The following is a 144,179-nucleotide window of genomic DNA, read 5'->3' as shown; positions in this document are numbered from 1 at the left end:
GTACAATGAACAAGGAGTGTAGATACAAGGAGGTGCACCTAATGAAGTGACTGGTCAGTATAAAGTGCTATAATGCTATAAACAGAGCAAGCAGTAATGAGCGCATATGAACGTAGTAAACCTGACAGGCAAAGTCAAACATGTAAGGTTGGAAACAAATGTTCATTAATTTATCACATTAAAGTGGGTGATTTTGTTTGTGCGTGTTTTTTTTTAATGGCGTAACTGTGTGAGTGTGACTTTGGATTGAGTCACTGACTTGAGTCCCTGTCTAGGCACTCATCTAAAGTCTTGAACACTCACTAATTAAAAAAACTTGACAGCCTATTCTGGATGCCACAGGGCAGCAATGTAATTCTTTAAAGGGCCCATATTCTTTATTAATCATGACCATTTTTCAGCCTCTCTTTATCCCTAAGAATTAAACAGGCTGTTCATGTGCCTTTAAGATTGAAACATGTAAATGAATCTTTAGAGAAATTTTACTAATTTTAACTTTTATCAATTTTGTTAACTCCGGTTTTTCTTTATTTCTTTCATTTTACTTTCTTCGTCCATATGCAAGAGAAATATCTTATGAAACAAAAACTTTTACTTTTACAGCTGTTATTCTTTACTCTTTCTATGCAAACTTGTACATATACAGCATTTTGGAATGAAAAACAATTGTTCTTTGTTATGATACATTAGTGGTATTTTGGGATATAGATCATCTATAGATAGATAGATAGATAGATAGAAAATCATTGTGTACACATCATGACCCCTGGTTCCTATCACCCCACTGTAAAGAAATCTGAGTATGTAGGTTTATTCAGTTTATCTGAATCATTGCACAACTTAATTGTGCGACTTTGAAAATGGTCCCCTTTAAGGTATCCTATAGTATTTGACACTTACAAATGTATCAAATTTCTGTCCCAATAAAGAATTGTTTGTACTTTCATCCTGTACTACAGCACACGGCATTGTATGAAAATATTCCACTTTCTCTGTATCCTAAACTTTAAGGCATGTTTATCAAGTCAATTGCACAAAATAGCTATAATATAGTTCTTGTGATAGTAATTAAGACTGCAAGCCAAGCATTCTTAACCTTTTTTGAACTGCGGACTGCTTTCATACTGAGATCTCTGGAGACACACCTGTTTTCCTTCAGGGAGCTGTAATGGGAACCCGACATTCAAAGTGTTTCAGTAGTTCACATTGAAAAATGGACTCTTAATCAGCATGTGCATGTACCGTGGCGGTGCTGGTCATGTTCTACCTGACTGTCGGGCCGGTCCACACAGACCTCAGGCGCCGACCCCTGGAAAGCTCGTTGAGGAACCTGACATTGCAGGCCTAATTCCTGGAGTCAGGGGCGTACTAACTCTCCCTGAGGCACCTGGAGCTTCTACCAGCGAGTCTGAGCCCTGCTGACTAGCCCTGCTCTTTTCTAACTTCCGGATGCACCTCTAACTGTATAATCTTCTCCGTCAAACACGAAACTAACTTACACTTCTCACAAACAAAGCTAGTAACACTGCTGTCACTAGTGATGGAGAGAGAAGCATAACTAAACATGCTGCACTCAGAGCAAAGCAACAGCTTGCAGTCTGCCACACTGATACTCATGTTGTTTCGTTGGCTGAATTGAGTCCTTTCCAGGGGTCTCGCGAATCCGATGAGAGAAGAAGTGACTTTCAAAGGTGGGTGGTGGTAATTAATTGCGAGTAATATGCAACAGCGAATTGAAAATGTAAAAAGCCACAAAAGACTAGCAAAATAGCGGAGAGAACAGCAAACTGGAAAGTCATTTGTCACTTTAGTTTCTAAGTTCTATCTCTACTTCTGAGAAAGACAGTTTACCCCAGGCGTCCCTTGTTCTCTCGTCCTGCCTGAACCAAAGCAGGTGGGTTTAGAATTTGCATATTTTTCCGCCTTCATCTTCAGTACTGTAGTGGTAAAAGAAGGTTTCTGTGGTCTTTCTTGACTAACTCAGGATATTATGCCTTGATTTTTATTTAGAAGACCTGCTGAGATTAACCAGATAGAGAAAGTTTGTGAACGAACATTAAACTGGCACGACAAAGCTGTTACTATGAAATCCCAGGTTGTTGCTAAAGTGTTGCTAGGCCTTGCCATAGTGTCCCAGGTGGTTGCTAAAGTGTTGCTATGGCACTACTATGGTATTCCAGGTGGGTGCTAAGGTGTTGCTAGGCGACTGCTGTGGTATCCTTGTGTTTGCTAATATATGTGTATAAGTGTGTGCTAGTATGTATGTGAGCTAGTATGTAAGGTCAATTGGTCTAAGTAATGGTAGTCAGGGGGGGTCCCCATGTTGGGCGGCTATTCCAGCGTTGGCCAGCTGCTAACTCACTTGCCGTAGCGGTACTGATGTTAGCTTGGATGCTTCAACAGCACCCAAATATTTAGTTTAACAATTCTTCTTTTGGAAATTGAGATCTTACACATCTCCATTTTTGTCTTTAGTTTAAGGAAATGAGTAACAATTTATGGAGTTAATAAAGTTTCAAATAAATTAATAAAATCCAAGAGCAAAATATTACATATCAAAATGTCCAAAAAAATATTGCAAATACAAATAATACTGTCCATCAACAGCACTCAGTATGATGTGTTCCGCCATGCTGGTGCGGTTCATGCTGAGTGGCTATGTGTTTAGAAGACCTTTTACGCCAAATCGTTTGACCAATAGAACATTCAGGTGAATTCCTTCTTCTATGACCTGCCCCCAGTTAAACAGTGCCAGAAGTCAAAAGCAAAACGGCGATTCCAGAAGTAAAAAATATATTAGCAAAATCAGCAAATAGAAAAAAATTAAGCACAATCTGGCAAAATGAGTAAGACATTTATATCAGAATGAGTGAAAATGAGTAGTAAACTTTTTGAAAAGTTAAGTTTAATTTAATTCTCATTTGTATATGCAACATATTGTGAAGATTTTGATGTTTAATATTTTGCTTGTGAATTTAATTTTTTTGGCACAAAATTAACTCCATAATTTCACTCTTTCTGCCATACTTCCACCATGTTTTCAGATTTACAAATACGCTACAGCATATTGTATGTGATGTTCAGATGATGTTCATTTGTACCCATTTGGGAAATAATTCGATACTGCAGAATGTCTGAAAGCCTTAATCGAGTAGGGGGATGCTGGGTTTGTGAGGGCCCAAACTGGGGCTGAGCCACCTGCTAAGCCACCTCCAGCCACCAGTGGGAAGCACAGAGCCACTCTGCCATGATATGGGGCAATCGGCGGCACCTGTTCCTCCTCTCCTTAAGGGAAGCCAACCCTCACCCTTGTGCTCAGTCTTGGGTTCTCTTTTTTGAGTGCTATACAAGTCTAAGCTGGTAATTTGGTAAAGCCCCTCAAGTTTTCTCCTGGGTTTCCCTTACCCTCTCTTGACTGCGCCAGTCCTAACCCCTCAACTATCCCTCTCAGGGTTTCTCTGGCTCTTCCTCCTGGGCTTGTTTTGAGTTTCAGAAAAAAATGTAGATTTCTCCTGAGAGAAAGTGCTGAGATCTTTCTCCTGCTCAGTCACTTTCTGCCCATCACACCAAGGACTGTCCTGGCAAATTTCATTTCTTTGTCTTCTTTCTTCCTGTTTCTTTTCCTTTGGGAACTCATTCTTTGCATGTGTTTCCATGTGCTCTGAGATCTCGAGTCTGTCAGCCCTGATAACCTTTGTTTTTTCTCTTGCCTACTTTGTTCATTTGCCACGTCAGGTGGTGCGATACGTTTATGCCAGAGTTCCACTGATTACTCAAGAGCATGTAAATGCGTTGATCGGATTACTGACAAAATCTGATTTTGTGCAGTTATCGGATTATTAAGTGCGTGTAAACGCACTCAGTCAGGGTTCATTTACGACACTGCATTACTTTCTTACATTGCCAAAGAGAAATGGTATGAGCAACAAAGATTAAATACTGTGGAAAAATAAATAATAATAAATAAATAGTAAAATTACTGAAAATGGTGTGCTCGGGTCTCAGATATTAGCCCATCATAAATTCCTTACTCACAATCTAAACAACTCATTAGTCTCCATGATTTATTTTAGCTTGCCAAAGTGGACTTATTCATGTCAAATTAGCTTTACTGATAGTAATTCCGTTCTTTTCTGCCAGAAAAAAGAGCTAAAGCAGGACAAAGTAGCTAATATGGCAAGCTGGCAAACACCCAAACTGTGCTAGTTCTCCTGCTAGTTTAATTTTATTTCACAGTGTTTAAGTGATAAAAGGTCTGTTCACATTACACACATGCACATAGATTGCTTTTATGTGTTAGTCTGGCAAAATGCTCACTATGTTTGTCTTGATTTTCATTGCCTGTCAAAGTAAAACGTTTCTCTTTTCATTGTACCATGCAATGCAAGGCGAGTTTATGTAAAACCTTATGGGCTGTGGAAGCTTTTGGGGTCAGCTTTTTGGGCCTCAAGTTAGAAAAGGTTTGAATCCAGCCAGTTGCTCGACTTGCCCTTTGGTTCCCAGCCAGGAAAACCCTTTCATGCTTGCTGCACGTGGAACCCAAACATTATTGTGTTTTCATATGTCCTCTACCCCATCTGAGACATCTCACACATATGGAGGGTGGTTGCATGGAACGTTTAGAATAAAATACAGAGACACTAAACTGTGAAGTCTTTGCTCACAACTTTATCTGACCCAGCCAATCCCAAAAAACTGCACACATATTTAATCACCCCTCATGGACAAATCCAACATTTAAAATAATCAAACCCAGAGCTACATAAATATACTATAACGATGTTCTCCACAGCTGCCAGAGAAAGTAGCCATGCTCATTTACACTCAGCCTCAGAGACAGTAAAACAGCTGCACTGACACTGAAAACTTGTGTAGATTCCACACTGAAAAAATTTATCAGGATTCAATAAGAGAATCAATAAAGAACTGGAACAATAAATATCGATCCATAAAATCTTATTAGTTCCCATCCCTAGTTACACAACAGCTTGTAGCAGACAGCAAATGACCTCTAACAGCAGCTCTAAATGCTATTAAGCTACAGCAGCAGCACAAACACTCCTTTGCACTGCAGGTATATGCAGACCTAACGGCTGTAGTTTGTACCCATCAATATTCAGAGGTGGAAGTAATGAATTAGACTTATTCTCGTTACTGTACTTCCCTGTAATGATACTCTTTGGAGTAAAACTAAGTCATAGTACTTTTACTTGTTAATAAATTATGAAATGCTTCTTCACTGCTTTCATTTTTAATAACATTTATAGAGTAAAAATAAATTAGAGCTTCTCAGCTTATACACCAGTTAGAATAAAGTACAGTTTAAGACTCAGTTCTTATAGCCAATTAAAAAACAGAGCAGCTCCCAGCTGCAAAAACACTGCGGAGAGACACAGAGTCCCTTCACCACTCAACTTTGACCTGAGGGAGTAACATTAGCTGCCTAGCTAATCCTAGCTAAACAGGTACCAGCCTGTGCCGCAGCAGAGGGTGACGGCAGTGAAGTGCCATAACTTCAGGGAACTCCAATTTCCAGAAGCCCGTGGGCTGATTAGTCCAAACCTGACACACCTGTGGACTCCTATACTTAAGGCTGTGGCAAACAGCCCTTTGTCACACCTTTGTAGAGGGGTGACTGGTATGGTATGCAGCTCAGGTGGGTATTTAAACAAAAAGGAAAAGAGGGCTGGATGAAACAGAAGAGAGTAATTGCCCCAAAATTACTTAGAAAGAAGGCTTGAGCTACAAACGGCTCCAAGCCATACAAAAGGTGTTTGCTCCACTAAAAGCAAACAAGTGAAACATAAAGTCTGCCTTCCCCTCATAATTACATTGGAAAAGTCTTTTGTTTTTCTCATTATCTTTTGTTTCACATTTCTAGTTCAGCCTTTGTTTGAGCTGCTTTCAGTGTTTCCTTTTTTGCTGTTTTTTCCCGCCTTTTTTATTTCCCGTTCCTTGAGGTGTTTTACCCATTGTCGCCTGTGCTTCCCAGTGGTGCAGTGGTAACTCCACAGGTTCAAGCCTGGCTCTGGGGCACCTCAATCCCAACCTGCACAATCATCCAATTCACATCCCATTATCTCAATAAACTTATTCAACACCCTTTCTCACGGGTTTTCATCTTTGCACTTGAGTCCGCCTCCCTGCCGTCCTGTAAGAGTACTGTGTTTACTACTTACTTTGCTGTTTTAGAATATTTATCAAACTTAAAATATAATATTATATTATATCAAAAACAGGACCGCCAAACAGCAGAGGGCACCCGTGAGCGAGTTCTCAACGAATGGGAGTAAATGGAGTAAAATATTTTCCTTTTTTCTACAGTAAACAGGTTTGGGCAGCAGAACGCTGGCATTACTGCTAGTGAGTGCTGATTGGCTGGCGAGCGGAGCAGCTCATTGGCTGTCTGCGTTCACAAAGGTCATGAACGTACATAAGGCATCATTTTAATCCCCTATACCTCAAGTTTAAAAGCTCTTAAAAATATAACAGCAGTGTTAAAATGTTTTATGCTATTCAGTGTTCAGGAAATAATTGCATTCTTTTACATTCAAAATGTTTAAGCATTTATAAACTATGATTTTGCTCAAATGCTCCATCTTAACCCATTCATTTTGGACTCGCTCGGGAGCGCCCTCTAGCGTTTGAGAAACCCTGAAGACATTACAGAGTGGTAATTCTCCTCTCTATAAGTTCCCTGACTGTACATTTGCACAGTAGGACAAAGCATCACATTTGACAGCAGTCTTTGTGCTTCTTCCATCAGGTGCTCAGTCTCGATAATGTTAAAGTGAATCTGGTACATGTACATTTCAGTACAATTCAACATTGTCAGCACATTATCATGTTACAAGGAAGTTAAATGCTGTTATATTTTGAGGCTTACCTTTTCAGTCTCCCCACCCGTAAATGGCTCAATATCCAGCTTTATGTATCATAATTTTAATATATATTATAATTATATAATTACTTAGCAGAATTTTCAAGGAGAGTGTTACCCTGTAATGTTACATTAATCTGCAGTATAGCTTATGTTAGCATGTGATGCTGGTTATGGAGGCAGCACCACAAAGCAAAAACATTTCAACACCAAGGTATGTAGCAGTGTATAGCCCCAATCCACTGAATGCAAGGCATGTACATCCTCAGTTATATATGCCTTACCCAGAATCAGGGCAATACAGTAAAACACTTTTTGGAATAGAAATGACAGCAGAATGCTGTTTTGTACGAGTGCAACTTTAGTTGCATTTTTAGGAGAAAAATGTTCATTAAGTAAAGATGTATCTAAATAAACAAACTAACAATTCACTGACTAGTTTGGTATATTAAGCACAGTTTTGACAAATATAGGCTTTACTTTGAACTGTAATCAGGAGAGAGACGTGTTAGATGGAGTTTAAGATTCACATCCGTTTTCAACGTCATCCCACAAGAACTAAAGAGGAAAACCGCCCATCCAGAAAATGGAATCTGAAAGCCCAAGATGACAGAATAATCAGTTTATCAGGCTGAAGTGTAACACTTTCACTTTATTTCTCCAAAAAGGGAGCTTATTAGTACTTCCACAACTTGTGTAACTCACTGAACAGGAATGAACTGAAAGGACACACAACCCCCGGTTCTCAAAAAGGCTGTTTGTAGTCACATATTTAAAGTTTCTAATGTTAAAATGCAGCACACCCTGTATAACTATGCAAATACAAGTTATTTGTTTGACCACAGACGGGAAAAAAGTTGTCAATTAAACAGCTGTAGTACACATAATACACGATTGTTCTGTGAGAAGATGGTATTAGTATTACTTGTTTGATAATGTTACACTTAATAAAAAATACATTTGCCCATATAAATAGAGACTTGGTTTCACTCTGGATTCTTCTGTATCTTTGCTGGAGTGCTGTTTGGGTCTGGGGAACAGCTGAATGGCTTAGGGCGTAGGTCCTCAGTCACCCAAGGTCTGAAACAAATGAATAGGGACAAAAACTAAATATCATGGTTATGTGAAGATTCAGTTTAATTTGAATCATTTTCACCCAATGTGGACAACTCCAGGCTCCAGAATGCCAGAGAGTCTGCATTTCTTACATTCATTCGTTTACATCTTGAAAAAGGAGAATGATGAGATTAGTTGAATTAGTAGTCTAATGCATGGATGGAACAACTACACAGAATGCGTTCAATAAGAGAATCAATAAATCAATCAATTTTTTCTGCTGCTAGCTTAAGATGACCGCTTTTGAAATAACAAGCAGATCAAATTCCTGTTTGTTACTTGGTGCCTAGGGTGGGGTACACTGGTAGTATGAAGCCAAATTCACTTCCACCCCAGCCTTTCTGCAGGACTAAAGCAATTCAGATATTTCACTGTAGTGTAGTTTTTTTAGCTGGAGTAAAAACCTGCTTGTGCAAAAGCAAACTGGGAAATGTTTATTGTCAAGATAATGTGAAAATATTTGGCAACTATATTTCTGCAGCATCCTTGCAGCAATTATCTGCATCTTAGATTTTTTTAAATGTTCAATCCTATTTCTAATTTAATAGAAGTGTGAAGATAATATGGCTCTTATGTCTAGTATCAATGATGACTGATTTACAAATGAGAAATATAATCTGAAAGCTGTGCAGTAAGTGTTTGTAATTATTAAACAGTATAAAACACACACCCTATCCATTTTAGGTCCTCCGTTCATATATCTGTAACTGTGCACCAGACTGATGACCACTGATGAAGGGAGTGCACAACTCCGGGCCTGGAGGGCTGGTGTCCAGCACAGTTTGGAGGTTTCCTTACTCAAACACACCCACGTTACCTGGCAATTAACAGATAAGTGTAATCAGGTGAGTTGGAGCAAGTAAATCATCAAACTGTGCTGGACATTGGCCCTCTAGGACTGGAGTTCTGCACCCCTTGGGCTAGAGGATGGCTAACACAAACTGTGCTGACTGTACACCAGCAAAGTGGAGCTACAAGGTAAGGGTTTGTTAAATTTCATGGGCAGCACAACTGATTTAATTTAATAAAGAATTTATTAGATAAATTATGTATTGGAGGGTAACTGAAAATACTGAAATTCCTCAAAGAGAGCTTTGGTGATGATTAAGCTAACACTCACATAAAAAGTACTGCACACTAGGGTTACTAGCCATAGCCACGGCAAACAGAAGAACTGGTACTAAAACTACGCTTGGACTGAACTGAACACTGCCTGACTGTGCTTGGCTTGCACAACATGACCATGGAAAAACATGAAGCAGAAAGCTAGCTAGATAAGGTGCTATAGCATGGTTGGCCACTATGATAAAATAAGTCAGATATTGAGCAGAGCTTTTCTCTTGCACATACTGCTAGCTAAACAAAACCATCATGTTATTTAGTTTATTTATCAGAAAGAAAAACAAGCCACTTACAGCTGTGAAAGCCCCACAGTGTTTCTCCGCCACGAGCGTCTCTGCTTCATCAGCGATGCCACCAAGCCCCACTCACTGACCAGTGAGCTGCCTTGTGATTTGGCTAGGAACGAGTTCGATTTAGATCCAGGCTCCTTTGCTCTTTCTGAGTATGTTATTTTTTGCAACCTGAATTTCTCAATCTGGTTTTTCATTACCACACCAATATGAAGTGCCACACTTTGTGCTGTTAGAATTTTTTGAACCTGAATTTCTTACCTGATTTGAACTTTTTCTGACCTGAATTTTTCAAGACTTTAATTTTAAAGAGGTAATTTCAGACTCAGTATATTCAAATATCTATAATTCACTGTGAACATTTTCAAGAACATAAAATTATGTATTTTTTAAGCATCATGAATTCAGGTTTAGGTTCTAGTGACACTGATTTAACTCATAGGTGTCAGAACAAAATATGGCATAGTCGTAGATTTTTACATAAACTGCTCCTTCAGGCTGTGACATAGGAAATCTAGTCAGATTCAATAATGTTCAGATCATTATGTAGAAAACAACTGTGACATTTCTGCATCTTACTCAAAATACTTTACTTACTTAAAAATGCATCTACAAATATACATCTGCTTCTTGATCTCCCCTTACAGATAAAACTACAGCATCAGAGACTTTGGGTTTGGCTCTGCTCTCTCTCTCTCTCTCTCTCTCTTAATTGTCAAAGTAAAAATGCATTTCTGATTGTGTATGAAGTAATTTATATGATTACTAGTGGAATCTATCACAGTAAGGAAAATCAAAACTGAACAAACAGCTGTTGTTGCTCCAGTTTTTACTGGTAGAAATTTACTATACAGGTAAGAGTGAATTCTTCATGCAAGTTGAAGGCAGTGAATTTCATGTTTTCTGACTGTGGAGATTCACAGCTATGAGTTCATGTAATGCTGAAGGAACTAGTGGGTAGTAGGACTGTTACTAAGGCCCAATCCCATTTCACCCCTTGCCCCTACCACTTAGCCCTTAGCCCTCTGTTTTGCACGTTCACATCTAGGGGTAGAGTGTCCTGATTCTTGTTGAGATAGAGGGGTAGGGCGAAGTGTTAGGGCTGCATGGTTCTCCAAACGGAGGTTTTTCAGAGGCACACTCCAAACGGAGTGTTATGAGGAAAAAAAAAAAGAAAAACCGGCAAGATGGCTGCGCGAGCGACCACAGAAACCCACATGAGTATTTGTATTATCTTAGTTTAATGTCGTTTCAACGTATTATGCTCGTTTTCTTCATAACAAGCATAAAAATGGCTAAATGTATGCTAATGTCTCGGTAGCTAGCTAGCTAACTTTCCCGTTCCACCTTAAACAGTCCAGCAGTGTTGACACCTGAAGCGGCAGAATGTAACTGCACCATTTAAGGTGGAACGGGAAAATTCAAACAAGAAGCTGGTGAATAGCTGACTTCAGCTTCGTATCACCAAAGAATTAGTGGTGGGTGATAATAAATAATCATTGTATCCCCCCTCTTTGAAAGCATATGATGCCCTAAATGTAACTAAAGCCCAGCAGCAAGGTTGCTGAACTTTTCCCTTCTCTGCTATCACTTTTTTTTATTTGAGGGTTGTCCCATTTTGTAGGGCAAGATTTCAACCACTATCCTTTAACTCAGTTCCAAGGGGTTAGGGTGACACTCGAAAACAAGGGGTAGGGGTAAAAAGAAGAAATGTGATTGTGCCTAAAAGTGACATTGTTAATTGAGTAGTCTACATGTTATTTTTACTTTTAATCAAGTTGTCTGACTTTATTAAGCAGTAACAAATTCTGCTTTTCAGAGATTATAAGCTACTTTATTGGATTATTGGAAACAGATCAAATATGAAGCCTTATAGAATCATATATCCATGAAATGCATGTGGATTAATGTAAACCGTGTTCCTTACACAGTACCCAGACAGATGTGTAAATGTGCTTAGTGGAGTACACTGTGATCAATCACAGGACTTTAAACTTTTTCCTCATACAATCACATTTTACTTCAGTCTGTTACAGATTACTTCCACAGATGTAACCGAGTCAACTCAGAAAAATTTTCAGAGTGACTGTGGTTATACAAAAAAGTTACTCGATTACTTACATAGTTTCCCCGTAAACTACTTGTTTACTCTTACTGGAGTAATTTACCTGTACTTAAATGAACTGTCCCTAAAGTAACCTTAACTTATGTGGGGATTTTCAGAACTTTTGTAAAGTACCAAGGTTAATGACTCATGACCTGTTTTGCTGTTGCTGAAGAGAAGTGTCGTAACACTAGGATAAGCTTCACTTACGTCTAGGTCAGATATTATTGGCTTAACTTGTGAGGTCTATGTTTGATTGGCCAAGCCAGGTGTTATGTTTTTCCCCAATGCTAATCAGCAAAGGATTGCACTCTCCACTTATGTTAGACACAAGTGAACAAAGCGCTAACAGTCAGTAACTGCATCATGACCAGAGTGTAGCTCAGTTACATCTTACCCAGTGGTCAGTGCTGAGCTGTCCACCCATTGCCAGACCCCCTCTGAGTCATTGTCTGTCAGACCAATCCAAGGTGTTAAAATTGTGCCTTGCATTTCCATGATGCAACACAAGCACTTGTTTCTGTCTGGGTCTGTCTTTGTTTATCTTCCCCCGTGTGTCTTGCCATGTGTTGTTGTTGTTGTGTTGTTGTTGTTGTTGTTGTTGTTGTTGTTGTTGTCTGTGTCTCTCTGGTCCTACCTCCTTATCATTAGTCTCACCTGTGTGTTGTCTGTAGCCCTCGACCTCTCATTAGTCCCAGATGTGTCTGGTTTGTTTGTTTATTTATTTACGTTTATTTATACCCCTGGTTTTGTGCTTTGTGTTTGCCAGTTTTTTTGGTTAGTCAGGGTCTATTTTATTATCTCCTGTGTGTTTTTCAGTTTACTTCATGTCATCTTTGTTTTTTGGTTTTTTTTCTTTGTCTATTTTGTCATTAGTGTTCCTTATTTGTTTAATCACTTTTGTAGATTCATTTCCTTCAGCATTTTCAATAAATCAAAGGACTTACACATGCATCCTGCCTCAACACATACACTGAATAAAATACTCATAAAGCAATACTCTAATATTTACAAACAGCTTATGCTAGTAATCACTTATGATGATTTGGTCACCATTTTTATTGGTCCGTTCATGATGAAGTGATCACACAATGGGCAGCTGGCATTTTCATATTCTGTTATAACATGAAAACAACAAGGTTTCATCCCAAAGATTCATGAAGTAAGTGACTTATGAAAGAGCCTTTAAACTAAAGTGATGGACATCAGTTCTATGGAACATTTTCATTCCCTCTAAATAAAGTGATTATTTTTCATCTCAAAAAGGAGAAACAGTCTTCCCAAAGTATTACTTGAGTAAAAACAGAATTCCTCAGACCATGTTTCTACTTGAATATTGTTCCAGGCGCCTGAGCCCTTGCTGCTAAAAAGAGCCACAAGAAGCAGTGAGAGGCCAGTGCCCCGAAGCCAGTACCCAGAGAGCCACCAAGAGCTGTGAAAAACAGTGTGAAGCGCGGAGAGTGACGAGAGAGGGAGAGAGACGTTCAGCAGAGCAGCAGCAGACAGACTGAGAGGACTAGAAAAGCTTGTGCTGGAAGAAGGACTGAAAAGTCACCGTAAAGTGTAAAAGGGCCTCTGAAAAGTAGCAGATTTTTGGTTTATCTGTGTTTAGTTTGGGGAAAAAGTAAAGTCTGGCGTACCACGTGGCGTGCTCTAAATGTCAAAGGTAAAAGTCCTCAGTTATTAAACTTTAAATAACTTGTATAGAAGAATTTCTATTGTTGAAGACATGTGGCTGAAATATTTAGCTGTTCAGGTTTAGCTGTTTATTAGCTGAGCAGCCACACACATCTCCTTAAACAACGTTGTACTTTTGTTCTGTAACTCCAGTAGAAATACACAGAACTGATGTACGGAGTTCTTAACTAAGACTGATAAGCCTGAAATTACTGATAACCAAGTTTACTTAGAGGTGCATATACAGCCAATTCCTATGTTGCAGGAGACTTCTTTGAAAACTGTAAGCAAGTCTCCTGAAAAGAGTAGCACTATAATAAAGGTAAACAACAGACACACTATGTACTGAAAATGTTAACATTACATTTAGTTATTGAAGCTTCTGTAGAGTTTTCTGTTTTATGTGTTTTCTGCTTTTCTTCTTTGCTGCTGACAAATGAACGTGTACTCTATGACTGGACGCTACATTAATAAAGGGTTTCTGACTGTAGGCAGCCTTCAAATAAAGTGTTACCAAAAAATATTTACTTACCGATTTGATCAAAGCTCCTCTGGAACCCATCTCTCTCTTTCTTAAACTGGTTTCTCTCTGCAGTGAGCCTGACCCCCAGCGCTGTGATGGCAGTCAGCAGGAGAACACACAGCAGCCCCAGACACACTGCAGTCAGTCTGTAGAATCTGCTCCCTGCAGTGTTATTCTCTATGGGGAAAGCACACAGAAATGCACGTGTTTCACCCATTGCCAATATTCACAGTTTATAAAGGAATTACATCAATTTTTCAAAATTCCTGCATAATTAGTCAACATTTGCATAAAGTCATTTGAATTGAGTCACTGAGTTGTCCTGATCATCATTCGACGTTCATAATCTTATCCATTAACTCGACAAGAAAACAGTATTACAGAAACATCCTAACTAGACTAAATTTCCTAAAGTCTGTTGTAACTTTAAGATAAACCCCAGAGCTTCTTAACTTCTGTTTTAACTGTCCGTTTCTATCAGTTTATGCAGTGACAAGCAGCTTTAAATAACATAATTACATTATATCATTACAAAGATATATTTATCTACATTTTCCTAACAGTGTTTTAAAAAACCCCAGACGCTGCAACACGATATCCACCGTCCCCTCTTATTACTTTCGTGTGTTAATGTTGATAAACTCATCAGATATCATTTTACAGTGATGGTGGTGAATAATGAGGAGACTTGAGAGTTGAGAGTTGAACATGTGTCTGTTTATTAGGGAGAATAACATTAGCGTGCTTGGCTAAAGCATTTGGGAAACTGAAACTGCGGAGCGGTGATGCTCTGATAAACAGTATGAAGCGCTGATACTATATTCTAACTATCATGCTTTAGTTTTGTTTGACCTTTTTTACATCAGTAATGGTAGCTAACATTAGCTGTCTGGCTAACTAACTTGATTATTTTGATTACGTGTTCATGTTTTCACTGTGGTGTATGGTTGGTTGCTAGGTAACAGACATGCCAGTCGATTGTGGACTTCGACTGAGCAGGTTAAGGTCTCATAACTTGAAATAAGATAAGATGCTGTAAGATAAGATGAGATTCTTAAATTAAGATAAGATTTGCTTTTGTAATACAAATTTGTGAAAAATTTTGACCTGTCAGATCGTAACTTAAGACAAAAAGATACAAAGTTTCTGTATTACGGCCCCAGACGGCTAAAGAAACAGCTCCCTTACAAAAAGCTAATACATGAAACAATTGTGAATATGCTTCCTGAAGTCTGAGACATGGTTTTTCAACAGTTTTGAAAAGGATTTTGCCTAAAATATATTCTTTTAATCAATTAATAAAGGAGAGGTGCCAGTTTGCTACAGCGCCACCCTGAGCAGACCAGCGCATCACTAGTTAGGTAAGAACACCAAAGACAGAAGCTCGCCAATTGTGGGTGAAACACTGACCTTTCCCTGAATTTGTATTTTAATGGACAGTATAAGTTTATTTTCAGGGACCTCCAAGAGTTTTGGTTTTGAGACAGGGGGTCCAAGAGTTTAACTGGGGTGTCCGAGACCCCCAAGAACCCATGTATTTAGGACCTTGGTTACACGACTCATAGTAGCATGTGACCATGAGACCATGCAAACATTGGCATGGTGTGTTTTACATGTTTTGCAGTAGTTGAACAACAGCAAACCTGATATTCTATTGTTTTCAATGAAGCCTCGACAGAAAATAGTTCCACAGACCACAGCTGTAAGTGGAATATTCTGTCAAGAATCCAATTTTCTCAACTTTTGCTGTTGACCCCAGCAGTAAGTAAAGTGGATAATAATTCTTTGGAGGGAAATGGACGGTAAACGCCTTGTTGTTGAATTCCAGATGAAAACACTTTTATACAACAACAGTAAAAGAGCTCAGGGCATGTTCCTGCCTTTTTGTACCTAAAATAAACAGTCTACACTGCTAAAGCTCTCCTCTGATAATCTGATAATGCAGGAGTATGCTCGGTACACTTTTATTTTTTAATATATAATACTGGTTTCGCCAGGATTTCATGTATTTATTTCGAATTTATTGTAGTCATTTCATATAATACTCTCTTTATTTCCCTATTTCTTTAACTTTTATTTAACAAATGTTTCTTTTTCATTTTTTTATTTGTTGTTTATTGTTTTATGTACGCTGCTGTATTATTTTATTTAATTATACTGTGAAGCACTTTGACCTGCATTTTCATATATGAAAGGTACTATATAGATATAAAATTATAATCATTATTATTGTCTTTCACACCAAATTTCACGATATAAAAGTGTGACATTATTCACCCTCTGGTCCATTAGTGCAAACCTTTGCAGGCGACAACCTCGCTTGACCAATAATGTTGCCTCTGACATTGAAATGGCGACAGCCAAGACGTGATTTATATCCCAGCAGGTATAACTTTTTTTCAAACATGTTAGTTTGTCTTCTTTTTCGTCATGTTTGTTAATAGCACCTCCAAAAGCATCTGTCTATCTGTCTGTTGTATTTGTAGGCTCCTTTTGGTGTGGGTGTCCTCCATCTCTGTGTTACGGCCTTTAACAGCGTCTGCACTCCCTTAGATATCTGCCACAATCCCCACTTTACTTCCTCTGTTCAGCTCCTCAAAGCAGATCACATCATCATAAACACTCAGAGACGTCTGTTCCTTACAGGTGCATTCAGACTTGACAGGTTTGCTTTGATTAAAAAGAACCCTGGTGCAGTTTGCTTGAAGTCTGAATGTAGTACAGACAAAAAAAAACACCTGAACAGACCAAAGACAGAATGAACTGTCATCTTCTCTCTGCAGAACTTCTTCGGTACGCGGAAAATACAAGTTTCTGAAGCTGTTTTGACACATGCATGTGTTGTATCATCTCTTTTTAAGCTCTGAATCGGTAATTATGGAACTAAAATGCAATGATGTATCATTTTCTGCTTCGTTCCAGACCAAGAGAGCCAAAATACAAGTATAAACACTCTCAAAAAAGGGTCTCCCAACCTTTAACAGCCCTGACAAATTCTGAGACCATTCTGGTTTTCACTGAATGAAAGGAGAGTGTGGAGTGTGGAGTGATGATGCATTGACACATATAATTAGCCCATGCAGGCCCTCCAACCAGCCATCATGCCCCACTAAACTCCCTATTTTATGCATACTTCTGTTGTGGCAAGAGGCAAAAAAAACAAAGTGAAACTAAACTTTAGCCCAGTCCCATTTCACCCCTGGCCCCTACCACTTAACCCTTACCCCTCAGTTTTGCATGTTCATGTCTAGGCTTAGGGTGTCCTTATTTTTGTTGTTTGTTAGGGCTACATGGCCCTCTGAACGGAGTGTTATGAGAAAAAAAGAAAAGCTGGCAAGATGGCTGCATAAGTGACCAAAGAAACCCACATATTTGAGTATTTTCTCCATTTAAAAAATTACGATAAACATTGTATTATCCTAGTTTAATGTCGTTCCAATGTATTTTGGTCCTTTTCTTCCTAACAAGCATAAAAAATCACCAGTAATATGCTGATGTCTCGGTAGCTAGCTAGCTAAATTTCTAGCTAAAAAGCTAGCTGAATTTTCCCGTTCCACCTTAAATGCTGCATCATTTCTGGATATTCAAATATTCGTTCATTGGGTAGGTAACTTAACGTTATTTGGTTTTTAATTTTGGCATATGGAATTGTTTTTTTGTTTTTGTTTTGTTTTTTTTGGCTATATGTAGGTAGGGCTGAGCAATAAAACGATAAAATTGTGATATAACTTTCCTCGATATAACAATAAGAAATGTTCGATATAATACACCATTCTCACAGTTCCAGCGACAGCCGTGGCGCTTTTTTTACTGTATGGAAAGCGACACTACTCTGCTTTCACCATGAGAGGGCGCACTTCTGAGTTTTTCAACATGATTAGAGAGGGAGGGGTCGACGAGTAAAATAAGTCACCAAATATACTTTAGCAACGTCTGACACATGGAGTTATATATTCCCTGTTTGAGTGGAGCGATCGGCGATCTGTTCTCCTGTGACCGAGTGTGACGAGATGAGCGGAGTAACTGTACTGTCCTACAGTGAACTCACTTCTTTCTGTACATCCTAACAAGCTTTAGCAGCGTTAAATCACATCTGCTCCTCTCAACTCCAGCACTGTGTTACAGCGCCAAACAGTCATATTTTAGTATTAGTGCATTCCCAAGCAACGAAAGTGAAAGAAAGAAGTGGGTTCATGTAAATTACAGCCCTGATTTAAACGAAAGTAAACTGAGGAAGCTGTGAGGCATTGGAGAGCGGGAGAGCGCTATCTTTCCAGGCTAGCTGTTTTTAGCAGCTGGCTAACTTGAAGCAGCGCTCCGTCACTCGCACAACACGGCAAATTGATGTTACTGTAGATCAAAAAGAAAAAAGTGCTAATTTCAGTTAAACGTACCTAAAAGGACGACTCTGTCTGGTGCGCTGCAGTTAATACTTTTACACAGTTAATACTTTTACACAGTGAGCGTCAGATATATTGTGGTTCACCCCACAAACTACTGCAATAGAATAGAAAAACCCCGTCGTCTGCTAGCTGGTGTCTGAATACTGTGATATACTCTGACATGGATGTGGTAGGAGTGATGGCAGCAGGGCGGGTGATCCATCATTGACCTATCGAGCCAGCTAATGTTTGCTGTTCATACTAAGTTGACGTTGTTAAGAAACTAAAGAGTTTAGCCCTTGTAACCAGACAGCCGAGCACTCGTCAAATAATAAAGTAATCTGTTTTTTTTCTTAAATTATGACGATTACAAAAATTGCGTTTGTGCTTTTCCAGCTGGTAAAAACAGCCAACCAGAAACTTTCTCCCACTGTACCATGACAGATCTGTGAAATGTTCCACTGTTTGATGAGTTTGTCATGTTCTGACCATAAAGGATAATTTAAAACAGCAACTGACCACTCAGCAAAAATCAGCCTTTAAACCTGAAAGAAATAATAATTTGACATTTATCGCGATATGTATCAATAACGAACGATATAAATTTTTTTATCGTGATACGATTTTTGGCCATATCGCCCAGCTCTAAATGTAGGCTATCAATAAAGGCAAACTGCAAAATACGTTTGGGGTTCTCAGGGGGAACTTGGACGACTCGGTTACGGTCCATTCCGCAGCTTTATTTTTAATTTGCGGCAAAACATGCAGAGAAGAAATACATTATAATTATTAATAGGTTTGTCTGCCTTTTCTCAAAAGGAGCTTGAGGCATCAGATCACAATGATTTCTGAGCAAGTTCTGCTGTTGAAGTCAACACTGATGTTAACTTGACCCCATACCCCATCAGGGGCTCATCTCATAAACATCACTTGAGATAATACTTTAATGGAACACACCTTAAGAGGGTCAGGTTGAGGCCTAGTGAAGGAGGGTGTGTAAAAAAAACAGTACTGAAACTCTGATTCTAGTGGGAATCTACAAACTGAAGGCTGAAGTGAGTCCCTGAGTCACTGAGTTGTCCTGATCATCAAATAGCAAATCCATCCCCGGCAAGGCTGAGCTGCTATTCAGTACAGGTCCTCACCATGATCTTGCAGTCTCATTTAAGAACTCCATGGTCTTTTTGTCTGAAGATGCAAGAAGGCTTGGTGTGATTCTGGTTGACCAGTTTTCATTCTCAGCTCATACTGTGAACCTGACTTAGTCATATAGGTCTCCTGCATAACATCCAGAGAATTTGACCCTTTCTCACTCTTGAGGCCACCCAGGTGCTTCTTCTGTATCTTGTTCTCTCAAGGCTTGCCTACTGCAACTCGCTTCTACTGGCTGTCCGAACAGAGGACTCTCTTGCAGTCTTCAAATGCAAACTGAAGACCCATCTCTCTGTGAAGCACTTAATCGAGCACTAATCTAAGTACTTACTGAAATGCATTGTATTGCACTTATGCTATGTTTAACTGTGTATCTTTCTTTCTAGGTAATAACACTGTTTTTTGTGTCTGGCAGTGTCTGAGCTCAAGGGTAGTTTATACTCTTATCTATTTATACCACTGTTATAAGTCACTCTTGATAAGAGTGTCTGCTAAATGCTGTAAATATAGCCATTTTATTTACTATCCAAAAAGACTAGCGAATCGATGTATGTTCTGAGATTTTAAATGTAAAGTTACAAATCTGAAGAATTAGGTTTTCATCTGGGACTATTTTGCCTTACAATGACCTGCATGTACCCTTTTTACCAAGAAACAGTGAGTGCGTTTACATGCACTTAATAATCCAATAACTGCAGAAAATCAGATTTTGTCAGTAATCCAGTCAAGACGTTTACATGCATTTGAGTAATCAGATAATGGGAAAACTCTTGGTCTACATGAGTCAGGCATTAATTAGATATCTGCTTTGCAGCCGGCCAATAAACTCACAGAAGACGAGACGTAAACAGAAAGTAAAACTCAAACTTTACTAAAAAACCCTGGCTTTTTTTTTAAACATCGTCACTTTATCTGAAAATATGAACGAACAACATCTAGAAGATGAGAAACATTTAAATCCTTCACTTTGTCAAGCAGGTAGTTGGTTTTGGCGTCGCTCCAAAACTGTTTTGCTGCCATCTCGCGGCAAAGCTGGGAAACCCGAAATAAATCAGAGTAAGAGTTTACATGCACTAAAAAATCTCATTACTGAGCTAAAATCCAGCTCTCTTTATCAGATTTCTTAATCAGATTTCTGCGATCTAATAAAATTAGAGTATGCTGTTTACATGGCCATTTGAATAATCAGATAATCAGATTTCTGCAGTCATGATTTTTTTAAAACTGTGATAAAACAATGTCTCAAATCAGACATGGTACTTATAACCATTTCATGTAGCAGCTTTCCGCGAGAGCGCTTTTAGAGGTACTAAACCCTTCAGATGTCTGGTTCCTACCACAGCTGTTCACAATTCTGACTGGGCAAGTATTTCTGGAAGGGTGCATTTCATATTAATCCACTTTGAATGACTGTGTTTACATCTTTCCAACTTAATCATGGATGCATTTTAAAAATGTTAGTGGAATTCCTTTTTAAGATCCATGAGGTGCCTCAATAAAAACAACAAGCCATCAAATTATGAACATAAACACATATAAAGTGCATCCAGACTTCGCATTCAACATGAGAGTGGGCCTGTGCTGTGACACTAAAATAACATTTTGTAAAAAGAATCAAATTTACAAATTAGAAAAATAAACCAACACTGCTAAGAATGGTGGGAAGACTCTTCAGCCTGTAGGGCTGATTTTAGCTAGATTTAACTAAGGCATTATACAAGAAACAGCATATGCTACTAGGTTTGTATTATTCATCTTAAAAGGTTAGCAAAGTAAGCCAAAAAAAAAAATACGTTAGAGCGATTATGTTTTACAGTAGCTGCTCAGCGATTCATAAACTGTCAGCATTTAGTGAGACTGTAAGGAAACTTCAAGTGGCATAAGAAACAGATTCCACTCAGGTGCTACTCCACAGTGGTCCACACGATGGCGCCAAAGACCAGCTTACTCACATTCATAGTTCATCTTTCTGAAAGTTCAGCAGCCTCAAATCACAATTTCAGGTTTTTTTTAGACACAAGACCATTTAAACTAATAGAACTAATTTAAGGACAACATGTATTGTACTGGGGCTGCACCACAGGTCTTTTATGGTGTTCAGTATGAAATCTCCACTGAGTTTCTCTGACAGTGGACAAGATTGTAGTGCTGACAGTACAGCTCCACTAACTTCACCTGAACTGAGGTGATCCAACTCCTCTTTAACGGATCATCATTAAGCCACTTATTCACAGTGAACACAACAGTGCAGTTATATTTCAGTCCTGCTGTCTTTATATCGGTCATTATTCCAACAAAGCCTTTGTTATATTGACGACTTGCCGTCATCACGGAAAAAAGAAAGAAGCAAAATTCATGGACTGCTAACAAACTGACTGATAACTGGCTAAAGCAAACCATGGGTCAGAAACTGCTCTGTGATAAAATATTAGTATCTCAGTTTCCTTTTAAAAACGCTGATATTTACCTCAAAACAAACACGACCCAGATGAACTCCATCAGTCCAGCTTATACAGGCTGTAAAGGCTAACTGGCGGTCAGGCCGCTGTGGTAGGACTGCAAGCATCGCTCTCAAAGCCCGCCGCTCTCTGGCGCATGCGCAGAAGTGAAACCACGGAGACTGAAACTGGGAGATGGATGGATGGATGGAACTTTATTGAACCCGTAGGGATATTGTAGTGTTTCAGTAGCAACACATATAATTTCACATACTTACATATGCTATGCAGAAAATAAACAATAGAAATAAAAACAAACATAACTATAAGAGTAGAAATAAAGTATTTACATTACTGAGAAATGGACACTAATACGGATTACTATTTGCTATGCTATAGGTAGAGACTAATATTTGTGGTTTTGCTAGTACAAAACACAATATCATTAAAATAAAGGCACATAAACACAAATATAATAAAGTAGTTGGGATTTCTTTTTCTTTTCTTTTTTTCTTCAAAACGTAGTTGTGAGCTAGTTTGAAGAGGTTTGGTTCCTGATTTCTCCTCGACGCCCTCAGCCATCACATAGATTTATTACATCCCATCACCAGCACACTGGATTTAAAATAATGAAGTACTGAGTAGCCAAAGTAGGTACTGTTTTCTTTGGGGACTATTTCACCTAACATCACCCCCTGCATGTACCTCTCCACCATGAATGGATAAAAAAATACATTTTAGACCAAAACTTTATCACAAAACACCTCTCAGATATAAGGCAGCATATTAATAGCTATTTCATACAACAGCTTTCTCTGATATAGGTATTAAACTCTTCAGACGTTTGGTTCCTATCCTGGTTTAACCATTTGATTATGAAAGAAAAAGAAAAATTGGTAGAATTTCCTCCTAATAGCACTGGGCCATTTAACTTTGAAATGTCCTACCATAGCACATATTTATTTGTAGCTCCCTGCATAAAACTACACACACACATCATCTGAACCGCTTATCTTTCTGGGTCGCGGTGAGGTGCTGACACTGGGCGGAAGGCAGGATACACCCTGGACAGGTCGCCAGTCTATCACAGGGCAGATAGACAGACATACGCATTAAATTGCCTTGGGGCAATTTAGCATGTCCAATCGACCTGACTGCATGTCCTTAGACTGTGGGAGGAAACCGGAGTACCTGGAGGAAACCCACGCAGACACAGGGAGAACATAAAACTAGAGGTAGGATACATTGATAGCCTACATCACTTCATCAAAGGGTACATTACGCTATGATAAATCCAGGTATAGATACTCAGACTGTGATTAATCTGGACTTTGATACTAACATCGTGATTAATCCAGGTTTAGATACTCAGACTTTCGCATCTCTCTTTAAAACAATATGGTAATATATTTACTCAGTGTTTTAATACTCTGTTATTTCATATTAGTGGGCTACTGACCCTGTGCCAACCAACCCTATTCTCCCTTCATGGGGGTCACCAGTAGTTGGTCAGCATTTTATAAAACTGTCAGCATATGATGATACTGTAAGGAACCTTCAAGCAGCATTTGAAACATTCATTTTGGTGCTACTCCAGTGATCCACACGAGGGCGCCAATGACCAGCTTACTCACATTCATCAGTTTATTATATAAATCTGCACTCCATCTTTGAAAGCTCAGCAGCCTTAAAGCACAATTTCTCAGCTCAACATTCACGCTCATTGTTTTTACACATACAATAAACTACTTAGACAATAGTGATGTCTATAAGAGAGCATATATTTTAACAGAACTCCACACTTCTTTAACAGAACATTATCGAACCACTACAGCAAATGCGACGATACACTTTTAAAACCTCCTATAAGGACTTGCCATCTGTTATATAACTCTATAGCAGATAGTATGTCAGTCATTCTTTCAACAAAACAACGTTTGTTGCAATCATTAGAACCAAAATTCACAGACTCCCAATGAACTGACTTGCTGAAACAAACCTTGTTTTAGTTTTGAAATATTAATATCTTGGTTTCCTTTTAGAAATGATCTAATTTACCTTAAAACACAATCCTTAACAGATCAGATTAGAGTGGGTGTAATTCCAAACTGGTGCCCAGCACACTGTGATCAGCCTGCAAGCATCCAAACCCCGCCAGAGACCCTCACCACTCTCACACCCACCCTGGCACACTGGCACATCCACAGAAGAGAAACCCTGGAGAATCTGTGGTGAATGGTTACTGTATTCTCATACATATTTGTGAGTCTGGACTGAGCCTTTGATTTGTGGTAGTAGTGAAGGAAGTCTGATTGACGGACCGGAGAGAACTCATGAACACAGAACTTGGGCTGGAGTTCTGGGTGGCTTCTCTGATCTGAGACGCAGCCGAGTGGAGAAATTTGAGATTCAGTCTAGATATTGGATGGTAACGGTAAATACTGGGCCTCCTTGAGGAGAGACTCGGAAATGGATGACACACTGACACATGAAATCACAATGAATTGTTTATTTGTCTGTTTGTGTTAATTATATCGAGTGTTATTTCTGCACAGTACTGTATATACGCAATCTACAGCCTATTTCTTCTGCAGTTGAATACTTAAAAATTTGGGCTAGTTTTAGCTTCTGGTGGGTGGGTTTTAAGCCCATTTTGGGCTGGAGATTTTTGCTGCGCCTGGCAACACCTGGCATTAGAACATTTTTCTAACTTTCAGCACTGTAGATCACTTTACATAGAGACTTATGACAGTGCAAGAACACTATTTTAGCCGATTTTTTGATCCTCTTGACTCAGTAAAGCAGATTCTTACAATTTTAACAGATAAATCTTACATAGTGCTGCTCTAACTGCATTGACTATACATTGCATTTCTCTACACTGTTAGAAATAAAGGTTCTGTGCAGGTACATTTTTTGTTTATCAAGGTACAAACAAATACTGGTTTTTGGCCTTGTCCCTTACATACAGAGATTTCCCCAGATTCTCTGAATCTTTTACTGTTATTATGTACTGTAGATGATGAAAGAAAAAGTTCTTTGCTATTTTATGTTGAGAAATGTTATTCTTGAACTGTTGCACTATTTGATCGTGCAGTCTTTCACAGAGTGAACTCCTCCCCATCTTTACTTCTGAAAGACTCAGCCTCTCTGGGATGCCTTTTTATACCCAATCATGTTACTGACCTGTTGCCAATCAACCACCAGGTGTTGTTTTTTTAAGCATTACACAACTTTACCAACCTTTTGTTGCCCCCATCCCAACTTTTTTGTAACATGTTTCTGGCATCAAAGAAAAATGGACTATTTTTCAAAAAAAAACAATAAAATTTCTCAGTTTCAACATTTGATTTGTTGTCTTTGAAGCATTTTCAGTGAAATATAGGGCTTAAATGATTTTGCGCACCATTGCATTTTGTTTTTATTTACATTTTGCACAGCATCCCAACTTTTTTGGAAATGTAAACAAAGTACCTTTTCATAACCCAATGTTTTAAAACAGAACAATAAAATAAAAAGACTGAAGATGAGACGGGGTGTGTGGAGTCAAAACAACTTAGAAAAAATAATATAAATGGATTATGGTACAGTAATGTTCCCTGACTAAAGGTACTGAGATGTACCCTTGAGGGTCCCACCCAAGTGACAGTTTCGTACCTTTATTTCTGAGAGTGTACTGAATAGACATATCTACAAAAAAGCTTTTCATCTTTAGTCTTAAATACAATGAATTAGCTGACAATGTCTGATTACCAACACCAAACAAAATGAAAAAAAAAAGTTTTATTTTTATTTGTTTTATTTGGAGCTAACGTTAGCTACTAGCTACGGGTGCTACCTACTATTAGTTCACCTCTTTACAGTTTGGCAGGTTTGTTACCAACATTTAGCGGCTAAGAGCTAGACAACATTTCATACATTTATATAGACAACCTTAAATACAACGGTATTAGACATTAAACCAGCCTCATCTTTAAAGGCCCTGTGTGGCTGTAGGTATGTTTTTCATTCCAAGCTGTAGCGTATCTAATTCAACTGGTTTAAAGATTTCACTCAAACAATCTTCTTTGTTGATAAGATTGGACACCCCTGCATTAAACCTTGTTTTGTTTCCTCCACAGTTTTCATGTCAGATGAACTTTGACCTATTAAATCTGGGCTGAGCAATGAAATTTTAGGGGTGCCTTGGATCTGCCCCTGACTTTCTTGTTTTCAAAAAAGGAGTTATCTTGTGAGCTGGTGACAAGACTGCAGGGGCGGTTCCTGACTTCTCCTTACCCATATGGAAAAACATACATGAACATATTTGAAATACATTGCAAATTTTTTGAGATGCTAAACATCTGTAAATCGTTCTTTGAACATTAGATTAAAAGGTTTTCTTTAAACAATATTAGAACTTGTAGGTAACATTAGCCAATGTTATGGGAACGTTCCCTGCTAGCTGAGAAGGAGATATTTGGAAATGTGCAAGCTAATACATGACCACACTTAACATCGCTACGTATTATATTGAGGTCTGGGCTCTGGGGCGGCCAGTCCATTGGCCTAAGAACACCAGCTGCTTCTTTGTTTGATCTGCAAATGTTCTTCTCTTTGCCTGCTTCTTGACAGCTACACATCCTTTCAGACTCAGTGTTGTTGTCTTCTCACAGTGGAAAGATGGATAGAAACACCTGTGAATGTTTTCAGATCAGTTTTGATGCTCTTACATAGTTGTTAGGAGTCCCATTTTCTCTGTATCTTTCAATCATTTTTGAATGTTGTTCCTCTTTTTTGAACTTTGGAGCTTTGACAACTCCATATTTTCCTTTGACTTTCTCTTTCTTTATGCAAGTGAAATATCTTAAATCTAATCTCTTTAGAAATATCTCCTGAAAAATGAACAACTTGTATTTAATGGCCATTTTGACTGGAAATTAAATTAATCCATGAGATGCATCTAAAAAAACCTGTTCCAGTCCAATCATACACTAAAATTTAGCTAAATATTCTCTTCTCACAGATCCAAACAAACTGGTCATTACATGCATAATCAGACCAGTTGTTCGCAGGATCAGACCAATGTCCAATCATGACACACTCTCCATAACCGGTGGGTTCTCCATGTCCCCAAAACCTGAAGGAAAGAATCAGAATATCAACTGTGTTTATCAGAACAGTGAGGAGTGAGAGTCAGCAACTGTATGAGTTCAGCTCAGTGATCTCTTACCTAGTGGTCAGTCCTTTACCGTCCACCCATTTCCAGACGCCCTTGGTCTCTTGTTCTTTTAGTCCAATCCAAGCTTTCTGACCTCTTCTCAACTTTTCAATAAAGTCCTGTTGAAGTGGGACGACTGCTTACACATAACCAGGTACTCACAACACATGACAGCTTGGCTTACAATCTGCTATCACACTGTAAAAGGTATAACAGGGCAGAAGTTGATTTAAAAGGTTTTTGGGGTTTAACTTTATGTAATTTTTTTTTTTTTAAATTGACAAACCATTTTTACAGTGTAACTCACAGCCTATCACAGCCAATAACTGAATTGACTAATTAACCAGTGGCAAAGTTTTACCGCACTAGATGTACTGATACTCAGTAAGACTTACAATATTTAGTTTGTTTACTTGTCAACTAACATACCACCCAGTTAGCTCAGCTATGTTTCCATAATCAGGAGACAGTCAAGCAGCTCTGCTAGGTGGGTGTCACAGTCTCCCTATTGTTCGTCTGAGTATGCCTGTTTCTTCCCTTGTGTTGTAACCATGTGCTTTTTGCCATGTGCTTTTGTTTTTATTTTGGTTTCTGTGCTCCGCCCATTTCACCACCTTCCCTATTAGGATTCCCACCTGTTTGTAGTCCCTGTCTCCTCCCTCTCCCAGGTGTTTCCCAGTGTTTCTAGCCTATATTAAGCCCTAAGTTTCAGCTCATGGTTGTCTAGTCTACACATTACTTTGTTGTGTGTAGTGGTTATGGGCCTGCCCTGTGGTTTGTTTTCTCAATGTGTTTCTTTGTTAAAAACCTTGTAGTTTGTTATTTTGTACAAGTTTTATTATTATTATACAGACATCTGGGGGACCATGTTTCCTGGGCCTCCTCAGTCCCCTGCTGTAGCTACACCTCATCATGGGTTTTTAATAATTTTCTTGCAGCACCACTCTTAAAGCCCCATTGGGACCCCCAGGTTAAGAATTGCTGCTCTAAACGTTCAGTCAGGTCTTCAAATATTTGTAGGTTTGCAAAGTCATTGTTATCTTAGCTGTCTACCACAGCATATTGGAGTTGAACTTGAATAAAGAATATGAACTCAAAATGCAATTCAAAAAATTTCAAAATGACATTTTTCAAAACAAAATAAAATTTCTCAGTTTTAACATTTGATATTTTGTCTTTGGAAATGGGCTTGTAAAGGAATTGTAATTTCTGATCATAAATTTGTTCAATTACCTTAAAGCCCATTAAAAATGGGTAGCTATGTATGAAAATGGCTGTAATTTCTACACAATTCACATCATTTGGATGTAATTACCCTCAAGTTAAAGCTGAAAGTCTGCCCTTTGAGTTCATATTTATTGTTTAATTTCAGCACCAATATACTGTGGTAGACAGCTAAAATAACAATAACTTGTCCATGTCCAAATATTTATAGACCTAAATGTACACACAAAATTTAACTCTTCGGTCTTCAATAAAAACCAACATTACTTCATCTGCGGCTAACCTGTTCCTCTTTGCTGTGTATGGTCACCAGGTCTGCTCCTCTCCTTCTGCAGTCCTGCCTGCTTCCATACCAGCTCTTCTTCTCAGTAGAGATGTAGTAAACACTGGAGCTGAAGTAGATCCATCCTGGTTTGTTAATGTCCCTTTCTGTTCAGCCAGAATGACATGGGTTGTACCCATTAAAAATCAGCACATCCATAACAGTAATGAATTATGAGTGAATTCACTATGAATGAATCAAGTCAGAAGTAAAAAAAACTAATACTGTACCCAGTTCAGAAAGCCTGCTCTGCAGTCTGCCTCTCTCTGCTTGGAATTGGTCTCTTTCTACAGTCAGGATGGTGTAAATGTTCTGTAGCTGGTCTCTCTCTATAGTCAGGTTGGTGTACCAGGTACGTAACTGGTCTCTCTCTATAGTCAGGTTGGTGTAACTGGTCTGTAACTGGTCTCTCTCTATAGTCAGGATGGTGCAATTGGTCTCTAACTGGTCTCTCTCTGTAGTCAGGTAGTTGAACTTGATCCACAGCACTGTGATGGCTGTCAGCAGGAGAACACACAGCAGCCCCAGACACACTGCAGCCAGTCTGCTGCATCTACTCCCTGCAGTGTTAGTCTCTATGGGGAAAGCACATAAGCTTTAGTCAGGAGATGAAAAAAGCCCTCTATTTTCCTCCCTTATGTCCCCAGTATGACTGCATGTTTGTTTACTGTTAAAATTAGGTATGCATGTGAAAAAAAACAAAAACATTTACACCTTTTAGCATTGGATGTGAAAACAGAGGCTAGAAAAATATACTGGAGTTGCTCACACTAAATACTTCCCAATCCCATTCAAGACTACTGCAGCACAATACTAACCTGAGTATATGTCATAAGTATAATCCTGAGATGTATTATCAGCTGTACTGTAATAATGTTGTTTATTACTATAAGTATCATTTATAAGAGAAGCATGTAGAAGAGATGATTGTTAACATTTTACTTAAACTCTGCTACATCATGTTGACAGATTTGAGCCATCATGACAGATTTTGTTCAGCAATATAACACTGTCAGGTTACTATTTGCGGTACTGCCATAATTTTTGTTGTCATAACAGCTTATGTCACATGCTCTAGTGCACTGTAGTTAGCTGACAGCAAACAGCAAACATTATATGCTATGACAATTACTGATAATAGTAACCTGACACTGTTATAGTACTGAGGAAAATATATCTGCAATGACATGCTTATGACATGGTTATATCAATGTTATATAGGAGGGTTCAAGTAAAGTGTTACCTGATTTTGCTACCTGAATGTTGTGTTTGTAGGATCCTCTTGGTGCTGGTGTCCTCTGGTGTCTCTGTGTCAGGCTCATGGTCTCTAACCGCATCTAAACTCTCATATATCGCCACCACCATCTCCACTTTATCCCCTCTTTGCAGCTCCTCAGTGCAAATCACATCATAAACATTCTGAGACATCTCTAATCTATTAAAAGATCCGATAGAGGGAACTCTATTGCACAGCTACCCTTCTGTGTTTATATCGTTTGTTATAATTACTCTGCTTGCTCAAGTCAAGGAAGTGACCAAGCGTCTTAAACTGCCTTCCTGTGTGTGGTGAAGGTGAGAATACAGCACAGCTCCTGCTCTCACTGTCTTGCAGTTGTTCTTAACCTCTTACAACATTATATGTAGAGTACTGTAAAAAACATCTGAACAATTCTGTTTTTTTTTTGTTTTTTTTTGATTGTTTTTGTCTGTGTCCATGCCCAAAACCTAGCTGAATTATCTCAAATGAGTAAATAGTGTTGTGTAATTCTGTGTGTGGAGGTCACATGGTTTGTTTTATGTATGTTTAGATAATTTACTCAAAAGCAAAGGGAATTAATCAGATTGTCTTACTTTCTGTTAGTAATGCTTATCATCAGTCATTTTTTGAAGTAACCCTGAGCATGAAAAAGCACCGTAGGAAGCATCTCTGAGGCACTGTGGCTAACCAGACTAACCACGAGTCGCTCTAAAATGAAACTTTATTTCCTCTGACAGACGGGGGAACTGAGCAGACTATGTGACCGTTGAGATTCACACAGGTGCAAGGGAGGCATATAAAACAGTCCAAAACCAGTGAAAAAGGGCAGGCAAAAAGAGTGAAAAACAAAAGCAGTTCAATGTCAGGGAAAGTTTGGAAAGTACCAAAAGGCCACAAAGAGCAAGAGCCAAAAATCAAATCCAGGCAAAAGACAGAACTACACGGGACGACCAAAGCATGTAGTCAAGGCTCTGCACACAGCAGGGTTGAACCAGCAAGACTTCACAAATTGGAGCCGATATTTACAGGGAAACTGAGGAAGGCGAAAAGAACTGCAGGTACGTTAGGTGGGGCCATGACAGCTGGTTAGAATTAATTTGTTCAGACTTCAGACCATGCCTTCAACATGGTGGTAGTATGAAGGAAGACTGACTGAGGAAGGGGAGAGGACTCTGAGAACTCTGAAGGCTGGAGTTCTGGGCAGCTTCTGCCTGGAGCTAGAAGGCCAGACACCCCCCTCCCCCTTTCAACATGACTACATTGAAAAGAGGACCTCTGGTGTACAGAGAAGGGAATGGCAAGAGCAGAACCAGCAGAATCCCCTTCTCTTTGAATGCCCTGCCCTGGGGACTTGGGGCCAGGTGGTCGGGGGGGTGAAGTGGAAGGTGCTAATGACAGAGGGGTCCAGAATGTCCTCTGCAGGAATCCAAGTTCGTTGGGTCCATAGCCGTCCCTATCCTCTTAATACGGCATCTTGCAGCCCCAATGCAAAGAGTCAGGAAGCTCTTTAACAAAATATGCTGGATATGTTCAACTTCCAAAACACAGCCATTGACTTGGGTTGCAGACCTGCAGAGGATACAGACTTCAACAGAGAAACAACGAAAGTGGTTGAGATTCTTTACTGGGGATCAAATAGTGCCTATGGTGTCCTGGAGGGGACTGCTTGAAGGCGTTAAAGGGACGAATGAAGCTTTTTTTGAGGTTAACCATAGGCACGTGTCACATGGGGAAAGCCATACAATCTGCCCAGGATGCAGTGCAAGGGCTTTACAGCAATGTTTGTAAGCCTGCAGTTGTTGCTGCCTTTTGGCCCATTGGATATACACATTTGCCAGTTCCTAGGTTTGCACACTGTGTTATTACTGCCATTTGAATTCATTCCTTACTGTCAATTATCTATACTGTTGAGTGCCACTTCTTTATTTATTGCTACTTGTTTTCTGGTGTACCTGTCTGGTACGTGCAATATCCTACCTCCCTCCCTATTGCCCCCTATGTAATATTGTTACTATGCCACTAGCCTTGAGCTAACATGTAAGACACAAGCTAATGCATTAAATTACACTTACAAGGAGTATGCCCTTCCTCTTAATTTTTTTTATTCCACCTCATGCAATATATGCAGGATTAAATTAGAACATTTGTGCTCAAGTGAGGGCTGTATATTCGATCAATGTAAATTCTATTTCAAGAAGAGATTGATTATATAATGGCATTCCCCAATTATTTCAATACAACAGTGATAAAGTAGCCACCACTTTACTTTGAGGGCCACAAACATCATAAACACATGAAGGAGTAAAGCTTTAGTAATGCTAAATTACTAATTACTATTACTCAACTCTTCTGTTCTATGAGGTGTGGCTCACCATTCAGCTTTTCCACAGTTTAGGTACTGAATATCATGAAGCCCTGTATGAACATCACAAATAACTGCTTATAACTGACGATACTGGTACCTTAATTACTACATGAATTAATATACACATCAGGCATAACATTATGACCACCTTTAAAAACCCCACCAGCACCGCTGTGTCTGATCCACTCAGACCAGCGCAACACACAACAACACACCAGTGTTACTGCAGTGCTGAGAATGATCCACCACCCAAACAACACCTGCTCTGTGAGGGTCCATGGGGGTCCTGACCACTGAAGAACAGGGTAAAAGGGGACTAATAAAGTATGCAGAGAAACAGATGGACTACAGTCTGTAACTGTAGAACTACACAGTGCACCTATATAGTAAGTGGAGCTGCTAAAATGGACAATGAGTGTACAAACAAGGAGGTGGTCATAATGTTATGTCTGAACTGTGTATTTCCCCTGCATTAAAGCATGCATGAAATATGGTTACTTTAAATTCATGATGCCTATTTTGTGTGCGCTTGTGAAGTGCTATCAAAATGAATTTTTTGGAAGGGTTACATGGGTTTAGTGTATTAGAATGTATGTTATGTGTGACACTTTACAAAATACAATATTTACAAAATATAGACAAGTTAGTCAGTGAAAACATTAAAAGTCTTTTCTTTGTACTTTTGTCATTTAAATAAAGCTTCAAAAGAATGAACTAAGATTCTTGTTTGTATTCTATTTTGAAAGACTTGTATGACTGAAATCTCACAGTTTTGTTGGGATCAGCATACATGCAGAAACTAGGTAAGCAAAAAGTGGTGTTAGGAGTCCTGCCAAAGGACTCTTATTGGTATAGCATATGGTGCTTCCCCAGGCAGTGGAATCAAACCCCAGTCTGCAACATGGAGGGCAGAGGTGTTACACAAAATACACAAACATGCAGCCCCAGAGGCTTAAAAACAAGCTGCAACTAGCTGAATCTGTGACAGGGGCCAGGACTGTAGAGGGGCCTGGTACCAGGGCCAGGATGGGGCCAGCGACAGATGTCTGGATAAGGACAGGCGACATAATGATCACAGCAACCACAAGAGAGAGATGGTGACAGGGACACAAACAGCAGAGTGACTAATCACAGGCAGTGAGGCCACCTGAGGTGCCAGCAAAGAAGCCGCATATATGTGGCTGGAACTGGGGAAGCCTGAAGGGCTAGAACCAGAAAAGGGATGGGACCAGAGTAATATGACAGACTAAGATCAGAGTGTAGATGGAGTCAGGGTCAAAGAACTAGAAAAGTAGACATGTTTGGAAAATGACAGGAGACCGGAGCCCCGCCCTGGCCCCTGTACCAGGCCTCACTACAATCCTGCCAGACAAAAGTCAGGAGATGAAATCAGGTCAAAATCTGGAGCAGGAACTGAACCGGTGCCAATTTTGTATCGAGTATAGACAAGAGATCAGCAGAGAGCGTAAAATGTAAATGCTGAAAAACAATAACCCGGAATTAGAAGGCAACAATTCTTGAACACGATACAGTGTCTTATCTGGTAGTAATTCCATACAGTGTGGAACTAATCTGAAATAAAGCCCTACCCTAACGCTGGTCCCAACCCTCACCCTGTTTGTAACAAAGATTTTAGAAATGTTTTATTAATAATTTGAGTGTGTACATAAGCTGTAGCTGTAGCTCACAGCTAGTTTATGTATAATTATATGTCTTGCTATTGTAACACTGCAATTTCCCAATCAATTAATCAATAAAGTTCTATCTAACTATCTATCTTACGTACCACTTCAGTTCAGAAAGAAGTTGTTAATTACTTGAAACCTGTTGTGTCAGATCAGGAAAATACACAAATATCCAGGGAAGGGGGTCACTGGCCCATCTTTGTTTCATCTAATCTGAGTGCCGCTGTTAACATCACATGTTTTATTATTGCCTTAATTCTTCAACTGTATGCAAGAGGTTCCCCTTTCTATTTTTGGTTCCTCTCACTGTTTCTGCATCTTTTTTTTTTCTTTCCATTGTTTCCTTTGGCTTGCTTCCCTCTTGCTTAGGAGATTTTGGAAGGCTCCTTTGGTACATGTCTTTTGTAAAAAGTGCAAATAAACTTCAGTTGACTCTAACTGAACATTCTGGATGTTTGTAAATGGTTTCTGGTATTTGCTGAAGTGAAAAGTACATGCTTACTCATCTCCTTTTTGCTGACGTATTTTTGGTAAATCTGATAAACATGTGATGGTGTGCATGTGTGCGCCGGTGTAAGTACACTGTGTACAATATGGTTGCCACTTCTCATCAGTTTAATTAGTTGTCTTTGTGTACTGTTTTCTATATTCGTGTGTGTATGTATTGACGTTCGCCCACTGGCTAAAGAGTTTGCCGCTGAATGAGAGAGCAGCCGAGAGTGACTTTCCACCATGACTCAGAGGCTCGAGGCTGATCACCAGTGTGGCACTACCATTGCAGCTATGAGGTTTCCCAGGCCGGCCGCTGGAGTGATGGTACGTCACAGCTACAATTCTCTCATGCTGAAAGGGACCTTCCCCTGCAGCTAAGTATTGTTTCTAGGCCACGAGGCTTCCTGGGCTGGGGGGCTTGAGCAACACTTCACCGCAGCTACAAAGCTGTGGTTATCTGTTGGAGTGACACTTCACCGCAGCTACCAAGCTTGAGCCACACCTTACCAAAGCTACAAAGCCTGTTCAAAAACATCCTAAATGAAAATCAAAGGAGCATCCAGGAAAAGTCTAGTCCTTCATGAACAAGGGTGGGTCCAGTATAACCACTTTTTTCCTAAAAAATGCATCAGCAAAAAAATCCAACAGTTTAAAAATAACATTCTTTAGCCAGGGATTGCAAGGATTTGGGGTATTTTAGTCTGCAGTGCACATCATCATAAAAAGATTAGGAGAATTTGGAGAATTCTCTGTACATAAAATACAAGGCCAAAAACCACAAATGAATGGCAATGACCTTTGACCCCTTAGACAATACTGTTTTTACAGGCATGTTTCTGTGATGAAGATGACCACATGGTTCCCAGGAAAAAGTGTCATTAAACACCGTCCATCACTACATCCACAAATGCAAATTAAGACTAATACTATACACAGCAGTCATATGTCAACAGTGTTCAGAACCACTGCCGACTTTTCTGGGCTTGAGAAATGAACTGATGCACAGTGAAAACATGTACTGTGGTCTGATGAGTAAACTTTTCAAATTATTTATGGAAATAACAGACATTATGTTTTCCAGGCCAAATAAGAAAAGGACCATCCAGATTATAAAGTTCTAAAGCCTGGGTCTGTCATGGTATGGGTGGTATTAGTGGGTAACCTGCACGTCTATGAGGGGGCCATTAACACTGAACATCTTTTGGAGCTACATAAGCAGCCTTATCTTCATATATGCTTATATGCAGGATCATCCATGTTTATTTCAACATTACAACACCAAGCTACTTTCTGCGTCTGTTGCAACTGCATGGTTGCATAATCAAAAAGTGTGGGTGACACTGACCTGTCTGCAGTCCAGAACAGTCTACCACTGGAAACGTGTGTCGTATTAGGCCCCAGTAAGTCAACAAAGGTCCTGTACAGTTGAACTACTGAAAACTTTCCAACAGAAGAATGGCAAAAAAATTACACTTTCAAAACGACCAAATTTGCATTTTATTAATTAATTGTTGTTAAAAGAAACATAGTGGTAAATATGCTTCCGTCCCAACGTTTCTTAAACATATTGCTGGCCTCAAACCTGGAATGGGTGTATATTTACAAAAAACAATTAAGTTCATAATGTAAAACATAAAATATCGTGTTTTTGTACCATTTGCAATTTATTACAGGCCATACAGAATTTAATATATTCACTGTTTTCTGTTTTCATTATTATTTCAAATGCTGTCACTACTTTTTGTATATACTAACATGCTTGGTAGTTTACCACATCAGTTTCCTTTTTTTATGATCCATTGTAAATGCTTTTCAGCTCACCTTGCCTTTAACTGACATTCAAATTCTTATCTAATAAATTCAATATACAGTACTGTGCAGTAGTCAGAGAGCAATTTTAATTTATTTAACTTCGAGGCAGGAGGCCCTGTAAGTAGAAGTTATTCATTTCTCAGAAGACATTTCAGAGGAAGATAATCTGCTTGTATTAAGAAGGGGAAAGTCTACAGAAATTAAGTCTAATTAAAAAAATCAAAACTGGAGTTAAAAAACTATGAAAAGATATTGAATAAATGGGGCTTCTAATAATCGTGCAAAACCTGGTACACCACCAAAATTGTCAGCATCAGATAAACAGCACTTAAAGCTTGTATGGTTGCGGCTTTACTCTGGTTTAGTGTGTTTTCGTGGTGTACCAAAGGGTGCAGAAGCTCAAGCCCCGTGAGGTCTCTCTGTGCATGTGCCTGAAGGTATCTGTAATCTGATTACTGTCTTTTTTCTGTAACTTTAAACTAATACAGTTACCTTGTTTTGTATCCTGGTAATGCATTTATTTATTTGTTTATATGATAAACATAACATTAAAACAACAAGTTCATTTTAAGCTTTATCCTGTTCTCACCTATCAATATATAAAATCACTTTGGACTTTAAAATCTAACTAATATTTTTGGTTTTATATATGTTATTATGAATGTGTTTGTGTGTGTGTGTGTGTGTGTGTGTGTGTGTGTGTGTGTGTGTGTGTGTGAAAGATGAGAGATATACTGCCTATAGCAGGTTCTATAAGAGAGACCTGTCTTTGATACAAACCCTATGTATTGCAAAGTCAGTGGTTATTAAACAGAAGTAAAACTTTACTGAAGTTAGTGGTTCTTTTTTTATTTTTGCCAAATAGTTTGATGAGGCATAAATTGTGTTTTATTACAGGAACACAGGCTGTAATTTTAGAATTTTATATGACTAAATTATCCTTTTTAATAGTTAATCTGCACATTTGATTGGACGGTTGAAGTGTCAGTTTTGGACTGGCCAAATAGTCTTAAGTGGAGTCAACTGTTTTTCATTACAAAGACAGTATCTTAGTTAAAAATAATTTGTATATGATTAAATGATCCTTTTTAATAGTTAATTTCATTACATATGTATGGTTGACTAGTATCACCAACTGTCATTTTTGGATTGGCCAAATGGCCTGAGGTAGTTGTTTTTCATTACAGGGACATACAGGGCTTAGTTAAAAATGAATTTTATATGACTAAATTGTCCTTCTAATACTTTACTTAAGCTGGATTTTTGGTTGCAGGGTCACACCAATTGTTTAGGCTGTTTTGTTCTTTGTCCATAATTAGTAATTCATACTGTATCTCCTATTTATCAGTATTACCAGTCTTTATACTCTATTTAGTCTGTTTTCCTACTTTTATTTAGCCTACCTTTTTTACAGTGTGCTGTACAGGAGCAGTTTTTGTTTTGCTACCTGTGATAAACTGAAGTGTGCTAAAGATATGGCCTCAGTATTATTTCACAAGAAATATTATATAATAGGATTATAAGAGATGTAATAGAAAAGATATACAAGATTACGATGCTGAATTATGATCATTAGAAGTTTTTAGGGTAAACAAAATAGAAGCCCTGACAAAGTACTGCTTCAAACAGCACAAATGAGCAGTGTTTTTTGAGAAACACTGACCTTATGCATGCCACAATATTTCATATTTCAAATTTATTTGGCTGAATTCACTGAACATAAGGGGGTGTTTTTCACACTTAGAGCATTCCAGGTCTCAGTCATAGTTTAGCACATCAAAAAACTCTAAACAGTCCCAAAAAATGAGGTGGTCTCAGTACAGTTCACTTGTAGTTCATTTCATGGTCTGTTTTTTTTTTGCGCTCTGTGAAACAAAACAGCGTCAATGTGCCTTATCTGAGGCTTCCGTACGTACAGAGTCACAAGCCTGCTAAATAAAAAATTTCATCAGTGCTAAAGAGGACCAGAAAGAGAACTTCCATTATGAACGCAAAAGTAGCTGGTTCCGTTTCAGGTTCACTTTAACAGAAGTGAGTCTGGTACATTTAAAAATAACTGAATGTGAAAATTCTCTTGAACTCCCTCCTTCCTCAGTTGAGCTTCCCTCACAGACTCCAGAAATGCTTAACGGAGCATAAATAAGGGGTCATGTGGTTTCTTAAGACTGGTACTACACTATCTCTGCAGGCCCTCTTCTTGAGACTGGTTATGGGCTGGGTAGTTGAGCATGTTGCTGGTTAGGGTGGTTGAACTAGGGTGCTATTCAGAGTGCCTTGTTTACACTGCAGGGTAAATCAGATCTGTGACTTATCCAGAATTCAAGTGACCAATTCTGATTTGTATGATGAGACTGTAGTCTCATTTGCTCATAGTGATGACATACTTGTGAGGGGGGTATTTTGTATGCTGCTCACAAGTCAGAGGCATCACTACAGGTTTATGGATGGGGGCATGGTCCCCAAAGAGAATTTTGAATGGCCCGGAAAGGTCTGTTCATCATGAACTTTTAGAGTAGCAACAACCAGAAAATATATCAAAAATGGGTATTTGGTCAAACTGGCACACAGTAGATCTGTCTCTTTGTAATTTGTATTAAGTACAGAGTTCAAGTGACCAATTCTGATTTGGTCACTTGATTTGGCATGATATAAACACTATATATGTCCACTTACAACATGCACAGATCATGCAAAGGTGCTAAAGTCAAGCAATGCTTTCTCCTCTCTCTTAGATCAGCTGCAGGTCCTAAATATATTATATATTATTCAAATACACAGATTATAGATCAGTTCAGTCTCAGTTAGTACAATCAGAAAGAGTGTGATTTTTCTAATAGGCATGTTTAATAAACCAAGTGACAAAATTTCATGGTCATAGTGACAAATATGTTCTCAGTTAAATTAAATTGTTTAAATTTAAAATTTCCCAGAAACACTCTCTTTGGGGAATTTTCTCCCTCTTTTTTGCAGAACATTTCTAGTTCTGTGATATTCTTAGACTGTCAAGATTTATTTACATTCACGATTTTTACAACTGGCATTGTCACAAAGCAGCTTAACAAAAAATCCAGGGCCAAGTCCCAAATAAGCAAGCCACAGTCGACAGTGGTGAGCAAGACTCTCTAAGAGCAAGAGGAAGAAACCTTGAGATGAACAAAGACTCAAAAGGGGAAGGCATTCTGCTGTGGTCAACACTGGATAGCAAAACAATAATACAAGTGCAATATGAATAAAGGATACTACAACGAAACAAAACAAAAGGATTGTACAACGAATTTAGAATATTGAAAGAAAAAAGCTTCGGCTTGTGTTTCTTGGAGTAGATCATGGTGGATTTTGAGGTGTATTTTGGATCATTGCCTTTTTGTAGAAACCAGCTTTTTTTTAGCTTTATTGCTTCATTCTTCCATCTACCTGTGAAATACTTCGTGTAGAATGGTGCACCATAACCTCTGCGTCAGTTTAACCTTTTGCTGTCATATGGGTGTTTTGCTTTGCCTTTCTGGCCAGCAAATGAGCAGTTTCTATCTGAGAGTTTCCTAGGTCATATAGGCCTTGTGTTTCACAGCTTTCTTAAACTGCCATTTTGTAATAACATTTCTGACAGGGAAATTTGCAAGCTGGAAGTGCTTTATGTTGTGGAATTGTTGTCAGCTGAAGATTAATAATTTGTAACCCATCCTAAAGTCAATTAAGGCCTAATGAGACTTTATAACTGTTTTTATTTATTCAAGTAACTGTGCATTACCATTCGCAGTGCTTTAAATTCGACTGGGGTGCCCAAACTTTTGCATACAACTGTAAGCATTCAAGCACTATCTGCTGATGTTATAGGGCACATTTCCACCCATTGATCCATCATACACTGCATAAGTTCATATACCGTGAGTGAAAAGCATGAGGAAGAAACCCTGATGTAATTCAAGCCTTACAATGGCAACACGTGATGGCAAAAAGTGCTGTTCTGTTTCCACCTACGTCAGTACAGAAGTTTCACAACGTACCACAACTTAACATAAACATGATACATCCTCCAACACACTTCACTGCAAGCCCTGGACTACAGAAGACAACAGAATGGAGATGAATGAGGATGGAAGAGCAAAACATGATATGGCAAATGACACATTTGATTCGGCTACCTCTGACTACAGCTGGGAAAATAACAAGACCACAGCCTCTTATCAGGAACTGAGGAGCTCAGGTGCAGTGTATATACACACACCTACACATTCAGGGATACACCCTAGAGATGTAGCATATTATGTTTCCACACCATGTCAATATGTCAATTCACACAGCACTGACATGTTGTTACGGTACTTTGTAGTACATTTTTATGCCATCTAACTGGTTTGTCACAAACTCATACTGTTTCTTAGAGCTGTAACAATGCATATAAAAATATGATTTCATGATATAAATGTGACTATGCAATGTGGAGAATGGACATCCTGTTAATCATTGCATTGAATAATATAACCATAAACAAAGAGCACCAATCAACAAACCACTCTAGCATGTTCATTACAGAGCTGAGCAACAACATCCCAGTGTTGACAACCAAATTAAACCGTAGGCCAACGGCAGCATTTATTTTCCGGCAGTGTCGGACTTTTAATTGATGTAGGGTTCTGGATTACAGAAGTAATTAATTTAACTGGGAATAACTATGGTGATCACTGTGAAGCTGAAGTTAACACCTTTTCAATTTTCCATTCCACTATAAATGATGCAGTGGTTACATTCAGTTGGAGAATACGACGCTAACTTCAACCTAGTTACATAGGACAAGGCCTTACTCCAAAAGCCAAACTGTGCATAAATGTAGCAGGTAGCTCAGTAGGAAAGCTTTGGCTAGCACGAACTTAAAATGCCATGAAGCTTCATCAGTTTTCATTAATCTATACTTTCAAAACACACTGTCCTGATGTTAAATTATTTTGCTTTTATAATGTAGATGTTTTGTTAAAACATATCTTTATTGCCGTACATTACACACATTCATCCATTTGCACTGCTGGAGAATTGCCATTGTCTGACCTCTTTTTAAGAATAGTGACCAAACTGACCCAAACTGCTACAGGCATATTTCCAACTTATCTTACATTTCCAAGGTTCTGGAGAAACTTGTCAATAAGCAGCTAAATGATTTTCTAAATGACAACAATATTTCATCTGGGATATTGTCAGGCTTTTGGCCAGGTTATGATTGTGGTACTGCTGTTTTAAATTTTGATGTTTATTTTTTTCATGATGTTATGTCAGCTTTAGATGCCCGGCAATATATGTGCTGGGCATTTGGCCCAAAAATACAGGAACCTCAGCAGGTAGCGTTTTATACAAACGTATGCATATGACTGGGTGCCTTCCTGCCTCAGAAAACAGCCTTAGATGGTACTATGCACAACAATTTCTCTCATGGTTGTTTAGCGATGCAACTTATGTTTATTATTGCTGTTTATTGCAGCTGAGGTTTATTGTGTGCAATTGTGCTTTAACTTTACAGTTATGCCTGTTTTTCATCTTCTGTATATGCTTACTCTTGTGTGAATCTTTTCTGTTGCCTTTTGCCACTTCCTGTCCAGAGTTCTGCCTGAAGCAAGTTGGTTTTTGCCTATCTAGTACTTTACAGTGCTTTAAGAGTGAGATAAATCTTTATAAGAGCCTTATTCTGCTCAAAACCTGCAGACTGCTTCTGCGTCTTGAGTGAAAAGGCCACACTATGCTGCATGACTCCTCCATGTATAACATGATTAGCTGTTTGTCATTAACATCATGCATGAGGATTAACTCTTAACATGGGCAGGGCCAGCCGGTGGGCCTAAAATTGTATTACTCACTTCTACAGGGAGTTTCACTCGAAAGAGGCCCTGAATATTCTGTTATAACTCCCGTTAGGATGAAGCAATCTGAACAAGAGCTTCGAACAAGCCAGGATGCCCCTGCGTTGGAGCGATGTGGTAGGACCCGGACAGCCGTCGTGGCGTTTAACCTCCGTTTGCAACTTCCGGGTGCATACCCCCGCACCCCTTCATGTGTCTGGCAGAACACGGAGATCACTTCCAACATTGCATGTAATGCAATCTATCACACATGCGTCACGGTATGTAGCGTATTTTTTTGGCTCAGATTGCTTCATCCTAACGGGAGTTACAACAGAATATTCAGGGCCTCTTTCGAGTGAATCTCCCTATATAACCTATGAGCTATAAAAATAGCTCAACCAGTTTGCATGGAATCCCTGTAGTCAATAAAAGGCATGTAACAAGCCTTGGATTTTAAGGGGTTAAGAGAACAACAGTCTCATAAACAAATTCCTAAAACTGTGACATAAAATATGTGCTCACTGATGAACCCTTCGAATTAGATGCCCTGCTCTTGTACTTGTTCTGTCTCCTGTCTCTTTGTCTGTCTGGGTCCTCAAGCCAGGCCAGGTTCCTGAGCCAGTCCTGCTCATCCTATATTAAAATTCTGTTCACTGTTTTGTTAAATGAATATCGTTCTTTAGGAAGGCAGTGTATAAGAAACATAAACACACAAAGGCCCAATCCCATTTCTTCTTTTTATCCCTACCCCTTGTTTTCAAGTGTCACCCTACTGAGTTACAAGGGGTAGTGGTTAAAATCTTGCCCTCAAATTACATTGCTTCATTAACAGGCTACTAGCAGTGCTCTGTAGGCGACCCAGCCCGTCTTCAGTGATAGCAGAGAAGGGAAAAGTTCAGCAACCTCACTGCTGGGCTTTAGTTACATTTAGGGCATCATATGCTTTCAAACAGGTGTATAAGACAATTATCGCCCACCGCTAATTCTTTGGTGATACGAAGCTGAAGTCAGCTATTCGCCAGCTTCTTGTTCGCATTTTCCCGTTCCACCTTAAATGGTGCAGCAGTAACATACTGGTGCTTCAGGCATCAATACTGCTGGACTATTTAAGGTGGAACGGGAAAGTTAGCTAGCTAGCTACAGAAACATTAGCATGCTATTTTTTTATGCTTGTTATGAAGAAAATGACCAAAATATATTAACACGACATCAAACTAAGATAATATCTTGCCGGTTTTTCTTTTATTCTGATGACAGTTTGTTTGGAGTGAGCCTCTGACAAATCTCCATTTGGAGGGCCATGTAGCCCTAACACTTCACCCTACGCCTCTATCTCAACAAAAATCGGGCAAAACAGAGGGCTAGGGCTAAGTGGTAGGGGCAAGGGGTGAAATGGGATTGGGCCAAAATCTAACTGAATCAGAAGGCAACTCAAATAATATGTTTTTAGGAGAATGATGAAATAGAAAAGAAAGACTTGAGGGCAAATACAAAGACACTGCCTACACCTGGAATCGCGATTGCTGTTTACAAATATCCAAATAAAATAAGGCTAAAGAATCTGTCTCTGGCTCCATTCCCTTCTAGGACGTGACACTGCAGGAAACAGATACTACATCTGGGGATCCTGTGTGTTCTCCTGCTGATTGCCATCACAGTGATGTGTGTGAGGTTTAACCACCTGGCTACTCAGAGAGACCAGCTACAGCAGAGCTACAATGACCTGACTGTGGAGAAAGAGGGACTACAGACCAATAATGAGAACGTTGCTAGAGAGAAAGACCAGTTACAGACCAGTTACACCAGCCTGACCGTAGTGAAAGAACAGTTAGAGCTCAGCTATGGTAATGTTACACACGAAAGGGACCAGTTAAAGAAGGAGAAAGATGAGCTTCAGAACAAGTTGGCTGATATAGGTAAGACACTATTTAGGTGACACTTTATTTTGAGTGGTCCTCTTTAGATGAAATAAACACTCAACAGACTCTCAGTAACATAACAGCAAAATATCAATGATACAGCATCAGTGAATATATTTAGTAGATTATGAAGAGACTTTTAATCAACTGTATAAATAAAATTGATTAATAATTTCCTGAATTCAGTAGTTTTTCACTTTATTTGGAGGGTCCGGATTCATATCTGTAGATGATAATCTGAGATGTCACTGACCACCTAACAGGTTTAATACAGACCATCTCAACATTCTCAACAAGCTATTATAGACATGCTGCTCACACCACTCTGTAAGTGGATTAGGTTTTGATTAGAGGTTAAGGTTGAGGTTAGGATTAGGTTTTGGGTTGTGGTTAAAGTTAGGGTTATGTTTTGGGTTGAGGTTAAGGTTGGGGTTAGGATTAGGGCCAGGGTTAGAGTTAGGATTAGATTTTGGGTTGAGGTGAAGGTTAGGATTAGGGCCAGGATTAGGATTAGGTTTTGGGTTGTGGTTAAGGTTAGTATTAGGGCCAGGGTTAGCGTTAGGATTAGGTTTTGGGTTGAGGTTAGGGTTAGGAATAACGCCAGGGTTAGAGTTAGGATTAGGTTTTGGGTTGAGGTGAAGGTTAGGATTAGAGCCAGGATTAGGATTAGATTTGGGGTGTGGTTAAGGCCAGGGTTAGAGTTAGGATTAGGTTTTGGGTTGAGATTAAGATTAGGGTTAGGATTAGGGCCAGGGTTAGGTTTTTGGTTGTGGTTAAGGTTACGATTAGGATTAGGGCCAGTATGTAGTCTTGTAAAACGTGTCCACACTGTTGCAGTATGACTGCTGTAAGGATTAAATACAGTAACAGCAGTAATATACAGAGTATTATTTACAGTGTACACTAGTGACTAGTACAGTAATGATGTGTAATCTTCATATATGTTGTCTTTGGAAATTCTGTCCATAGAAAAAGAAAAACAGCAAGAATGGAGCCGCTTCGGTTCCAGTCTTTACTACATCTCCAGTAGGAAGAACTGGATTGAGAGCAGACAGGACTGCAGAGAGAGAGGAGCAGACCTGGTGATCATAAACAACAGAGAAGAACAGGTGAGAGAGAGAGAGAGAGAGAGAGAGAGAGAATCACTGTTCAGCACTAACTCTTTATATTGTATCACACTGGCAGGAATTTATCACTAATAAACTGGGCAGCAGTCGAGCTTGGATTGGACTGACTGACACTGACACGGAGGGGGTCTGGAAATGGGTGGACGGATCAGCACTGACCACAGGGTAAGAGACCTCTGAACTGAGCTGTGGTCATGATGCAGTTACTCTCTCTGACTCCTCACTGCTCTAGATCAGATCCTCTGATTCTCTCTTTCAGGTTTTGGAAATCTGGGGAACCCAACAGTTTGGGAAATGAAGACTGTGCTGTAATTGGCCATGAGCTTGGTGCTTTAAGGACCTGGGCTGATTTCCCCTGTCATGATCTCTTTGTTTGGATCTGTGAGAGACCTTTAAATTGAGGCTGTGCAGGAGAACAGACTACAACAATTTTACATGTGCATTTATTCATAGTTACAGCAAGTGGGCTCTGCCATTTTACTTTGGCTCCCACTAGCTTCAGCTCCACCTACTCAAGATTGCACAGCCCACAGCTAGTTGTTGGGCTCATTTACACTACTTTTACAGCAATATACTGCACCATATTAAATAAATAACAGTAGAATAGCAGCTTTGTGCTCCACAGTCACCTGGAGCAGAGGAGTACTATGATGGAGCTGCACTGTAAACATTTACTGAAAAAAGTTACAGTAATATACTGGCAGGAAAGTTATATGTGTATATTTGTGCTAAATATTTTATAGTATTTTACTATATCTAATACAATTTACAGTACTTCACCAGTAATTCTGCTGCCAGTAAATTGCTGTAAATTGTGTTGTCTAGGATTTTACTGTAAACCAGTGCACCACACTAAATGCCCAAACTTTTACAGTACGATCCTGTAACACTTACACAGTAATGAGCTGCGATTAAAATAACGGTAATATTCTGTATTTTGACATAGTAACTGTAACTGAGTAATTACCTAAATAAAACTTCATTGTACCAGACCTATACATATGTGAAAAAAAGACTCAATAAACATATATAGTCACCATGTTTTGCACGGTATATGCACAGAATCTCAAATATGAATTTTTGCAAATACACATTTTTCCGACATTTTAAAATACTTTGAAATGCACATTCTCTATCGTGTCTTACATTCAGTTCTCACCAATCAGAACTGTTTTGTGCCCCTACTGCTGCATTTTACGCTGCTTACCTGTGTCTTATTCTTATTCTTGTCTATTAACTTTACACTCCTATAAATCCACACAACAAACTTATGAGGATTCTACTCTATGTGCACACATAAGTATGTAATATCCAGGAATGAAACTGAATGTATTTGGCTTTTTTAAGTGAGGTATCAGTTTGCATTGATTAAATCAGGTTTATAACTTTATTTCGTCCATTTCAAATTATTAGGACTGAGCATCACTGGTTTCCTTTGCATTTCTAAGCCATTGCTTGTTCTTGTTTTCATCCTTCTTTCCTGTATTTTCTGTTATTTCGAGCTCTTCGTCTGTTTTTGTATTTTTGATTATGAATTTGCCTCGTTTGTTCCTCCCAATCAAATGTTATTCTGAGAAAAGTTTGGAAAAAGAAACTACAAAATAAATTCAATAAAATGAATTGTAATTATTTACTTGGTATGTGTAGTTTAATCTCTTAACTTGCAGCTCTTTGCTTTCTTGGCCCAAGTTTAGCAATATTTCCAGAGCATTTTATTTGTATGATGCATAAGACTCATGTTCCCAAAGCAAATAAATAATAATAGTAGTACAAGCAATGAAAGAGGTATAACTATTCCTCATAGATCTTTCACCAGACAGATCACAAGTCAATGGTATTTCCAATAATTGCAGAACTATGAGTAATAATAATAATAATAATAAATAATAATAATAATAATAATAATAATAATAATAATAATAATACTCTTTATTTATATAGCACGTTTCATGACAGTGGAAACTCAAACTACTTTACAGACAGGAGATAAAGCTTAACAGTAATAGAAGAAATCATAAGCATTGATTTACATCATATAAAAAAAACAGATCAAATTAAAAAGATAAATATCACAACACGAAGAGCTTTAATGAACTCCTAAGTTAAAGAGATACATTTTTAAATGCTTTTTAAAAGTTTTCACTGAGCTTGACTGTCTAATAAAAGGTGAAATTGAGTTCCACAGTTTATAAGTATAATAACTGAAGGAGGCCTCTTCATGTTTTCTGTATTTTACAGAAGGTATTAGCAGAAGGTCAGTATCTGCAGATCTAAGGTTACATGCTGGAATATAAACTGAAAAGACATTCTGTGATGTAAGCAGGTGCTTTAAGGTCATTTAGAGCCTTAAGTAGCAGAGCTTTAAAATTGATTCTGAAAGATACAGGCAGCCAGTGCATCTCTTCTACAGTGGGAGTTTTTGTTTTTATTTTAGTATCAATGATCAGTATTTCCATTATTTTCACTGATATTTTGACATTGATATTTTCCTCATGACATCACCTAGGGGTAGCATATACAAAAAGAAAAGCAAAGGCCCTAAAACTGAACCTTGTGGGACTCCACAAGAAATGTTACATTTTTTCAATGAATGATTTCCCATTGAAACCATGAACTGTCTATTAACTAAACAGGACTTAAACCATTCTGAAACTGTGTGCTACCTAGTATGCAAGACGGTGGATTAGATAAGACCGGAAAAGAAGGCATTTGTGCAACAGTGCTAAGTCTGAGGTCACTCTCAGCATGAACCAATGCTGTCTCAGTACTATGGTTAGAATGAAAACCTTAATGAAACTTCTCATATTAGTTTTTGTTATTAGATACTAGCTAGCTGAATCATGAAAATGCTGCTGTAATGATGGACAATGCCTTGTTTTAATGTAGAAAGCATGTGGGTAGGGCTTTGGAAATCACCAGCAGTCTGAAGTTTCTCTAACAGGGAGCACTATTAGCACGCAAGTCACTGAAAATCTGCGGCAGATAAGGTCCATGAATGCACATTACTTCTATTTGAGTAAAAATCTAAGTCATACTTTAACTTCTACTTGAGCATTTTTTACTAGATTACTAGTACTTTTACTCAAGTGAGGGACTAGTGTACTTCTGCTACCTCTGGAGTGGAGTTTGTGATTCAGAACTAATAATCCAACATCAATACTCGCTAAACTCACTAATGTTCTTGTGGCTGAATGTAAACAAATCCTCACTTCAGTGTTTACCCTTCTAGCCTTGTTACTACAGCAAAGGAGGAACAATCTCACTATTAATACCCTGATTTCAGAAGAAATGTTGGGTAAGCAGATTCTAACTTTTGAACATTTTCCACTGCAGAACCAAATGGGTCCCATGACCATATTGTGCTGTTCAGTTCTTGCTTGGACTCGTGAGACTGGCTGTGGTTGCTTTTTCCATCTGCTGTGCTGCTAAATCTAGACCAGGAAATACAGAAAAAATGCTGTGCATGACAACAGCTACTCACACACCACAGAACACATTTCAATAAGGCTGTCACTCCAACACCTGTCACTTTACACCCTCAAACATGTGTCTTTATCCTCTAAACAAGTGTCATTTAAGCATCAGTTAGCTGGAACTGAGCCTGTACTTTGGTGCGTGTCACTTTTAGCCTGCTAAACCAGCATAGACCAGCATGGCTAATCACCAGCAAAACCAGAATATGTTGTGTTTTGGGTGCTGGTATGCTGATGAACCAGCGTGGCCATGCTGGGGTGACCACCTAAACCAGACCAGCACTAGACCAACAGAGACCAGTTTAGACCAGCATGAAATGCTTGCTGGTCTGCACTGTTTTTTCAGCAGTATTAGCTTAGCTAACAGGCTTCATGTCCAAACACCACACTTGATTAAAACTACATACGATTGGAAAAATATATTAACAAATACAAATAAATGCATTTAAAATATATTTTTAATCAATACATTTTTTGACCATTTTCATACACTGCAACATTATATTTGATAAATACATTTGGAATATATATTTTTTTTTCCCATGTGGGAAAAGCAAACCAGTCAGCGAACAGTGAATCCTTGCGAGAAAAACAAGTGTGGACCAACATGGCTGGTCACCAGCAAAACCAGCATATGTTGTGTTTTGGATGCTGGTCAACCAGGCTGACCATACTGGGTGTCCAGCTAAACCAGCATAGTTTTTTCCGCAGGGATGTCAGCCATCTCTCTTGAACAGTTCTGTGGCCCTGAGCATGATCAGCTAACAATGCCAGGAAAACTATCACACTGAGCATAGTGATGAGGAGTCAACTCCAAAAGAGTTAATTTTATAACTCCAGCATGTCTGTGAGTTGAAGTGGACTAATATCTAATGTGTCTGAGAGTCAAAATGCTTGGAGGCACCTCTTGAACTCTGTTGTCTCCATGTTATTTCAAACATACGGACATGATTAGCTCATGGGAGTTCTGAAGTTTATTGATTACCAAAGAAGCCTGGCTGTTTTGATGGCATGTAGAATTCAGTGCACAGCTTGTGTTTCTGTAGCATTTTGTTTAATTTTGAGGCTGGCGAGCGTGTCAGAGCACTGCCTTCCGAGCCTAATTGAGTCCTTCTGTCTATAACTTGCTAACGCTGCCCACTAGCTGGTGTAAACACAAACTCCGATCACAAAGGGCCACATTTACCATAAGGCAAGAGTAAATAGAGTGGCAGTAACATGTTTGCTCATTCATAAACAAAGATTACCAGTGAGTTTCATTGCTTGTGCAATGTGAGGTGTGGCTGCAACATTATCTCATTTGAATGTTGTGGTATTGATTCATAGCACAACACAATCCTGCAAAAAGTAATGCCTGAACTACGCTGAAGGACATTTTTCCATTAAAATGATCTTTTTTAAAATGTTTCCACACATGTTTGGTCCAACATACAACAGATCACACATACAGACACACATTTTTTTGCAGATGCATTTTTGGCAAAGTGGTGAGTCTCTCCCCATCCCAATCATGCATGATTGTGTCTCCTGTTTAAGTTCAGGGTTGGATGCAGGACATTTTGACTGGAGTGGCCAGGGTGTTAGCAAGACTTGAATGAATGCCAGGTCATCAAAATACAGTTTGACAACCATTTCATGATTCAGCCAAAGCCCAAATAAAGTATAACTCTGTTTCAATGCTCTAGTTACATCCACAGTCATTACTTTTATATTATTATTATTTTCCACATGTCACAGTGTAAACAGGGTTCATTTTTAAATGCATACTTTCAATCAGTAATAATGTTAGGATTGATCAATAGCCATAATTCAACCTATAATAAATTCCAGTCATGTTTAATATTTATTTGTTTTTAACATTCATGTGTTTATCATCTGTTATCAGTGTGTATGATTTTTCCATTTATGGTTTTCCAAATATTTTTCTTATGTGATGTTAATCAGACTCTCACTGCATTACAAACTCCAATTCCCAAGATCCCCCAGTTTATCATGTGACTCTGCCAGCCAATCATCCATCAACCAGCAGATCCCAGCCACCTGAGTACTGATTGTTTTCACCTGTTTGCCTGTGTATAAACGCTTTCACTCTTTAATTGAGAAGCATTGCCTCCTGTTTTGTCAGTGTGTACTGAGCTGCTCTTAAGCTTTTCTGTCTGTTCTGTTATGACTTTGTTTTGTCTCTCATTGTTGATTCTGAGATTTACCCATTTGGCTAAAATTACCTGTTTATAGGCTCTTTGGTTTAGACCCTCACTTGTTTATCTATTTTATATCTGCAAGCGTCTGGTTCGTCAACCCAGCATTACAGTTTACATGCAGATGAAATACAGGGTTCTACATAAATGAGAAACTAGTGGGTAAACTGACCCACTTTATTAAACCAGAGGCCAAAGAAAATGAATAAAAATATTTTTTTTTTGTTCCAGATGATAGTTTAAGCAGCAAATACAGTACTGAACTGGTTGTTTATTTGGTTGGTTATTTGGAGGCAGACTAATGTTAGCAAGGTGTCTACTACTGCTACCTACAGATGCAGTTCATCTTTTAACAGTTTGGCAGTTTTTCATTGGCATTTAGCTGGTTAAGTGCTAGATATATATTTGTATGGATGACTTCAAATACACAGGTATTAGACATTAAATCAGAAGTGTCCAGTCTTAACTTCAGAGTAGTTTATGTTTTGTTAACTAGTCACAAGAACACAGGTGTGGTTTCCAACAGACTGGCTGCAGTGTGTCTGGGGCTGCTGGGTGTTCTCCTGCTGACAGCCATCACAGTGCTGTTTATCAAGTTCAACAACCTGACTACAGAGAGAGACCAGTTACAGACCAGTTATTCCAACATGACTATAGAGAGAGACCAGTTACAGAGCATAAACACCAACCTGACTATAGAGAGAGACCAGTTACAGACCAGCCTGGCTAAAGAAAGAGGCCAGTTCCAAGCAGAGAGAGGCAGATTCCAGAGGATGCTTTCTGAACTGGGTAAGGTGTTAGTTTGTGAACTCCTGAATCCCCCAACCATCACATGGAATTCTTCAAATCCACCACCAGATTTCATTAAATGAATGATTTAATATTCAAACCAAGTTTTGGATGATAAGTACAAGTAACACTGGACTTTCTCAGGGAGAGAGTTGAAAATATATGCGTTAACACATTAACATACATAAAATGACTATTTATTATATTGAAGTCTGGACTCTGGGGTGGCCGGTCCATTGTTTTTTGAATATTGTTACTCTTTTTTGAACTTTGAAGCTTTGGACACTCTGAAGTTTTGGAAAATGAATAACTTGTACTTAATTTCTGCTTTAAGTGGAAATTAAATAAGTTCAGGAGATTCATCTAAAAAACATTTTACCATTTAATCATATGACATAATTCAGCTAAATATTCTCTTCTTACAAATCCAGAAAAACTGGTAGTTACATGTATAATCAGCCCAGTTGTTTACAGAATCAGGCCAATGGCCAGTTATAACACAGTCTCCATAACCGGTGGGTTCCCCATGTCCCCAAAACCTGAAAGACAGAATCAGAGTGTCTGTGTTTTAGCACACACACACACACACACACACACACACACACACACACACACACACACACATCTCCTAAGCCGTTTATCCTTCTCGGTTGCGGGTCTGTGTTTTATCAGAACAGTGAAAAGTAACTGTACCATGACCAGAGTTCAGTAAAGTGATTTCTTACCTAGAGGTCAGTCCTGAACCGTCCACCCATTTCCAGAGGCCCTCAGTTTCTCTGTCAGTCAGACCAATCCAAGCTTTCTGACCTCTTCTTAACATTTCAATAAAGTCCTGTTGAGGTGTGATAACTGCTTACACATAACCAGATACTCACAACACATTACAGCTTAGCTCACATTCAATGGCCAGTCACACTGTAAACGGTGGAACATGGCAAATGTGTATTAATATTTAATAAGAGCTTACAGTATTTAGTTTAGTTTTCTTTTCAACTAATATACCACCTAGTCAGCTCAGCTGTCAAGAGAAACAGTCAAGCAGCCTCACTAGGTGGGAGGCTGAATTACATTTTACCAATATAGATCACTTAAACATTGACTTTACATTTTGCTTCTATTTTATTGGTGAAATATATTTATTTTTTCTATTAATTCTTAAAGAAAACGTTTGGCAAAAACCATCAAATTAACATAATTTATCATTTACTCCAGATATAGTTAATCAGCCAAGACATATTTGGTATCTGAAGTTGCCTTTTTTAGTTTACAATGGGAGATGCTAGGCTAATGCTGCTAACCAACACTCGATTAGGATTTTCACCAAATTCATCTCCGTTAACACGTGCCCAAAAACAACCAAAGTGCATCCAGATCTTCATTTGTTTTGCGGACCTGTCGATGTTGTTTAGAACACAGCGTGACTTACTTCAGTCCATAATAGCAAAAATAAACTTCTTCGCATGCGTGAACAGTGGGCCGGCCATTGTGAGTAACCAGAACCACTGTCACCTCTGCACAATATGTGGTATTATTCCATGGAAGACAACCAAAGACGAGGCTGCGTGAATTCCTAAACAAACACACACCATAAGGTAACCTGGTAGAAAAGCTACGCTTTTCAACGAACTTCAAAAAGCTAATTTAAGCTAAAACTAGCTAAAACTGGAACGACTTTGTCCTCCACATAACACAACTTTGTAGTACTCCTAGTCAGTATGAAGGCATTACGTTTGTTTTTAGCATAGCTAAGCCTTCATAACTGTAAGAGTGAAGCATTCTCCAAGAGCAGCACAAGATTTTTTACAGCAAAGAAGAGGGATGTCCTGCAAAGGCCAAGACAGTCACCTGACCTTTAACCTGTTCAAAGTAATCTTGTTTTAAACACACACACGCGCGCACATACCTGTTCCTCTTTGCTGTGTATGATCACCAGGTCTGCCCTTCTCTCTCTGCAGTCCTGCCTGCTTCCATACCAGCTCTTCTTCTCAGTAGAGATGTAGTAAAGACTGGAGCTGAAGTAGATCCATCCTGGTTTGTTAAGCTCTTGCACTGTTCAGCCCAAATGACATGGGTTGTATCCATAAAAAACATCAGCACATCCATAACAATAATGAATTATGACTTAATCAAGTCAGACATAAAAAACTAACACCTTACCCAGTTCAGAAAGCATCCTCTGGAATCTGCCTCTCTCTGCTTGGAACTGGCCTCTTTCTTTAGCCAGGCTGGTCTGTAACTGGTCTCTCTCTATAGTCAGGTCGGTGTTTATGCTCTGTAACTGGTCTCTCTCTATAGTCATGTTGGAATAACTGGTCTGTAACTGGTATCTCTCTGTAGTCAGGTTGTTGAACTTGATAAACAGCACTGTGATGGCTGTCAGCAGGAGAACACCCAGCAGCCCCAGACACACTGCAGCCAGTCTGCTGCATCTACTTCCTTTATTGTTAGTCTCTATGGGGAAAGCACATAAGCTTTAGTCAGGAGATGAAAAGCGTCCTCTATTTTACTCCCTTCATGTCCCCAGTATGACTGCATGTTTGTTTGCTGTTAAAATTAGGTATGCTTACACCAAATATTTCCCATCCAATATAATATTAAGAATACCGCAGCATAATACTAAACTGAATATAAGTTAATAAGTACAATCTTGATATGAATTGATAATAATGCTGTTTGATGGGACTATTTACCCTATTTATAAAATAAGTGTGCAACCATGCCTTAATGTCAGATGTCATTTATCGTCATGACAGATTTTATAAAAGTGTGAACAAGGTTAAGACAGCTACCGGTAATTGTAATGACATATCATAATGTTTGATGTCATGATGGCTAACTAGAGCACACTAGAGCATGAGGCTGTTGTGTTGACAAACATGGTAACATGACTGTGTTATAGTACTGAACAAAAGCTGTCAAGTTAACTTGTGACAGACTATGATATTTGCAATGACATGCTTCTGACATGGTTATATCAATGTTATATAGGAGGGTTCAAGTAAAGTGTTGTCTGATTTTACTACCTGGATGTTGTATTTTCAGAATCCTCCTGGTGATGGTGTCCTCTGGTGTTTCTGTGCCAGGCTCATGGTTTCTAACCGCATCTAAACTCTCGTATATCGCCACCACCATCTCCACTTTATCCCCTCTTTGCAGCTCCTCAGTGCAAATCAAGTCATCATAAACATCCTGAGACATTTCTAATCTATTAAAACTCACCAAAACACAAATCACTGTGTTTCTGTAAGTAGGAACTCTATTGCACAGCTACACTTCTTAGCTTAGGTATGGTTTATTATAATTACTCTTCTGGTTCTAGTCAAGGAAGTGACAAAGTGTGTCAAAACAGCCTTCCTGTGTTTGATGAAGGTGAGAATACAGCACGGCCCCTGCTCTCACTGTCTTGTCGTTTGTTCTTAACCTCATACATTATTGCATTATATGTAAAATACTGTAAGGACATCTGAACAGCAATGTCCATACCTACAACCTAGGTGGATTATCAGAAATGAACAAACAGTGTTGTGTAAATCATTGTGTGGAGGTCACATGACTTTTTTTTTTTTTGTGGGTGGACGTCATACACAGTCTCATAGTTTTCTCTTAATTCCAAAATATAGTTTTAAAGACAATTAATACAAAAGCACGAGACAACTCTCTTTTATTACACTAGATTGAACTTTTGACCTTCACAAAGACCTTGTACTGAACATTAAACTGGAAGCATCGCAAGGCAACGTGGGTGAAAGCCTAACCACAAGTCTGAGTGAGCAGCTCTAAAACGAAACTTTATTTCAGTTACAGATTATGTCACAGCTGAGGTTCAGACAGGTGTAAGGGATCCGAAGCAGGGCTTCTTAAACAGGCTTACAAAACAGTCCGAAACTCAGGCAAAAAGGGTAAAAAACAAAGGCAGGGAAAGCTCTGTACACAGCAAGGGTGAACCAGCAATACTTCGCAAATTGGATTTCACTGATATTTAAAGGGATGCTGATGAGGGGGAAAGTTCTGAGGTTTACATACGGTGCCTCATCCAGTTAGTCATTGACTGCTGGAACCTCTGAAGGCTCTTCTGACAACTTGAAAAGGTGATACAGAGTGTTGATGATGATGATGTACACCATCAAAATGTGCAGAGGCAGAGGTGGGAGCAAGTCACTAAGTTGCAAGTAACACGTAAGTCTAAAGCCTCAAGTCAAGCCCCAAGTCAAGACAGTTGAGTCTCAATTCAAGTCCTGAGTCAGTACAGTCAAGTCTTGATTCATGTCCCAAGTCTCAAGTCGATGCCCAAGTCAATACAAGCAAGTCTTAAGTCAAGTCCTAATCTTCAAGTCCTCAAGGCCCTTTGAGTCAGTCTGCATTCTTCAGCAAATTAAGGCCATCTCAACACTGAACACCAAAAATGATGGTAACAGTATTACAGCCCATTTATGACGGCATGTTAGTAGTGTATGGCTGTATATTAAGGGTATTTTACCCTTCCAAATAACGTACAAAGTCCATGGTATACAGATAACCATAATAGGCATAATGCTACACACGATATACAAATAGTAGTACAACTACATATGGAAAAAAAAAAAAGTATTTTTGAACTTAATGGGAAAAAAATATATAGTTGAAGATATCATTTTGGATGATTTTTGATAGCATTGTGAGCACAGGATTAAAATTAAAACACCACTACAACTAGCTCAGCAAACTAAAAACAACAGCTAGTTTTATTTGATTTTAGACAACTGAAACCCAAACGACTGCACTGAACAAGGCTTACAGAAAAGATGTTGAAAGTTGTGGTGAAAGTTCCACCTTAACTGCTGCACCATTTAAGGTGGAATGGCAAATTTAAATGTGAAGCTGGCAAAATAAAAAAAGGACTTTTTTTCGCTAATATACCATTTTTTTCATATTATATACAATAAGGGATTATGCCCAAAATGTTTCACATTTTTGTAAGGGCCAGGACTGGAGATATACCTGTGCTGGCCACCAGAGGGTGGTGCAGGGCTGCTCCTAATCAGGGGAGATCCAGTACACCTGTGGGATGGCCTATTTAAGAGCAAGGCTCAGTTTCAACCTCGCTCAGTCTTTGTATGAAGTTCTTACAAACGACTTGGCTGGTCACGTCTCTTTTGACTCTCTAGCCTCTTGAGATCCATCCTGTTTCTTCTCGAGTTGCAACTCCTTACTCCTGCTAAAAAAAAACAAATCCGTATTAAAGGAAGTCTTCTGTTACGTTCTCACTATCTTTCGTTAAGTGTGAGATTAAAGAAATCTTTAAGTTAAGGAGCCTTCACTAAACTTTGTCAGTTTTTTAAAAATTTACATCTTACATATGTTTTTCTTCTGCTGGGTAGACATCATGAACCAGTTTAAATGACACTCCTTTAACTTTTAACTATTAGTAATTAGATATCGAATATATATAGAGATTTTCTGTATTATTCTGACACTTAAGCATTGAGATATAATGAGCCTTGTTAAGAGTTGGATAACTGTAGTGTTTCTGGGAGAATAGTGCTGAGTGATGGGGAGCAGATTAATAATTGTCCCTCTAGACTCAGTTAGAACTGCTGAATTTCACACTGTCTTTGTTGTTAAATGTTATATTTGTCAAGTGCAATGTCACTAATGCACTTTCAGTACAGAAACTAATGAAGTTTCATGTGTGAGACTGAGTTTGATTTCCCTCTGCTGACAAACATAAATAACTGCAGGATTTTGCTGATTGTAGCCAGTTAAAGGGCCCACATTTTCACTGTATCCCCCCCCCGCCCCCCCTCCCCGCCACAAGTATTAACAACAGCACATTTTTACATGAGCTTTTCCAACCTCTCTTTATTCCTTAGAATTAAACAGGCAGCATCTGTTACTGTGCTTTTAAGACTGATGTATATGATCTCAGTTCTGATTGGCTGTCCTGTATTGTGTCCCATTCAGAACTTCAAAATTAATAGGTGGGATTAAACTGAAGTGAATGGGCAGATTTATGTAAAAGCAGCCATTATAGATTGGTTGCCCCCTATTTATTTTGCAGCTCATTTTCCACATATGGTCTGTGGTGCTTTTGCAGCTTAGTTTCTGTAAGTGGTCTGGGGAGTAAACAGTGCATGTTGAAACTTTCACAATGTTTAAATACTACATCGAATAATTTTATTTTAAAGCGTTTAGTTTTCCACAATTTGTGCCTGTTAAATAATGTAAAGAGCCCACATCTTACGTTTTACCTTTATTTAGGTCCACTAAGGACATTTGTGTATGTACAAAAATAACTCCATCAAATAAACTTATAAACATAAATGTGGGATGGAATAAAAGTTTCTTTGCATTCAATATGAATGAATGCAACCATTGCCCACTCTCAACTAATCCAACCAATGGCCACTCTCATTTAATACAACTAATGCCTGCTTTCAATTAATTCAAACCAAAGCCCACTCTCAATTAATCCAACCAATGACCACTTTCAATTTATCCAACCAATGACCACTCTCAGTTAATCCAACCAATGACCACTTTCAATTTATCCAACCAATGACCACTCTCAGTTAATCCAACCAATGACCACTCTCAGTTAATCCAGCCAATGACCACTCTCAATTTATCCAACCAATGACCACTCTCAGTTAATCCAACCAATGACCACTCTCAATTTATCCAACCAATGACCACTCTCAGTTAATCCAACCAATGACCACTCTCAGTTAATCCAACCAATGACCACTCTCAATTAATCCAACCAATGACCACTCTCAGTTAATCCAACCAATGACCACTCTCAATTTATTTAACCTTATCTGTTTGTGTCTTGGTTGGCAGTTGATAAAAGGAGAACCACTGTGGGAGCACTGCGATTCTAGAGCGGCTTGTAACCAAAACATTCCCAGTCTCCAGTCACTGGTTTAGCTTTGCTTGGCTGTGGTGACAGCTGTTAACTGAGCATGTAGTCTCAGAACTTCTTAAAGACATTTAGACTAAAATAAAACATACTTAACAAGCTAGCACATATGCATATCTTAAAATACAGAGGTCATGTGAAAATATCACGGATAATTTATTAAATTTCACGCAACCTGCTCTTACATTTATACAGACTATGAAGACTGTAGTATAGACTGTAGTTATACAGACACTGTGGTTTTGCATGAACACTGTAAAACACAGAATAGAATAATTTTCTTCATAAGATGCACATACAGATCAGGACACATTCATAGCAGATTCTCTAATGCAAATGATCCTGTTTCACTTCCTCCTCGGCCTCCTGTCCACTTCTTTATCAGTGACCATAAAGCCTCCCACTCAGGACGGCTTTCTGTAGACAGAGAACATTCAAAACTCATTTGATTTGAACTTATCATTGGGTCACTGAAGAGAGCAGAATGACTGAGAATATTTATGAAAATTCAGGAATTACATATAACAGATTTGTGTCTGGCAGCTCTCATACTTCATGTGAAGACATTCATGGAAAAAAGAATGTCCAGGAGGTTGAAGGGACCAGACCAAACCAGAAACCAAGAAGCAAAGGTAAAGTACCTCACATACAAAGATACATATGCAAACCAGAGTTGTACCACTCAGCAGTTATACAAAGAAACCGTACTTTACATTTACAGTTACATCATTTAGCAGACGCTCTTATCCAGAGCGACTTACAAAAAGTGCTTTGTCTATCCAGAGAAAGAATCTTCGCTAGCTACCAATAGGTTAGAGAGAAAGTCAGTCCTAAGCTCAGATACTGCTAGAATCAGAAGGTCATTGACACCTAGTGAAAAAGGGACAGACTTAAACACAGAACAGTGCAATACAATACAATAAAATACATAAGTGCTGTACAATACATTACAATCAATACTTAATTTAGTGCTCATTTAAGTGCTGAATAAACAGGTGTGTCTTCAGTCTGTGTTTAAAGACAGCGAGAGACTCTGCTGTACGGACAGCCAGTGGGAGTTCGTTCCACCACCTGGGTGCCAGCACAGAGAACAGTCTAGATGCTTGCCTTCCACGCGCCTTGAAGGATGGCGGGTCAAGCCGAGCTGTACTCGAAGCTCGAAGGGCTCGTGGTACAGTTCGGGATTTGACCGTTGCCATCAAGTAGGGAGGGGCTGGTCCATTTTTGGCCTTGTAGGCAAGCATAAGGGTTTTAAATCTGATGCGTGCAGCTACAGGAAGCCAGTGAAGGGAGCGCAGCAGTGGGGTGACGTACTTTAGTGAAAGTATAGGTACTAAAATGGAAAAATCCAAAAAGTATCTACATTTAAAAATGCTCAACTATTTGAAAGTGAAGAGTAAAGGTTTGTTTAGTGGCTTGTGGTCCTTACCAGAGGTGTTAACTGGGTCTGTAAAGATCCGGGACACAGCCCAGTTCACTGTAGCGCTGTTTTAGGGTGTCCTCCCTCAGAGTTTCTTTTTAATTAACCTGTAACCTGCAATTTACACATCCACAAAAGTTGCAGGAATTCAGCATTGATCGTTGACGTGTCAATGATCATAAAACGTAAATGAAAAAAAGGGGAAAACACTGCTTGTGACGGATTTTAAAAAAAGAGGTGTCAAAAACAGGTTTCCCAGTAATGCCATTACTAAAATTATCTTTCTCCACATCAACCATCTCTTCTACACATCTCCTATCTGATGTCCTGCTAATAGTAAAACGGTTTACTTTCAGTTCTTTTACAGAGACCCACTGGTGACTTCCTATATAAATAAAAATAATATGTGGCCACGACTTTGTAAGGTGTGGGAAGGAGATCCTAATGCATGTCCATGACTTAGTAAGGTATGATCTTGTTCTCAAGTCGTAGCCACAACCTAATAATGTCATTCCCACGGCTTACCAAGTCATGGCCCGCATTAGGATCTTGTTCCCACCCATTAATAAGGCATTGTTCCGCATTATTTTTCTTTATATGTGGGATGTCACCAGGACTTTAAAAGTTCTTCTTTAAACCCACTTTTCATGACGATGCTGACATTCAGCTATGTTTCTCTAGTTTGGTATTTGTTCTTGGGTAAGAACAGAATCCACACACACATTTAAGAACATGTCACAAATCTGGAGTAGACTTTTTCTTAGGACTTTTCTCAAGAACAAACTTAAGAAAAAACTTAAAGATATTGGTGAATGAGGCTCATTATTTTAAATATAAAAAGCACAATAAAAAAAATAAAAATAAAAAACATCCAGGTAATTTTGTGTGTCTTGATTAACATTTTAGGGGTCTTCCCACTCAAACCCAGTAAATATACGGCATAAAGCATGATTTTGCACTACAAAATTGGGCTTGTTTTTTAACGAGTGCATTTTACATAGTAGATTTGCTTTTTTACTGAAATTTCCTGATGTGTAACAGAGTCAGGGTAACGTGTGAAATCTTGAGGTTATGAGGTTCGGGGCTGGTTAACAGTCTCCAGGCTATTCACCTTATTCCTGCTCCCCATGAGTGATTTATGGATAGAAAGTCTGGCAAAGCGTGAACAGACAATATGTTAAATGCTTATAACATCCTAACATGTTGGGAAATGTGGTACTAAATACATAAATAATCTTTAGTGTTGGGATGCTTGTGTGCTGATGTGTGTAACTGAGCTGTCCACAGAAATCTGAACCGGTGAGAAAGAAACACTTGAGTCCAAATATCCTATTCATAGCCTGCACCAATTACTCATCCTAATAAAATCATTTCATTTCAACTTTTTCCGCTGTGTTTACACTGAGAGTCAGGTACAGGCATATTATTGTAGCGTTAGCCTGTTAGCCTGTTCCCTCTCTGCTGACCTGCTCAGCCAGCTCTAGGAGGGCAGAATATATCCATGTATAAAGAGAATATGGGGTGTAAACCAGAAAAAGTAAGTCTGTTAGCAGCAGCCAGTGATGTTAAATTGGCAGTTCATCATCTGCATCTGGTTGTATTTTATGAGCCCAGATTTCTATGCTAACTGTGCCTTTTGAACAAATCATAATAAAGCCACATTCACATGCCTGCTGAAGCTTTGCTGCTCTTGCTGTAATTTCATCTTTATCTGGCTGTAGTGATGGGCAGAAACTGCATGTTCAACCAGAAATGCCTCAGAACACGTAAAGAGTAAAAGGTAACTGAGCGGAAATAAAAGTATTCACCCCCCTGAAGAGGAGATGTGTAAGATCTCAGTTAATGTGTGAAAGAGTGCATAACCGAAACTAGACAAGAGCATTTCCAGAAGAAACCAAACATTTTGTTGCTATAAAAGCTAGCATAAGAGTCACAGCCAGTCAACGCTGAAGCAGCCAGCCAACATGGGACTCCCTAAATACTAGAGGGTGTTTCTCATACTGATGGCACCCAATACTTGGACATCTAATCATCTGAATCATCTGGATGTACTTTTTCATCTGTTAGGACCATTTTGTTGTGCCTTTTGAAGGACATTTTGAATTACTGACTGAATATCAATGTTTAATTTAAATGTTTTATTGCTCAATCATAGAAATAGATACTTTGGAGTCTGATGTAGACCTTAGCTGACTAGCTCTTCCCTAATGTTGCCATTGTTTGCTAGAAAGGTTTACTGATCTTTGGAGGTGAAATTAAGTTACATTTTTTTGTCCAGTGGTATTCTGAACTTTTAAATAGCAACTGTGGTTAGTGGCACATTAACTGATGAGTAACAACTGTCCCCAATTAAGGCCTTAACCTTAAGTTAAACACTACAAAAAGATCACAAGTACTTTTAGCTGATTAAATTGTTAAATGTGATTCAAATCTGAACATCACTGAAAGATGTCACAGTCTGTATCTTGACCTACTCGCTGTTTAAACTTTGCAGCTGCAATCTGCCTGGGGCTGCTGTGTGTTCTCCTTCTGGGCGGCATTGCGTTCTTATGGCTCAAGTTAATTCAGCAGAGAGATGCTCTTTCCTACTTGGGTAAGCAGACACATTGTCTGTTAAGGCTTGATTCAGTGGAGATGTAAGCAAACTGCTTTAGAATGGTTTCATGTGAAATGGTGGACTGTAGAAAAATATACTGACTCAGATTTTGATGTCTACAACACATATAGTACATTTCATTTACTGTCCAAAATGACCAGTAACCTACATGAGTTTTTATATGTAATGTTGATAGTAGTAAAATAGTGGTAAATCTGAAAATATAGGTTTTCTTTGGCCTTTAGTCTGCATGTGCCTCTCCACCATGAAGGTATTTAAAAAAATGTGCCTTAGGGCAAAATGTTCTCAAAACTATCATAAAACAAAAACTCAGGCAACATAATTGTAACTATTTCAATTAATAGCTTTCCATGACAAAGCTTTTAGAAGCATTAAACTCTTCAAACATTCGGTTCCTATCATGACCACTGTGAACAATTCTGACTGTCTGTTTTTCCAGATCAGAGCATTTCATATCAAACCACTCTGAATAACTTTGTTTACAAATAAATGATTTAATTATTCAGAAATATTGCAAAGTCTGTGGAAAGTCTTCCTCTCTAAAGAAATTGTATTGATGCTGCTACATTATTTTAGTATGTAACATGAAGCCACGTGTACACGGCGTTCTAAGAGTGGATAAGAGTGTTTTCTTTTACGTAAACAGATAAAGGGTGGAAGTATTCAAACTCCAGAATTTACCATGTCTCTACTGAGAAGATGACCTGGGATGAGGGAAGAAAAGCCTGTAAAGAAAAAGAAGCAGACCTGGTGATCATAAACAGCAGAGAGGAACAGGTTTGGGGGGGGCGGGATTTAAAAACTTGTAGATTTCAGAAAGATCACGATGAGCAAATGAAGAAATGTTTATATCTGTGCAGATACTGGTTACTGGTTTGACCAAAAATCAAAATGCTTGGATCGGTCTGACTGATGGGGACTCAGAGGGGGTCTGGAAATGGGTGGATGACTCAGCACTGACCACTGGGTAAGAACTGAACAGTGGTCACAATTAAGTTATTCCTCACTGCTCTGATAAACACAGTGGATTCTCTGATTCTCTCTTTCAGGTTCTGGAGAAGTGGGGAGCCCAACAGTTATGCTGGAGATGAGGACTGTGTCGTAACTGGCTATGGGTCCGATCCTGTAAATAACTGGGCTGATTATCCCTGTAGTGACCGTTTTATCTGGGTCTGTGAGAGACCTTTTGACTCAGGTACTGGAATAGGATGGCCAAAAGCAACATGAATTCCATATGCACGTTTCTTTTATTAGAGTCGTTTATCTGCTAAATTTCTGTTAAGAAATATTCTTTGGCTTTACGTTTTAGGAGAGACTGATTGGTATATCAAGATAGGCTACATGTAATTAAACATATTAAAGCTTTGCAAAAAATCTGAAACCTGACAAAAAAACACTATTTCTGCTTTCATTATATTCCATTTTGTCACTACCAAAACAACAATGACTCAAACTTTACTAAATGTTTCAGTGTGACTGTTTTGGTTGGGACAGTTTTAGCTAATTTTGAGCAGAACTCAAAAACACTAGATAGTACATCACTATCAAACACAGCTCTCAACAGTTGCACACACATAAAATCATAATATTTCATTAAAACACAAAAAAATGTACTTAATTGCAGAAAATCAGTGTCAATAGTGACAATTCTCGATGTTCCACACTGATTTTCAGGCTGTGGGACACAATTGTTTCAAAACAATGGGATCTAACATGTGGTCATGAGGGACAGGGATGCAGTCTCACTTCCTGCTCTAAAATTCAGGGGTGTGGCTAAAATAAGGCTCTGCCTACAGACTAAAAGTCTTTGTGTTTTGGTAGTAACATGAAAACATGGTACAGCATTTTGTGAACAAAGTAAAGTAATATTGCATATATATATATATATATATTATATATATATATATATATATATATATATGTAACACTTCAAACTTTATCCAATAAAACTAATAACTAATAAAAAAACAAATGTAAAAAGGGTTAATAAAAAGGCACCAGTCTCTTGCATACACACACATACACACACACACACACACACACACACGCACACCGCACACACAACAGATGGAAAGCTACAACCCAGTAATTGAGTATTAAGACAAAACAGTCAAACATTATTGCAAGTGATTACATAAGAGTAAAAAGGTGGGCATAAAATCACACAATGAAACCAAACTGTGTGTTCTAGTAAATTCTGGTCAGAAACTGTGTCTGTGTAGAAGCAAGTAAGCAAGTAAAACGTATTTATAAAGCACATTCAAAGTAACAACAACAGTTGACAAAGTGCTATGCATAAATATGAACATCTAAATATTAGGACAGGACAAAAACCAACAAATGAATACAAATAAAAAGGGTAAGTAATGAACGAAATAAACAGTAACAAAACTAAAACATTTTGACCTAAAGACAGTAACAGATAAGACACTGTTCCATGACCTTAGAAAAGCCATGAGGAACAGCCAAGTCTACAGATCTCAGAGTGGTCTAGGGCTTTAGCTCATAAAGAGCTTTAAAAACTATTAAAAATCTAAACTGTTTCCTGTAATGGACAGCAAGGCTAAAACTGGGCCAGTGTGGTCTCTTCTCTTGCTGCCTGTAAACATTTAAGTAGACACATTCTGTACTAATTGAACAGAAGTTGGTGCAGATGTGGAGCAACAGCGAATGCAGGTTTGATATAAGCCAGAAATGCTCCTATATTTAAAGTCTTATCTGGGCTGTACGCCTGTCCTGCCATGCGCTTGACTGCTCTAGTGAACTGATAAACAAGTTGGGGTTTTTAGCTGTAGGTTCTGCTGTAAACCTGGATAGGTTGATTGTACTTAAAGAGTTTAAGGCCAGTAATTGCCTTAAAATATTTAAGTAATGCATACTAAAGAAAATAAAATTGTACAGAAAATGTGCTGTAAAATCAAACCTACTAACCAATTCATTGAATTCAACATTTACATTTTTTGTACTCAAATTTTGAAGTTGTGAAAACTTCAATAATACAATAACGTCACAAATATGTTCCCCATTTTAAAACCTTGAGCTGTAGATGGTTTTACCATCACAAGTGAACACAAATGAAGTGCAGTGCATTTTTCTTTGATTTTATTTAAAATTACATACACAGCAACAAGGGTTTTATTTTCAACTAAACTATAACCAGACCTGACAGCCAATCTCTGAAAATAACCGAACTGACCAAAAACATCAGTAAGAACTGGTGTTTACATTTCCTAGTACATTCTGTAGTAACAATACATGTCTCAAATCATTCAACATGAAGCCATTTTCTTTCTAGGTGACATATTTTGGTCAATACAAGCCTGGATTGAGCTGCAAAATACAGTAAGTGCAATGTTTGGTAAAAACCCATATTTAACAACACTGAAAACATACTTGCAGCAGAACTTTATCACTGATTGTTCCATCAATGAGGTCTAACTGTGCCACACAACAACACAGGCACTTTACATTAGGAGCAGTTGCGCAGTGATCATAAGTGTGTCCCACCCTGCAAGGTCATTCTTCAGCTTTTGAAGTTTGGCTGATAGCTATTTTTGTGCTGAGGAGGGAACAATCAACAGCTTGTTTGTTTGTTTGTTTATTTATTTATTTATTTATTTGTACCTTTTTTACTTTTGATGCCTTTAATGTCCTTAAAATTGTGGCTAGATTTTTTTACCATATTTTAGTTCTTTTTTAATGTATATGTTTATTTGGAAATGGCTCTTTGGTTTCACAGAAGTACACTGACAAAATGTATTAATCCTACCTCGATATAAACAGCTTAACTTAGCCTACTTGTCATTCATCCTTTTAGCCATGTGTTTTCATCTTGTCTTCCTCATACTGGTTCCTCAGTCATCCAGACTAAAACATTTCCAACTCTTATCTTCAGACTGATGGAGAATGTGCAGTAGATGGTTCTTTTTGAAAAGTTTTCTATATAGCAGCAAAAACGGTTCTTCTGTTGGTAAAAGCTTGACATCATAAAAGTAGAAGCACTTTTCAGTGCTATTTAGAACCCCTTTTCAAAAGTTTCTATGTAGAACCATCTACTGCACATTCTCCATCAATCTGAAGAATGCTTTCACAATGCAAAGAACCTACAACTCTATCTATCTATCTATCTATCTATCTATCTATCTATCTATCTATCTATCTATCTATATACAACTATACAACTCTCTATCATAGAGGCATAGAGGCTGCATCAGTGTAACAAATCTGGGAGTACCTAAAGTGCTGTTTGTACCCTGCTGTCATTTTTTGCAGACAGACATAATTTCTAATGGACCCTCTAGCTGCAACAATCTGTGTAATCTGACCAAACTCAGGAACACCTGATCATGATCCAATACAGAGAATCATATCTGCACTGTACTTGATTCCTTTGATGCAGACAGATGACGCAACTAGAACTGACCCAGGCCTGCTAATGGATTGAGCACTCTGGGAAAAGAGGAGAGCAAAACCATTGCAACCTTTGTCATCTCAACTGCTGGCCTGAAAATGAGCTGCAGTCCAAATGGTAACTGATTGCTTTCTAGTGTTTAGTTGCAAGTGTCATGGCCACGCTTTTAAAATCCTGGGAATCATGAATAGCTTTTTTGAAGAATTGATGCTTGCCCTCGAAGCACATAGTCCACATCAGTCAAAGGTCCGTATTTCTTCATAAGGTGAGGATAGTGTTCCACATAGTGATGTTTTGGTTGTAGAAGGAAACTTGGAAAGGTTGAGTGTAGCAGTTCTCTGTGCTCTGCAGTCCAGTTAATGTTTAGGTGCCACAACAAGCTCCACAGTATCTTTGAGACGCATGAGAATTTCCCAAGTATTGGTATTGACCAATGAAAAATGGAAGCAGTCCATTGACGGACCAGTTCTCATGGCCATTTCCACCAATAGTCCCTTTGGAGGAGGATTCTTTTCCAGTTGTCTGAGGCTGGTCAGATTTGTCAGTGGATATGTAATTAAAGGATTTGATGACCATGTTCTATCTAAAATGTCAGTTTCGTTCAGTAATTTCTGGAGCGTGTGCTGTATAGGAACATGTACAACTGGCTTCTTGCCTTTTTCAACAACAGACTCTATGGGCACTACCAAAAGAAACTCTGCACATAGGCTGCTCTCCTTTTGGCTTTATATGAAGATCCACCTTTGCCAAAAAATGATCTCATCACAGTATATATTAGCATAATATTTCTGAACACATTAGCATAATATTTCTGAAGTGCTGACTTTCTGGTGAAGGAGTGGTTACGGGGCCATTTATTTGTATATTTCTGTCTGCCCTGTGATGGACTGGTGACCTGTCCAAGATGTATCCTGCCTTCCACCCAATGACTGCTGGGATAGGCTCCAGCTCACCCCATGCAGGATAAGCGGTTTAGAAGTTGTGTTTGTGTGTGTGTGTGTGTGTGTGGGTGTTTGTGTGTGTGATAACAGGTTGGTTTCCCTGTGGTTGGAGAGCTTGTTGTTTCTCATTTTCACCATCAGATGGCGGTGTTTCTTAGGGTCATTTCCTCTATTCTTTTGTTTATAATGAATAGTTATAAGAATGGATGATGAAGTGAAAACAAGTTTTCTCTCCTCTCGTCTGAGAAAATTACATGCCGAATTATTTAGTTTTTCACTGAACTCATCGCTGCTGTGGGAATTTTAGTCCCATCTGTGTTTTTCCAGGCAAAAACATTGGAAAAAAAAGTTTTTGGCCGTTTAAACGCGCCGTATTTAGTCTCACTGCGCTTCTTCGATCTGGGTAGTATGTAGACGAGGATCTCTGATGGTAAAAGTAAGCCTTGTTTTAAGTTGCATTTGTCGTTTAACGTTGATGATGGATTAAATAATCCCTCAACATTGAACAGATCGATGTGGAAATTCTGACACTGAATTAATGTGGATAAAAGGATGATTTATGGTTGAAGTGAGAGACTTTGTGTTGGTAAGGTGGTGGCATAGAAAAAATGCATCTGAAAAGGATAGGTAGCATAAAGTTTATGTAGCCTTTTGTTTAAAACTTGTTTAACATCTACATATTTTATATATATATATATATATATATATATATATATTATATATATATATATATATGGTACATTATGTCTTCTTTATGTTCGTGTCCGTGGCAGACATGACCCAGTGCACAGCATGATGACACAACATGTTGCAAACTCATATAAACGATGCAAATATAGAAAACACTTTCATCAACATGACTATACCTGAGCACCTTACAGCAAAAGCAGCAGTGTCTCCCACAGTTCCTAGTGCCGTGTGATTGCAAATGGGCTGATGGGTTCTATATAGCCCCAGAAAGTGTTCTTTTATTGGTACAAGCTTGACTTCATAACAATAGCTAAACCCTTACTGGTGCTATATAGAACCCTTTTCACAAGGTATTATGTAGAACCATCTACAGCACATTCTCAACATTCTCTAACAATAATTGCGCATGTTACTTTACTTTATTCTTTTCATTTGCACTGACTCATTTTGAAGGTCTCTCACAGATCCAAACAAAGCAGTCATTACAGGGAAAATTAGCCCAGCTTCTTGAAGTACCAAGTTCATGGCCAGTTGTGACACTGTTTTCATTTCCATAACCATTGGGTTCCCCTGGTATCCAGAACCTGAAAGAGAGAATCAGAGGATCTAATGTGGAGCGGTGAGGAGTGAGTGTTAGTAACTTAGTTACTTAGTGGTCAGTTCTGAGCCGTCCACCCATTTCCAGACTCTCTCCGTTTCACTGTCAGTCAGACCAATCCAAGCTCGACTGCTGCCCAGTTTATTAGTGATAAACTCCTGCCAGTGTGATACAATATAAAGAGTTAGTGCTGAACAGTGATTCTCTCTCTCTCTCTCTCTCTCTCTCTCTCTCTCTCTCTCTCTCTCTCTCACCTGTTCTTCTCTGCTGTTTATGATCAGCAGGTCTGCTTCTCTCTCTCTGCAGTCCTGTCTGCTCTCACTCCAGCTCTTCATAATGGAGATGTAGTAAAGACTGGAACTGAAGTGGCTCCATTCCTCCTGTCAGACATGCCTTTATTCAGCTTTTTTATTTGCCTTTTTTAAGTGCACTTTCACCGCTATGGCCATCTGTTTGAAGTGTCCTTCCTTTCTGTTCCTACAAGAAAGCATTTTGCATGATGGCTCCACAAGTGTTTACAAAGAGTTTATTAATTTTTGGTATTTTGCTGTTAGGTGTATTTATACCAATTTTTAGTTGATTGTTGTTTTATTTGGGCTGTTCATGAGTTTGCCAGATTTCTCTGTATGCTTTGTCTCGTTCTCACCTGCACTGGGCCAATTACCTGCCCGCTCTCATGCACCACAAAGAATATTAGTCCCTCACCGCAAGATATTTTGGCTTTACTACGAGACTCCTCTAACAATACTCATGGTTAGACTTTAAGATAAAGCATAAATAGTATTCAATTGATGTCATACTGGTCGCACCACCATATTGTTAACATACCACCTGTCAATGCAGCAATGACAGCGGCATGCATAGCGCTACTGTTTATAGACCGTTAAGTGATAAAGGTTTTATACAACCCCATTTCCAAAAAAGTTGGGATGCTGTGCAAAATGTAAATAAAAACAAAATGCTATGATGTGCAAATGATTTAAACTCTATATTTCATTGAAAATAGTACAAAGATAAAACATCAAATGTTGAAACTGAGAGATTTTATTGTTTTTTAAAAATATATGCCAACAATAGGCAACAAAAGGTTGGTAAAGTTGTGTAATACTAAAAAAAACTCCTGGTGGTTAATTGGCAAAAGCTCAGCAACATAATTGGGTACAAAAAAGCATCCCAGAGAGGCTGAGTCTTTCAGAAGTAAAGATAAGGAAGAAGTTCACCACTCTGTGAAAGAGAGCAAATAGCGCAACACTTCAAGAATAAAGGTTCTCAAGGCCAAGAACCAGTATTTGCTGGCCGTGATCTTTGGGACCTCGGGCAGCACTGCATTAAAAACAGACATGGAACAAACATGGAAATCACTGCATGGGCTCAGGAACACCTCTGAAAATCACTGTCTGTGAACACAGTCGCTGCATCCACAAATGCAGTTTAAAACTTTAAAATGCAAAGAGAAAAACATATATGAACAGAATCCAGAAATGCTGCCACCTTCTCTGGGCCCGAGCTCATTAAAAATGGTCTAAGGAGACGCAGAAAAGTGTCCTGCGCTCCAACAAATCAACATTTGAAATTGCTCTATATTAAAAGAGTCTGGGTGCTAAACTGGCCTGCCTGCAGTCCAGACTGATAACATTTGGCACATTATGAAATGAAAAATACAACAAAGGAGACCCTGAACTGATGAGCAGATACAAATCTGATATCAAACAAGAACAGGAAAACATTTCACTTTCAAAACTACAGCAATTGATCTCTTCAGTTCCCAAACGCTTACAGAGTTTGTTAAAAGAAGAGATGATGAAACACAGTGGTAAACATGACCCTGTCCCAACTTTTTTGAACTGTGTTGTTGATATCAATTTCAAAATGGGCATATTTTTTCAAAAAACAATGTCATTGCATTCTACAGGGAGATTCACTCGAAAGAGGCCCCGAATATGCCGTTGTGACTCCCATTAGGATGAAGCAATCTGAACCAACAAAATACACTACATACCTTGACGTATGTGTAATCGATTGCATTACATGCAATGCTGGAAATGTTCTCCGTTTTCTGCCAGACACATGAAGGGGTACGGGGGTATGCGCCCAGAAGTTGCAAATGGAGGTTAAACGTCGCGATGGCTGTGCGGCGCCTGCCTCATCGCTCTGACGCAGGGGCATCCCAGCTTGTTCAAAGCTCCATATATTGAGGAGCACATTGCACACTGTTTTGTTCAGATTGCTTCTTCCTAGCGAGAGTTATTCCAGAATATTCGGGGCCTCTTTCGAGTGAATCTCCCTGTATTTTTATTTACATTCTGCACAGCATCCCAACGTTTTTGGAAATGTGGTTATATGCGTCCTGGCTGCCTGATGTTGTGAGGGGAAAGAGGCTGAAGAGCTGAGCCAGCGAAGGAAAAGTCTGGATAGCGAGAATAAACAGGAGACCTTTTAACCATCTTTCACCAGGAAGACAATTAGGCGAAGGATGAATTGTGTAGTTTTGCTCTTGATCATTTTCGAGAATTGTGTTCTAAACACAGTATGATTGTACCAAGCGGGGGGGGCTAGTACAAGCTTCCTCAGCAACTGGCTATCGTCGTGCTGAATCATGCAGAAAGAGAGCTATCCTACCCATCCAGAGATCCTACCTGTAGAACATAGAGAGAACACAGAGACTGTAATAAGTCATCAGAATACTATGAGACTAATCAGGGGAAGTATATAAGGGTCCATTTTGTTTTCAGATTGATTGTACCACGGGTAGGGTGGCTGAAAGACCAATATTTCTACAATATTACATTATTTCTAGTGTTAAAGGAAGATGTAGTGCAGCTTTTCTAATAAGAAACTGCGTGTACAGTAACATCAAGATGGAAACCAGAAACCCAGATATCTAATGCCTATGTGATCACAAGATCTAGCATATGCCAAAGCTTATGTGCAGGATTGTTAACATGCTGTGCGAGTGGAATACATTTAAAAATGAATTTAAGAAAATTAATAGCAAGTGCTAATTTGGGTCAGTCCACAAATATATTACAATTGCCAGAAAAATAAAACTGGACTGAAGGACGTATGTGCAGTTTGTCACTTGTGTGCGTATGCAGTTAGGTCCATAACTATGTAGACATCAACAAAGTTCTTATTTTGGCTGTCCAGCACAGCATATTAGAGTTAAAATGATGAATGGATATGAGCTCAAAGTGCAGACTTTCAGCTCTGAGGGTATTTACATCCAAACTGAGTAAACGGTGTAGGAATTACAACCAGAGGTGGCAGGAGTACACAAGTCCCTTACTTAAGTAAAGGTACTAGTAATCCAGTAAAAAATACTCAAGTAAAAGTTGAAGTAATTAGATTAAATGTACTTAAAGTAAAAAAGCATGATTTTTTTAAGCAGGATATCCATCTACTGAGAGATACACATCCATCAAACTGACCATACATAATAGTTTATGCGTGAACTGCATGCATCATCCACAAAAATCCACTCAAACACATTTACATGTTTGACTTCCTTTACAAGAATTAGAGATGGACTTTGACGGAAAAAAAACGGTCAATTTTTATTTCAGCAGTCAATGCTGGACAACAGATCAAATAAACCCTTTAAGTAAGGCCAGGGCTGGAGTGGGACTTGTTTTCAGACCTAGAGCGACACACACACACAGAACATGCTCATGTTCTATAGTATCATTACACCAGGCTATAGGCGATTCCTAACAGCTGTGCAGTCCTCACCCTACATATTCCAGCACTTCCGCTCCCTGACACAAAACAATAACAACCAATCAGAAAGCAGCACCTTCACAATAAAGCATATGCATTCGCTCAGCACAGACACATCTAACTTTGACACAGAGAAGATGACAAAACTAAGTTAGGGCTGTATCACTTGAGACAGGGGCTGCCTACATTACTACAGATATACATTTGGATGTAACATTTACAGTTTGAGCATTTTTGTGCAGCGAGTTATTCATTAACTTGCAGTAACTGACCCAAAACTCTCCTGGCTCACCAGGAATTCTCCCAACTCTCCTGATAACCCACTCCAGGATTGAGTAAAGCCATGGATGCAGGTTTTTTCAGACTCCGTATTCCGTATTAAGGGTTCCATGGTCTCATCTATTCATTTTTCTTTCTTTTCGCATGCTCACCTCTGGGGCCTGTAAGCCATGAAAACAGCCAATCACAGGTTCACTTTGCGCCCCCCCCAAACCTCTCCCCTTTTCACATCCTGCTTAATTAGGTGCCTGATTAAAAATACATAAATAAGTAGATAGATAGTAGATAGATCCGAAGGAAGTGTTATGGCATGAGTATGTATTGCTGCCAGTGGAACACTCGTATTTGCTGCTACAAGTGGTTCGCTTGTATTATTGATGATGTGATTGCTGACAAAAACAGCATGAGGAATTCTGAAGTGTGGGGTGATGAATGCAAATGTTTGTAACTCCTACACTGTTCACCCAATTTGGCAGTGAATACCCTTAAATTAAAGCTGAAGGTCTGCACTGTGAGCTCATATTCATTTAATTTTAACTCCAGTATTGTGTGTTAGACAGCCAAAATAACAGTAACTTTGTCAACATCCAAATGGTGATGGTCCTAACTGTATGTGTTTCTGCCTGTACTTATGTATGTAAACATACTGCACTTGAGTTCTTCGGGTTCCTGGTTAACTCTGGCCATAGGACTCCTCAGTTCCTCTACATTTGCATAATCGTCTTCACACATCTCCATTCTGCTCTCTCCAGTAATCCTGATCTTAAAATGAAGTGTACTTTAAGCTTTAAAGGATGCAGTTTAAGCTGTCTGTGTTGAATGGTTTAGGTCTATGATGCCGCTCAAAGGGCTCTCTTTGTGAGGCAGTGTTGCATTTATGCCACAGATAGAGGAAGTTACACGGGAACATTTACTTACATACACTATTTAAACAGGAGAATTCCATGACATCAAATATCCATGCCAAACGTTTAGTATAGTGCTGGGTGACATCATCTATACCAGCATAGTGTGATACTGACATCTCATATGATATCACTTTCCAGGTTTAGCGATTATTGTAACCAATATATTTAATAGATAATGAGATAAGATAGCAGAGTCCCTGTTGCCAAGCAGTTTGTATTTAGTTTTGTTTAATCTTTTATTGTGCACTTTGCTTATGGTGTCTAAGCCCTGCCAGCTAACTGCAAGTCATTTTCTTAAAATGCATAAAAATGAGGAAACATTAACTCTATTAATACTAACCTTAATATCATCCGATACTGTGATACTGGGATAATAGGGCTGCAATTAACAATGATTTCTATGATCAATAAATCGGTGCATTATGTTTTCGATTAATCGATTAATCTGAGAAAGCGAATGTGTGGCCAGTAGTCTATCAATAACAAATTAAAAACACAAGGAAGATTCATCTTTTGCACGTGCTCCTTCAAACATAAAACGCCTACCCTGTCTTCTAAGTCATACTTTTATCAAGATCAACAATGCCAGAAGATGCCCCCTGCATTGCAACCCCTGCAAAAATGCTAACCAGTCCATGGCTTGCAAACACAGCTTTGATCATTTGTACACACATAAAATCATAATATTTTTATTTAAACACAAAGTTTTCTTAATAGCAAAAAACATGTGTTTCGGTAGTGACAATTCTTAATGTTGATAAGGGGTGTGGCTAAAATAAGGACTAAAACTTTGTGTCTGGGGAGTGATTTGAAAATGTGCAATAGTGTGTGTGTGTGTGTGTGTGTGTGTGTGTGTGTGTGTATGTACATGAATATCATGTATATCATGAATGCACAGTGACTAGGCAGACATCATTTTCCATTTCGTCTAGCTCCACATGATACTAGACCCAGTGACATTTCTTTAGCCAGCGAGTTGGCTAAATGAAGTTATATTTGGACAGCAAATCTGATTATGGAGTGCCTCTCAGTGATTTTAGTCCCATCTAAATTTGCAATGTCATTCACTTTTTATATGTTGTTACAGTATTTGTTATGTACTTAATTAGTCCTCCAAGGGAAATTCATAATTTTGCTGTCTAGCTGTGCCCAATCTGGGAGCAGCACAGCGTCGCCAGCAGAGCAGCATCACCATCATTAAGTGGCTTTCCCATGGGCACAACCAGGTATACCTGGTTAGTCATAGGATTTGAACCTACAACCTTCCGGTTGATGGCTCAGCTCTCTTACCGCCCGGTTACCAGCCACCCAAACGTGGCGCATAGCAGATACTGTATATAAATAATATATGTAAATATATTGTTATATGAGGGGAAAACATCCATTGAGCTGCACACTAGAATTAGAGAGTATCATTGCGCCATACACATACACATTTCTTAACTTCTTTCAGTGCACATAGTGGCCGTTTTCACTGGAAATGAGGACATGTCCAGCAGTTTCTTTAAATGATTTTGCAATGGATTTGCCTTACGGTCAGCGCTCTCAACTCTTTGGGTGTTGAGCAATGTGCATGCAGTGTGTTGTTGCAGCCTGTGAAAGCCTAGCTAGAACACATTTTTTTACACTTAAGTTAAGATTTAATGTTTAACAAAAATGATCAATGGCTTATACAAGGTAAAGTGCAGTAAGAATAAAGTGCAAGTCTTTATAGGCACATGAGAAGAGAAATGTTTTCAACTAGGATACAAAAATCACCACATCTGTATCTTCTGTCAGTCTGTTCCAGCTATATGTATCATAACAGCTAAATGCTGTTTCACTATGTTTAGCTTGGACTCTACTAACTAACCTGTTTCGCTGGATCTAAGAGATGAACTTACTTTATATTCTTTAAGCATATCAGAGATGTATTCTGGGCCTAAATCATTCAGTGACTAATATACAAATAGCAGCACTTCAAAAAATCTATTCTGTAACCAACCAGGAGTCAGTGTAAAGATTTTAGAACCGGAGTAATGTGCTCTGTTCTCTTGGTCCTGGTTAAAACTCTTACAGCAGCATTTTGAATGAGCTGTAGCTGTTTTTTGGGAAGCCCAGTTAAGTAACCATTACACCAGTGGTGGACATTAACAAAGTAAATGTAATTCGTTACTGTACTTAAGTACTTTTTTCGTGTATCTGTACTTTAGTATTTCCATTTTGGGTGACTTTTTACTATCACTCCACTACAATTTAAAGTCAATATCTTACTTTTTGCTCCACTACATTATATGAAATCTGTTGTTCCTTTTGGCTTATGTGTGTATAAAAACATAACATGTCGAAATGAAAGAAGCGTGAAGCAGCACACCAATCAGGGCACAGCGCGCACTTTGTTTTGAGCTTGTTTTGACCTGTTGGACATACTGAGCCAGTGAAAGCATATGGTTCAATGTCAAGTTTGGGAGTTCTTACATAAATGATGGAAGAAACTCCTGACTCTAACCTAACTTTGTGTAAATAGACCACAAAATAGAATTATGTACTCATATGCAGTTGTGACTGGCATGTTTGTTTTTTCTGAATTTAGACAAACACTATTTAATGTTATAGTAAATTTGTTTTTGCTAGTTTATGTTTATGAACAGAGAACCTACAGATGCGATATAGTAAAGAAAACTCATTTATGAACCTGTATTTTAAGCAAGTTTGTATTAAACTTAAACTCGTAACTAAGTTGCAAATAAATCTTAAACTGAATCTTTGCCTGTTTGCACATAGTTATTTCATAGCCACTCAGTTCTACCTAATGGAAATTGTTTGCCTTCAGTGTTTTGTGCTTATGATAATTTTAATAGGCATCAACATCAGACTAATTAATGACATTCTGTTAAAAGACTGGTTTACCAAGAGTGATGGCTTCATGCTGCCTTCAGATCCTATAAAACAAACAATGGCAATACTGGAAATCTGTTCTTTAGCACACTTGCTGACCTTTAGACTTCTGAAATCTGCAGATTTTAAGGGAAGCAGTTTGAAGCACCATTTGCAGTATTCTCTCAATAGTCAGGCTGTTTATAGGCCTGCAGGGGTACAGTGGTGCCACTGCAGCATTTTTGACTGCATTTTCATTTTCTTATCTCAGAAGCAGCACCTGTTCACTATGATAAAGGATTATGGTCAGGGAATTAAGTAAGTAACTTCGGAATAGAAACAGCAGTAACATTTTCTATAAAATCATTTTAAATCAGGCCTAGTCATTCTTTTTTTTTCTCTCAGTTGTTTGTAAAGTTTGTCCAAGTTTATTTTCCAAAATAAAAGGCTCTGTGTATTTAAAATCTGTTTGAGAAGATTAAAAACTGATTAAAAAATACAACAGCTTTAACTTAACAGACAACATTCATAACAACATAAACTATCATCTTACTAATCAAGGAATATAAACAAAGATTGTTTAATCATAATTTTATCCACACCAGAGAACTTGTAGAGAGGAGAATTACCACTTAAACACTAGAGGGCGCTCCCGAGCGAGTCCAAAATGAATGGGTTAAGATGGAGCATTTGAGCAAAAACATAGTTTATAAATGCTTAAACATGTTTAATATAAAAGAACACATTCATTTCCTAAACATAGAACAGCTTAAAACGATTTATCACTGCTGTTATATTTTTAGGAGCTTTTGAATTCCAGTTATAGGAGTTTAAAATGGCGCCTCATGTACGTTAATGATGTCAGTGAGCGCAAACAGCCAGTTAGCTGCTTCACACTACCTACTCCACACAGTAGTAATGTTAGCATCCTGCTGCCCAAAACCCATTTGCTGTAGAAAAAGTCATATACAAGATAAACTGGTTGACCAGGATCCAAAACAGTACATATGCTGGTTTGGCCAGTGACCAGGCATGTTGGTCTAGGCTTGTTTTTCTAGCAGAGCTGCTAGTAAAGTACTGTAAATTTACAGTAAGTATTGCACTGTGTATGGTTAAATACTGTAAAAATATTTACCAGGAATATGCAGTACTTTACTGGCAACTCCATCACCAGTAAAGTACTGTAAAATCTATGGTAAACTACATCACAGTGTTCCTGTGCTCCAGGTGACTCTGGAGCATAAAGCTGCTATTTTTGCTGGTATTAATTTATGTTAATATGGTACAGTAAATTGCTGTGATGTAAATAATGTAACTATCCAGTAATTACTGTAACATTATACTGAATTTGTATAACGTGTACATCAGAGTAGATGAGCCCAAAAACTAGCTCCAGGTGTGTGTGATCATGAATGAGTGGAGCTGAAGCAGGTGAGAGCCAAAGTAAAATGAGAGAGCCCACCTGCTGTCTTCCTGGAGCAGGCGCTCTGTGATAAACTATGAATGAATGAATGAATGAATGAATGAAAATAATAATAATCTTTATTTATATAGCACTTTTCATGATGGTGGCAGCTCAAAGTGTTTTACAGACAGGTGCTAAAGCTTAACAGAAACAGAACAAATTATGAGTATTAATTTAAAACCATGTAAGACAATAAGATGATGATACGGGTCAAATTAAAAAGATAAATACCAAAAGATGTGGAGTTTAATTTAAACACTGAGTTAAACATTTTTAAATGATTCTTCAAAGTGCACAGGTAAAATAGTCTGTTCTCCTGCACTGCCTCATTTTAAAGGTCTCTCACAGATCCAAACTAAACGGTCATTACAGGGAAAATCCGCCCAGCTCCATGAAGTGCCAAGCTCATGGCCAATCACGGCACAGTTTTCATGTCCATGACCATTGGGTTCCCCTGGTATCCAGAACCTGAAAGAGAGAATCAGAGGATCTGATCTAGAGCAGTGAGGAGTCAGAGTCAGTAACTGCATCATGACCACAGCTCAGTTCAGAGGTCTCTTACTTAGTGGTCAGTTCTGAGCCGTCCACCCATTTCCAGACTCCCTCCTCGTCAGTGTCGGTCAGACCAATCCAAGCTCGACTGCTGCCCAGTTTATTAGTGATAAACTCCTGCAAGTGTGATACAATATAAAGAGTTAGTTCTGAACAGTGATTCTCTCTCTCTCTCTCTCTCTCTCTCTCTCTCTCTCTCTCTCTCTCACCTGTTCTTCTTTGGTGTTTATGATCAGCAGGTCTGCTCCTCTCTCTCTGCAGTCCTGTCTGCTCTCAGTCCAGTTCTTCCTACTGGAGATGTAGTAAAGACTGTTACCGAAGCAGCTCCATTCCTCCTGTTTTACTTCTTCTATGGACAGAATTCCCAAAGACAAAATGAATGAAGATTCCACATCATCACTATACTAGACAGCAAAAACAATTACTCTGGCCTTGTCACAGTTGTCAGGTAGTTAATGTAAGTAATATTTACAGTACTCATACTTTAATGTTTTTTTACAGGAATGGCACTTTTTGTTTTTACAAGACTGTATATTGACAGCACTGTGTTACTGTATTCAACAATATCTACTTTTCTTGTATGTGGGTATATGTTTATTCGGAAATTAAAGTGTTACATTAAATCTTAAATGCTTTTTAAATGACTCAAAAATCCCAATAAAATTTTTTTCATAAATACAAACAACTATTCTTTGTCCTGCTCCCACCCGCAGTCCAGTATAACTGTTTTCAATCTTCTCTGGCATGAATTTAAATGAGCACAACATGCCAGACCTGCGCCTTTTAAAAAAAATATATATTATTTTCACAAGTGGAAATGTAGGGGTTAAGGTTTGGGACAGCCACTCCCCAATAGAAATTAGCCTATAAATGATGACTTTGTGTATATTTACTTTATTACTGTGGCATGCGCCTGCCCCCGATGGCCACGAGAGGATGGCAGGGAGAGAGCCGCGTGTTAGGAGGGGGGGTGGGCGGAGCACAAAGCCCGAGCTCGGGACTCGCTCCTTGCCCTGGTGCCCCTCATGGCTGGCACCGCCGTCCCATTGTGTCCCTTGGCAGAGCTCGGGCTTTGCGTCCCCCCCACCTCCACTCGCGGCTCTCTGTAAAGATATTATTAAATATTCAAAAAACATCTTGAAACAGTGATGCAATTATGCTCGTATATATAAAAAAAAGCATCCAGAAAAAACCTAGTCTACAAGGAAGCTTGAGGCTCGCCACTTTGCCACGTAATACAGGTCAAACAGAATTTACTAATCCCTGCTTTCTGTTTTTATTAGCATTTCACACACTGCCCCTACTTTTTATGGTGTAAATTAAAGTGAGTTGCACCACACACTTTGGACGTTGAGCTAAGTATCCACTAAATATAAACTCCTCCTCCTAAGCAGGTGGAAGTGTTGAGGAAACTAACATAAACAGCAAAACATACTAATTTTACTAAGGACTTAGTAAAAACTTTACACACAAACTTAAGTAAGACATCTACGTAAAACCTGTGCAATACAGGCCTGGAGCTGAAGTAAAATCCCTACATTTCCATTAAAAAAAGACCAGAACTGGATTGTAATTGGTTGCCTTAACTTAGTTACTTGTACTCATGTAATGTATCAATGGTTTGATTGGTGTCATAAATCATAAAATCAAAAACTTCTACTCAGGAATATTTGTGAGGAAAGTAATCTACCTTTTACTAATATACCTCAGTTCCACTGCTGAAAGCAGTGTGAGTGTGGGTTTATGCTACTCTACACACCACAGAGAAATACATCTGAAAACAGGAGCATAAAAAAAATCACTAACCCAGTTCAGAAAGCCTCCTCTGGAGTTCGTCTCTCTCTTTCTGTAACTGATCTCTTTCTATCGTCAGGCTGGTGTAAGTGGCCTCTAACCTTTCTATCTCTTTAGTTTTGTTGTTACAGATGGTCTGGTCCAGGTCAGTCACTGAAAGTACATTTTTTGCAACATACCGATTACTGACAAACATCAAGAAATGAATAGAAACAGGCAAATGAGAGTGTTTATCAGTATTTTGTAACTCTTCCTCTAGCCTTCACTACCACCTCACCCAAACTGTCATCACAAAGCTTTCACCTTTAAGACATGAATGGTGAGAAGCAAGAGTGCAACCAACTTGTAAGACTGAACTGTGGCATTGTGGAAAAATATCCCTGCAGATTTCTTTAAAAAACTAAAACAGGTGTCCTGAAAAGAATAGAAGCTGTAATAGACCATAAGGTTGGTTGACCTCATAGACACATGGTAGTATCTAACAAACTGGGAGTTTATGTAGAGGAGCCTGTGGACCAACCTAACGCAGAGCACAGTTTAACACAGACTTTTTACATCGTTCAAGAAGGTCAAGCAGCGTGTGCTTCTAGCCACATCACCACATTTCCTTTACTTCACTCACCATCTTTTTGCTGACAACGTAGCACCATTTTGAAACAGGTGACAAGCTCACAGCAAGCGATAGTTAGGCTTAAGTTCAGCCTCTGTACTGCAGGGTTAGTTGCTACATGGTGTTATAACTAAGCCACCTTTAGTAAACAAAGACAAAGTAAATTTTGTGATTTTGTTTCATATGTTCACACAGATTTTAAGATGAAATAATATTCAGAAACAATGTTCCATATTTTACTGATGTGTGATGTTTTTATTTGATGTCCAACACTGGACAAAAACACATTAGTCTGTGTTTGACACACAGTCTCATGTCAGATTTCATATATAATTTGATGTGTGTGCGTCTATCAGTGAGCCATCTGTCTGTCTTATAGACTGATAATATATAATGCAGTTTGGTTACATAGAATGTTACATACAACATAGAATTATATTGAATTAACTTAGTTTGCATTAATTCACCAGACTTTTGTAGCAAGTGTTACAGCTAATCCTACATAATAATACACTGCAGCACTTTAACCTTACAGGATCATAAGTATGATGAATCTCCAGACAGGGTGTGTCTCTTATGCGTGTTCCTTCTTTAATTGGAGAGAGATTGTGTGAGATAAGTCAATGTTAAAAATAAAAAGGGAAATGAGGAAATTTCCACAGAAATTGAGGCAAAAAGTGACAGCCAAACAATCCCACACATTTCACGTAATCCTATTTTGGTAAGTGAATTCAACATCTACTTTGTTTACATGAGAGTTATTGATTATAGGCAGATTTTGCCTTAATTCATTATATCAAATTTCTAGTGTGTCAGAGGTGTACATACACCTCTCTCTTTAAACAATCTGGTAGATTTTGGAAATTGATTGGCTAATTATCATAGTTAGGAGTTAACTGAGTGCAGCTGTGGCAGAATTTATGGGTCTACCTTTACTGTAAAGCCTGCTGGCCTAAAAAGAATGATCTACACTTGTTCAGTGTCAAATGTTTCTGGGTAGGCCTGTGAAAAAGTGGGTGTTGTGGGTAAAAATGGGTGGATAATATACGATTGACGATACAATCGTCACTCATTGCTGCCATATTTTTGACATACCACTGGTGAATTTAGGGATGACAGCAGTGCCTGTAGAGTCACCTTTGGTTAATCAAGCATCCTGACAGGTCAAATATAGCCATGGTGGCTGTGTGATTCATGGTTGTAGTGACAACAATGACAAAAAACAAAATAGTGTGAGCTTTTCTAGCATCCTGGCTGTCTGATGTGAGGGGAAAGAGGGTGAAGAAATCTTTGGATAGCAACAATAAACAGAAACAAACATCATTTTGTCACAGGCAGACATTTAGAGGAGGGATGACTTGTGTAGTTTTGACCGTTTTCAACTGGGAATTATTCACGATTAACAGTGGACACTGATGATTAACTTTTACAGATTAACAATTTAAATTGAAATTTCTAATGCTTTACTAGTTTGAATGCAGTCAATGCCAGAATGTTGGCAGGGCTCACGTTAACTTGAGCTTAATTCCTGATTAACCCAATCAAACATAGATATGCAGCTATATTACACACTAGGGGTTTTGACATCATATTTCTGCACAACAGAAAAAGCAACAAAACACCCAAATGCATAAGTTTAGTTTTGTTTCTTTTTTTTACCCATCCATAACTGTTAAACACCTTTTTCCTTTCATTTGTTCCTGCCATTCTTCTATAAACTGCTATTAGTCTTCCATAAACTGATTTGACTCCAGTTATCCTGTTTAAGTTTGTTTTATTAATTAACTATTTTTCATATGTTTATTTTAAAAAACTAGCTGCACTAAATGAAATGATAGTTTCGAATAGATTTTATCTCTCCTGTATCTCTGTCCTCACCAATTACTGTAAAAGTACACATTAAACATACGTTATAAAAGGCTGGTTGTATCAAAGCCCAGCTAACAGGAAACATAGCTACTCACACAGTTAATGAGACAAAAAGTATAATGTACCTGCTGATTCCTTAATAATGTTAGCTACATGATACTTTACCATCAGTATGCTGGTTTAGTACATACTGAGACATATTTACAGCCAAGATGGTAAAATGTACATCAAATGTTGTGACTCCCAAGGTGGTTTGATTTTGGTTGAAAGGACAAAATGGGCCTTGAAAAAATCAGAAAAAATAACAACATGCCAAGCTCACACTAGGAATTATTTTTAACCTTGAACTTCATAGGGGACCCTGAACAGTCCCTAAACATTTGATTTAACACCCAATAGAAAAAAGAAACTCTGAACGAACACCTTGAACTGTATGGAACACAGAAGATTTCCTAAATAATATTAGATTTAAACCTGATCATGGACAGACATGGATAGTGGAGAATGTGAATCCTCTTCACTTTTGACTTCAGAACCTGTGAAATACACTTTGTGAACTTTTCTAAGATAAACTGCACTACTAACTTGTGCACTTTTCTTCTTTTGACTTCATTTGGAAAGTTTACATGCTTAGATTATTCAGAGTCCAGTGCAACTGCTTTCTCTGTTTGGGAGCTAATGAAGCATTTACAGGATATAAAAAGTGAAATTATACTGAATTTGTATAACTTGTACATCAGTGTAGATGAGCCCAAAAACTAGCTCCAGGTGTGTGTGATGAGTGAGTGGAGCTGAAGCAGGTGAGAGCCAAAGGAAAATGAGAGAGCCCACCTGCTGTCTTCCTGGAGCAGGCGCTCTGTGATAAACTATGAATGAATGAATGAATGAATGAAAATAATAATAATCTTTATTTATATAGCACTTTTCATGACGGTGGCAGCTCAAAGTGTTTAAACAAGTTAAACATTTTTAAATGATTCTTAGTTAGGAGTTTATCACTTATTAGTGATAAACTCCTGCAAGTGTGATACAATATAAAGAGTAAATCATGTACTTGAGTTAAAGTAGAGATACCCGAGGTAAAATATTACTCCAGTAAAAGTAGTAGTCCTCAAATATTTACTTGAAATAAAGTACTGGAGTACTTGGTTTTAATTGAGACATAACATCAGTCCCAGTGTGACAACTTGGGAGGCAAATTCATAAAAATCCATAAAAAGAGTTATTTGACCAATCATGGCATAAAATCTGCAACAACTACAAGCACAGACAACTTTGTTTAAAATGTTTATTGGAATTAAACAGATCTTTACCTACCTCTACATGCTTTCTCAGGTTGGACGACAACATTTTTAAGGCATTGATAAAGTTTGTGCTACCATGCAAAACTTCATCAGTGCCTTCAAATATTTGCCATCCAACCTGAGAAAAGCAAACATTTAAAATGATACAAATCTTTCTTTCTGAAATCTTATTTCAGAAATCTCAACTATAGACTTTAGATATGGGCATGGGTGTTCTGGTCAGGAACCTTTAGCATTTTTATCTGCTGTAGAAGCAGCCATCATTACAGCTGCCAAGTCCAACTGTTCAAAAACTGCAGGACACACTTTGAACTTGACTGACAGCGTAGGAGGTTTCTGTGGTAGTTTTTTCTCCTGTGATGAGCACAAAATGGCCTATCACATTTCAGAAAAGAAAATTCGTCTGCTAACTTCAAAGTTAAACCAAAAATAATGAGAAGCTTCATAGAAATGTAGTGGACTCAAAAGTACAGTATTTGTCTTTCAAGTGTAGTGGCGTAAAAGTCATAAGTTTCCAAAAAAATTGATACTCAAGTGAACTACAGATACTTAAAAAGAGGCTAAAAGTGCAGATACCCAAAAAAGAGGCAAAGTGGCATATGCTCCACTATCAGCAAGAAGTTGAATGGGGGCCCCCTGGCCACCATGGAGCCCTAAGCAGCTGTTCATTACTCTTCTTACGTGTAAACCGTGGTGGCTGAGTAAAATATGGCAGTAACTGGGTATAAGCAGCTGAATGAAATATGTATGTTTTCCAGTCTGTGCCCAGGGGTCAGGTGGTGACTTCAACAACATGGGCACCTTTAGAAAGAGCAGAGAGGAAAGAGAGGAGCTGAAAAGCTTGCATGTGGAAAAAGGACTGAAAAATCTAATTATGGAGCCACTGAAAAATGGTGATCAGCATTTGGTTTTTGTTTTGTGTATAGAATAAAGAAGAATGCTTCAACCATCTCTCCTGCCTCCAGCATCCTTCTTTCTCCCCAGGGGAGCACAGGGTGTGCTACAGTGGTGCCGAGAGAAATCCCCATATGCAAGGGACAAGGCCAACTGTCAATATTGGATGCTCGTGATCTTCGGGCCCTCAGATGGCACTGCATTGAAAACAGGCATGATTCTGCACTGGAAATCACTGCATGGACTCAGGAACACTTCCAGCAATCATTGTCTGTGAACACAGTTCACCATGCAATCCACCAATGCAAGTTAAAGCTGTATCATGCAAAGAAGAAGCCATATGTCAACGCAATCCAGAAATGCTGCTGTCTTCTCTGGGCCGAAGCTTATTTAAAATGGACTGAACTGAAGTGGAAAAGTGTCCTGTGGTCAGATTAATCAAAATTTGGAAATTCCTTTTGGAAATCACGGACACCATGTCCTGCGGACTCAAGAGGAGAGGGACCATCCAGCTTGTTATCAGCGCACAGTTCAAAAACCTGCATCTGATGGTATGAGTGCCTATGGCATGGGCAGCTTACACATCTCGAAAGGCACTATGAATCCTGAACAGTATACAGAGGTTTTAGAACAACATGCTCCCATCCAGACGTCTCTTTCAGGGAAGGCCTTGCATATTTCAGCAAGACAAGGCTGAACCACATACTGCATCCATCACAACAGTATGACTTCACAGAGGAAGAGTCGGGTGCTGAACTGGCCTGCCTGCAGTCCAGACCTTTTACCAATGGAAAACATTTAGTGCATCATGAAACGAAAAATACAACACAACACAAAATGGCCTATTGCATTTCAGAAAAGAAAATTTGTCTGCTGACTTCAAAGTAAAGATTCAAAATAATGAGAAGCTTCATAGAAATGTAGTGGACTCAAAAGTACAATATGTGTCTTTGAAATGTCGTGGAGTAAAAGTCATAAGTTTCCAAAAAAATGATAACTCAAGTAAAGTACAGATACTTAAAAAGAGGCAAAAGTGCAGATACTCAGAAAAAGAGGCAAAGTGGCATATGCTCCAAAGCATGACAGGCATGAAACATTAACCTGGAAAAAATATGGATGTGAATCATGCTGTCTGTTCTTAGAGGTGCAATTCCAAAGCAGTTTCCTGTGAGCACTACCTTGAACTTCATTTACTCACCTAATTCTGACAACTTCTTCTGTAATTGGCCCATCTTATTTTTCATGTTGTCATAATCAGCTTGTAACTGGTCTCTCTCTGTAGTCAGGTTGGTGTAACTGGTCTCTCTCTGCAGTGAACATGATCCACAGCACTGTGATGGCAGCCAGCAGGAGAACACACAGCAGCCCCAGACACACTGCAGTCCGTCTGTAGCATCTACTTCCTGCAGTGTTAATTCCAGAAACTAGACAGATACATGATAATATTTAACAAATTTTTCACTTTACCTGAAAGCATGACATTTCTGTGATATACAAAGGTGGCTAATGCTTTACAGGAACTACTTGCACATGAAGCATTCATGGCATGTTCATAAGCAGTTCAATTAATTTGGACACTCCAAATTAAGTACATTATCATTTTGAAAGATTCATAAAATATATTCCTTAATGAGTAACAGGCAGAGCACTGTAGCGTGTCTCAGTTCTCCCTGATTTGCCCTGTTAGAAGCTGTAAGAGCCAAACCAAAGTATTGTCTTACAGTAGAAGAGACCAAAGAGTTGAGTGAGCTGTGTAAATTCTATAATGGAAAAAAAAAAACAAAACTATCATTAAAATAAGTGAGCTTGATGTGTAAATTGTGGCCGTGAAGGGACACACATGGTCAGCAACAATACTCAGACATTATATGCTGTGGCATTCAAACAATGTTGATATTATGTTGGTATTAATGGCCCCAAAGTGTGGCCTTTCCCCACACCTTTACACCACTTTGACCAGCCTTGACTGTTGACACAAGGCCGGTTGGGGCCATGGATTCATGCTGTTGGTACCAAATTCAGACCCCTATCATCTGTGTGCCTCAGCAGAAATCAAGATTCATCAGACCAGGCTACGTCTTTCCACTCTTCAACTGTCCAGTTTTGGTGAGGCCAGTGCAACTGCAGTCTCAGCTTTCTGTTCTTGACTGACTGAAGTGGAACCCAATGTGGTCTTCTGCTGTTGTAGCCCATTTGCCTCACGGTTTGACATGTTGAGCATTCTGAGATGCTTTTCTGCTCACCACAATTGTGCAGAGTGGTTATCTGAGTTACCATAGCCTTTCTGTCAGCTCCAACCAGTCTGACCATTCTCCTTTGACCTCAATGGAGGTGGCCACTTTATGGACTTTTAACTGACATGGACTTAAGACTCAAATCCTTTTGCTTTGAATGACTTTTTACCTTAATTATGTTTATTTTCTTAAAATAAATGATTATACGTTCCATTTTGTCACTACAAAAACAATCATGTCCGAAACTTTACCAAATATTTCAGTAATGACTGTTTCAACATAGTGACAGTTTCAGCTCATTTTTGAGCATAACTCTAAAAAAGCTAGTGATTACATTAGCATTAGCAAACACAGCTCTGAACAGTTGTACACACATAAAATTGTCATGCCTCCCTCCAGCTCAGTGTGAATACATGAGCAAGTATGTACAGTTTGTCACTTGTGTGCATGTACAGGTAGATCCATAAATATTTGGACATCAACAAAGTTACAGCATGTTGGAGTGGAAATTAATAATGAATATGAGCTCAAAGTGCAGACTTTCAGCTCTAATTGGAGGGTATTTACATACAAATCGGATAAACTGTGCAGGAATTACAACCATTAGCAAAGCATTTGCAACCAAGTATTAAAAAAGACAATTTATGATTGTTAGTTTATTAACTTCTGAGCCACTGAAAATGTGGGAGTGATGGATGAAAATGGTTGTTGTTCACCCAGTATGGATGTAAATACCCTCAAATACCTGAAAGTCTGCACTGTGAGCTCATGTTCATTTATATCATGTTCATTAATAACTTTGTCGACATCCAAATAATTATGGACCTAACGTTCTGTGTGTTTGCATGTATTTATATAGGTGAACATACCGCACCTGAGTTGTTGGGTTCCTGGTTGCTTCTTGTCATAGGATTCCTCAGACTTTCATAACCATCTTCACACATCTCCATTCTGAACAGTAGTAGTAGTCTATCATGCACCCTCCAGCTCAAAGTGGCTCTCTTTGTGAGGCATTGTTGCATTTATGCCACAGATTGAGGAAGTCACACTGGAACATTTACTTCAAGCATCGAATAGGACGTAATCTTCTTATATAGTCATGGTCAATATCGCTTATACAGCACTGTGCAAATGCCTGAGACACCCGTAATTTATTTCATTTCCAGTCAAACATGGCTATTAAGTACAGGGTATTTATTTTACAGTTTATGTGTAAGATAAGGTTTATTGCATAAGGAAGGGAACGTCAAATGAGAATAAGTTGTTGGTGAGTAAGTGAATGAAGTTCAAGAAATTATTTAAAAAATGGGACTCCTAACCATAAAAGACGTGATATATCACAAACTTTCACCATCAGATAAACAGCTTTCATCTTTGAGAGAGAGGAGAACATCAAGCTCCACTCCTGATTCAGATCTGACAAAAATCCACTGGTGGTCAAAAATCCACAGGGTCCGTCCTTCAATTGTGAGAAGACAACTTGTTGCTATGGGCAGGTTTCATACACAGGAGAATACCGTGATATTGACATATCATATGATATCACTTTCCAGGTTTAGCAATATTTTAACCAGTGTATCTGATAGATAATGAGAATTTAATACATAAGATAGCAGAGTCCCTGTTGCCAAGCAGTTTGTATTTAGTTTTGTTTAATCTTTTATTGTGCACTTTGCTTATAGTATCTAAGCCCTGCCAGCTAACTGCAAGTCATTTTCTTAAAATGCATAAAAATGAGGAAACATTATTAATGCTAACTTCAATATCACCCGATACTGTGATACTGGGATAATAGGGCTGCAATCAACAATGATTTCTATATTCAATAAATTGGTGCATTATGTTTTTGATTCATTGATTAATCTGAGAAAGCGAATGTGTGGCCAGTAGTCTATCAATAACAAATTAAAAATACAAGGAAGATTCATCTTTTGCACAGTGCTCCTTCAAACATAAAACGCCTACCCTGTCTTCTAAGTCATACTTTTATCAAGATCAACACTGCCAGAAGATGCCCCCTGCAAAAATGCTAACCAGTCCATTGCTTGCAAACACAGCTTCGATCATTTGTACACACATAAAATCATAATATTTTTATCTAAACACAAAAACGTTTTCTTAATAGCAAAAAATATGTATTTCGGTAGTGACAATTCTTAATGTTGATAAGGGGTGTGGCTAAAATAAGGACTAAAACTTTGTGTTTGGGGAGTGATTTGAAAATGTGCAATAGTGTGTGTGTGTGTGTGTGTGTGTGTGTGTGTGTGTGTGTGTGTGTGTACATGAATATCATGTATATCATGAATGCACAGTGACTAGGCAGACATCATTTTCCATTTCGTCTAGCTCCACATGATACTAGACCCAGTGACAAAGACATTTCTTTAGCCAGCGAGTTGGCTAACTTAAGTTATATTTGGATAGCAAATCTGATTGCCTCTCAGTGATTTTAGTGCCATCTAAATTTACAATGTCATTCACTTTTTATATACTGTTACAGTATTTGTTATGTACTTAATTAGTCCTCCAAGGGAAATTCATAATTTTGCTGTCTAGCTGTGCCCAATCTGGCAGCGTCACCAGGGGCTATGTGGCTTTCACAAGGGCACAACCAGGTATACCTGGTCAGTTGTAGGATTTGAACCCACAACCTTCCAGTTAATGTCTTACCTCTCTTGCCGTCAGGTTACCAGCCACCCAAAGGTGACACATAGCAGATACTGGCATATTCTTTTGTCTGATTCAGCTCTGGGAAATATCTTTTAGACTACTCCATCTTTAGGCTTCCACAGAAATAGGAACTTCAAACATATGGTTGTAAAAGCAGACATCAGTCAGGCCTGTTTAAAACAAAAACCTGTATGTGAAGAAAACATCTAGTGAGCTGCACACTAGAAAGAGTGTATCATGGCGCCATACACATACATATTTCTCAACTTCTTTCAGTGCACACAGTGGCCGTTTGCACTGGAAATGAGGACATGTCCAGCAGTTTCTTTAAATAATTTTGCAATGGATTTGCCTTATGGTCAGCGGGTCTCAACTCTTTGGGTGTTGAGCAATGTGCATGCAGTGTGTTGCAGCCTGTGACAGCCTAGCTAGAACACACTTTTTTACACATAAGTGAAGATTTAATGTTTAACAAAAATGAACAATTAAAATTAGCTTATACAAGGTAAAGTGCAGTAAGAATAAAGTGCAAGTCTTTATAGGAACATGAGAAGAGAAATGTTTTCAACTTGGATATAAAAATTACCACATCTGTATCTTCTGTCAGTCTGTTCCAGCTATATGTATCATAACAGCTAAATGCTGTTACACTATGATTAGCTTGGACAAGAACTAACCTGTATCCATGGATCTAAGATGCCTATTTAGTTTATATTCTTTAAGCATATCAGAGATGTATTCTGGGCCTAAACCATTCAGTGACTAATATACAAATAGCAACAACAAAAAATCTATTCTGTAAGTCCACGCTGCTGGAGATAAAAGCGGTTTTCTAGGTCTTGTTGGGTCCTTTCTTTCCTACAAGTTCATTAATGCTTGGGCTCAATTTCTGAGCTGCTGAACTGACATTACATGTTTATGTTGGTTGAACTGCAGCTGAAATGCAGCTAGTGCGTTTGGTGATTAGACTGGTGTGGAACTGCGTAGAATTGTGTAGAATTGAGGTGTAACTGCTGTCATATAGATTGTTGTTGGGGATGGGAAAGTCAGAGCACACATTATGTTGCCATGCATGCTGGGGACTGTAATGCAAAGCATTGTGAAACGAGCTAATAATAATAATAAAAAAAAAATTCAAATACTTTTGTGGGCTGGATAGGATTGTGTGATGGGCCTTGTGTTTGACACATGAGCTCTACCGCAACCACACACAATTCAAAGTGCAATTACTGTTTTGCTGAATTCAACATATTAGAGAAAAACATAAAATATGGCATAAATTTTGCACAAACCACATTTTGTTATGTTTTCTTTTCCCCTATATCTTAAACTCAGCAAATTAATAGAAATTGTGCAGTATAATTTGCAGGAAAATGCCATATTTAAGTTTGTTCCCTGTACAGGCTGTGTAAAGTTATTTTCATTTAGAAAGCATGTAATTTGACCAGGGGTGTTCAAAATTTTGCATGCAACTGTATAGATACACAGTTATCATAGCTATGTTTAATTATCTAAACAAGCTGCTTGTGAGTGCAAACTACTAGCCAACAGTAGCTAAGAGTCAAGATACCAGTAGCCAGTTTTGAGAGTTCTCGAAATGTGTTGCGTTAGAGACAGTGGCTGTGGTTGAGCTGTGATGGATTCATGCTGTTACTTTCACTTTAATCTTCCTCGACTAAAAGACTGCCTTCAGATCCTATAAAACAAACAATGTCACAGTGCTGTTATTGTATACAGACAGGGAGACAATACTGGAAATCTGTTCTTTAGCACACTTGCTAACCTTTTAGACTTCTGAAATCTGCAGATTTTTTTTTTATTTTTTTTTTTTGGATTTTAACCCAATTATTTCCCCAATTCAGTTGTCGCCAATTCCACCACTTTAAGTGATGGGGGGAGAAGGACAGACTATAATGACATACTCCATTCAGAAGAGTTTAGCAATCTTACTGCAATAGGAAAAAGACTTTTCTTAGATTCTGTAGTAGTTCTTCTTACTTTCTATTTTTAATTGCTAACCTTTGTGGGGATGTTTTGATGATATGATCAGAATTAATGCTGCACTTCAAACAATCACTGATGTAAGTTCCCAAAAATGTTTACGATTTTACAAGTGTCCCAAAACCACAATTATCACATTCTGTTTCTTCCTCAATGATCTTCACTGTTTTAGATGTATTAAGCTGGAGGTCACTGTTAGTACAACCTGTTACTGATTGATTCACCTCCTGCCACTAACTGGCCTCATTATTATCTGTAATTAGGCCTCTTATGGTGGTATCGTCTGCATATTTCACCATTTTAACAGATTCACTGTGAGATACCAGATCATTACTATATATGGGGACAGAACACAGCCCCTATACAAAGCGACCTGCACTGTGATGATTTTAACAGACTGTTTCTACTTTAAAAGGCCAAAAACTTTTTTGGGGGGAAAATTTGGGAAAATCTGAACGAGAAACTGACTTCATCTTCATGACTTTGAACCTAAAGCTGGCAAATGAGAAGCTGACTTCATCATTGTAAAAAGTCAAAGTCATATTTACAGCCAAGATGGTCAAATTTACATCAAATGTTGTGACTCCCAAGGTGGTGTGATTTTGAGTGAAGGGACAAAATGGCCCTTCTTAACATTTAGGTTTTTGACACCTGGGCTAGGCCTTGAAAAAATCAGAAAAAATAACAACTTGCGAAGCTCACACTAAGAATTATTTTTTACCTTGAACTTCATAGGGAACCCTGAACAGTCCCTAAACATTTAACAACCCCCCCCCCAAAAAAAACAAAAAACAAAAACAAAACAAGCAGAAACCAAGCACAGAATGAACACCTTGAACTGTATAAGGAACATGGAGTTCCTAAATATTAGATTTAAACCTGAATGTGAATCCTCTTAACTCATACTTTGTAAACTTTTACAAGACAAACTGCACTACTGACTTTGCACTGTGCACTTTTTCTCATTCGACTTCATTTGAATAGTTCACACACTTAGATGTCTATTCACAGTCCAGTGCAACTACCTTCTCTATTTGGGAGCTAATGAAGTATTTACTGGATATAAAAAGTGAAAAAAGATGAAAATGATTACAAAAACAGAAAAAAGAACTTAGTGACATGAGGTCTGCAAAAACCTTACACATTTAGGATCCAGTGTCCTGATTTCCAAACAGGGAAAAGGTTGTATTCCTATTTTATCAGGAAGCAGCAGGTGCTGTTTAAGAGCTATAAATGCCAGTTTTTCTCATCTTATTCAATTAAACAAGTGTTCAAAAGAAGCAATAGCAACATGGATGATATTCTAGCTAGCATGCTAACAGCCTATGTTCACCCAGCCTATGATCCAAAAATAAAAAGTAAAAAAAAAATTACTGAAATTACACTTTCAACAAATAATGAATCATGTTTTAGACACCACAGTAAATGCACAATGGAAATATTGTAAAAATCTCATTTTAGGCAAAATTTAAGTTTAACTTATTGTTAACTTACATCATGATAGCAAACATAATTCCACATAAACTGTTTACCAGCCACCTTTCATTTACCTGTAGACCTCTGGAATATAATGGTGTGCAACTAAAACTAGCTGTAACTAGTGTTAATGTAGTAATATAATATAGTAATATAAACAAAGATTGTTTAATCATAATTTTATCCACACCAGAGAACTTGTAGAGAGGAGAATTACTACTTAAACACTAGAGGGCGCTCCCGAGCGAGTCCAAAATGAATGGGTTAAGATGGAGCATTTGAGCAAAAACATAGTTTATAAATGCTTAAACATGTTTAATATAAAAGAACACATTCATTTCCTAAACATAGAACAGCTTAAAACGTTTTATCACTGCTGTTATATTTTTAAGAGCTTTTGAATTCCAGTTGTAGGAGTTTAAAATGGCACCTCATGTACATTAATGATGTCAGTGAGCGCAAACAGCCAGTTAGCTGCTTCACACTACCTACTTCACACAGTAGTAATGTTAGCATCCTGCTGCCCAAAACCCATTTGCTGTAGAAAAAGTCATATACAAGATAAGCTGGTTGACCAGGATCTAAAACAGTACATACAGTGGGGCAAAAAAGTATTTAGTCAGCCACTGATTGTGCAATTTATCCTACTTAGAAAGATGAGAAAGGTCTGTAATTTTCATCATAGGTACACTTCAACTATGAGAGACAAAATGAGAAAAAAAAATCCAGGAAATCACTTTGTAGGATTTTTAAAGAATTTATTTGTAAATTATGGTGGAAAATAAGTATTTGGTCACCCACAAACAAGCCAGATTTCTGGCTCTCACAGACCTGTAACTTCTTCTTTAAGAAGCTCTTCTGTCCTCCACTCGTTACCTGAGTTAATGGCACCTGTTTGACCTCGTTATCTGTATAAAAGACACCTGTCCACAGCCTCAAACAGTCAGACTCCAAACTCAGCCATGGCCAAGACCAAAGAGCTGTCGAAGGACACCAGGAAGAAAATTGTAGACCTGCACCAGGCTGGGAAGAGTGAATCTACAATAGGCAAGCAGGTTGGTGTGAATAAATCAACTGTGGGAGCAATTGTAAGAAAATGGAAGACATACAAGACCATTGATAATGTCCCTCGATCTGGGGCCCCACGCAAGATCTCATCCCGTGGGGTCAAAATGATCATGAGAACGGTGAGCAAAAATCCCAGAACTACACGGAGGGACCTGATGAATGACCTGCAGAGAGCTGGGACCAAAGTAACAAAGGCTACCATCAGTAACACACTACGCCGAGAGGGACTCAAATCCTGCAGTGCCAAGCGTGTCCCCCTGCTTAAGCCAGTACATGTCCACGCCTACGAGCATATGGATGATCCAGAAGAGGATTGGGAGAAAATCCTGTGGTCAGATGAAACCAAAATAGAACTTTTTGGTAAAAACTTAACTCGTTGTGTTTGGAGGAAGAAGAATGCTGAGTTGCATCCCAAGAACACCATACCTACTGTGAAGCATGGGGGTGGAAACATCATGCTTTGGGGCTGTTTTTCTGCAAAGGGGACTGGACGACTGATCCGTGTTAAGGGAAGAATGAACGGGGCCATGTATCGTGAGATTTTAAGCCAAAACCTCTTTTCATCAGTGAGAGCATTGAAGATGGAACGTGGCTGGGTCTTCCAGCATGACAATGATCCCAAACACACCGCTTGGGCAACGAAGGAGTGGCTCCGTAAAAAGCATTTCAAGGTCCTGGAGTGGCCTAGCCAGTCTCCAGACCTCAACCCCATAGAAAATTTGTGGAGGGAGTTGAAAGTCCATGTTGCCCAGCGACAGCCCCAAAACATCACTGCTCTAGAGGAGATCTGCATGGAGGAATGGGCCAAAATACCAGCTACAGTGTGTGCAAACCCGGTGAAGACTTACAGGAAACGTTTGACCTCTGTCATTGCCAACAAAGGTTATGTTACAAAGTATTGAGTTGAACTTTTGTTATTGACCAAATTCCTTATTTTCCACCATAATTTACAAATAAATTCTTTAAAAATCCTACAAAGTGATTTCCTGGATTTTTTTTTCTCATTTTGTCTCTCATAGTTGAAGTGTACCTATGATGAAAATTACAGACCTCTCTCATCTTTCTAAGTAGGAGAACTTGCACAATCAGTGGCTGACTAAATACTTTTTTGCCCCACTGTATGCTGGTTTGGCCAGTGACCAGCCATATTGGTCTAGGCTTGTTTTTCTGGCAGAGACAGCTGTTTGCTGATTGGTTCATCTTCTGTTATTTCAAATCAGAAAACAATCAGATACAAAGTTCTGTTTGCTTACAGGATCACCAAATAAATCAATGCAACATGATTGTCAATCAACCATTTACATTTATTAAATGTTGAATGCTGCTCCTAACTAAGAGAGAGGATCTGGTTAGCATTAGCTTAGCTAGCATAAGTGATGCAATTTCCACTAATTTACTGGCAGCAGAGCTGCTAGCAAAGTACTGTAAATGTACAGTAAGTATTGTACTGTGTATGGTAAAATACTGTAAAATATTTACCAGGAATATGCAGTACTTTACTGGCAACTCCATCACCAGTAAAGTACTGTAAAATCTATGGTAAACTACATCACAGTGTTCCTGTGCTCCAGGTGACTCTGGAGCATAAAGCTGCTATTTTTGCTGGTATTAATTTATGTTAATATGGTTCAGTAAATTGCTGTGAAAATAATGTAACTAGCCAGTAATTACTGTAACATTATACTGAATTTGTATAACATGTACATCAGAGTAGATGAGCCCAAAAACTAGCTCCAGGTGTGTGTGATGAGTGAGTGGAGCTGAAGCAGGTGAGAGCCAAAGTAAAATGAGAGAGCCCACCTGCTGTCTTCCTGGAGCAGGCGCTCTGTGATAAACTATGAATGAATGAATGAATGAATGAATAAATGAATGAAAATAATAATAATCTTTATTTATATAGCACTTTTCATGGCGGTGGCAGCTCAAAGTGTTTTACAGACAGGTGCTAAAGCTTAACAGAAACAGAACAAATTATGAGTATTAATTTAAAACCATGTAAGACAATAAGATGATGATACGGGTCAAATTAAAAAGATAAATACCAAAAGATGTGGAGTTTAATTTAAACACTGAGTTAAACATTTTTAAATGATTCTTCAAAGTGCACAGGTAAAATAGTCTGTTCTCCTGCACTGCCTCATTTTAAAGGTTTCTCACAGATCCAAACTAAACGGTCATTACAGGGAAAATCCGCCCAGCTCCATGAAGTGCCAAGCCTATGGCCAATCACGGCACAGTTTTCATGTCCATGACCATTGGGTTCCCCTGGTATCCAGAACCTGAAAGAGAGAATCAGAGGATCTGATCTAGAGCAGTGAGGAGTCAGAGTTAGTAACTGCATCATGACCACAGCTCAGTTCAGAGGTGTTCTTACTTAGTGGTCAGTTCTGAGCCGTCCACCCATTTCCAGACTCCCTCCTCGTCAGTGTCGGTCAGACCAATCCAAGCTCGGCTGCTGCCCAGATTATTAGTGATAAACTCCTGCAAGTGTGATACAATATAAAGAGTTAGTTCTGAACAGTGATTCTGTTTAAATCTGTTTTTTTTTCTCTCACCTGTTCTTCTTTGGTGTTTATGATCACCAGGTCTGCTCCTCTCTGTCTGCAGTCCTGTCTGCTCTCAGTCCAGTTCTTCCTACTGGAGATGTAGTAAAGACTGGAACCGAAGCGGCTCCATTCATCTTGTTTTGCTTCTTCTATGCACAGAAATACCAAAGACAAAATGAATGAAGATTCCACATCATCACTATACTAGACAGCAAAAACAATTACTCTGGCCTTGTCACAGTTGTCAGGTAGTTACTGTAAGTAATATTTACAGTACTCATACTTTAATGTTTTTTTACAGGAATGGCACTTTTTGTGTTTACAAGACTGTATATTGACAGCACTGTGTTACTGTATTCAACAATATCTACTTTTCTTGTATGTGGGTATATGTATATTAGGAAATGAAGGTGTTGCATTACATCTTAAATGCTTTTGAAATGACTCAAAAATTAATTTCACTTTTTTCACAAATACAAACAACTATTCTTTGTCCTGCTCCCACCCGCAGTCCGGTATAACTGTTTTCAGTCTTCTCTGGCATGAATTTAAAGGACCACAACATGTCAGACCTGCGCCTTTTAAAAAAAATATATTATTTTCACAAGTGGAAATGTAGGGGTTAAGGTTTGGGACAGCCACTCCCCAATAGAAATTAGCCTATAAATGATGACTTTGTGTATATTTAGTTTATTACTAAATTACTATTACTAGTTTATTAATCAAATGAAAAAGCAATGTATCTTAACCAGTTTCAGAGAGATGTCAAACCATTGCATGGACTATTCAACCAAATTAGTACTGCAGTGTTAAGACTTTAGATATTTACAAGGATTGAACCCAAGGCATTAATTGAGATATAGTAATTGTGGCATGCGTCCGCCCCCCGGGCCCCGGCGATGATGGCCGCGAGAGCCGACAGGAAGGCGGGGCCTGAACAACGAATGGTGATGAACATCGGTGAGGATGGCAGGGAGAGAGCCACAAGTTAGGAGGGGGGGTGGGCGGAGCGCAAAGCTCGGGACTCGCTCCTTGCCCTGGTGCCCCTCGTGGCCGGCACCACCGTCCCCCTCCTCCCGACGTGACTCGCGTCCCTCGGGGGAGCTCAGGCTTTGCGCTCCGCACCCCCCCCCCCATCGTGGCTCTCCCTGTCGGCTCTCGCGGCCGTCATGGGGCCCGGGGAGGCGGGCACATGCCACAATTACTATCTCAATTAATGCCTTGGGTTCAATCCTTGTAAATATCTAAAGTCTTAACACTGCAGTACTAATTTGGTAGAATAGTCCATGTAATGGTTTGACATCTTTCTGAAACTGGTTAAGATACATTGCTTTTTCATTTGATTCAATTCTAAGCATGACAATCCTGATAAAACACAAAAGAACAGCAGCCCCTTTAAGCTCTCGCAGAGTGTTTGTGTATTTGCACCATGTAAACAGAGGCCGAACCCTGCCAATATGGCAGAACTACCCCAACTGTCTGCAACGTGTTCCAAAAAAGGTGGGACAGGACAGTTAAAGATATTATTAAATGTTCAAAAAACATCTTGAAACAGTGATGCAATTATGCTTGGATATAAAAAAAAAAGCATCCTGAAAAAACCTAGTCTACAAGGAAGCTCGAGGCTCGCCACTTTGCCACATAATACAGGTCAAACAGAATTTACTAATCCCTGCTTTCTTTTTTTATTAGCATTTCACATACTGCCCCTACTTTTTATGGTGTAAAGAAGGTGGAAGTGTTGGGGAAACTAACATAAACAGCATAGAAAACTCAGAGAAGGACAAAAGCATGACCTAACTAAGTTAAACATGAAGCTGTTGTTGTGGTGGATGCCCGAATACCATTGTTTAAAAAAGCTGCACATTCGGTTGTTGGATTCGGATTCGGATCGTTTGGCTATATAAAACGTAGTAGTTTTACTTAGGTCTTAATAAAAACTTCAGACACAAACTTAATTTAAAAAATCTATGTAAAACCGGTGCAACACAGGCCTGGAGCTGAAGTAAAGTCCCTGCATTTCCATTAAAAAAAGACCAGAACTGGATTGTAATTGGTTGCCTTAACTCTGTTACCTGTACTCAAATAATGTATCAGTGGTTTTATTGGATAAAATCAAAAACTTCTACTCAGGAATATTTGTGAGGAAAGTAATCTACTTTTTACTAATATACCTCAGTTCCACTGCTGAAAGCAGTGTGAGTGTGGGTTTATGCTACTCTACACACCACAGAGAAATACATCTGAAAACAGGAGCATAAAAAAAATCACTAACCCAGTTCAGAAAGCCTCCTCTGGAGTTTGTCTCTCTCTTTCTGTAACTGATCTCTTTCTATCATCAGGCTGGTGTAAGTGGCCTTTAAACTTTCTATCTCTTTAGTTTTGTTGTTACAGATGGTCTGGTCCAGGTCAGTCACTGAAAGTACATTTTTGAAACATACCGATTACTGACAAACATCAAAAAAATATCCCTGCAGATTTCTTTAAAAAACTGAAAGCAGGTGTCCTGAAAAGTATAGAAGCTGTAATAGACCAAAAGGTGAGCAGACTGAATACTGAAGTTAACATTATATATAATACATGATAATACATTATTATATATTATATTTAAAAATATGTTATTACTATATATACATACAACCTGTCCAGTGTGTATCCTGCCTTCCGCCCAATGACAGCTGGGATAGGCTCCAGCACCCCACCGTGACCCAGAAGGGTAAGCGGTTTAGAGGATGTGTGTGTTTGTGTATATATATACATACGTATTGCCAAAAGTATTCTTTCGTCTGCCTCCACACGCATATGAACTTGAGTGAGATCCCATTCTTAATCCATAGGGTTTAATATGATGTCAGCCCACCCTTTGCAGCTATAACAGCTTCATCTTTGCTGGGAAGGCTTTCCACAAGGTTTAGGAGTGTGTTTATAGGAATTTTTGACCATTCTTCCAGAAGCGCATTTGTGAGGTCAGACACTGATGTTGGACGAGAAGGCCTGTCTCAGCTCTGTTGGAACAGTCATGTAGGAACAGGAAGGGGACGTCCCCAAACTGTTCCCACAAAGTTGGGAGCATGAAATTGTTCAAAATCTCTTGGTCTGCTGAAGCATTAAGAGTTCCTTTCACTGGAACTAAGGGGCCGAGCCCAACTCCTGAAAAACGACCTCACACCATAATCCCCCCTCCACCAAACTTTACACTTGGCACAATGCAGTCAGACAAGTACCGTTCTCCTGGCAACCGCCAAACCCAGACTCGTCTATCGCATTGACAGATGGAGAAGCATGATTCGTCACTCCAGAGAACACGTCTCCACTGCTCTAGAGTCCAGTGGTGGCGCTTTACACCACTGCATTCGACGCTTTGCATTGCGCCTGGTGATGTAAGGCTTGGATGCAGCTGCTCGGCCATGGAAACCCATTCCATGAAGCTCTCTACGCTGTTCTTGAGCTAATCTGAAGGCCACATGAAGTTTGGAGGTCTGTAGCGATTGACTCTGCAGAAAGTTGGCGACCTCTGCGCACTATGCGCCTAGGCATCCGCTGACCCCGCTCTGTCATTTTATGTGGCTGACCACTTCGTGTCTGAGTTGCTGTCGTTCCCAATCGCTTCCACTTTGTTATAATACCACTGACAGTTGACTGTGGAATATTTAGTAGTGAGAAAATTTCACAGTTGGACTTGTTGCACAGGTGGCATCCTATCACAGTACCACGCTGGAATTCACTGAGCTCCTGAGAGCGACTCATTCTTTCAGAAATGTTTGTAGAAGCAGTCTGCATGCCTAGGTGCTTGTTTTTTTTTTCCATGTGGCCATGGAAGTGATTGGAACACCTGAATTCAATGATTTGAATGGGTGAGTGAATACTTTTGGCAATATAGTGTGTGTGTGTGTGTGTGTGTGTGTATGTATATATATATATATATATATATATATATATATATATATATATATATATATATATACTCTATTTCTATATGTAATACTCTATTTCTTGCAGAAGTCTAAGGTTGGTTGACCTCATAGACACATGACAGGAGTATCTAAAAAACTGGGAGTTTATGTAGGGGAGCGCACGGAACAACCTAATGCCGAGCACAATTTAACACTGACTTTTTACGTTGTTCAAGAAGCTTAAGCAGCGTGTGCTTCTAGTCACATCACCACATTTCCTTTACTTTTTGCTGACAACGAAGCACCATTTTGAATCAGGTAACAAACTCGCAGCAAGTGCTAGTTATGGATGAAAACAAAAATATATCAGTGTGTTCCAGTTCATAAAGTGTTTTAAAGTATAAACGCTGAACTTACAGTACAGTCTCAGAGCAATATTGAGAGTTGCCTGAAGGATACACATCACACCGAGACACAGCACAGCCAGCCTGAACACTCCTAAACATCAAACACACACAAATACACCTTTAACAGACTAGCGAGGTGAATGAAAGTGTCCATTCTCTTCTGAAATGGCTCTTTGTTTGTGGACGTGTGGGTCAGTATGTGAGCACTTACCTCTGTGTTGATTTTGTCCACATGACTGAGAAGTTTTGTCCACTTTTTCTGTGTTCTGGTACTGAAGAGGTTCATTCTGAATGTCCATTTCCATATTAATGACTATAATACACTGGAACACTGCAGCACTTTAACCTTACAGAATCGTAAGTATGATAACTCTCCAGACAGGGCGTGTCTCTTGTGCGTGTTGCTTTTTTATTGGAGAGAGATTGTGTGAGATAAGTTGATGTTAAAGATAAAAAGGCAAATGAGAAAATTCCACAGAAATTGAGGCAAAAAGTAAGTGAATTAAAGACAGTCAAACAACTCCACACATTTCATGTAATCCTATTTTGGGAAGTGAATTCAACATCATCTACTTTGTTCACATGAGAGTTATTGATTATAGGCAGATTTAGCCTTAATTCACTATATCAAATTTTTAGTGTGTCAGAGGTGTACATACACCTCTCTCTTTAAACACAACTTGGAAATTGATGTAATAACTTTTACAAGCTTCTGATTGGCTAATTGTCATAGTTAGTAGTTAACCGAGTGCACCTGTGGCTGAATTTATGGTCTACCTTTACTATAAAGCCTGCTGGCCTAAAACGATTGATCTACACTTGTTCAGTGTCGGTATCTGCAGCGCAGTGGCGTAGGCACAAATACATTTTTAGGTAGGCCTGTGAAAAAGTGGGTATTGTGGGTAAAAATGGATGGATAATATGCGATTGACAATACACTCGTCGCTTGCTGCTGCCATATTGTTGACATACCACCGGTCAACTTAGGGATGACAGCAGCACCTGTAGAGTCACCTTTGGTTAATCAAGCATCCTGACAGGTAAAATATAGCCATGGTGGCTGTGTGGTTCATGGTTGTAGTGACAACAACGACAAAAAACAAAATAGTGTAAGTGCAACAGTAAACAGGAAGAAACATCATTTTGTCACAGGCAGACATTAAGGGAAAGGATGACTTCCATAGTTTTGATAACTTCCAACTGGGAATTGTTCATGATTAACAATTGAAACTTATTATTGAATTTTACAGATTAACACTTTATATTGAAATTTCTAATGCTCTACTAGTCATTGAATGCAGCTAATGCCAGAATGTTAGCAGGGCTCACATTAACTTGAGTTTAGTCATTGATTAACCCAATCAAACATAGATATGCAGCTATATTACACACTAGGGGTGTAACAGTACACAGAGGTCATGGTTTGGTTTACAACGTGTTTCGGTACGAGTTTGGTACAACAAAATCAACAAAAACACCCAAATGCATAAGTTTAGTTTGTTTTTTTTTTTCATTTATTTTGAACAAACAGTTGTGCAATTGTTGCACTTAGTGTTGTATAGACCCCCTGACAGAGCCATTAGTCTTCCATAAACTGATTTGACTCCAGTTATCCTGTTTAAGTTTGTTTAATTAATTATTTAACTATTTTTTATATGTTTATTTTGAAAAATTAGCTGAAAATGTGTTGAAAGTTACACTAAATGAAATGATAGTTTCAAATAGATTTTATCTCTCCTGTATCTCTGTCCTCACCAATTACTGTAAAAGTACACATGAAACATACGTTATAAAAGGCTGTCTGTACTAAACCCCAACTAACAGGAAACCAGCTACTCATACAGTTAATGAGACAAAAAGTCTAACATACCCACTGATTCCTTAATAATGTTAGCTACATGATACTTTACCATCAATCTGCTGGTTAACAGTGCACTTTCGCATGCTGGCTGTAGTATGTTATGCAGCACAACTTTAATTTCTCATCTAATCACTAATATAGCAAACAACGGAGCCTGTACCCTAAACTGAGCAGCTACTGGAGTGAGACTAAAGCATGAAGATTTAGCCAGCAACATTACAAGCAGTCCAAGCAAAAAATGAAATATAGGGTTTGCATTTTACTGTCTTAATGTGTTAATTGTACTCATAAACTCTCAGCTAGCTACATTTTTACCATTGCAATGTTATATATTAGCTTATAGCATGTGTGCTGCTTAACATCTCAAGAAGTCAAAGTCACTCTGGTACTCAGGGCTGTGCAGCATCTTATATAGAGATGGGAAGTAAAGTCTAGGGCCAAACCACAGGTGCTCTGAGGTCAGCTGAGAACCAGTCACAGCTCATTGGGTAGTTACATCGCTTTTTCCACAAAGGGGTTGGGGGTGTCGGGGTCATTGGGCGGAAGGCAGGAAACACCCTGGACAGGTTGCCAGTCCATCACAGGGCAGACACACAGACATAATTACATTCACACCTAGGGGAAATTTAGCATGTCCAGTCAGCCTGACTGCATGTCTGGGCTGGGGGAGGAAACCCATGCAGACACAGGGAGAACATGCAAACTCCAAACAGAAAGGACCCTGGTGCTGTGCAACACTACAAAGTATGATGTAGTGGCAAAATTTGACCACAAGATGTCCCTCATTTTGCAAGACACTCACTGGCCAACTCTCAAGCACTCTATAGAAATATGCATACTAATTCTCCTTTAAAATGACTTTTAAGGCTGAAATTTGCATGAGATCTGAAAGGTTTGACATTAAACTGTGAGAACCGGCCCCTGTGTGTGAATCCCACAGTGGATGTGTGAGTATAAAAGTGCTGATGTGCTCTGTCAGTTTAGGGTGGGTGGAAAACAGAAGAAAAACTGCTGATGTGACATCTTTGCCCTACATGTGTCAGTTTTGTTTTACATGGCAGATTTCCGTCTCAGCTCTTGAGTGTGCTGTTTAAAGAGGAATTCTTCAAAATTTCTGCATAAATAAATGGTTAAGATGTAAACAAAGTCAAGCTGAAAGCTCCCCCACTGAAAAATCTTAATGAAATGGGTCTTAAATACAAGGCCTGAAGCCTGAGCAATTGTTTTATAATAGTTTTGAGCCAAGCTTTTGGCCTAAAACATATTTTACTAAACCCATTCCTGGTGGAGAGATACATGCCGGGTGCTGTAGGACGAAATAGCCCAAAAGAAAGCTTGACTGAAGCATGCAAATATTTTGAAAACTTGGTTGAATTCCCCTTTAAGCAGATGCATTATGTGCTTTGCTGAATTCACACCCTAACCACATGATGTTTCTCTGCACATACAGCGACCATGTGACTTTCAGACACACCACACAGACTCTTCTGTATCTGTCACGATCTCTCTTCTTTAGAAGGCCAGTTTCCAGACTTGGCCATCTGAACACGTGATAGTACAGAACCCAATTTGCACTTTAGTTTAGTTTGGTAGTATGAAGCAGACTAATTGAGGGAGAGAACTCTGAGAACTTGGGCTGGAGTTCTGGACGGTTTCTGCCTGGAGCTTGATGGCCAGATCCCTCCCACCCCCCACCCTGTACTAGTACTGAAATAGGACTGAGGAGATGGTGGAATTTATAGGGAGTTAGATTGGAAGGAGGAGGGGTTTCAAGCATGGTCCCCCCCTCCAAATTTCAGTTATTCCATAATAACTGATGGCAAACACAAACAACACTCAGATGAACAGATTAACAGAAAGAGATCAGATCCAGTATTTCAGCCTTTTACAAAGAGATCACATGTAAAACAGCTGCAGCAACAGAAGTTAGAGAGAGAGAGGGAGAGAGAGTCGGACTTCTGTAAGTGTTTCAAGATTAGTAAGAGCTGCCTCCCGCCTCAACTTCCTGTCCTCACACCAAGTACAAAGATAATAATAACACATACATAGAGTCACTTTGAGAGCTGGAGAGACTGTGGTAGATACTGTACATCTGCAGTTACAGCAAAAACAATTCAAGCTACATTATGGCAAGAGTGCATTTAAGAAAGAGAACAGAACCGGAGATGAATGAGGATCTGTATGCAAACGCAGCAGACAAGAGATTAACTGATTCAAACAACAGCAGGAGCTCTTATGAAGAAATCTATGCCAATGAAGCTGTTCTGGACACTCCAGTGACCAGAAGCCATAAAGGAACTATGACCTCAGGTACTGTTTATTTATTTGTTAATAGTGTTTATTTTCACACACATGAAATCATACACTACAAGGGCGCCCGATTTTGTCTTGAGGGGGGCAAAAAGAAAAAACAATACAGAAGGTACTGTAGGTAGGCCTCAGAATTTTGTAGTTTACATATATATCTGTTTTTATAACATTTGCATTATATTATGTCACTAAAATATAACTTTAAAAGGAAATGGGAATTGTATATAGTACAAGTTGTATGTAGTATAAAAAGTTTGGTATGTCATTGACTGAGTATGAGGGATGGGGTATCTGTGGCAGGCCAAATCAGGCATCTTCACAGGTCAGCTGTGGGCAGCCCCTGCCTACATAGACACATGTCCATGAACGTACACAGCTAAGAATATGCTTATGTTTATCCATGTTTTGACATTCACTTCTATTTGACCATTCAGGAGTGAATGCTGCAGAGAGCACATTCTACAGACTGGCTGCAGTGTGTCTGGGGCTGCTGTGTGTTCTCCTGCTGACTGCCATACCAGTGCTGTTGTTCACATTTATCACAGAGACAGACCGGTTACAGACCAGTTACGCCAACCTGACCACGGAGTGTGAACAGTTACAGACCAGTAACAACATCTTGATTACAAAAAGAGACCAGTTACAGACCATTTATAACAAACTGACTAAAGAGAATCATGTGCTTCTGAAGAGCCTTTCACATTTGGGTGAGTGCTTAAACACTGATGCTAGATCATAGCTTTTCGGCTTTAAAGTGTTGCTTCTTAACTGTGTATTATGAATATGACTAAAGCAACAGAATAAGAGTTGTAGAGCAAATCGTGATAAAAATAGCCTGCAGTGCTTGTTGCTGTTACACATAGAGTCTTGATGCAGGAAGTACAAACTTAATTCTTCATTGGAAATGAACTAATACACCTGAGACGGTAAACAAGCAAACAAAACGAACCTGAAACTAAAACTGATGCATATGGAAACCAGACCAGACCAGGCATCTTGACGGACTTGATGGGAACACTAGGAATGCTACGTACACAGATACATAAACAGTCTGTAGGTGATATACTTGGTTGGGAGCCTGATGAGGAAAACAAACAACAGAACTTCCTCACCAAATGTGCAGCTATGGAGGTGTAAGAACAAACTTTCTAGAGGCAATTTTGCAGTGGAAGTTGGGAATGGGATATGAAGGTGGACTAACACTGGGACAGGGACAATGACAAGGATTGCAATGTAAACAGTGAGAGGGGCTTTGGAGCCAGTCTGGTTTGAAGAACTGTACTGATGATAGGAGCAGAAACAGGCACAGGAGACTGACCATGAACTCAGCATGAGGTACTGAAACACCCCAGAGAGACCGGACACACATAGAAGTAGGAGATTTGGAGGCCTGCAGAGCAGAAGACTGGGAGGGCAGCTGAGCTGGGCTGACAACCCAAACCACAAGTTGGGTCAGTAGTGACATCCTTCAGCTGCTGTCAGGGCTGCAGCATCTTCAGCCATGAGCAAGCCTACTGAGGCAAAGACATCTTTAGCCACAGGCCCCTTTTGGAGGTCAGGAGAACCATGCAGTCCCTCCAGATATCTAAAAGAGATGGTGCGCTACTTTCAGCATCTCTCCTCGCCATGAAACTCCTGTTGAACCTTGTATTGTCTGGTTTAAAAGTATGTATGGATGTACATAAAATCCAGTATTTACAACTTCTCCTCTGAGACAAAGAGCTGGTGTAAGCAGTTATCACACTTTTACAGGACTTAAATGGACAGAGAATGATGAGAAGAGGTCAGAAAGACTGGATTAGACTGACTGGCTGAGGCCCAAAGGGGGTCTGGAAATGGGTGAATGGCTGCACGTGAGGCATCTGCCCACTTACTAACTCTTCAGGCTCTGATCCAAACAATACTCAAACTCTGATCTTCTCTCTTTCAGGTTCTGGAGAAGTGGGGAACCCAACAGTGAAATAGGAGAAGATGATTGTGTCATAACTGGCTCTGGGTCTGATCCTGTAGAGAACTGGGCTGGTTATCCTCTTATGGACACGTTTGCTTTGATCTGTGAGAGCAGCCTTTTTAACTTTTTGATCTTTCTTCTTGTTGCTCTTAGGCAATATTTCCTTTTGAGTCTTAGTTCCTCAGTATTTCTCTCCAATGCTCTTAAAGAATGTGTCATTTTTGAGTCTTAAGTGATTCATAACTGCACTGGCTACTTTCAAAATATTCATTAGATTATTTTATTAACAGCATGAAGTTATCTGAATGGGTTTTTAGTGATAGTTTAGATCTTTTGTTGAGACTGTAGTTGAAATGGAAGTGAAAACTGTTGTGGTTGTTGTGTTTCTCTGTATTGGGAATGAATGCAGCTCATTGTTATAACAACCACACTGCACTGAATTCATTGAATTTCATTGTAGTAAAATGCTGTTGATGCAATGGTAGTCTTCCGATAAAAACAGACCCCAGTGCGAGGGTGGAGTGGGATGATTCGGCAGAAAAGAGAATGCTAATGGCTACAGAATGTTTCCTCATTGTGAATGACAAAATTGAGTTAAATGGCAAGATGTTAATACATCAGAGACAAAAGGGAAACCTCATGGCCTTTTAATTAAGTCATTAGAAGGCATAATGACTTCTGGGAACCAACAATGCCTGCAAGTTTTAGTTCATTTTTTTATAGAATTATCATACTTTGTATTTGTTGCATTTTAAACTCTGCAATTTTAAGTACTAGTAAAGGTTGTATTATTCTTATTTTATTGTAAAGTGTTGCTTGGAAAACCAGGAGGTTAAAATCTTGAAACGCTCAAATGAAAACTGTCCAATCAGGTTTTTTTCCCCCACGGTATCAAAGGCCCCGTCCACACGTATCCAGATGTTTTTAAAAACAAAGTTGTTTTCTTTGCATTTTGGTGTCCTGGTGGAGTTGGTGGAGTTTTAGGTGACTGAAAACAGACGTTTTTGAAAATGCTCTCCTGGGTGGAGATTTTTGAGGAGACTTTCTCAGCGAGGCTGAAGTTGGCTTCTTGGTCAAATTTTCCCATTCCACCTCAAATGGTGCATAGTGACATTCCGGCACTTGAGGCATTTAAGGTGGAATGGGAAAATTTAAACAATAAGCAGCGATTGTACTTCATCGTCTATCCATCTCAGTGAATCTCCCTTCAGTGAATCTCTCAGTTTTGCGCTTCTGCTCGATGCTGGTAATGTTCTTTTTCAGGTGGTTGACATCAAGTTTTATGAGGCCTTATTGCCCCATACTGGGCTGGCATGCTCATTTGAGGATTTTTGAGTATTTTTTGCCTTCTCATGTGGATGTTTCAAAAACGCTGTTGGTGTGGACAATTTTTTTGAAAATGGAGAAAAAACCTACATTTTCAAAAATATTTTTGGATACATGTGGACAGAGTCTAAGAAGACACAGCTAAGTGGACTAACCCATTGGAAAGGCCTTCAGGAGCTGAACAGAACCGTCAGATTAAGCATTAACATAATTAGGAAGTCACAGTAGAGTCATGTTTTGATTTGCAATGGCTGGGACCAATTTAGTGGAAAAAATATGTGCGGTCGGCTAACAAAGTTTCAGTAAGAGCTCTTTACTGAAAGCCCAGCTAGGGCTCTTTACTGAAAGACTCCCAGTAAAATTGCTATGTACAAGGTCAAATATATGTTAATGTCTGTTTTTAAGCTTCAAATAAAACACAGAATGTCTTTTACAAGCTCAAATGCCTGTGTCTAATCTAGAATGGCCAAAACTGTTCGTGTGCACCACACTCAACTTAGTGCTAACAATATACTAGAAATCCCATAGAGTCACTAGCAGGAATAAGCAATTATAGCAATTTTTCTGAGCAGATTGTGACATTTATGGCCCAAACTGAAGGCCTAGCTTTAATAATTAGAGTTGCGTGGAGTTGTTTCAGGCATGATTTGTCCTGAACATTTTATTTCACAACTCCATCAGGCCTGTTTTTCTGTGCAATGATCAAGTATAGTGCAAATACCTATAAAATTCCACACAGTGATTGTATATTACTTTTTCTAACTGTTTCACAATGCAGCTGTTTTCTGTATTGTTTGTGGCATTAAAAAAAATCTGAACCTTAAGATATTCCAAACTATGCAAGCATGCTCTAATTAATGTGTGTGTTTGTGTGTAAGAGAGAGAGAGGAGGAGTTGTTCACAAGAAAACACACACATATGACATATAACCTACATACGCGGCTGAAACGCCTCCTATGAGTTTCCACTTCCTGTTCAGTGTGGTTTTTCATTAGCACACTCAGAGTGGGTCACAAAGAGCAGCGCAATGAAAAACAATGACCATCTGAAATACAACAAACACAGGAGCCAACTTCAGCATGAACTAACTGTGGATATGAATAGATTATGAATGAATTATGAGTTTCCTACAGCATGCAGGACACAAACACAAAGATAAACCAGCCAACTCATATGCAGACCCCGAATCCTTAAGGAAAAACAATATTTAAACGTCTCACATTGAGAATACATATATACCCGTGCTAAACAGTCTGAGCTCTTACCTCAACTTCCTGTCCTGTAAGCAGAACGCACCATACAACACCACCTACACAGAGTCACTGTGGAGAGCTGGAGACTATAGCCTGCGATTAAAGCAAAAACAGTTATCATCAAGAAAACCTCTTCTTTTTTCCACTTGTTCCAACATCATTCCGAAAGAGAACAGAACCGGAGATGAGTGAGGATATATATGCCAATACAGGAACAACAGAAGACAACAGATCGACTGATTCAAACGAAAGCAGGGATTCTTCTGATGATGTCTACATGTGTGAAGATGTCCTGGAGACTAATGTGACCAGAAGCCATAAAGGAACTATGACCTCAGGTACACACACACACACACACACACGGTTAAAGCCTTTTTTACATAATAGAGACCACATCTTGTTAAGAAAGGATCTAAATTAGCATTATCATTTCACGTTACACTTTATGGTAACGATTCACAATATCAAAGTGTATCATACCATATATAAGGTCTATAATATTATCAGTACATAGTCTGTATTTATTTTCTCAGAAAAAAGCTCTGCGGGAAGCAGATGCTGGAGACTGACTGCAGTGTGTCTGGGGCTGCTGTGTGTTCTCCTGCTGGCTGCTATCGCACTACTGGGGGTCCAATTAATCAGTTACAACAACATGACTATAGAGAGAGACCAGTTACTGACCAGTTACACCAACCTGACTACAGAGAGAGACCAGTTACAGACCAGTTACACTAAAGTGACTATAGAGAGAGACCAGTTACAGACCAGTTACACTAAAGTGACTATAGAGAGAGACCAGTTACAGACAGAAAGGGATGGATTCCAAAGCAGGCTTTCTAAACTGGGTAAGTGATCAGATGTATGCTTTTAGACTTCAATGAATGTGCATTGTTGTTATGGATGTGCTTACATTGATATGGGCTCTTTTCATCATTCTCTCTGAACAGAGAGGGACATTAACCAACCAGGATGGATCTACTTCAGTTCCAGTGTTTACTACATCTCTACTGAGGAGAAGAGCTGGAGGGAGAGCAGACAGTTCTGCATAGAGAGAGGAGCAGACCTGCTGATCATAAACAGCAGAGAAGAACAGGTGAGGGTGTCTTATTTATTTGTATCAAGGTTACTTCACACTGGTAACAGATTCCCAAGGCTATTTCAAGTTATAAATATAAAGTGACCGAATGTCTGAGTGAAATCTATGGCTTTAAAAATTGGTACAAGTAGCATAGAGAAATGTGCCTCTCTCTTCTGTAGGTGGTAGACTGTTGGTTTTTATTGAAGAGAAGAGTTAAGTCAAGTGTGTGTATTTGTTGAGTCTTTGTACCAGAGGCACAGATATAGAGGGGCTTGTGGAGGCTTGGGCTTTCCATTAAGAAGCCTGGTCTCCCTGCTTTCTGATTGCTAATGAAAATAATATCAATAAATATGGGAAAACATTCAAATTATTAGCTGCACATTTTGGCAACACTTGCAAATAATAATTTAAAATGTTTGTGCAAGTGATCCTATTTGGAAAATGTCGATCGCCCTCCCACCTACTGTACTGCTTACCTACATAGCTAGCATATTAGTTGACCTTGCTAATGATGAGTAAACAAAATTAAATGTTGTGAGTAAAGGTGTAACAATTTCATGACAGAATCTCAAAATTAAAGAAACAAAAATGAATTCAATACAGTGTGTTGAACAGTGCTCTCCTTGAAGTATCTCGCTTTTGCCATCTTGAATAAAAACCACCATAATTGATCTAAATTTGGCATCTGAGTGTCAGAATAAAGTGAGCAAGGAGGGAGGAGCTTAAGCTGGGTGGGTGTACTGAATTATGCTGGCTTGGACTCTCAGCCACAGATGGCTGTGAAAATAGGGCCAGTGCTTAAAAGGTTGTGCCACTCGGGAGTCAAAAGAAGCAAACCAACTTGTGTAGTACACACTGGATCACACAGTGATTCTCAACCCTGGTCCTGGAGGCCCACTGCACTGCACTTTTTCGTGTTTTCCAGCTCCCAACACACCTGATCCAGCTAATCAGCTCATTAGTGAGTTAAAGTGGCTGCATTAAAGCAGGAGATGCAGTTAAATGTGCAGGGCAGTGGGCCTCCAGGACAAGGGTTGAGAAACACTGACATAACATGAAATGTTCAAAATCTAATTGAATCTTGACTTCACAATGGAAAATTCCATTGTACTGAAAATATGTGATCAATTGCAAGGTTAAAGGCTATTAAGTGTCATAACATAGTGAGCAGAGATATTTTCCTTAAACAAAACAAACCAAAACAGCTTTAAGATCTCACTTCTCACTTGGGAGGCAATGGAAATCAACAATTCCTGGACTATTAAAAGATCATTGCAATCAAACAGTCACCATAGATGTTTAAAGGCAGCCCCTGTTTAATTAGCCTGTACCTGCAGTAAGTTGTTATAGTAGGCAGTGGAATGTGAGATAAGCAGTCATGTGTTGTGGTTATGCAGGAACTCATAAGTAGTTTTCTCACTTCAACAGGACTTTACTGAAATGTTGAGAAGAGGTCAGACAGCTTGGATTGGTCTGACTGACAGTGAGAAGGAGGGGGTCTGGAAATGGGTGGACGGCTCAGCACTGACCACTGGGTAAGAGATCACTGAACTGAGCTCTGATGATGAGACAGTTACCCCTCACTGAACTGATAAAACACAGTGGATACTGTGATTTTCTCTTTCAGGTTCTGGAAATATGGGGAGCCCAACAGTTATGGAGATGAAGACTGCACTCTAACTGGCTATGGGTCTAGTCCTGAAAAGAGCTGGGCTGATTTTCCCTGCAATTCTAAGTCTGTTTGGATTTGTGAGAGAAGAATATTTAGCTAAATCACTGCATGTGTGTATGGATTGTACATATTGTTTTGTCATGGTCGAATAGACAGGGGTAGGATGGGATAGAGATAGTGAGAGGTCAGTCTTGGGGTAGTAATCCATTACTAATTACTTCACCCAAACTGAAATGGGATTACTTTACGTATTATTTCCTGGAAAAAAGTGATCTCACTGCTCATAACTTCACCTCTAAACAATTATCCTGGTTGCCTCAGAAAGTACATGGAAAACAACTACTTTGGGGTCAATTTTTTGGGGTGGGCTGTTTTTTCAGTCAGTTGGTTAATGCAGAAGAAAGGCAGATGCTAACATTACTAATAGGAAGTAAAATATCTTATTGCAGCCATATAACTGCAGTAACTGCCTTTAAATCATCATTATTTATTGTTGTTGTATTTATATGGTTGTATTTATTTACTTGCAGATCCGGCAGCCTAGAAGTCAGGACAGATTGAGCAACACAGTGATTCCCAATGGTTGTATGGTGTATATGTATAATGCAGGCTGGGTATTGTAGTGAGAGGACACTGATGAACAAAAACATGAAAACAAATAGTGAATTCTGCCAAACCAGTCAGGCGCATTGGGTAGCGCTGTCGCCTCACAGCAAGAAGGGCCTGAGTTTGATTTCCGGCCGGGTGACCAGGGTCGTTTCTGTGTGGAGTTTGCCTGTTCTCCCCGTGTCTGCGTGGGTTTCCTCTGGGTACTCCGGTTTCCTCCCACAGTCCAAAAACATGCAGTCAGGCCAATTGGACATGCTAAATTGCCCCTAGGTGTGAGTGTGTGTGTGACTGTGTATGTCTGTCTGTCTGCCCTGCGATGGACTGGCGACCTGTCCAGGGTGTATCCTGCCTTCCGCCCAATGACAGCTGGGATAGGCTCCAGCACCCCACCGCGACCCAGAAGGATAAGCAGTTTAGATGATGGATGGATGGATGGATGGATGGATGGGTTTAAGTTCAGATTTGCAATGGTGTGATATGCCACATATCTAACGATGGCACATGATAACCTTCAGCTGTGGCTTAAATGCAGACATTTGAAAGTTTTTATAGTCAGTTAGACATTATTTTTACATTGTGTGTTGCAATTGTACAGTGAGTCATTCAGTAAAGATTCAAACTGCTTCTATGCCGTGTTCAGGAATGGGTGCATTTAGTGTGGTCATGCACACTGTGCTGTAGCACGTTTCAGAAGTGGGACATACTTGGGCTCTTACAGGAAAGCACATGTACACAAAACATTTAGGACAGGCTAAATATGTGGGGACAAAATTGAATTGGATGTAATTAAAAGATGTTGATGTAATGGATGCTGAGGTACCTTCTGGTACTTCTGATATGCATAGTTTATGGATCATACTGATAGGTGGGTGAACACATTAGTGCGTAGTATAAGTCTGATACATGATTTGAGTACAATTATAAATTGTTACTATGTTATCTGTTTGCTTTTAAATATTAAATTGTTTAAATGTGTCAAAGAACATTTTTGTATTCATTTCACATTTTAATGCTTTTATTGTATAACTTATAATGTGTTTTTAGAGTTTAGTTTTGTAGCTATTACATGAATTTTCACTGCATTAGGAAGTATGTGGAAGAAATAAAGAAGATGCCTTATAAAAACCTTATATTATAGTACACGAAGCTGGCAATATAGGATATATGCCATCCATATTTATGTTTGAATATGATGATATATGGCTGAAATACTTCAAAAATATTTTTAAAAAGCTGGTATGTATGTCCATATATTACTAATCTAAGTTGAATATGAGGGAAATCCATATAGGCTAATATATGTCATATATTTGAAATCCATATATTACCATATATCAGATTTCTGTATTGGACATTGGGTGCCAGTATGAGCTACAACTGCCTCTCAGACGGTAGTTTGTGTGACCTCAGTTTCAGAAGCACAGCCCAGCAGTTAGCCAGGCAGCTGTAGGTTACAGATTATGTCGTACACAATATGTCTGTGATATCCCCATCATAAAGTGAGAGCATGAGCTTAGTGGCAATATGTAACTAGATATCTAAAAATTCCATTAGACTGCTTTTGCTTTTTTTTATTTACCATTCAGAGACCGAATGAGACGAGCAAAGGGGTCCACTTTCATGCAGGGGAGGCTCTTCTTTCAAAATCCAATGGTTCAAGCGTTTAAGGCTGAACCACACCGATCCTGTATGCTGCAACATAATGAACCCTAGTGGCAGACATGTACTATGCTAGACGTGGCACATTTCTGCCACTAGGGTTCGTTATTTGTTTACATGCTACAAAGTCTCACAGTCTGCGAGAGTTTAAAGAGGCTGCTGTCTTATTGTGGTTTTTCCAGACTTGTCCTGCTATAAAGTGAAGTAAACATGAAGGGAGTCTTTCTTAACCAACTCCAGAGGGATGACAAACATTGTATGGACAAAATTAGCCTTATGGTTAATAATACAAACTCCCAAACAAAGTGGGAAGTTGTGATCTGGATACACTACCTCCTTTTTCATTCACAGACTTGTGTGAGACTTTATTCTCTACTCTTGTGAGTCATTTAGTATTTTCAAGTGCCTCAAGCGAAGCTCATATACAGTTTACAAATGGATATTTCACTCTGCCACTGGCATATTTAACCCAGTTACTGCCATATTTCACTCAACACCTGGCATACTTTACACAGCTATCGGCATACGTAACTAAGTTACTGCTGTATTTTGCTCTGCCATTGGTGGATTTCATCATCAACTGGACAATTCATCAGAACGGTGGCAGCCCTGCTTTGGAGTACTCGCGCTTGCTCCCAGGCAAATTATGAGTATTGTTTCATTATGGGTGGATTCTGGAGGTCCCGCTAGCCTCAGTGTCATAGTGGATCGTGTGACGTGGAGAACTTAATGCCACTGTAATAGAAGTATTGACTGAGTTGGCCTCAGGACCGCTCTCACCTTGTGTTTCTTTTTAATCTGTAGTCGGCATGAGAAACTGCAGACCTGTTGGGAGGATTGCTGCAGGACTTGAGGGACTGAGCTGGGTGGGGTGGTGAAGGCTTCTGCATTACCCCTCTTGTCTCTTTGTTCTTTTATAAACATGTATATTTTTATACTGCGAATTTAATCATATTCACTATATTTATCTTGGCTACTTTTAATGCTGCCCACACTGTGATTTTCTTTTACTCTTCTATATTGATAGTTTTAGCAGTACAGTTAACGTGCTCTTTATTGATTTTGTGCGAGAGCTAATTCCTTGGTATGACTGGTCATATTATGCTGTGTCATTGCATTGAACTTGCTCACTGCACACATGAAGAATTTGCTGTCCTTTAAGAAGAGTATTTCCTGTATTTATTAGTATTAATAAAATTTGTTTTCCTTACACTTCTAAACCCCTAGGTGGCGAAGTTGCCTACAAACCTCACTGAGTCCTTAATATTTAGGCATCAAATGTACACTCTCAGAAAAAAGGTACCAAACTGTCACTGAGGTCTCTTCAGTATCTTTAGTTAGGGATCATAATTGTACCATATTCCATTGAAATTTTATTTTCAAAGATTGACTCTGTCTTGTCTCCAGGCTTTTTATTTAGTTGCTCTAGTTTGAAACACTAGATTATGAAACTGTCCACTGGGAAAAGGACATATTTAAGGTACACAATTGGACCTTAAAACCACTGTTGTACTTTGGGGAGTACAATTACATTGTTTGTACCTTGATGAACAAAAATTATACCTGCCCAGTACATTTTCTTTGACTTTGTATGTCATTGATCAGGCTTAAATGTTTTGATCCAACCTTTTGACCTGGTTGTTGGCTCCCTCTTGTGGATCATTAGTCACACTCACTTTGTGTGGCACAGTTTTGCCCAGTAACTGGTACATAAAACGGCTACTGGAAGTGAAACTAATACTGAGAGTGTTAAAGGGCCAATATTCTACTATTTTTACATTTGTTTTACTTTTGTCCTGAGGTCCACTTACAATATTTGTGTGATTTAATGTAGCAGCTCCATTCAGAAAACTGGAATACTACTGCTACTGGCATCTACTGCCAACATGTGAGTGCAGCATTAAAATTCAATATAAACAGTAACTGTTTGGTATTGTGTCTTTAAGACTGATATACACTATATGGACAAAAGTATTGGGACACCCCTCCTAATCATTGAGTTCAGGTGTTTCAGCCACACCCATTGCTAACAGGTGGATAAAAAAAAAGTTTTGCAGTCTTGATAGACAAACACTGACAGTAGAGTGGGTTGCACTGATGAGCTCTATGACTTCAAACATAGCTCTGTCATAGGATGCCACCTTCTCCACAAGTCAGTTTGTGAAATTTCTGTCCAGCTAGATCTGCCCCTGTTAACTGTGAGTGCTATTACTGTGAAATGAAAGCATCTAGGAGCAACAACTTAGCCACAAAGTGGTAGACCACTAAAACTCACAGAGTTGGGCCTGTGAGTGTTAAACTGCACAGTGCCTATCCTCTGTTGAATCACTCACTAAAGGGTTCTAAGGGGAGTTGGGTACTGGACTCTGGAGCAGTGGAAACACAGTGGTGCAGTGGAAATGTATTCGGTGGAGTGATGAATCACGCTTCTCTATCTGCGGTCTGATGGATGAGTCTAGGTTTGGCGAATGAAAGGAGAACGTTACCTGCCTGACTGCATTGTGCCAACTGTAAAGTTTGGTGGAGGAGGGATAATGCTATGGGGTTGTTTTTTCAGGGGTTGGCCTAGACACCTTAGTTCCAGGGAAGGGAAATCGCCCTCTCGTCCAACATCAGTGTCTAACTTCACAAATGCTCTTCTGGATGAATGGGCAAAAATTCCCACAGACACTCTCCAGAATCTTGTAGAGAGCGTCCCAGAAGAGTGGAAGCCGTTATAGCTGCAAAGGGTGGACAAACTCCATATCAGTGCCTGTGGATTAAGAATGGGATGTCATAAAAGCTCCTGTAGGTCTAATGTGTAGGTGTCCCCATACTTTTGTCCATATAGTGTATGTAAATGGCCTCTGTTCTGATCTGCTGATCCAGAAAAGCAGCCCAGGCAGAAAAACTCCAGTGTGAGTGGACAGGGTTAAACTGCTGTAGGATGAATAGGAGGATATATAAAAATGTGTTGGCATTTTTGCAGCTTAGTTTACATATATGGACCATTTGGACTGAGGAGTGACCAGTATGTATTTAAAAGTTTAGTAATGTTTACATACTACACCAACACCAACAACTGCTTTATAAAATCCAGTAAAATGCTGCTTTCTGTGATGGGTCCTTTAAGGTGTTGTACAATGAAGAAAAGCCCTGTAACTGCTATACTGTTCATAGTGGTCATTTGATTACTGTTTGATTAGTCAAATAAAAGGTGCCTAGCTTACAATAAAGAGTATTTTAAAAAGTGTATGAAAATGATTCTAATTCCTACACAGTTCAGTCAATTAGGATGTAAATTAAAATGAAAGCTGGAGGTCTGCACTTTGAGCTCATATTCATTATATAATTTTAACTTCAGTTGGCTGTGGTAGACAACTAAGATAACAATAACTCTGTCAACATCCAAATATTTCTGAACCCGACTCTATATGTTTAAAATAGAGACAACAGAAACTGCAAATCGACTCTAGGGTTGTGCAGGGGAGGTGGAGAGTGGCACAACACCTTTGTCCGAAATGGCTGACCACAATGTTTGGCCACATGAGTTGTTTTCGTAGTTCACAGTGAGTCATACTGTGCTCTTAACCACACCGACAGTTCTGCACCAATGAAACCCACCTGGACGTGGGTTTATCGAGTTTTTTGGGGGACGCACTTCACACTTCAACAAGACTTTCTTGAAATGTTGAGAAGAGGTCAGAGGGCTTATAGTGGTCTGAATGACTGTGACAAAGAGGGGATCTGGAAATAGGTGGACGACTCAGCACTGACCACTGGGTAAAACACCACTGTGCTGGTCTCCCATACACGTAAGGTCAGGTGACAAGCCTGCCCAATCAAATCGAGAAAAATATTTTTTGTATTTTTTGTAGAAGAATGAAATTTTGGTGTGGTGCTGTGGCCGTCCTTTGAAATCCTTTGACTCTCTCCACATAGTGAGGTGGTCCAGTGGATCAGTCCCAAGACCTGCCTTATTTCCTTAGCCCTCCAATTAATGCAAAGCATCTAAGACCATCCAACATCAACTCAGTCAAATATCCAAAGTATCCAAAAAGTTACAAAAACTCTGTCAGTAGTCTTCTACTAAAATTGCAACATCGAGTCGTGTCAAGATGTCAAAGTAACTGCACAGCTCAGATGCATCCTGTGGGCTTCAACTTCCTTTTCTATGTGGTTTTGACAGAGGGTGCTAACGGTAAGCCCCACAGTGCAGCACAATGCTAAATAATGACTATCAGAAATACAACAAATGAACAAACTTCAGCGTGAATTAATTATGGATATGAGTGAATTAAACATCTGTATTATAAGACAAACGCTGTGACCCAGAGATGAAGGACCCTCCTTGCCTAAACTGATATACAGACCGTAAATCTTTACAGAGGAACTATATTCAAACTTCTTGCTTGAAGAACACATTCTAGCATCAACCAGTGTGTTCTAGGGTCAACAAATTGTTTCTGCAGGGCCACCAAAGAGAGACGGGGTTCTGAAAGTGCTGCATAGTTTGAGTTCTCACCTCAACTTCCTGTCCTGAGAGCAGCACATATTGTTCAATACCACATACACAAAGAGCTGCTTTCACAGCTGGAGACTCTTGTAACAGTTCTTAGCGATTAAAGCAAAAATCAAGGCTGAAATCTGTCATTTTTCCACCTTTTTCAACATCATTTTGGAAATGGAGATGAGCGAGGATGTATATGCAAATTCAGAAATTATAGCAGATGGCAGATCCGCTGATACAAATGAAAGCAAGGATTCATATGAAGATATCTATGCGAATGAAGAGGTCCTGGAGACTAACGTGACCAGAAGCCATAAAGCAACATTGACCTCAGGTACGCGTACACACAGTTGCCGCTAATGTCTTCTCTAACACAGGCCACATGAAAGATCTAAAAAAAAAAAATAGATATCATTAAAAGTATGTAGCATGTATTTATTTACAGTCTCAGGAATGAATGCTGCAGGAAGTAGATGTTACAGACTGGCTGCAGTGTGTCTGGGGCTGCTGTGTGTTCTCCAACTGGCTGCCATCGCACTGCTGTGGATCAAGTTCACCACAGAGAGAGACCAGTTACAGACCAGTTACACCAACCTGACTATAGAGAGAGACCAGTTACTGACCAGTTACACCAACCTGACTATAGAGAGAGACCAGTTACAGACCAGTCACACCAACCTGACTATAGAGAGAGACCAGTTACTGACCAGTTACACCAACCTGACTATAGAGAGAGACCAGTTACTGACCAGTTACACCAACCTGACTATAGAGAGAGACCAGTTACAGACCAGTCACACCAACCTGACTATAGAGAGAGACGAGTTAGAGAGGGACAGAGATGGCCTCCAGAAGAAGCTGCATGAACTGGGTTAGTGAACATTTCTGAGTTTCAGTAAATTAGCGCAATTCCAGAAGCACAGACTACTGAAAAAGTTGAATAAACAGACCGATACAAATAACGAATCTTTCACTCTGGCTGATTTTGTCTTCTATTACAAGAGAAAGCCAACAAACAGGGATGGAGATACTTCAAATCTCATATATACTACATTTCTACTGAGAGGAAGAGCTGGCGTGAGAGCAGAGAGGACTGCAGAAAGAAAGAAGCAGACCTGGTGATCATAAATAGTAGAGAAGAACAGGTAAGAGAGAGAAAGATCAGAGTTTTCTTATCCGATGGGATCGGTGGTGAATTGTGGAATGGGTATTTGGGGGCCTTTTTAAAAGAAAACAAAAAGCAATAACCATATTTATTCCAATATAACAAGCCCAGTAAAATCAACAATCTTCATTAGCATTTGATGCCAGATAATTCTCAATTCTTAACTTCACAGATTTCATGCATTGGCAATGAATTTCATGCTGAAAACGGTGTGAACTCCTGCCTGATTTCACACACAGTACTCACTATTAGATTAACTGAGCATTGTGCCAGAACTGGTAGAATGTAACAGAAAAGGCCTTAAAACCTAGCAAAAAAGTGGTAAGATTCTGTTTCCAGCTCTCTTAAATTCTGATGGAAAAAGCAAATGTTATAAGAGGCTGGCTAAGAAAAGGCCGCTAGCAAAAAAATCACCCAGAAGAGTGGGCAACTTGTCACATGCTAGAATGGAGAGCGGTGAAGACAGCATAAACAAAGAAACGAGTTCAGTCCTCTATCAGTTACAAGCAGTGAATTTATACATGCAAATGACAGGAGAAAGATGTGTATACAGAGAATAAAGTTATTTCCACAGAGAAGTTTTGATTTTAATAAATGGAGTGAATGGCTATGGTAGGATACACCCTGGACAGGTCGCCAGTCAATCGCAGGGCAGACAGACACACATATACATCCACACCTAGGGGCAGTTTAGCACGTCCATTTGCCCTGACCGCATGTCTCCGGGCTGTGTGAGGAGACCCATGCAGACATGGGGAGAACATGCAAACTCCATACAGAAAGGACCCCGATCGCCAAACCGGTGAACCGAACCCAGGCCCTTCTTGCTGTGAGACAACAAAAAGATAAGAGCGCCCAGATCAAAAACAAGAAGAAGACATTTATGTGGTGACTGGACTTTCAAAAACTCTTTGGCTACTGAAAAAAGTTCTAGTGCTTCCAGCCCAGTGAAGAAGGCACAGAAAATTGAGCTACTGTAGCCACTGGCCAAAGAGAGTAGCGGACAGGCATCACAGCAGACAGACACCACATACCTGCTGATGTGGGTCATTACTTGAGAGGTAAAAATCAAGAAAGGTCAAAATCGAGAATAGTCATACCTACACTATATGGACAAAAGTATTGGGACACCCCTCCTAGTTATTGAGTTCAGTTGTCTGAGCCACACCCATTACTGACAGGTGGATAAAATTAAGCATGTAGCCTTGCAGTCTCGATAGACAAACACTGGCAGTAGAATGAGTCGTCAGTGACTTTAAACATTAAACATGGCATTGTCATAGGATGCCACCTCTGCCACAAGTCAGCCAGCGGTAGACCACGCAAACTCACAGAGTGGGGCCGCCGAGTGCTGAAGCGCACAGAGCATATCCTCTGTTGAATTGCACATACCTAAGATCTAAATGCGGCAACTGAGGCATATTTACAGCCAAGATGGTAAAATCACCATAAGATGTTGTGGCTCCCTGGTTTTTGTTGAAAGGACAAAATAGCTCTTCTTAACATTTGGGTTGTGACCCCTAGGCTAGGAGGACTTGCTTGAGGAGAGAGAGATGTGTACAGACATTGGAGGAGTCTTATCCCAGACTCATACTATATCAAGGGGTTGAAAAGTTGAATGTTGAAAAGTAAGTGAGGAGAACCAAAGACATTGGTAGACCTGGGTGGGGCAGGGCCTACACAGATTGATCACAAGCCTACCCAACCAAATGGGGAAGAATACGTATTGAGCTGATTTTATTAAGATAAAATAATTTGTTTTCTGTGAGTGCTGTCACTGTACCATGGCCAATCAAATCATTACACTCTCCACCAAAGCTCTGCCTTCTTTTCTTAGCTCTCTAATTACCACATAGCAACTGTTGCTATCTGCCATTGCCTCGAGTTCAGTTTGTTATCAGTCAAAGCCTTTGAATTGGAAGCTTATGTTGTGGTTATGGCGGCACGGTGGCGCAGTGGGTAGCGCTGTCGCCTCACAGCAAGAAGGGCATGGGTTCGATTCCCGGCCGGGCGACCAGGGTCCTTTCTGTGAGGAGTTTGCCTGTTCTCCCTGTGTCTGCGTGGGTTTCCTCCCACGGTCCAAAGACATGCAGTCAGGCCAATTGGAAATGCTGAATTGCCCCTAGGTATGAATGTATATGTCTGTCTGTCGGCCATGCGATGGACTGGCGACCTGTCCAGGATGTATCCTGCCTTCCGCCCAATGACAGCTGGGATAGGCTCCAGTACCCCATGGCGACCCAGAGGGATAAGCAGTTTAGATGATGTATGTATGTTGTGGGTATGTGACTGTGGACATTTAAAAGTGAGATTCCGTCCCACTGAGTATGTTGTTATCTACCCATCCAAAGCTGAAAACGGCATCACCATTGTCGGTTTTCTACCTATTTTTCTACCTATCTGTTACTACAAAGGCTGGAATGGGCTTTGTGAAAATGTCAAAGCAAACATCTATCATTACTTCAATGACTCAAAGGTAAGACATAAACATTTATCATGTCTGCCGTGGAAATATGTTTTTGCTTTAGATTAGTTTGCTGTGTTGTTTTTCTTTATCTTTGTACATCTCAGCTGTCTGATTTTAAATGGATGTATGATTTATAGCACAGGGTGATGCAGTGTTGGATGTGTTTTACATTACATTAAAACTTTTGTCTGTGAGATTTTTGATTTGATAGCTTAAAATAAATCTTCAAATAATGGTCAAATTTCTGATTATAGTCAGACTCACCTCAACCTAAAAAAACATATATTAATTATTTCTTAACAATGACAGTTCACATCAAATGCTTTTGTATGGAACACCAACACAAACTCAGAGTTGCATGTGAGCTTTGTGTTAGTCTTTTCAGCACAAAACTAAACTGAGGAAGTGCAGACTGACATGAGAGAACAAATAGCAATACTATATGTATCAACAACCGTAATAACCTAAGGCTTTCTTTTTTTTATAAACATTGGGTGCGTTCAGGTGTTTTCTGGTCTGGATGTGTTCACATGGTTTGTTCTGTTTGTAGCACTGTTTGCGTATCAGCTTGCTCACATCCTTTGGCTTGTTGTGAAGTCAACGTATGTCTAGACAGCACACCTAGTGTTTTCCTTCTTGACAAAGACCACTGACAAAGCTGTGAACTGGCTGCAGTTGCCGTTTGAGCGAAAGTAAACAGGCCTGCAGCTCTATGTGCAGGTAGAGTATATATGCATCTATTGAAAGAGCCAGTGGGAAAGTGTGTTTACCATGAATAGAATCAATGCTGTGGGAAGTGAGTATTAGTACTGTTTCACATTTTTAGAATTGATATGTATTGATATATCAATATTTTTGACAACACTAGTGCCCTTTCAGTCAAAGAAGCATTTGTCAGGCAATGATACTTGATGAGAAAGCCTGGCTCACAGTCGGTGCTCCAATTCAGCCCAAAGGTGTTCAGTGGGGTTGAGGTCAGGGCTCTATGCAGGCCACTAGAGTTCCTCCATACCAAACTCATCAAGCTATGCCATCTTGGAACAGGAAAAGCCTTCCCCAAACTGTTGCCACAAAGTGTAAAGCATAATTGTCAAAAATGTCAACATATGCTGTTTATACTTCACTTGACTTAAGACGTCAAGCCCAAATCGTGAAAAACAGTCTCAAACCTTTATCCCTCCTCCACCAAACTCTACTGTTGGCGCTATGCATCCCAGTACATAGCGTGCTCCTGCCATCCGCCAAACCCAGATTCATTCATTAGACTAACTATACACTGGTAGGTTCTGTGTTTATGTTGGTATTGTGCCACTATGTCCTGCTGCGTTATTCCACACCTGAAAACAATCAAGTGTGTGCCGACAAGTCTGTGCCACGGTTGCCAGGAGAACGGTACTTGTCTGACTGCACTGTGCCAAATGTAAAGTTTGGTGGTGGGGGGATTATGGTGTGGGGTTGTTTTTCAGGAGTTGGGCTCGGCCCCTTAGTTCCAGTGAAAGGAACTCTTAATGCTTCAGCAGACCAAGAGATTTTGGACAATTTCATTCTCCCAACTTTGTGGGAACAGTTTGGGGACGGCCCCTTCCTGTTCCACCATGACTGCGCACCAGTGCACAAAGCAAGGTCCATAAAGACGTGGATCAGCGAGTTTGGTGTGGAAGAACTTGACTGGCCTGCACAGAGTCCTGACCTCAACCTGATAGAACATCTTTGGGATGAATTAGAGTGGAGACTGCGAGCCAGGCCTTCTCGTCCAACATCAGTGTCTGACCTCACAAATGCGCTTCTGGAAGAATGGTCAAAAATTCCCATAAACACACTCCTAAACCTGAAGCTGTTATAGCTGCAAAGGGTGGGCCGACATCATATTAAACCCTGTGGATTAAGAATGGGATGTCACTCAAGTTCATATGCATATGAAGGCAGACGAGCAAATACTTTTGGAAATATAGTGTATCTGTTCACAGCTAAGGTCAGTGATGTCTTCAAACTCATTTTAAATGTACACAGCCTTTAACCTTGGAAAATGAACTAAAATAAATATTATCAACAACTTAATTGCCCCTGGGTGTGAGTGTATATGTCTGTGTGTCTGCCCTGCAATGGACTGGTGACCTATCCACGGGGTATCCTGCCTTCCACCCAATGTCTGCTGGGATAGGCTACAGCCCCCCCTGCGACCCAAAAGGATAAGCGGTTTAGAAAATGTGTGTGTGTGTGTGTGTGTGTAGAAACCCTATAGAGAAAAAGGGAAAGAATGACTATCTTTCATATGTGTTTATTTATTATAGGAGTTCATCAAGAGAAATTTTGGTGGTCATGAATCTTGGATTGGTCTGACGGACCAGAGCACAGAAGGGACTTGGAAATGGGTGGACGGCTCCCGACTGACCACTGCGTAAGAGACCACTGAAGTGATAAGTCATGATATTCAGTCTTGCTCTCAGTTTGAAGATCTGTAGGTTCTGATTCTTTGTGCTTTCAGGTTCTGGTGGAAGGGGGAGCCCAATGATTATGACAGAAATGAGGACTGTGCTATAACTGGCTATAGAGGTGCTGCATCTGATGGTGTATCAACCTGGGCTGATTATCCCTGTAATCACCTTGTAGTTGGGATCTGTAAGAGAATGCTTAACAGCAAGTGAACGATAGTTACCACTGGAAATTATGTGAAAAATAGGACTCTGCAATCAGTAATACATGCATTAAACCGCCTCAATTATTAAAATGTTTTAATAACTGGGAGATATGGTGACTTCTTATGTATGAGAAAATGTACAGACAAAACTTCATGGGCAATATAGGTCAAAAACTGGGTTACTAAAGGACAAAAAGTATGTCAAAAGTTTGGGTTCTGATTATGCCACATCCATTGTATGTGCAGTCCAGTTGTTTAGTCCGTTAAGAAAAAAAGTGGGTGTACTATGAATCTGTGGCAGCCCAGCACACCGTCAACAAATAAACTTCTTTTGAAGTCATAATCTGTCTTTTAAAAATTGCTATAGCCTACTTAGGTGTTGAAATATGTCTGTTTCACAGAGAAAACACTATCCAAGGTTGGTGAAGTGTCATGCTCCTGGTATGCTATACTAGCAAGCCATGCTAGGATTTATCAGTATCAACATTAACAGTAGTTTTTAATCAGTATGATCAAACTGGCCTGGTCTAACAACCTGAAAAAAGCTTGATTTGAGGTCAACTACCCAAAACTATTATAAATATCATCTATAGTATGAAAAAAATAAAATAGAAAATAAAATTAAGTGGATGTATTTATTTTACATGCACACTGACATAAACAAACGCTACAATTATTCCATGATCCGTTTAAACACATATTACTCTGTTTTTGTTTTTTTAGACGCCTGACGGACAAAAAATAAACGTACAAAAAAAGTACAAAAAACACAGCTAATGCAGAAGCATCTCATACACTATAACAGTGTTTAAATATGTTATTTTAGGAAAATAATCAAACTACACCATCACATCATTCTACTATCTTAAAGAAGCGAAGATGTTTTATCTAACATTTTGTTATTGCATGCTGTGCCATTGGCTCAAGTGCCTCTGACTCTGTTGTTTTATTGGCTCCTACCCTAAATTTCAGTTTGAAGGGTATGCTTCATGCAAATGATATGTAAATGAGGTGCTAGTAGGCGGGGGCTTTATTTCTACCATTATTATGGCAGGCATTTGGGATCAAAACATGTGGGAAACTCGTATCACACATAACATGTTAATATGTAAATATTAGTGAATATTGGTGCAATATGGCGCATGGACATAAAGAATATTTGTTTGTTAACACATTTTGAACATAGGTTTTGTACATATTAACATGTTAAGTGTATTTGGATTTTGTTGCTGTTGGGAAACCTTTGTGATCTATGGTGCTTTACCGCCACCTACTGGTGTGGTGTTTTTAATTTATTTTCAAATATACTCTGAACAATGTCTTTTGGAAGAAATACTTTTTATAAGCATAAAAACATTGTATTGTTGAACAGCTTAAAACATATAATAATTATATATCTTAATTAAGTTAGTATTATTATTAGTTGTACATATTGTTATATATATATATATATATATATATATATATATATATATATATATATATATAGTCATGTCTCCCCCTCTTCTGGGGGGGGACTCTCCCAGGCTCCGCCCACTCTCTGCCTCTTCCTCACACCTGCAGCTTGTTTTTGATTAATAAAGACTGCTACAAATACTTTTTTGTTTGCACTGTGTGTTTGCAAAGTCTTGGCTCCTGTGTTTCTGACCTGAGTTCTGAGTCTGTTTCATGTGTTTGCTGTTCCCTGGTTTTGCTTGTCTCTTTGTTTTTTCTGGTTATGGATCTGCATATTTTTCTGCCTGCCTGTGTGTTGACCCCTGCTTGCTACGACAGCTCTTAATAAAGTCACTTCACACTTGCAACCTGCCTCAATATAATTTGAGGCCTCCCATTGACATGTAAACATATTAAAGTGCATGTTTAAACATGTTTTGATCCAAATGGCTTTTAATAAAATCTTTGCGTGCTTTTATATCCTACAAACGTTTCAAACAAAAGTGGAGTAGTTTATACATCAATAAAGGTGGTCAAATCTGCGCTCTTTTTTTACTCAGCTTAAATAAGGGCCATTAAGGGTCAGTGTGCAGCATATACACTATATTTGCAAAAGTATTCACTCGTCTGCCTTCACACACATATGAACTTGAGTGACATCCCATTCTTAATCCATAGAGTTTAATAAGATGTCGGCCCACCCTTTCCAGCTATAACAGCTTCAACTCTTCTGGGAAGGCTTTCCACAAGGTTTAGGAGTGTGTTTATGGGAATTTTTGACCATTCTTCCAGAAGCACATTTGTGAGGTCAGACACTGATGTTGGACAAGAAGGCCTGGCTTGCAGTCTCCGCTCTAATTCATCCCAAAGGTGTTCTATCGGGTTGAGGTCAGGACTCTGTGCACTGGTGCGCAGTCATGTTGGAACAGGAAGGGGCCATCCCCAAAATGTTCCCACAAAGTTGGAAGCATGAAATTGTCCAAAATCTCTTGGGTCTGCTGAAGCATTAAGAGTTCCTTTCACTGGAACTAAGGGGCTGAGCCCAACTCCTGAAAAACAACCCCCTCCACCAAACTTTACACTTGGCACAATGCAGTCAGACAAGTACCGTTCTCCTGGCAACCGCCAAACCCAGACTCGTCCAATGGATTGCCAGATGGAGAAGCGTGATTCCTCACTCCAGAGAACACGTCTCCACTGCTCTAGAGTCCAGTGGTGGCGCTTTACACCACTGTATTCGACGCTTTGCATTGCGCTTGGTGATGTAAGGCTTGGATGCAGCTGCTCAGCCATGGAAACCCATTCCATGAAGTTCTCTATGCTGTTCTTGAGCTAATCTGAAGGACACATGAAGTTTGGAGGTCTGTAATGATTGACTCTGCAGAAAGTTGGTGACCTCTGCGCGCTATGTGCCTCAGCATCCGCTGACCCCGCCCTGTCATTTTACGTGGCCTCTCACTTCATGGCTGAGTTGCTGTCATTCCCAATCGCTTCCACTTTGTTATAATACCACTGACAGTGGACTGTGGAACATTTAGTAGTGAGGAAATATCACGACTGGACTTGTTGCACAGGTGGCGTCCTATCACGGTACCACGCTGGAATTCACTGAGCTCCTGAGAGCGACTCATTATTTCACAAATGTTTGTAGAAGCAGTCTGCATGCCTAGGTGCTTGATTGTATACACATGTGGCCATGGAAGTGATTGGAACACCTGACTTCAATTATTTGGATGGGTGAGTGAATACTTTTGGACATATAGTGTACATATGTATATGCCTACACCACTGGTACAGTCATATGCAACTGTAGTCGATCCTGTTGTTAAACTAAAACTTGATAAAACGTGAAATATATCAACTCTCTTGTGTGATCAAGGGAGGGATCTCTAACCTTAGGGTTGTGATGAAACATTGTGTTGAAGACTTGTCAGTGGGGTGGTACCATCAAGGGTATGTCTGCAGTACTTTTAGTTATGTATTCCATTAAAATGATTCAGCCGCTTATCCTGCTGGGTTGCGGGGGGTGCTGGAGCCTATCCCACCGGTTACTGGGATAAGCCACCCCCTGGACAAGCCACCAGTCTATTGCAAGGCAGACACACACATACTCACACCTACGGCAGTTCAGTATCTCCCATTCGCCTTTTTTGTGGACTGTGGGAGGAAACCTGAGCATCTGGAAGGTACCCCTACAGACAACATGCAAACTCCACACAGGACCGATCCTGGTTGCCCGGCTGAGGAATCAAACCCAGTCCCTTCTTGCTGTGAGGTGCTATCCACTGCACTGCCCTCCATTAAAATTATATTTTATAAGTTTCATTGACTCTACACAGCTTGTCTTGACTCCAGGCTTTTTATTGTTGTTTCTCATCGGTTTCTGCCCTGTTACCCCTTGGGGGAAAATAAATAAATAAATAAATAAATAAATAAATAAATAAATAAATCACAAACTGCCTGAAGACCAGTGTGGAATTTTTTGTTTTGTTTTACCATCTTTTACATTTGATTTTTTTTCTTTGTGCTTTCAGGTTCTGGTGGAAGGGGGAGCCCAATGGAAGGAATGAGGACTGTGCTCTAACTGGTTATAGAGGTGCTGCATCTGATAGTGTATCAACCTGGGCTGATTATCCCTGTAATCACCTTGTAGTTGGGATCTGTAAGAGAATGCTTAACAGCAAGTGACTGGTAGGTATCACTGGAAATTATGTGAAAAACAGGACTCTGCAATCAGTAATACATGCATTAAACTGCCTCAATTATTAAAATGTTTTAATAACTGGGAGATATGGTGACTTCTTATGTATGAGAAAATGTACAGACAAAACAAAAAGTTTGTCAAAAGTTTGAATCCTGCTTATGCCACGCCCATCCATTGTAAGTGCACTCCAGTGGTTTAGTCCGTTAAGAAAAAAAAGTACTATGAATCTGCGCCAGCCCAGCACACAGTCAACAAATAAGACTAGCATGCCATGCTAAGATTTATCACAATTAACATTCACAGGAGTTTTCAATTAGTACTTTCAAACTGATCTGGTAGGAGTGTGTAAACTGAAGCGTAATAGTTTAACAACCTGAAAAAAGCTTGATTTGAGGTCAACCACCCTAAACTATTGTAAATATCATCTATAATATGAATAAAAATAGAAAATAACACTATCAGACTTAATGTTCACAGTTATCCAGCACAAAAGTGGACGTATTTATTTTACATGCACACTGACATAAACAAACGCTACGATTATTCCATGTTCCGTTTAAACATATATTACTCTGTGTTTTTGTTTTAGACGACTGACAACGGCCAAAAAATAAACAGTACAAAAAACACCTCATACACTATAACAGTGTTTAAATATGTTTAAGGAAAATCAAACTACACCATCACATCATTCTACAATCTTAAAAAACATTTTGTCATTGCATGCTGTGCCATTGGCTCATGCATCTCTGACTTTTTTTATTGAGTCAAGTAAACTAAAACTTGATAAAACCTGAAATATATAAAGTATCTTGTGTGATCAATGGAGGGACCTCTAACCTTAAGGTTGTGAAGAAAAATTGTGTTCAAGACTTGTCAGTGGGGTGGTACCATCAAGGGTATGTCTGCAGTACTTTTAGTTAGGGAACATACTTAAACTGTATTTCATTGAAATGATTCAGCCGCTTTACAACAGTCTAACAAATGCATGTTACAGCACTTCAAGGTCCACAGTAGAATACCACACTAATGGTCAGTTTTCAGGCCTTTTAAGGAATGAGGTATGAACAGCATAGTGGTATTCATAGATTCTCCATTACTGAGGGTCATGGATACAGCTGTGCCAGCTACCACTGCATTACTGTGCATTTTAAGATCTGTTGAGAGTGGGGCATTGGGAGATGACAGACTGAGACGGCAGACCGCGCTGTTGCAGACAGATACATCTCACCTCTCTTGACTCTTTTTGTTGGCCCAGAAAAAAAACTTACATCAGTGTTGTTTCTTTGAACGTATATTTTCATTGTTTGTACCTTGTTAAACAAAAATGTACCTGCACACTAGAGTCACTGGGGCTGTACTCCTTTGGTCACTGGGGTGATACCTTCAAGGGTAAGTTAGGTAACGTAATTATACCTTAATTAAGTTGCATAGACCCAATATACCCTTTACATTTATGTAGTTTCTAGCTTGAATTAATTGTGCCTTTTTTCTGACTATGTATAGTAACTGGGATCTAACTTACTACCTTCTCTGGACTAAACAGACAAGAAACTCAAACATGAGACAGGTTCAAACATGAGACAGGTTCATTACTGCCCTCTGGTGGAGTATAGAGAACAAAGTTTTATAGAATAGACTAGTTTTGAGGATGCATTATGTTGCTAATCTGCCTATTAAATATTTCATTTAATATTAGATTTTTTCAATTAGAATATACAAAAATATGATAATTCTGACACATTTCTATTCAGACAATTTTTAGTAAAAAGTTTCTGAACTCTCTCTCTCTCCAATCAATTCACTCAGCCAGATGAAATAATAATCAAAGAGATTTATAGGAGATTAAGACTTTTATGCACATTGAATTAGATGAAACTACTATTCCAGGACAACCACAATATAAACATGTAATGTCATGTATCTGCAGAAGCCAATCACAACAGTCATACTGCTACCATGGTATAGGTTTGAGGTTTTTCTTACCTTTTATCTCTACATATTTCTCCTATCATTAAATCAACAGATAACATACTAATGCAATTAAAGAATAATAATTGTCTGATAATTATGAACTGTATCATAGTTGACTGTTGTTCCCTCACATGAGCAATTCAGCTTAATATTCTCTTCTCACAAATCCAAACAAACTGGTCATTACAGGAATGATCAGCCTAGTTCTGTAAAGGATCAGAGATATGGCCAATAACAACACAGTCCTCATCTCCTGTAATTGTCAGGTTACCCACTGTCCCAGAAACTGAAAGAGACAATCAGACAATCCAGTGTGTTTATCAGAGCAATGAGGCGTAGGAGTCAGGAGTTCAGCTCAGTGGTCCCTTGCTCAGTGGTCAGTGCTGAGCCATCCATCCATTTCCAGACACCCTCTGTCTCGGTCAGTTAGACCAATCCAAGCTTTCTGGTCTCATCTCACTATTTGATTGTTCAAATGTGATAACTGGTAACACATGTGAGGCACATTAGAGTTTAAACTATTCCTAATCATTCTAAAACTCCACAGACCATTTAGAGGCAGTCAATCTCTCTCACCTGTTCTTCTCTGCTGTTTATGATCAGCAGGTCTGCTCCTCTCTCTCTGCAGTCCTGTCTGCTCTCACTCCAGCTCTTCTTCTCAGTAGAGATGTAGTAAATACTGGAGTAGGTCCATCCCTGCTGGTGTGCTTAATTTCAATATAATTTCCAAACAGTCAGAGTAAACGGAGACTTTAAATTCCAATAAAGTAAAACATTCATGTTCTATCTGTTTGAAAGGAGATAGGCTGGTTACAGTGTTTCATAAAACAGAAAAGACCAGATGTATTTACACCATATGGCCAAAAGTATGTGGACACCCCTCCTTGTTATTGCGTTGTTTCAACTCCTCCCATTCCTAAGAAGGATATAAAATCAAGCACATACTGGTAAAAGTTTGGGGAAGACCCTTTCCTGTTCCAGCATGACCCTGTGCACAAAGCAAGGTCCATAAAGATAGGTTTGATGAGTTTGGTGTGAAGGAACTCCACTGAAAACCTTTGAGATCAATTGGAGCATTGATTGTAAGTCAGGCCTTCCCATGCAACATCAGTGCCTGACCTCACAAAACCAGTCTTTTGACAGGATGGGCACAAATCTGCAAAGAGAGAGCCAACTCCATATTAATGTGCATGGTTTTGGAACAGGAAGTCCAAGAAGCTCATATGGGTGATCATCAGGTGTCTACATTCTTTTGGCATCAAATGGTTGTTCCCAAATCACACCAGGCAGCAGGACGCTGTGGAGGACATCATTTAAATGCCTAATTGTCCTTTCAAGCTGTAGGTCAGGTGTTTCTTCAGCTAATCTGTGTGTGAGGGAAGGACGCTGCACCGCTTCACCCAGCATGGCACAAATCTTTGAGAGAGTTTCCTCTTCCCTGGAGACCGGGAGGGTCCTCACCCAGGTCGTCTGTGCTTTGGAGTGACTTGCTGCTTTCCTTCTCCGTTTTTGGGAGTGCATGCTCTTCTCCTGGACTTCTGGGCCAAGTTCTTCGCAGCTTCTTCTCATCCTCCACCAGCCTCGTCTTCCTCCACGCCAAGCCCCTCTCAGTGCTGCCTACCTGGCACCCCTTCAGATCCATGCAACTGGGAACAACCTCTCATTGCTGCTTCTCTCTGCAGTTCTGACACCATTGCAGCATAGGGGGAACCCTGTTTATAATGCAGCTTTTCTAGAACTCTGCACAGCAAAAAGAATACAGGGAGAAAACTGCCTCTCAGTGTAGCTCACAACTGTTACTGTAAGCGCTCCCACTCTAGTGTTGTAACTGTTCTATGCAAACAGGAAGCTTAAAAACACACAACTAAAGGCAAGTCTAGATAATGTTCGTTGGTTTGCTGTAAGACTGTTTTACAGAACCTTATTTGTTACAGATCCATTCACATCTCACACCAGGGCTACTGTGGTGAGATTTGTGGAAGTAGAAGCAAGTATGCCAGTAGGTAGAAAAATATCAGTTATGGGTCGTTGGACCATATTCGAAAGGGTTAACTGTTTGCCTGCAAGAGCAAGATTAACCAAATTAGAAAGAAAACACAGATTTAGATTAACTGGGTCTCTGACCTTAGTCACTATTCAAAACAATCAATGTAGTTAGAGGGAAATTTCAAAGAGAAAAAAAGTTAGGAGTACCTATTAGCAACCCACTTTGGTGAGCTTACCTTCCCTCATTTTCAGTTCCTTCAGAAAATGAAGATGTGCTGCTCTTTCTCCTTCAGTGACTGTGGCTGCACCTGGAACTAACAGTGTGCAGGTATACACATATATGATATGTATTCCTGGCTCTTATGGAAACAAGTTATAGTGGTTCTCCATTTTTGGGAAAAAAAAAAACAATTGTATTCTGAATAAAAGTAATCAGAAAAATTCATATGGATGCTATCAGATATTCATCTGAGGTTCAGCATTTTTCACCTAATCATATGACATGTAGTTTAGCAAGACTTGCTCAGATAGAGACTATGGCTCATTTCCTTTCCTTTAATCCTTTAGTTCTCCATCTGTGGTCAGTGTCTGCCCACATGACCTCTGTTGCCAGACAGTTTTAGGTTGACGGTAAGACCTGCTGAGGTTTCCCAGATTGCACCATACTGTCTGAGCAAGCGATTCCAAGCATTTTTTTTTTCCCTCTGTACAGAAAATAGGAGTTATTGTTAATGTTCTGTCCTCCATTTAATATATGGTCAGTGGGGGTTCTCTGGTGGTCCCTCAAACCAAACCTATTTAATCAGTTCTTCTCATATTCATACTAACACATCATCACAATAAGCTTCAAACAGTGGTCACTGGTGGTCAGTGATATTTATGGACTTCACACTGATACACCTCTGATAATGGTCACTGGTGTTAACTCATTTCAACATTCACTGTGATGCGCTCCTAACAGTACTGACTGGTTTTCATAGATCTATTTGTCAATGTTACTCTGATAGGCCTTTAACAGCAGTCCTCATTTACCACTGGTTAATCTAAATACTTCTATCCAATGACAGGCTGGTTTCTTCTCTATTTTCTTCTATATTCATTATTGTGTATTCGTATTTGTGTAATTGTAAAAATCCCATCTTCTATTCATATTACTCTCGTTTTATTATTGTTTTGCTATCCGGTGTCTGACCAGAGGAGGTTAGGTTCCCCTTTTGAGTTGTGGTTCCTCTAATGGTTTCTTCCTTTTGCTCTTAGGGAGTTTCCTGTTGATCAATCTGGAACGAGAGACCAAAACAGAGCAGAAAGGAAAAAAAAAAACACAATGAGAAACAACCGAGTTCTTGAAGTTCTTCATTAAACTGGAGAACTTACTTGAGCACTGATCAGTAAAGTAAGCAAACCTCATGTGAGCAACAACACAGTTTCCACAAACTCATTTATAAAGATTCTCTTTGCTGAAGTTTATAAATTGAACAGCAATGAATTCATGCATACCGTAAAACATTTTCTTTAATCATTTTAATGAGTTGTGAAGAATGATGTTGTTGTGTGGAATGTGAACAAGTATTTCTTCCAGAAGGAAAAAGTAGTATGTTAACAGGGTTTATTGAAAATGTGACCAATATATGGAAAGTTATTTATTAAACTGAGATGTTTATAAGTAAAATTCTAAAGGTTTTTACAGTACATTTAAGGAATATGTGGCACTGCATGATGTTATTTTAGTCATTGTCTGTAAATTCACAGGAAGCATAATCAAGTCTGCAAAAACTAAAGAAGGTCTATTAAAAATGGAAAAGACTTTTTACAGTGTAGATGTTACAAAAATACTTTTCTGGAGAGAATAATTAGATGAAACTATTATTGCAGAAAATGATTATAGAAGCAAGAAATATATCCCAGCATGTTATGTATGTGCAGAAGTCAATACCAGTCATATTGTTGGTCATCTTACATTTTATCTCTACACATCAGTACATTAAAGCAATGAAAGACTGATAATTATTCACTAAATTGATTTTAATGATGTAAACATGAACAATTCAGCTAAATATTCTCTTCTCACAAATCCAAGCAAACCGGCGATTACAGGGATAATCAGCCCAGTTCTGTAAAGGATCAGACGTATGGCCAGTAACAACACAGTCCTCATCTGCTCCCTTACTGTTGGGTTCATTACGTCCCCAGAACCTGAAAGAGAGAATCAGAGAATCCACTGTGTTTATCAGAGCAGTGAGGAGTCACCCTGCGTTCACACCACCACCGATATTTCACCTCTTTTCGTCTAAATAATTGGTCACTCAACGCCTGTGGGTGTTTCTGAACCTGAGCTGGTTCCCATGGTTTTACTGACATCAAGTAAATTCAAGTAAATGCAATGACACTCTGTACTTTACTGGCTAGTGGCTACAGAGCACAGAGAGACATCTATATGACTGCAGATCAGATGCTTTCCCACCCAGTACTTACCATCAAACTCATTCAACCAACTGGATCATCCTTCAGGTGCTGAGAGCTTTTACTAAACGGCCGTATTAAGGAATTTGCTTCCAGCTGCAGTGCACAAACCAGCAGGAATTTACAACCCCAGTTCCAAAAAAATGCAGTGATCTCCTACCTAGTGGTCAGTGCTGAGCCGTCCACCCATTTCCAGACCCTCTCTGTGTCTTGGTCAGACAGACCAATCCAAGCTCTCTGACCTCTTCTTAACATTTCAGTGAAGTCCTGTTGAAGTGTGATAACAGGTTACACATGTGAAGCACATTAGAGTTTAGACTATACCTAATCATTCTAAACCTCCAGTGTCCATTTAGAAGCAGTCAAACAGAGTAAAAACTCCCTCACCTGCTCATCTCGGCTGTTTATGATCAGCAGGTCTGCTCCTCTCTGTCTGCAGTCCTGTCTGCTCTCACTCCAGCTCTTCTTCTCAGTAGAGATGTAGTAAACACTGGAGCTGAAGTAGATCCATCCTCGCAGGCTGGCTTTATTTATACATAGTTTCCAAAGGTAACATTAGTCAGACTAAATGGGAAAACTTTAAAACTGCAACATACAATGTTAATGTTATTATGTTAATATTGTCTGTTCCCTGTTGTGTTTTAAATAAAATATAGAATGTCTTTTACAGGCTTCAAATGTCCATACACTATATTTCCAAAAGTATTCGCTCATCCATCTAAATCATTGAATTCAGGTGTTCCATTCACTTCCATGACCACAGGTGTATAAAACCAAGCACCTAGGCATGCAGACTGCTTCTACAAACATTAGTGAAAGAATGAGTCGCTCTCAGAAGCTCAGTGAATTCCAGCGTGGTACCGTGATAGGATGCCACCTGTGCAACAAATCCAGTTGTGAAATTTCCTCACTACTAAATATTCCACAGTCAACTCTCAGTGGTATTATAACAAAGTGGAAGCGATTGGGAACGACAGCAACTCAGCCACGAAGTGACAAGGCGGGGTCAGCGGATGCTGAGGCACATAGTGCGCAGAGGTTGCCAACTTTCTGCAGAGTCAATCACTACAGACCTCCAAACTTCATGTGTCCTTCAGATTAGCTCAAGAACAGCATAGAGAGCTTCATGGAATGGGTTTCCATGGCTGAGCAGCTGTATCCAAGCCTTACATCACCAGGTGCAATGCAAAGCGTTGAATGCAGTGGTGTAAAGCGCCGCCACTGGACTCTAGAGCAGTGGAGACTTGTTCTCTGGAGTGACGAATCATGTTTCTCCGTCTGGCAATCCATTGGACGAGTCTGGGTTTGGCGGTTGCCAGAACGGTACTTGTCTGACTGCATTGTGCCAAGTGTAAAGTTTGGTGGAGGGGGGATTATGGTGTAGGGTTGTTTTTCACGAGTTCCTTAGTTCCAGTGAAAGGAACTCTTAATGCTTCAGCAGACCAAGAGATTTTGGACAATTTCATTCTCCCAACTGTTTGGGGATGCTCCCTTCCTGTTCCAACATGACTGCGCACCAGTGCACAAAGAAAGGTCCATAAAGACATGGATGAGCGAGTTTGGTGTGGAAGAAGTTGACTGGCCTGCACAGAGTCCTGACCTCAACCAGATAGAACACCTTTGAGATGAATTAGAGCGGAGACTGCGAGCCAGGCCTTCTCGTCCAACATCAGTGTCTAACCTCACAAATGGGTTTCTGGAAGAATGGTCAAAAATTTCCATAAACACATTCCTAACCCTTGTGGAAAGCCTTCCCAAAAGAGGTGACTGTTATAGCTGCAAAGGGTGGGCCAACATCATATTAAACCCTTTGGATTAAGAATGGCATGTCACTCAAGTTCATATGTGTGTGACAGCAGACGAGCGAATACTTTTGGCAATGTAGTGTATTTAATAAAGGAAAGGCCCAAAAATCTTCATGTGAATCACCATTATCTTAGCACTAACATAATAGAATCTCATAGGGGCGCTAGCTGATTTTAGCAGTATTGTAGAGGTTTTATTTTCCTTGTTTTAACCAAGTTTTGACATTTGTCGCCCAAACTGAAGGCCTAGTTCTATAGTCTTGGTTCGCCAGTGGGCACATATGCCTTTATCTCAGGGTTCGTCCAGATTCTAATGATGACCTACAAAATAAGAGGTCTAATTATTGTAAGCTCTCCTGTGCATCTTTTTCCTGATTTCTTTGACAACCCAAACTTAGATGTCCAAAATCATTGACAGTCAGTGCCTTTTTGTATGCAATTGTGTTATTTACATCACCACCTACAATTTCCCTAGCTGTTGTAGCTAGAGATGGCATATTGGTGTTGATGATATTGGTGTTGTGTTGTTATTAGAAGAAAATGCTGAGTCATAAAGCAGAGGGAAATTCAATCCTGTAATAAATCTTTCCTAAAAGGACACAAACACTCACTCTGATGTGATATCTGTATATATGTTTCTTTCTGACGGGTTGCAGTGTGTTAGTAGAGTAAACAGTTTGTACTAGTAGAAAGAAATATTGAATCAGTATTGGTTGAAACTCAAAGTTTCAGTGTTGGAAACAGAAATCATGTAGAGATGATTTTTTTAGTCTACTTATCCCATTCCCATAGAAAAACCTGCACAGTTTGTCTCCCTTCATGCTCATGTCAGATTTAAATGTGTCTACTTACCCAAATAGGAAAGTTTCCGCTGAAGACCATCCTTCTCTACAGTCAGGCTTTTGTAGTTGGTCTCTAAGTGGTCTTTCTCTATAGCCAGGTTGGTGTAAATGGTCTGTAACTGGTCTCTCTCTATAGTCAGGTTGGTGCAACTGGTCAGGAATGGGTCTCTCTCTATAGTCAGGTTGGTGTAACTGGTCTGTAACCGGTCTCTCTCTATAGTCAGGTTGGTGTAACTGGTCTGTAACTGGTCTCTCTCTATAGTCAGGTTGGTGAAACTTTTCTGTAACTGGTCTCTCTCTATAGTCAGATTGGTAAAACTGGTCTGTAACTGGTCTCTCTCTATAGTCAGGTTTGTTAAACTTTTCTGTAACTGGTCTCTTTCTGTAGACAGATTGGTGAAACTGCTCAGTAACTGGTCTCTCTCTATAGTCAGGTTGGTGAAACTGTTCAGTAACTGGTCTCTCTCTATAATCAGGTTGGTGTAACTGGTCTGTAACTGGTCTCTCTCTATAGTCAGGTTGGTGTAACTGGTCAGTAATTGGTTTCTTTCTATAGTCAGGTTGGTGTAACTGGTCAGTAACTGGTCTCTTTCTATAGTCAGGTTGGTGTAACTGGTCTGTAACTGGTCTCTCTCTATAGTCAGGTTGGTGTAACTGGTCAGTAATTGGTTTCTTTCTATAGTCAGGTTGTTGTAACTGGTCAGTAACTGGTCTCTTTCTATAGTCACGTTGGTGTAACTGGTCAGTAACTGGTCTCTCTCTGTAGTCAGGTCGGTGTTACTGGTCAGTAACTGGTCTCTGTCTATAGTTAGGTTGGTGTAACTGGTCAGTAACTGGTCTCTCTCTATAGTCAAGTTGGTGTAACTGGTCAGTAACTGGTCTCTCTCTATAGTCGGGTTGGTGTAACTGGTCGGTAACTGGTCTCTCTCTATAGTCAGGTTGGTGTAACTGGTCGGTAACTGGTCTCTCTCTCTAGTCAGGTTGGTGTAGCTGGTTGGTAACTGGTCTCTCTCTATAGTCAGGTTGGTGTAACTGGTCTGTAACTTATCCCACTCTCTAGTCAGGTTGGTGTAACTGGTCTGTAACTTATCCCACTCTGCAGTCAGCTTGTTCAACTTGATCCACAGCACTGTGGTGGCAGCCAGAAGGAGAACACACAGCAGCCCCAGACACACTGCAGCCCACCTGCAGCTTCTGCTCCCAGTTGTGTCATATCCTGGAACAAGACAGCATCACACTCATCCACAGAGTGTTCACATACTAAACCTTCAGAGAATAACTACACTTGCAGGAGAGAGAAACTGAAAGAGAGAGAGGGCATGATGGGCACCTGAGCTCTGAGATTCCCATCTGTTTCTTGTTCTTGTTCTTCGGGTCCAGGTACGTCCTCCTTTCACCTGGATTTCACCTGTGACGCTCTTGTCATCATCTGTCTCAGATTTTCTATCTGCAGTGTTTCCTGAACCTACATACATATGCTCATTCATCTCCATTCTGCTCGCTGCAGTGGTCCAGGTCAGCTCCAAATGTGAGTGTGTTGTTTTATACATGAACTGTGGACAGGAAGTTGAGCAGGAAACCACAGAGGGACGTGTACTGTGGAGCCTTTGCACAGAAAACACTGACAATTTTAATTCTCTTTGACTCATCACATTATTATGGTGTCATTTCTCTTTTTTCACTAGAAAAAAGTCTTAATATAGGGTTAACTTCCTTGTCTCCCGCATGCTTCTTCCTCTTGAAATTCCTGCTTCCACTTTCACAAGGCTGAAAGTACCCCTAGTAAATATGAATGAGTAAAGCATAGAAAAAAATGACAAAAATCACAAAAAGCCAACATTTACAATACTTGGCATTTATCAGAAGGCCTAGCGTTATTGTTTTTCTCACAAAATTGGTACCACCCATTGGAAATCAAAAAATGATTGGCTGATTCCCTTCACGTTGTAATTCTGCAGTGAACCTAATGTGTTAGGCCTTTTCGTTAGCTCTTGAAATCGTAGCCGATAGGAAAATTTGCTTTGCAATATCTACCTAGGTACCACAAGAAAAAGGTTCTGAAAGTTGTGGGCTTTGAAGAATTTAAGCCTTTTGTTTCCATCTAAAATTTAACAATGGAACGAGGGTAGTGGGCATCATTGTCATGCATGTGTAAACCACATCACTTATACCAGCACCAGCCAGCATTACCACAGCCTGTTAATGGCGAGCCTGACCACTTCCTATTTCTCCTGTTATACCAAAAACATGACTGCAAAATGCCAGAGGGCATCCATAAGCGAATACTCAATGAATGATGGTGAATGAAGTTAAACAGCTAAAAACCAAAAAATTAAACAAATTTCCAAGCATTTGTGCAAGATATTCCTGTGATTTGGTAGGAGTAGGACTGTGAAAAAAAAATTGTCTTAAGAATGTTTGGTGAATGAAGCCCCATGTTTTGTTCTCTTGGAACAAATTCAATTACTTAATTGTTTCTCTCCCTGGTAGTTACTGAAAGCTCTCTGTGTGTCTGAGAGGGAAACAAAAGTTGTCTTTTTCACACTGATCTAAAATCAGTTAACTTCAACCAAAACCCTCTTTAGATCTGTGACGAAATGTCCTCATTTCCTTTTTCCACATCAGTGTATCAAAAGCAATTTCCCTCCATAACAAAGCATTTCACAGGAGAGGCACAGACCACGTCCAGTCTGTCGAGCTGCTTCCGGATTATGTAAGGTTAAAGTGCTACAGTGTTCAGGTGTATTACAAAGATAAAAATGGACATTCAAAACGAACCTCTTCAGGACCAGAAAAGAGAAACAAAACGTCTTACTCATGGGCAGGACAGGGTCAACACAGAGGTAAGTACTCACCCACACATCCCCATAAAAAGGCCCAAATCAAAAGAGAATGGATGTTTTTATTTACTTGTGTTGATCTTGCTCTTCTGTTAAGTGTGTATTTGTGCATGTTTAATGTTTAGGAGTGTGTTCAGAATAAGAGTCCTTATCAGAACAATCTATGAATAAATGCCAAAGAACTAATAACCTAAACTAACATTTCAAAAGCATTTCTTGAACACGCTACATTATTCTCAATAGCAATGTCTGTTATTTTGTAAATAAGATTTATGTAATCACAATCTTACCTTCAGACCACCGTTCATTTGTTTAGTGAGAACCCGGGTACAGGTGGCGTGTTCCCACCGACGGCGTGTTATAGTTGAAGTCAAACTGACGCATATTAATCCAATTGATCATGAAGACGTAAAGATGGAGTGAGTTTTATTTTGTCATCTAATAAATGCTGTTTACAGCAGAGGTGGTGCCAGGAATGCTTTTTGCAGGGGTGCTACATGGGTGCAGAAACATATGAAGGAAGTGCTGTAGCATGTAACAAGGGGGTGCTAAACCTATGGTTGTTGCAGTGGCAATATGTGGACACCGGGAGTTGGGGGGGGGGGATTTGATGATAGTGCAGAGAAGTTTCAATATTAAGGCTGTTTCCACACCTAGCTTGTTTGCTAAAGTCTGAACCAGAGTTTGGATTGTTGTATTGCTTTTTTTGGTTTGGTTGTTTTCACACTGCAACAGCTAAAATGTACCAAATTACACACCAGTGTTTGTTTATCGGTCAGAAGGTTTGCAGGGGCACAAGCGCTCTATTACTCATACATTTACCACCATCTGGGCCAAAAAATGACGACTTTGCATGAAAATGAGAAGCTTAACATCTATGCGCACGACAGTTAAAGCAATAATAATAAACCTTGTTTGATATCTGCTTCTTTATGAATGGTTTGTCAGTATGAATGTAACCTGACGCTGTGTCCTGGACTGGCTTACATATTTAAGTATATGTTTTTCATTATAGCTTATTTTTGTACTCGTTCATGATACAGTAAGTTCCACGTTATCTGCAGACATCAAGTTACTGTTCACAGGTTTTTTGGCAGCTTATTCACTGCAAATTCCTATACAGACACAGGTCAAAGCACTGTAGTTTAATCTGTGATGGTTTTGGGGAACTGTTGTTAGTTGGATGTTCGTTAGTTTTTTGAACCATCAAACTCTGTTGGCTCAGCTGTGACTTGCGTCTTTGTTCAGGAAACACACCCCTAATTGTGTATGTATTGTGTCTCATTCAAAAAGCAGTCTGGACTGAAACACTTACTGTAACTTCAGGGTGATTGTGCGGGGCTAAACTGCTGTAGAATATACAGCCATATGCAAAAATTCAGAGCTCCTGGTCAAATTCCCCTTTTTAAGTGAAAATAATTGCACATCCTCTACAGAGAAAACACTTTGGCGCATTTATATTTCCAAATACTGTTCATTTGCTGAAGTTTACATAAAAAACAAACATAAAATGGGGCCTGTGCATAAGTTGTGGCACGTTATGTTATGTGACATCAGAAAAACAAAGAATTTTAAATGTTTTTTTTTTTCAAGCTTAGTTTTCATATTTGGACTGTTATATGTTGAAATGTCTAAATTTTTGCATTTTATATCAAACCTTTTTAAGTTATAAAACGCAAGGAAACATCTTCTGTGATATAAGCCTTTTCATTTCTGAAATATAAAGAATAAAGCATGCACCCTCCCTACAAGCCAGTCTTTCTAGATAGAATCAAAATATCAATGAAATACACAACTTTTATGGTAAATATATAAAAAAAACAACAATAACAACAAAAAAAAAAAGTAGGAGTATTTCTTCTTTGGGGGTCTTTGTTCTACTATATGTTTATTGTCAGCAGGCTGGTTTGAGAATACTGACAGAGAAACAGTGAATCTACATTTCATTCTGCTTGTTTTGTGACAGAACATGTTATTACTTGTACATTATGAATGTATTACTGAAAAGCTCTTCTCACAGATCCACCCTTCTTCGTGAGAGCATGGCATGTCATTCCAGTTCTTCTTATCTGGGAGATCCTGAATGTCAGCACAGTCCTCATTATTCCGAACATCATTTGGTTCTCCTTCCTTCCAGAACCTGAAGGCCAGAGAATCAGAAT

General features: G+C 39.2%; 6 protein-coding genes across 7 annotated transcripts in view; 3 read left to right on the top strand and 3 right to left on the bottom strand.

Annotated features, from left to right (window-relative positions):
* The first annotated feature begins 40,079 nt into the window (after positions 1-40,079).
* LOC118817090 (C-type lectin domain family 4 member M-like) lies at positions 40,080-46,485 on the top strand. Its single transcript, XM_036583783.1, has 5 exons — positions 40,080-40,246; positions 43,458-43,786; positions 44,759-44,898; positions 44,975-45,081; positions 45,176-46,485. Exons 2-5 carry the CDS (start codon positions 43,531-43,533, stop codon positions 45,315-45,317), a joined length of 645 nt encoding a protein of 214 aa, XP_036439676.1. The 5' UTR covers positions 40,080-40,246; positions 43,458-43,530; the 3' UTR covers positions 45,318-46,485.
* An 8,178-nt stretch (positions 46,486-54,663) lies between these two features.
* On the top strand, positions 54,664-90,147 carry LOC118816518 (C-type lectin domain family 4 member E-like). Its single transcript, XM_036582934.1, has 5 exons — positions 54,664-54,745; positions 62,958-63,088; positions 63,172-63,278; positions 63,361-63,506; positions 90,119-90,147. Exons 1-5 carry the CDS (start codon positions 54,664-54,666, stop codon positions 90,145-90,147), a joined length of 495 nt encoding a protein of 164 aa, XP_036438827.1.
* Positions 90,148-96,518: 6,371 nt separating this feature from the next.
* LOC118816517 (C-type lectin domain family 4 member M-like) lies at positions 96,519-98,152 on the bottom strand. The gene is made up of 4 exons (XM_036582933.1): positions 98,035-98,152; positions 97,204-97,343; positions 97,023-97,129; positions 96,519-96,927 (listed from the first exon to the last, which is right to left on the bottom strand). Exons 1-4 carry the CDS (start codon positions 98,150-98,152, stop codon positions 96,786-96,788), a joined length of 507 nt encoding a protein of 168 aa, XP_036438826.1. The 3' UTR covers positions 96,519-96,785.
* A 7,195-nt stretch (positions 98,153-105,347) lies between these two features.
* On the top strand, positions 105,348-113,714 carry LOC118817089 (CD209 antigen-like protein C). 2 transcript variants are annotated; one of them, XM_036583782.1, is made up of 8 exons: positions 105,348-105,665; positions 106,100-106,372; positions 107,596-107,720; positions 110,372-110,533; positions 110,729-111,040; positions 111,143-111,288; positions 112,702-112,808; positions 112,901-113,714. In XM_036583782.1, exons 4-8 carry the CDS (start codon positions 110,380-110,382, stop codon positions 113,043-113,045), a joined length of 864 nt encoding a protein of 287 aa, XP_036439675.1. In that variant the 5' UTR covers positions 105,348-105,665; positions 106,100-106,372; positions 107,596-107,720; positions 110,372-110,379; the 3' UTR covers positions 113,046-113,714. The 2 variants fall into 2 exon arrangements, with proteins under 2 accessions (XP_036439675.1, XP_036439674.1); XM_036583781.1 differs by having other exon boundaries at positions 110,365-110,533.
* Positions 113,715-136,248: 22,534 nt separating this feature from the next.
* LOC118816515 (C-type lectin domain family 4 member M-like) lies at positions 136,249-140,178 on the bottom strand (the record flags this gene model as incomplete). The annotated part of the gene is made up of 3 exons (XM_036582932.1): positions 136,249-136,263; positions 136,918-137,054; positions 139,497-140,178. Coding segments are annotated over 3 exons (834 nt in total), but the record flags the coding sequence as incomplete, so codon positions are not given.
* Positions 140,179-143,880: 3,702 nt separating this feature from the next.
* The window catches only part of LOC118816881 (CD209 antigen-like protein C), a 3,248-nt gene continuing 2,949 nt past the window's right edge, over positions 143,881-144,179 (bottom strand). The window contains exon 5 of the mRNA XM_036583485.1: positions 143,881-144,157. Coding sequence (XP_036439378.1) covers positions 144,004-144,157 — 154 coding nt within the window. The 3' untranslated portion in view covers positions 143,881-144,003. The remainder of the gene's footprint in view (positions 144,158-144,179) is intronic.

This window comes from Colossoma macropomum, unplaced genomic scaffold (genome assembly GCF_904425465.1).
Source record: "Colossoma macropomum unplaced genomic scaffold, Colossoma_macropomum, whole genome shotgun sequence".
NCBI lineage: Eukaryota > Metazoa > Chordata > Actinopteri > Characiformes > Serrasalmidae > Colossoma > Colossoma macropomum.
Note: the sequence above shows the minus strand (reverse complement) of the source record. Positions and strands in the feature narration are given on the sequence as shown.

Bases quoted from the DNA above. Each gene is read 5' to 3' on its own strand.
- LOC118817089 (XM_036583782.1), top strand. From the start codon at position 110,380: ATGAGTGAGGATATATATGCCAATACAGGAACAACAGAAGACAACAGA. The intron at 111,289-112,701 runs GTGAGGGTGTCT...TCACTTCAACAG, and splicing joins TAAACAGCAGAGAAGAACAG to GACTTTACTGAAATGTTGAG. The intron at 112,809-112,900 runs GTAAGAGATCAC...TTTCTCTTTCAG, and splicing joins GGCTCAGCACTGACCACTGG to GTTCTGGAAATATGGGGAGC.
- LOC118817090 (XM_036583783.1), top strand. From the start codon at position 43,531: ATGTGTGTGAGGTTTAACCACCTGGCTACTCAGAGAGACCAGCTACAG. The intron at 43,787-44,758 runs GTAAGACACTAT...TTCTGTCCATAG, and splicing joins GAACAAGTTGGCTGATATAG to AAAAAGAAAAACAGCAAGAA. The intron at 44,899-44,974 runs GTGAGAGAGAGA...TCACACTGGCAG, and splicing joins TAAACAACAGAGAAGAACAG to GAATTTATCACTAATAAACT.
- LOC118816517 (XM_036582933.1), bottom strand. From the start codon at position 98,152: ATGTTCATCACCATTCGTTGTTCAGGCCCCGCCTTCCTGTCGGCTCTC. The intron at 97,130-97,203 runs GTGAGAGAAAAA...TCACACTTGCAG, and splicing joins TAAACACCAAAGAAGAACAG to GAGTTTATCACTAATAATCT. The intron at 96,928-97,022 runs GTAAGAACACCT...TCTCTCTTTCAG, and splicing joins GGCTCAGAACTGACCACTAA to GTTCTGGATACCAGGGGAAC.
- LOC118816518 (XM_036582934.1), top strand. From the start codon at position 54,664: ATGGTTTATTATAATTACTCTTCTGGTTCTAGTCAAGGAAGTGACAAA. The intron at 63,089-63,171 runs GTTTGGGGGGGG...ATATCTGTGCAG, and splicing joins TAAACAGCAGAGAGGAACAG to ATACTGGTTACTGGTTTGAC. The intron at 63,507-90,118 runs GTACTGGAATAG...TCTTGCCGTCAG, and splicing joins TGAGAGACCTTTTGACTCAG to GTTACCAGCCACCCAAAGGT.